At 45.4% G+C, this 144,179-nt stretch overlaps 1 protein-coding gene across 3 annotated transcripts; it reads right to left on the bottom strand.

Annotated features, from left to right (window-relative positions):
• Positions 1 to 42,169: 42,169 nt before the first annotated feature.
• On the bottom strand, positions 42,170 to 125,667 carry SEMA4C (semaphorin 4C). 3 transcript variants are annotated; one of them, XM_083368199.1, is made up of 15 exons: positions 125,452 to 125,667; positions 96,205 to 96,426; positions 71,647 to 71,795; positions 70,967 to 71,029; positions 67,259 to 67,357; positions 66,694 to 66,790; positions 65,242 to 65,358; positions 62,368 to 62,519; positions 59,800 to 59,975; positions 59,069 to 59,213; positions 56,741 to 56,963; positions 54,223 to 54,338; positions 51,488 to 51,645; positions 50,681 to 50,751; positions 42,170 to 45,058 (listed from the first exon to the last, which is right to left on the bottom strand). In XM_083368199.1, exons 2-15 carry the CDS (start codon positions 96,365 to 96,367, stop codon positions 44,217 to 44,219), a joined length of 2,571 nt encoding a protein of 856 aa, XP_083224325.1. In that variant the 5' UTR covers positions 96,368 to 96,426; positions 125,452 to 125,667; the 3' UTR covers positions 42,170 to 44,216. The 3 variants fall into 3 exon arrangements, with proteins under 3 accessions (XP_083224325.1, XP_083224326.1, XP_083224327.1); XM_083368200.1 differs by lacking the exon at positions 125,452 to 125,667 and adding an exon at positions 105,694 to 105,936; XM_083368201.1 differs by lacking the exon at positions 96,205 to 96,426.
• Between the last annotated feature and the right edge of the window lie 18,512 nt (positions 125,668 to 144,179).

Below are 144,179 nucleotides of genomic sequence, written 5' to 3'. Positions count from 1 at the left end.
CTCCCCCATGAGCTCCAGATGGCCCCGGATCTCTGGTCCTTTCGCCGCAGCCTTAAAACATTCCTTTTCCATCAGGCTGACCTAGACTGACGACAGGGATTTTTAAAATGTTTTTAATTTTAGTATTGGGGCTGCTAGTTTAATTCTTTTTTAACTTTTGTATTACTGTATTTTTTATTGTTAGCTGCCCTGAGTCCTTCGGGAGATAGGGCAGCATATAAGTCCCATCCATCCATCAATAAATAAATAAATTTCAATTCATCGGCAGAACGGGCGCAGTTTAAGCTCAACGCAAAGGTGCTTTTCACAAGGCAACTAGTCCATAGACCAGGGGTTTTCAAACTTGGCCAGGCACGCTGGCTGAGGAATTCTGGGAGTTGAAGTCCACAAGTCATAAAAGGACCAAGTTTTTTAAAATAATATTAATTTTATAATTTTACAATTAAGTATTTAAAAAGCAGCATGGTGACTGGGCTAATCAATAATTCAATAACATACATAAGTCTTTAGTATACATCTCAAGTTACAACATCAGATATTTCCTCTCTGTTTCCCTTAATAGCTACTCTCTCATATTAGGCTAATACAGTTATTATTAACTAAGTAAAAACATCTTCGTTACATTTAGCAATACTATATACTTAATTGTGCTTGCATTCAATCCTTATATACAATCAATGTCCTGTTATTGCTTTTTCCCATACAAGGGCCAAGTTTGAAGACCCTTGCCGTAGACATTTAAGCTCATCCCTTGAGCATCCTTAGCTGGCTCCAAAGCTCTCTTCAGAGCCAAACGCTGATTTGTGACTTGGATGGGGCACCACGAGGAAACCCTAAAGGAGATTTTTAAAAAGTCCTGGAAAGTTAAAAGGCATTTCCACATTAAGACAAACGCCGCCACCGAAAGCCATCTTGATGCCTGCTGAATTCTAGCAGACCTGTCGGGTCCCAGCTCCCCTCTTTGGTCCATGCTGGCAGTGGAGGATGGGGGTAGGAATAACACCACAAGCCAATTTTGCTCTAGCCCTAATAATTCTTGCGAGGGGGTGTATGTGTTACAATGCTCTCCCCTCCTTCAGCTAAAGACACGTGAAAATGCAGCGACACCCCCCCCCCGAAAAAAAAACATCCGCCCACGCCGGCCTTACAGCCGCCATCTTACCTCCTTCCGGATACAGAAAGTCCAATCGAAGACGAGGGGACGGCAACAGGCAACCAATAAGAAATCTCCGGGGGCAGAGCGAGTTGCATTGTCAGCAAAGACCGCCAATATCCACTAGGGGGAGCTGAGGACTCAGGAATGGTGAGAAGAGGAGGCGGCGGAGGAGGGATCGGTGCCTTGTCTCCTCCCAGAAACCGGGTTAATTCACAAACTAGGTTAATCTCGTGTAATTGCAGCCAGTATAGTAAAAATAAAAATTTCAATATAGGTTATTCCAGACTTTTTTTTTTAACCATCACCTCTTAGGAGTGTTGCTGAAGCTGGGATGAGCAATCCAAAAAAAGCACTCAATTACAAAGCAAACTAGGTTTGATGACCTCCCTGGCTTGGCTCCTGGAGCACCATAACCCCCCCTCCCCAAATACTGCCCCTTCCGTAACATCATCCATCTCTGAGCCCGGCACCAATGCGGAACCCAGTCATCTGTTCCCCAAATTTATTATATCTGTCCCTAAAAATCTGGGCCCTCCCCCGCCCTTCAAGATACCTTTTGAGAGCTCTGCTTAAATTGAGACTCTCCAGGTGTCTAGAGGGGTGTCCTATCATCCAGCACACGAGCGGGGATGATGGGAGAAGGAGTCCAGACACAAGTGGATCAGGAAAGGGAGCCACATGACCACAAAATGCAGGAGAACCAACCTGCAATTGGACCCACCAAGCCCTCTAAAGACCTGAAAGCACAAGCAGGGTGACAATGTTACATTCACACTTGCCAGGATCTAGATAAACTCTGCTGTCCATCACGGTGCAAGCTGTGTGGCTCCTACATGGCCTTTTCAGTCTATCCAAGACCCACCCTTGACCGCAAAGCAGCAGACATCTCTGGCCAAGCCAGAAACCAGTAATTTTAGGGCTTCCCACTTTAATTAAAGTGACCGGATTCTTTAGGTAAGCGTAGGATGTTTTCCAGCCAGTGGCAGGTTGCTTGCTCATTTTACCAAGTCCTGGCTACCTCCAGCAAAGCCAAAAAAACCTCATTGCAGGGTGATCTAGCGGTCAGCCGTACACAGCAGCCTTGGTGGTGGAAAGAAGGGTATTTTTGCATCCTCCAGGTGAGGCAGGAGGCGATGGCAAGCAGCCATGGCACCTGGTCTTCTTCCTGCTTTGGGATGCAAAGGGGAAAGCAACTATAGAATTCAGAATAACAAATTGGAAAGGACTTTGGAGGTCTTATAGTCCAATCCCCTGCTCAACCAAGAGACCCTACCATTCCAGACAAGTGGCTATCCCGTTTCTTAAAAGCCTCCAGCAATGGAGCACCCATAACTTCTGGAGGCAAGCCGTTCCACTGGTTAATTGTTCTCTCTGTTAGGAAATTTCTCCTTAGTTCTAGGTTGCTTCTCCCCTTGATTAGTTTCCATCCATTGTTTCTTGTCCTGCCTTCTGGTGCTTTGGAGAGTAGATTGACCCCCCCTTCTTTATAGGAGCCCCCCAAATATTGGAACACGGCTATCACGCGTGCCTGGCTGAGGAATTCTGGGAGTTGAAGTCCACAAGTCATAAAAGGGCCAAGTTTGAAGACCCCTGGACTAGACATACCCAATTTCTGTAACTGTTCTTCGTATGTTTTAGCCTCCAGTGCCCTAATCTTTGTTATTCTTCTCTGCACTCTTTCCAGAGACTCATTTTCTTTCTAATTTCTAACTAATTTCCAACTGTTTTCTTTCTAATATTTTACAGTGGAATGCATTCACCATTTTATTCACCTCAAAGACAAGAGAAAATGGAGCTGGAAAACTTCATTTGATAGAGAAAAAATGCCAGATGAACATTCCTCAAGCAACTGATTCTATATTCAATTTCACCTTCAGAACAGAAATCTTCTCCCATCAACCCCGCCCCAGACACCACCACCCCAGAAATATTATGCTTGTTGTCTAGGACTGTGACAAAGCTTTGGGCTCATCAGTTGAGGATTAATATCTAAGCAACATTGTATATGCACCTCTCTACTCCCAAATATTATTATTTATGTTTCAAATCTGTGAAAATTGTTGAGACTCTGGAAAGAGTACAGAGAAGAGCAACAAAGATGATTAGGGGACTGGAGGCTAAAACATATGGAGAGCGGTTGCAGGAATTGGGAATGTCTAGTTTAATGAAGAGAAGGGTGAGGGGTGATATGATAGCAGTGTTCCAATATCTCAGGGGCTACCACAAAGAAGAGGGAGTCAAGCTATTCTCCAAAGCCCCTGAAGGGAAAGACAAGAAGCAACGGATGGAAACTAACCAAGGAGAGAAGCAACCTAGAACTAAGGAGAAACTTCCTGACAGTGAGAACAATTAACCAGTGGAACAACCTGCCTCCAGAAGCTGTGAATGCTCCAACACTGGAAGTTTTTAAGAAGAGACTGGACAGCCATTTGTCTGAAATGGTATAGGGTTTCCTGCCTGAGCAGGGTGTTGGACTGGATGACCTCCAAGGTCCCTTCCAACTTTACTATTATGATTATGATTATGAAAAAAAAGACAGAAGACAAAAAGCTACCCGATTTGGATCATTATATGCTGCCCAGAGTAACATCTCATGAGACGGGTGGCCATATAAATTGAATAAATAAAATTAAGAAATCATGTCATTACTTAATAATGAGAGATATAGGATGAAAATGGCTGGACAGACCATAACAAAAGGCACAGCCAGGCGTGTTCCCAGGGTCAAAAAGTCAAGGTGGCACCCATGATGGTACAGAGCAGAATAACAGAGTTGGAAGGGACCTTGGAGGTCTTCTAGTCCAACCCCCTGCTCAGGCAGGAGACCCCATAATTCCATTTCAGTCTCTTTTTAAAAACTTCCAGTGTTGGAGCATTCACAACTTGTTCCACTGATCAATCAAAGCTCTGCTTGCTTTTTACGGGTGATCTTCTTAGCTGCCCCCTGCAGAAAATGTGGATTTGATTCTCTTGTACATGGCAGGCCACCAACATGGGTGGTTAAAGGAATTGTCACAGGATAAGGATTTTAACTGATCTTATTGAAGACAGCTATATATTGCATTGGTTGCTGGGGAACGTAAGCAGTTGACTCTGTGAAATAAGTAGCTATTTCTTTATTTTGGTTAATTCTATTTATATCCTCCTCTCCGTGTGATGAAGCACCAAGCTTGGCAAAACATGTTCAAAAACAACCAAACGTGGAAGTATAATCATCCAGCTTAAATTTAAAAATCAGTAAATAGCCGAAGAAAGATGTTTTCAGTTGCTGATCCAACTAGATTAATTTACGTGACCTTCAACCACTTCAACAATTCTGGGGAAGGAATCTACAATGAACCCGCCAAGTATAATTCTGGAGGAAGTAAAAAGACAGAGAACAGAATTATCTGAGAGGAAATATCAGAATCTATAGTACAGGTAGTCCTTCACTTATGACCACAACCAAGTCCAAAAGTTCCATCGCTAAGCAAGGCAGTAGTTAAGTTTTGTACCACTTTACGACCTTTTGGCCCCAATTAAATGAATCACTGCAGTTGTTAAATGAATCATGCGGTTGCTAAGTGAATTTGCCTTCCTCCATTGACTTCTGCTCGTCGGAAGCCAGCTGGGAAGATTGCAAATGGGGATCACGTGACCCCCCCACATGCCAAGCACCCAAATTTTGATCACGTGACCATGGGGGATGTTGCAATGGTTGTAAGAGTGAAAACTGGTCATAAGTCACTTTTTTCAGGGTCACGATAACTTTGAATACAGGTAGTCCTCGACTTACGACCCCAATTGAGCCCAAAATATATGTCGTTAAACGAGATAGTGGTTAAGTGAATTTTGCCCCATTTTTATGACCTTTCTTGCCGCAGCTGTTAAGCGGATCAGTGCAATTGTTAAGTTAGTGACACCATTGTTAAGTGAATCTGGCTTCCCCATCAACTTTGCCTGTCAGGTCACAAAAGCTGGTCAGATGATCCCGGGACGCTTCAACCGTCATAAATGTGAGTCAGTTGCCAAGCGTCTGAATTTTGATCATGTGACCACGGGGATGCTGCAACAGTCGTAAGTGTGAAAAAACGGCCGTAAGTCACTTTTTTCAGCACCGTTGTGACTCTGAATGTTCACTAAATGAATTGCTGTAAGTTGAGGACTTGTTGCATGTTTGACACCATTGGAGATAGAGGTCCTTCGTGGAACAGAGAGCTGGGATGTTAGGCAGAAAGGTTAAAAATACTGGGTTAGAGGGCATAATATTTTTGGGGTGTGAGGCTTCTTCTGGATGACGATGAAGAATGGGGGGGGGGAAGGACAGGAGAAGGAGAAGGAGAAGCAGAAGGAATAAGAGAGGAGAAGAACAGAATTGACTGGAAAAACTGTTGAGGGGGGGAAATGGATGACTGCCAATCAGATAATAATAATAATAATAATAATAATAATAATAATAATAATAATAGTAATAGTAAATAATAATAGTAAATAATAATAGTAAATAATAATAATAATAATAATAATAATAATAATAATAATAATAATAATAATAATAATAATAATAATAATAATAATAATAATAATAATTTTATTTGTATACCGCCCTTCTCCCGAAGGACTCAGGGCGGTGAACAGGGCAAACATATAAAAGTACAAAGATACAAAAGTTAAAAAAGAATTAAACACAATGCCCAAGCTAAAACAATAAATAAATATATTAAAACAACAATAAAATCCCAACCCATCCCCCATCAGGCCAGGCTGATGGGGCTGCTTCTCTCCAAATTCTCCTGTCTTTATTTTGTGACACATCTGAATCTTTTACCAAGGCTCTGCTGCATCCATTATGCCCAGGTTCAATCTCCTTCAACAGAAATCCGACATCCTTTGGAAAGAGTCTGTTAAATATTTGAAGGCGGTCAACCTCTTTTCCATTCATCTTCTTTCCCTAAGCTGAAATTACTCGATGCCTTCAAATCTCAGATGTTTTCTTAATTTTAAATCCTCTCTCCCCTTTAATGCTCTGCTTAGCGTCAGCACCAATTTCCTACTGCCTTTCTAATAGAGTCTAGAATAAGGTCCCTCACTGCAGAAAAGCATCTGGGCTGAAATGGAGGTCTCTTTCTTCCCGCCGGTGTCTAGCGATCCTTTTAAAAGGGGAAAGGAGAGCCTGCCACTACATGCCTTTGGATTTAAGCTCCGGTGATGCCATCCATAATCCCTTTTCTTTAAAAAAAAAATTCCATTTATATCCCGCCCTTCTCCGAAGACTCAGGGCGGCTTACAAGCTTAGCAGTAGCCTTCATTCTATGTATATGCCTGCTTATTAGGGCTTTCACACACCCCCCAAGCAGCAGTATTACAAAGTCAGCTTATTGCCCCCAACAATCTGGGTCCTCATTTATCTACCTCGGAAGGATGTGAAGAGGAAGAGAGTTCCATAACCCCTTTGGGTTTGTTTTTCCCCCCCAGGAAAAAGGGTTGAACACCTTTCTTGAAAGAGAGTGTTGTTCCTAAGGAAAGAGCAGCCATTATATGGGGCCAATGATGACTTGTTTTCAATCCCAGTGTTTTTTTTAAATTTATCCATCACTTATTGTCCAAAATTATTTTTAATTTAATTTAATTTATTAATATTTCTATACCGCCCTTCTCCCGAAGGACTCAGGGCGGTGTACAGGGCAAGAATAAAACACAGAAATTTACAAAAACTAAAAGATAATTAAATACATGCCCGATTAAAAATACAGTTGATACATGGTAAAAAACCCCAATAAAATCGTAAAAAACCCCACCAATCCCCCCTCAGGCCAGGCCGGCTTGCTCGAACAAGTATGTTTTCAGATCGCAGCGAAAGGAGCGAAGACGGGCGCCGTCCGGAGCTCAACCGGTAACTGGTTCCATAGCTCCGGGGCGCCCACAGAGAAGGATCTCCCCCTGGGGGCCACCAGTCGACATTCTCTGACCGGTGGCACCCTGAGACCACCCTCTCTGTGGGAACGCACAGGGTGGAGGGAAGTAGACGCCGGCAGCAGGTGTTCCCTAAGGTACTCCGGACCCCTGCCATGTAGGGCTTTAAACACCATTACTAGCACCTTGAATCTCAGTTATCCCAGTGGAAGCCTTGATATTCTGAAGGAAACTTACTGATGGGGCTGACTTGAATCAGGGCAAGAAGAGGACAGGGACAGCTTCTTGGATGAGAAGCAAAACACCTTCAAAGAAAAAATAAGCAAGTCCAATTGCCTTGTGAAAAAGCACCTTTGGGATAACTATGACCTGGACGACTGACAATCTCCATAGACCAGAGGACAGGGAGAGCTTGGGGAAGGAGTCAAGCGAGGAAACAGCCTGGAGTCCTTACGTCACCAAAAACAGTCTAAGACTAGTCAAGCCCCTCTTGAATTCAGTTAATTCTTATCTAGTGCCAATTTAGTGCTAATCACCAGTTGACAAGATGCTTATCCTATAGGCATGAGCAATGAATTAGCTAGATTGAAACTTGATCCTGATTCTTTGCGCCTGACAATCAATTTCTTTCCCCAGCTTTCATTTGTTCACTTATCTGTCAACCATACAAGTAACATCAACAAGGAAAAAAAATCTGTCAGAATCTTTTGAGTCTGACAAGAAGCTCAGTGTCCTATAGCAAAGGCTGAAGGATCCAGAAGGATGTCTGGAGAAGAACGACTAGGAGTAAAAGACTGTGAAACTGATTAGACCATCGTGCCTGCTCAAATGCAGAAAAAGAATGGAGAAAGATCAAACTTTATCCCCAAGATAAAATCCTGCTTTTTCCAAGGAATTAGCACGTGGGTAGCAAAAGACTGATTTTTTTTTATTTTTAAAAGAACCTTGTGACATTCACAAAACTGAAGGAACAATTATTTGAAGCTTTACACATCCACAGACAGAAAATTGCCCCCCCCAAAATCAAGCACGGTGGCAATTGAAGCCTGTAATTGGCTACTGGTTGCCAGAAACATGTGGTTTTTCTAACACCTTCTGCTCCTCTCCAGCTGTGAGGTGCATGCCTCATTTCACACTCGCAACATAGCAGAGCCTCTGCCAAAGCATTTTGCCGTGTGCCAAATGAGCACCGTTCCAAGTGTTGCTCTCCATCCTGCAAACATTCATATTTTCACAGAGATGCTGAGTGAACGATGCTTCTGTTCAAGTATGTCCACAGGATACAGTCCAAAAAAAATAATAATAATCAGGAAGGCAGCCACCGTAGTGTGATGTGATGCCCGAACAAGATGTCACACTGCGGTGGCTGACATTTTGACTTTTTTGACCCCCATTTTTGTTTATAGCTCACAGAATCCTGAAAATATATAGGAGGGAGAGGAAGCCAGCTAGGCATCCATACAAATTTAGTGGGATCAAACTTTGTTAGCACAGGTAGTGCTTTACTTACTTACTTGAGCCCAAAATTTCTGTTGCTAAGCGAGACATTTGTTAAGTGAGTTTTGCCCCATTTTATGACCTTTTTTTGCCACAGTTGTTAAGTGAATCACTGCAGTTAAGGTAACAACATGGTTAAGTGAACTTGGCTTCCCCATTGACTTTGCTTGTCAGAAGCTTGCAAGAGGTGATCACGTGATCCTGGGACACTGCAACCGTCATAGATATGAGTCAGTTGCCAAGTGCCTGAATTTTGATCACGAGACCACGGGGGTGTTGCAACAGTTGTGTGAAAAATGGTCATAAGTCCCTTTTTTTCAGTGACATAGCTTCAAATGGTTGGTAAATGAACTGTTGTAAGTAGAGGACTACCTGTACTTGGCTGGGAGACCACCAGGTGATCCCAGGCTAGGCTGGGAAGTTCAAATAACAAGTCCAAGAAAACAGGCATAATTCATCCCTTTTTTTCCCGTCATCAAATGGCATTGTGGGTTTTTGGAAGTTCCCAGGAATCAAAGGAGATTTTTCTATTTTCAAAAGGAAAGTGTAAGCTTTTCTTCTTCTTTTTTTTTTTTAAAAAAAAGATTTTTTGTCCACCCTGGAAGGAAAAGGTTAAAAGAGCCAGAGAAAGACATTGGAGCAGGTAATTAGAGAGGGAGGAACTAATAGCCCAATCACAGGCTTTGGATGCTCAATTGCCTCCTCTTGCTGTAAAATCTGCCTTCCTTGCATATCACAGTCACTTTCCTTCACGCACTTGTGCCTATAAAGGTTTTTTTTTTTGCTATGTAAATTAAATCTGGAAAGATGAAGGCATGGCAAGACTCCTTTGGGGCTGTGGGGAAGACATCTTCTTTCTGAGTCCATTTTTCAATTTCTCCTCTTTGGCTTTGCCAGTCCTCCCCCTTTTTCACGTGGGGCAGGGATGTGGGGCAAGGTAGAGGATCAACAGACTCAAGGAGGGCAGCCTCAGTCATGGGCGCTGCCTTATTTGATGCTCCTGAAAAGGCAATAAACTCACCAAGCGTTATTTGCCTACTCCTGCCAGTTGACAAACTGTATTTCTTACCATTCAAAGACACGTTGGCTGATTAAAATAGCTTTGCTGCAACTCAGCACACAAGGAATATATGAAGACATTTCACCAAGTTAATTGCTTCTCCCGCCTAAACAATTAAACATGATATGAAAATGCAGCCTTAAGGCATTCTCTGAAGGCTGAATAAAAAGACCACGTCTTAGGCGGAGGCCGAGTTCACACAATACTCTAAGCCCAGGTTAGGAAATATACATCCTTTTGGCTGGGATGGCCTGAATCATAGATGTCAAGAAATAGGGAGGTTCCTACAACACACCTGATCCTATTTTAATATAGAGTCTAACATTCTTGTGGGGATCTAGTTACTTTGGCCATTTTTTTAAATAATAACAATGAAGTTACTTGGATTTTTCTTCTTTTGGAGGTGGGGAAAAGCAGGAGCAGAATGTTTCGATTAATGTATGGCTTGCTGATGATGATATAGTAAATCTTCCTCTTTCCACTATGTATTCAAGATGGACAGTGATTAATATTTATATGTTATCTATATGTAAAGGTGTAGGTTTATACATATGTTGTATATAGCATGTTTACATATGTATTATGTATGTATACAAATTTGAGAGCAACAAAAATTCATTTTTCATGTGTGCCAATGTGCCCACAGTAAAAAATGACAATAAAGATTCTCTCCCTCTCTCTCTCTCTTTCTCTCTCTCTCTCTCTCTCTCTCTCTCTCTCTCTCTCTCTCTCTCTCTCTCTCTCTCTGGTCATTCAGGTTTTTCCCCACGTAGAATTGAAAGTATAAGAGCAACGTTTCGACGAAATCTCATCCGTCATCCTCAGGCTAGTGGCTTCATCTGAGGATGACGGATGAGATTTCGTCCAAACGTTGCTCTTATACCTTCAATTCTACGTGGGAAAAAACCCGAATGAGCAAAGATCTACATACAAACACCCGCGAAAACCTCAGAACACATGATAGGAAGAGCAAAGCAGCCATCTCAGGTAACCAGGGGTTAACAACAGGCATTAAGGAATTGCTGAAAAAGCATATTTTGATTATTTTTCTTCTAAGTCATGGGTGTCCAGCCTTGACCATTTTAAGATCTGTGGACTTCAACATCCAGAATTTCCCAGACAGCCATTTTAGTTGGCCTACTGGCTGGGGATTTCTGGATGTTGAAGTCCACAGGTCTTAAAGTGGCCAAGTTTGGACACCCCTGCTTTTAAGTCGTCAATCCAGTTGGCTATTGCGTATCAGAATTCCAGAATATCAAATGACAGAAGAACAGAATAATAGAGTTGGAAGGGACCTTGGAGATCTTCTGTCCAACCCTCTGCCCAAGCAGGAGATCCTCTACTATTTCAGAGAAATGGTTGACCAAGCTCTTCTTCAAAAACCTCAAGTGTTGGAGCATTCACAACTTATGGTGGCAGGTTGTTCCACTGGTTAATTGTTTTAACTGTCGGGAAATTTCCCCTTAGCTCTAGGTTGCTTCTCTCCTTGGTTGGTTTCCATCCATTGCTTCTTGTCCTGCTTTCGTGTGCTTTGGAGAATAGCTTGACTCCCTCTTCTTTGTGGCAGCCCCTGAGATATCAAAAGGGATCTAGCTGGATCTTGGTCTCAAGCACCCAAATATCTTCACTGCCTTGAGCCCATGTTTCTGTGGGCCCTGACAAATCTACAACTACCCCACTTAACTGAAATACCTAATGTGATGTGTAGAAAACTTGCATAAGGCATTATCTGCTGCTCTCTCTGACTGCTCTCCCATTCTTCAACTCCTGTTCAAGCTCCCCTTTCAAAGCCACAATTTAGTGCATTAATCAATCCATCATTCTGATAAATTGACAGAGGCTTTCAGTCCTAATTACACAGCTTTCTTTTTAGATTCTGTCTGATTTCTCTCCAAGGGTTTCCTGGCTTGGGGCCATCAGCATATCTGATCAGTAGCTCTGCCGTTTCCACTTCCAACCCATGATTTGAAAGTATAAACAATAGTTCTAGCCCGGAAGCTTTGAAGTGTGTATTTTGTTGTTGCCAGAGAGGTAACTTCACAGGTTGGGACCATGCAACTCATCAAGCCATGATGTAACTCGCTGGATTTGGGAAATGTTATTCCAACACAGGACGTGGGGCGTACATATGATGCTTATCACTTAGCTTGTTAAACCAGCTCAACAAATTATAAACAAACTATGCTATGGTTAAAAGTTAAAGATCACTCTCTGGTGTAGTGGTGAAGTGGTAAAGACCATGAATTCTGGTAGTCCTTTGGGCATGAAAGTCTGGGTGGGTGACTTGGAGCCAGACCTTCTTTCTCAGCACCTCACAAGTAGTTGTGGCAGGGAAAACAGGTGGAGGGAGCATAATTTACACTGCCTCGAATTGTACAAAATAAAGGTAGAATATAGATCAAATAAATATCTGGGCTGCATAGATTCAGAAGACCACTAGGAAGCAGCATAAGAAAATTTAGTGTCTCTTTGCTGCCATCTAATGGTGATCTAGAACAAGAGGTGTGGTGTGAGGATCTCCTGCAACTTCAGAATTATTTGCTAGGTATGGAAGATATTTGCAAAAATTTAACACAATGTCACTGTTCCCTTTAATTTTTTTTTTCAAAAAATACAGGGATTTTTCATGAAAAATGTTAACATCTAATGGATTTAATACAGCTATTTTTACATGATTCATTACAGAAATATTCAACGAATATGTTAATTTTAATTTTTAATACAGTAAATATTGAGCAATATCACCCATATAAATAAAAGCTCTTTTGTGGCTCTCCATCACTTTTTAAAAAGTGGATTCTGATTGAAAAAAAAGTTTAGAAAACACTGAGCTAGTTAGGTCTGGTGGCTGCAGTAGAGAGATGGGCATGCTTTTCCAGGCTCAGAGTATTTTTGTTACAAACATCCAAAAAAAGAGGAAAGGGAAAGGAGAAGGAAAAGAGAACAAACGACCTTTAGAACATAGAGCATAGAATAATAGGATTGGAAGGAACTTTGAAGGTCCTCTTGTCCAATCCTCTGCCCCGGGCAAAAGACTCTATTTCTGAGAAAAATTCTATTGGAGTTTGTTAACCTTGTAATATCTTCAGGACACAGGGATGGTAGGCCCTGTGTGAAGAATCAGGATCACACATTAAGTACCAGTTAAGCTGATCTGTTGCTCTTGTCTATAAACGAGAACCTAGTCAACTAGCAGTCAGCACAAAATTGGCGCTAGAACGGAATTCAAGAGTGGATGGACTTAGATTGCTTATGACAATGTAACAACTCTAGGCTGATTCCCCACTTGACTCCACCCTCAGGTTCTGCCCGTCCTTCTCCTACCGCCCCTTTCTAATAAGTTTTAATAAGGTGAGAGATGGGAGTTGTAAGCAGATTGGGCAATGAAGGCATCTGAAACGGGATGTCCAGCCTTGGCAACTTTAAGACTCGTGGACTTAAATTCCCAGAATTCCCCAGCCAGCCAACTGAGGCTTGTTAAACCTACACTGCTTAGAGCAACAGTTAGAACAATTAACCAGTGGAACAACCTGCCTCCAGAAGTGGTGAATGCTCTAACACTGGAAGTTTTTAAGAAGAGACTGGACAGCCATTTGCCTGAAATGGTATAGGGTTTCCTGCCTGAGCAGGGGGTTGGACTAGATGACCTCCAAGGTCCCTTCCAACTACTACTTCTTCTTCTTCTTCTTCTTCTTCTTCTTCTTCTTCTTCTTCTTCTTCTTCTTATTATTATTATTATTATTATTATTATTATTATTATTATTATTACTATTATTATTACTATTATTATTATTATTATTATTATTATTATTATTATTATTATTATTATTATTATATGGTGATGACCTATAAAGCCCTAAATGGCATGGGTCCGGGTTATTACTGGAGCACCTTTTGCCGGCGTTAACTTCCCATCGCCCTGTGCGCTCCCACAGAGAGGGCCTCCTCAGGGTGCCGTCGGTCAGGGAATGTCAACCGGCGGCTCCCAGGGGGAGAGCGTTCTCTGTGGGCGCGCCTGCCCTCTGGAATCAGCTCCCTGTTGAGCTCCAGATGGCTCCCGACCTTCGCTCGTTTCGCCGCGATCTGAAGACTTGGCTATTTGAACTTGCCGGCCTGGACACCGCCCCGAGTCCCTTCGGAGAGGGGCGGTATATAAATCCAAATAAATAAATAAATAAAATAAATATTATAATTTTTAATCCCACCTTTCGGTTAGGGAGAAAAAGTTGCATGCAACAGCCCTGTGAAGGTTGAGCAGAAAAAGGGGAACTGGCCCCAGATATCCAAGGGACCTTCCGTGCTTGGGGGGGGCTACAGAAACCAGCCCCCCTTCTAATCTAACACCTTCCCCAGTGAACCAGACAGAGCAAACTAAGCATAACAGATTTCTGATTGCAATTATAGTCTTGAAAAATTTCTTTGAAAAGATCCCGCTGCAAACGTCTCTCCTCCAAATCCCTTTTTTCCCCAACAGGGTAGATAATAACAGGCGGAGCAGTACACCCTGGAGAATTGTGTGATGAAGATCTAATTCTCATGTAGAAAACAAACAAACAAACATGGAAGAGGTGCTCGCTTCGGCAGCACGTATACTAAATTGGAACATTGAAGAGTCAGATGGATCCCTATCTTGGCTCTGCATATATTAGGCCAGTTCCGTCGATCTTTTGCAGGCCGAAAAAAGGGAGGAGGAGAAAGAGAAGGAGAAGAAAGAAATGGAGGAGGAGAAGGAAGACATGAAGAAATGGAGAGCGGGAAAAATGGAGAAGGAAGAAAAGGTAGAAATGAAAAAGGAAGAATGGAGGAGAAGGAGAAGGAGCTTTGCAGTGGACAGTGGGTACCCAAGCATCATTAAAGGTAAACTGTAGTCATTAAAGTATAATTACAGAGTATAGCTATAGCTCTCTATTGATGATTTAATCAATCGGTTTAAGTCATGAATGCACTGTTATGGTACCCCCAGGATCTATATGCCTCTGAATTAACCAGTCACTGGGAATAACGTATTGATCTCATGTCCCATTTATAGGATGCTGGGGATTTATAACTGGCCCCTGCAGAAAGCAGGACGCCAGTCAAAATAAATCTTCAGTCTGACCCACAGGATCCCCTTCCTCTATTCCTAGAATTAAACAGTGTGGTCAAAATGCTCTGATAGACAGACAGACCTGCCAGATGCTTAGCTCCGAACAGGTGTTCCTCAGCTCCATTCCCCTGTGATTTTTGTGGCTGGTATTAAAGGCAAGTTCAAAAGATAATTGCAGAGAAGAGCAACTAAGATGATTAAAGACCTGGAGACTAAAACATAAGAAGAACGGTTGCAGGATTTGGGTATTGCCAGCCTAGAGAAAAGAAGGACTAGGGGTGACGTGAGAGCAGTATTTTGCTATTTGAGGGACTGCCACAAAGAAGAGGGGTTCAACTTGTTTTCCAAGGGACCAGAAGGCAAGATAAGAAACAATGGATCGAAATTAATCAAGGAGGGAAGCAACCTGGAATTAAGGAGAAATGTCTTGACAGAACAATCAACCAGTGGAACAGAAGTTGCCTTCAGAAGCTGTGGGTGCTCCATCACTGGAGGTTTTTAAGAAGAGACCGGACAGCCACTTGTCTGAAATGGTACAGGGTCTCCTGCTTGAGCAGGGGGGTCGGACTAGAAGACCTCCAAGGTCCCTCCCAGCTCTATTTTGAATTGAATGGAATGTAATAATTCAGAAATGGTAAATATCTTCATCCAGTAAAAATGCAGACACTTTCAAAGGACTTAATAAAAACAATTGCATGGAAGGTAGAAAGGGAGAAACAGAAGGAGGTCTAATACAATCCATCCAGAGTTCTAAATCCAGAATCTGAATGTTGCTATGTTTGGGTGAATAACAGTGAGACTGTTTTATGATAATGCCCCTAGACTGGACTGTTCTATTTCAGAAGACCAGAAGAAGCACCCAGCCTCCTCTGTGTACTCCACGTGCTGGATCAAAGGGTCCACTCAATCTTCTTCGTGTTGGTTTGGTGACAAGCAGACTAAGAATGCAGTGGAAAACTAGGTATGTTCTTGTGTATCACACTTGCCCCAACTTGGTTCCTTAAGAAAGAAAGACCCCCAAATCCATTTGGGTGGAAGGTATATATTTGGGTGGAAGGGACGCGGTGGCTCAGTGGGTTAGGACGCTGAGCTTGTCGATCAGAAGATCGGCAGTTTGGCGGGTCAAATCCTGAGTGCCGCGTAGCAGAGTGAACGCCTGTTACTCGTCCCAGCTTCTGCCAACCTAGCAGTTCGAAAGCACGTAAAAATGCAAGTAGAAAAATAGGGACCACTACGGTGGGAAGGTAACAGCGTTCCGTGCGCCTGTGGCGTCTAGTCATGCCGGCCACGTGACCACGGAGACGTCCTCGGACAAGCGCTGGCTCTTCAGCTTTGAAACGGAGATGAGCACCGGCCCCTAGAGTCGGAAACGACTAGCACGCATGTGTGAAGGAACCTTTACCTTTGTCTTTTATACTTTTACTAAAGACCAAGTAGTTGCAGTAGAGCAAATCCAGAAATGAAGTTTGTGCGTGAATGTTTCCTGGTTAATTTTCCCTTTTCCCCATTGTTCCCCCTTATTATCTGTCTATTGTGCAGTTACATTCAAAGGATTTGTTTTGGTAACTGTCCCTACACTGGTGGGCTAGGTGGTGAGCCATTGCATTTCCCCTCCCAGGCCTTTGGCCTTGAGCTGATGTCTCAGGATGGCACAATGAGTAGTTTCGGTTCCCCCTTTCCCCCCGTGATTCCAGCAGTTCCCTCCCCCCATAGTTTATGGCAGGCTGGCATCTAGTAAAGCGAGGCTGAAGCTAAAGCCCAAGATGGCAGTTCTGACATCATGGGTGTAGAGAGAAGAAGAGGGTGGGAAACCTACTTTTATAGACCCATCACGTGAAATATTGGTGGAGCTGTCTTCTGGTTTCCTTCTGCTAAGATCGATCACTTGGGTTGCATGTGCCCAAGGATTGGGGCCTCTCGGTTATTATCCCCTTATAAAACAGACAGAACAGATGATCAGTTCAATTAGTGTTCCATCCGTTTGAGTATTTGCTGCAAGCTCTAATTATTGGAAATGCCCTGATTGCAATGGAGTAAGACAGTTTTTGTGCTGAATGGAGTTTGAGGTTGGATCTTCTTGAGCAGGGCTTAATCAAACAATATCTCGTTGGAAACTGCATCTGTGGCTCAAGAAAGGAGTCCTTATACACTCAATGCAGATTTCAAAGCAAGCTTTATTATTGAAGCTCCCCGATTGTTTGGAGTTCAGAATATCTAGTTGGAAGAATCTCTTCAGATTGAGAAGGACCTTTAAAGCAGCTTTTGATATGATCACCATGGATAGGCCAGGGAAGAGGTTAAAGTCTTTTGCTTTAACCCGGGCCTTCTAGTTATCAGCTCTTTGATTTTTCCTTTATACAGGTTAAATGCAACTGTCAGGACCCACCCCAATCCACGTCTTAGGAAGACAAAAACTCTTGGAGTCAGTTCTAGTCCAAAAGGAATCTTTACTAGGACATGCTTGGTTGCGGGAATACAAGACAGGACTTGGTATTGTTTTACAAATTGAAATTTTATAAAGGGTACCCGGTTCAACCCCCCTTCCCTCAACCCCATTTGGTCAGCCCCCATCCTTCTACTTCGTGTCATCCCTTTCGTGGGGAAAAAAAAGGAACTTCGAATCTTTATGGTTATTGCCTTCTTCCTCTCCAGAATTAAAAGAAAACACAAGCCAGATACCTTCTTCCCTAACCCTCCCTTTTGACCCCCCCAGTTCAAAAGGTTTCCTTGGTCTTTGAAATAACCTAAGGCAGCATGAATCCACATCCGCTCCTCCTTCCTTGGGAGATGGCAGAATCCATAGGGGCGGGGGGGATGATGTTTTAAACATACATTTATGAATGTGATATAAATGGATTCTGACAGCAACCATTATGTCCAACCAGCCAATTCTATCGCTGCTCAGAATGAATATCTATCGGTGCCTCTTCTATTTAATTTCAATGCACTCTGTGTGATGCAAAGTTTCACCAAGGGGGCCTTTTCAATAGCATCAGTGCCTCGTAGTAGCCGTGCTTTCCTACGCAGATGACACCGCGACACTTTCAACAAGTTTAATTGGACTGAAGAGATACTGAGGGCCTCTTGTCATCTTCTGTGCTGAGCATCAATTACCAGAAGACTAAAATAAGGGTTTGTGCTAGTCTATGATTGCGATAAAGATTGATTTGATCGTAATGAGTCTGCAATAAAGTCCAGCCAAACACAATAGGCAAATAAAGAGATGAGACTGAACAGGTTATGCTTTTGAAGTGCCTGGCGGTAGTTTTCCATGCAACAGAGTTTTAAAAGACATAAATGAGGACCCAGATTGTTGGGGGCAATTAAGCTGACTTTGTAATAATGCCGCTTGGGGGGGCCCAAAAGCCCTAATAAGCAGGCATATACATAGAATGAAGGCTATTGCTAAGCACATTGGTTTGTGCTTAAATTGTAAGCCGCCCTGAGTCTTCGGAGAAGGGCGGGATATAAATGGGATTAAAATAAAATAAATAAAATAAATAAAATAGAAGTAAATGCTAGGGAATAACTCGAAGCTGGGCATTCCAACACATCAGTTGTATAACCATATTTGATGGCAGGGTAGTGACTCAAATAAAATCCTTGGCTCGAATCAGTACCTTGGAGTCCTAGTGGACGATCACTTGACCATGAGCCAGCCGTGTGCAGCAGCAGCCAAAAAAGCTCATGCAATCCTGGGTTGTATAAACAAAAGCATAGAATCAAGATCACACAAAGTACTAGTACCGCTCTATAAAACCCTAGTAAGACCACACCTGGAATACTGTTGACAGTTTGGAAAAAATTCAGAGAAGAGCAACAAAGATGATCAAAGGCTTGGAGACTAAAACATACGAAGAACAGCTGCAGGACTTGGGTTTGGCTAGTCTAAAGAAAAGAAGAAATAGGGGTGACATAATAGCAGTATTCCAGTATTTAAGGGGCTGCCACAAAGAAGAGGGGGTCAAATTATTCTCCAAAGCACCAGAGGGCAGGATAAGAAACAATGGTTGGAAACTGATCAGAGAGATAAGCATCCTGGAATTAAGGAGAAACTTCCTCACAGTGAGGACAATTAACCAGTGGAACAGTTGGCCTTCAGAAATCATGGGGCGCTCCATCGCTGGAGATTTTTAAGAAGGAAGTCACTAGGCAGTCACTTGTCTGAGATGATATACGTTCTCCTGCTTAAGCGGGGGCTGGACTAGAAGACCTCCAAGGTCCCTTCCAGCTCTATTCTATTCTAAAGATTATGAACCACTGGAAGAAGCACAGTCAGCCTTCTCAAGGGTCTTCTTCTTGGTTATCAGGAATGGTATTATGTTTAGGGATTAGGAGAGCAACAGTCAATGAAAGAGAATGAATTCATCTAATTAACTGCTAGCTAAATGCATCGTTTCTGGGTGGCTTGCTATTTTTAACTTCAACGGATAGATTTGCCCTCAATTCTTTCTGCCTGAAAGAAACGTTGGATGATAAAACTGCACCCTTATGGATTCTCCATCCACTTCCTAATATCTCCAGGGTCTCTAATACTGGGCTGATCCTCAAACGTATATTGTCTTGACCCCGAGCAACAAGATAAGCTTAATGCTTTTTTTAAATTTTAGATCTACGTCCACCTCTGTGGATGTTTTTGGCAACATGGAAGTTGGGGACGTGAATTTCTCCACTGCTGTTTTATGGAGAGGTGCATAATGCCAATTTTTATCAAAGTTTGTATCAAAAACGAAGATCAGGCAAATTTTATGTAGCTGGAGATTCTGCTATTTCTGAAATACTCATTACATTTGAGGTCATCACTGTGACAATGGGCCCACCATTTAAGAAACAGCTTTACGCAGTGCTTTTTTTGTAAAAGAAAAAGGTGCTGGAACTCACACATGTCATACAACCTGCCTTGCCTACCCTACAAGGTTCTATCCAAAAAAGGTGCCAGAACTCCGTTCTAAGTGTTCTATGAGAAAAAAAGCCCTGGCTTTACATCTTGGGAGCTAGAGCTTTCAAAACTTGCCTTAGCTGTAACTAGCAGATAGATATAGTATATTTTGGCTGCTAGTCTTTGACATGATGAGAGCTGTGATGGTGCAGCGGTTAGAATGCAGTATTGCAGGCTAACTCTGCCGACTGCCAGCAGTTCGATCCTGACCGGCTCAAGGTTGACTCAGCCTTCCATCCTTCCGAGGTCGGTAAAATGAGGACCCAGATTGTTGGGGACAATATTCTGACTCTGTAAACTGCTCAGAGACGGCTGTAAAGCTCTATGAAGAGGTTTATAAGTCTAAGTGCTATTGCTAAGTGCTATGATAATACATTTTCCCCATCCACGATGATCATGGCTGTTTACAATGGGACTCTTATCTGGGCCTTAAGATTTAGAGGCCTGTCCCCAGATGTTCCATTAAATGAAGGACAGCAGCTGGTTATGTAGGAGACCTTCTCACTGTAGGTGTCCTGAGTCTTGAATAACCTTTCCAGAGAAGCTTAATGTCAACCACCCCAATCAATCATCTAGCAAAGAAAGACCCCTGACCATTTGTTTTGCCAAGAGTATATTTTAGGTAAAGGTAAGGTAAAGGTTCCCCCGCACATGTGTGCTAGTTGTTTCCGACTCTAGGGGCCGGTGCTCATCTCCGTTTCAAAGCCGAAGAGCCAGCACTTGTCCGAGGATGTCTCCGTGGTCATGTGGTCAGCATGACTAGACGCCAAAGGCGCATGGAACACTGTTACCTTCCCACCGCAGTGCTCCCTATTTTTCTACTTGCATTTTTACGTGCTTTCGAACTGCTAGGTTGGCAGAAGCTGGGACGCGTAATAGGCGCTCACTCTGTTACGCAGCACTCGGGATTCAATCCACCAAACTGCCGACCTTCAGATCGACAAACTCAGCGTCCTAACCCACTGAGCCACCGCATCCCTTAGAGTATATTTTACTGAAGCTTAAATGGTTATTGAAGTAGCATAAGCTGAATTCGAGGTTTTTCCATGCAAATTACACAAATTTCCCTCTTCCCATCCCCCCCCCAGCCATCCCCTGGTTATCTGCAAATGACCAATCAGGTGTTTGTATATTGTTTAGAAACCTTTGCATATTGTTAGTTGAACTTGGGTGGCTGCAGCTTCTCACACGGTCAAGCTGGGCCTTCATCCCTCCCTTCTTCCTTACATTCTGATCTCTCCCCCCTCCCCCCTTTGCTAATGTCAGGCTCTTGAAGGTTGAATAGGTGAGCTGCAGCCATGGCACTTATGTAGCCTCCACACAAACTGGTCCCCAACCTTTCTTATTTTCCCATTGAGCTGGATCACGTTAATTCCATTTACAGCTGTCTAACAGCCATGGAGGGTGGTCCCTAGTTGAGAAAGACCAACTTTATGAATCTGGTAAGTCTTCCTTGACTTTTGAGTGCAAGCCACTTTCCAATGTTTGTTGAATCATTTGGCTCCTAGCTCCCACCACAGAAATGGCTTCAACCTAGTGTAACTTTCTGATTTCCCACAAAGAAGAGGGTGTGGGAGGCTCATTAAAGTGGCTCAGTTTTATTTAAAAAGTGTTTTCTTGGTGAAGTATAACAAATAAACGAAACCAGTGATTGTACAGTACAAAAACGGCATAGCTTGCGCTGATTAAAAGTAAACAGGGCATAAAGGGAGAGAAAAAAGATACTAGGAAAAAAGAGAAAAAAATAATCTATATAATGTCAATGTAAGATTTTACTTAATCCTTAAGCTTTTCATTAAACCTCAAGCATATGTAAAAGCATTGCCCAATCTTATGGAGAAAGTTCATTTCAGAAATGGATAACGAGCATGTAAAAAAATCAAATTATGCAAGCCACGGTTTTCTAAGGATTAAGTAAAAATCGGTCTTGAAGAAGCAGGACAGGAAGAATATTGATGCTTTTGAAACTTCATATTGGAGAAGACTCCAGAGGTTTTTTTTATTATTACATTTATATCCCGCCCTTCTCCGAAGACTCAGGGCGGCTTACAAGCTTAGCAGTAGCCTTCATTCTATGTATATGCCTGCTTGTTAGGGCTTTCACACACACCCCAAGTGGCATTATTACAAAGTCAGCTTATTGCCCCCAACAATCTGGGTCCTCATTTTACCTACCTCGGAAGGATGGAAGGCTGAGTCAACCTTGAGCCTGGTGGGACTCGAACCTGCACTAATTGCAGGCAGCTGGTGTTACTTAAGGAGGCATTAGCCCACTGCTCCAGATTATGGTGGACAGCTGTGAAAACAAACTAATGGATCACTCAACACATCAGCCCAGAGTTTTCTCTCCAGGTACCAATGACCAGGTTTAAATTACCCTACTTTGGACACCTTTGTGTGAAGACCCAGTTCTCTAGGAGAGGTTTTAATGCTGGGAAAAGTGGAAGGAAAGAGAAGATGATGACGATCGCAGCAAAGGGGAATGGACTCAATCACAATGGAGGCACCACTGGAAGAAGTGAAAGGCCTGGTTAGAAAAAAGATCAAGAGGGAGAAAATCCATCCATGTTGTAGAAAATCTAGTAGCTAAGACCTGGCACCAACTTGATGGCATGTAATAGTACCACTTTATAAAACCCTAGTGAGACCACACCTGGAATACTGCAACCAATTTTGATCACCATGCTACCAAAAAAAAAAAAACCCAACCGTTGAGACTTTGGAAAAATTCAGAGAAGAGCAACTAAGATGATCAAAGGCCTGGAGACTAAAACATATGAAAAATGGCTGCAGGACTTGGGTATGGATGGTCTAAAGAAAAGAAGAAACAGGGGAGACATGATAGCAGTATTCCAGTATTTGAGGGAGTGTCACAAAGAAGGGGGGGTGTCAAATTATTCTCCAAAGCACCAGAGGGCAGGACAAGAAACTACGGTTGGAAACTGATCAAAGAGAGAAGCAACCTGGAATTAAGGAGAAACTTCCTGACAGGGAGGGCAATTAACCAGTGGAACAGCTTGCCACCAGAAATCGTGGGTGCTCCATCACTGGAGGTTTTGAAGAAGAGTCACTTGTCTGGAATGGTATAGGTTCTCCTGCTTGAGCAGGGGGCTGGACTAGAAGACCTCCAAGGTACTTTCCAGCTGAATTCTAATTCTAATTCCAATTCCAATTCCGATTCCGATTCCGATTCCAATTCCAATTCCAATTCCAATGCTAATGCTAATGCTAATGCTAATGCTAATTCTAATTCTAATTCTAATTCTAATTCTAATTCTAATTCTAATTCCAATTCCAATTCCAATTCTATTCTAATTCTAATTCTAGTCTAGTCTACATTCCTTAATATTGAGAGAATAAATTTCTCTCCATCAAATGCTAAATTATTCTCTTTGATAAGCCCCAAGAGGTTCAAGGAAACCGAACCTCTTCATAAAATCTGAAATGCCATGCCTACATCTTGAACTGCTATATCTTTTTTTTTCACAGGACCGGATTAATGTACACTATAACTTGAAACTGAAAGGGAGCTATGGCAGGACAAGACCAAATCATGTGAGTTAAAAGAGCCTTCCAAATATTGTAGTGGAGAAGAATATACGTAACAGGTAGTCCTCAACTTACAACAGTTCATTTAGTGACTGCTCCAAGCACTGAAAAGAAAATGACTTATGATCAGTTTTTACACTTATGACCGTTGGAAAATCCTCACGGACACATAATCAAAATTCAGACGCTTGGCAACTGACTCACATTTATGACGGTTGCAATGTCCTGGGGTCACGTGATCACTTTTTGCAACCTTCGGACAAGCAAAGTCAATGGGCAAGCCAGATTCACTTAACAACTATATTACTAACTTAACTGCAGTGATTCACTTAACAACCGTGGCAAGAAAGGTTGTAAAATGGGGCAAAAGTTGCTTAACCACTGCCTCACTGGGCAACAGAAATTTTGAGCTTAGTTGCAGTTGTAAGTGAAGGGCTACCTGTACTGTCACTCAGGGTTGAGCTGTGGAGTCCTTGGTGTGCTCTGAGCTTGGTTGTTTCCTTGCAGGTGGAGCTCATTACTCAGCTAGGTAACATCATCAGCCACCATCAGCCTGAAGATGTTACTTACTTGGGTAATGAAATGTTTGCAACTATGTTCAGAGAGTATCAAGTACTCCATGCTTCAAGATATTTTATAAATTGCTTGGGGGGTATCCAGTGAGATGGAAGAAGAAACAGAAGGCAGCACGTATGCAGCCAGTGTGGTCTAGAAGTTGAGGCACCAGGCTAGAAAACAAGAGGCCATGAGTTCAAGTCCTGCTTTAGCCATGAAATCCATCTCGGTGATCTACTCCTTGTTACTTCACAAGGCAACCCCTAATTTAGCAGTAGACTGGATAAATAAACCCCTTTTATTGAAGTTACAGACCTTGTCCACAAACAAAACAGAGCACAAGCCAACAGGAAATAACTCACATAAACGTACCATCATCTCTTGAAACAGAAGTTCTTTGCAAACGGTTGCCTCCAGCAACCAGCCCTGCCCACACATTCCCTTTTTGTTACGCAGCCCTCAAGGGGTGGCTTCTGCTTTCTCCTTCTCCCCTGGAGTCGCCCCATTGCCTCCCTCTGATTTACTTGGGTGACCTGTCTGTGTTTACGTGTGTCTCTGAGGTCTTCCAGCTGTGTTGCCTCTGAGTCTGACTCATTCTCCCAGCACAGCTGGCTTTCAGCTTGACCACGAGTGGAGGAGCCAGGTTCTTCCTCACTTTGTAAGTCTTGTAACTCATCAGAGCCTTCCTCCGACTCTGATGCCTCCCCAGGCCCCTCCTCCTCCTCCTCCTCTGATTCCCCGGACTCAGCTGCTGGGATCACAGGCTGGCACAGAATCACAACACTCATAGGGTTTTTGTGGGGAAAATAGGAGGTATGTTGGATATGTTCACCGCTTTGAGTTATTGGCAAAAATAATAAAATATGGGATATAAATAACCTAATAAATAAAAATTTAAAAAATGTATGCAGGGCCAAAAACTCTGAATAGCACCTATGGGGCTGGTGTGTGTGGGGGGGAGACAGTATTTATTTGCATTTCTCCATGAAATGTGTATGTCAAGAAATTGGGTGGGTGATTTCTTTGCTTTCTAACAAGGGTATAAAAATGATCCCACAATTAATCCTAGGCAGAATTTATCTTTGACTAGCACTTATGTGCTAATTTAAAAAGGGGTGGAACTTCTTCCTGATCACTTTTGTTAGGATTTTAAGGAATTGCAGAAAGCTGGTGATGTTCAGCAGAGGGGGACTGTACCATACCTAAAAGGATGTCTGCCTGTACTGTTTGGCCTCTTTGCAGTATATGAGTTGTGAGAGCGTGCATTGCACCCATTAACAATTCACCAAAATTCTCTTCTTCTCTGTAAGAAGTGGAAAAATGGAAAAAGAAGCGATGGGGGGTGGGAAAGTGATGGGGAAAAAAATTTCTGCCCACCATTAAACATAACAAAACAAAAACCCTTGATTTGTTCTCTCTCTTTCCAAATGAATTCTTGGGAAATTGCTAATGATGCACCACAGAGAACAGATTTTTCATAAGGGGAAGCCAGAGTTTGCTCATGAGAATGAATTTCAAGGTCAGGCTTCAAGCTGACTTTACTGACTTCCACAATTTGCTTTCTATCAGAAAGTTGAATGCTTCCTAAAGCAGACACAGGAGACGGCCAGACCTCAGCAGGACCAAACTCCAATCTGAGGCATACCGCCGAGCTTGGTTGTTTTCTTGCAGACGTTTCATTACCCAAATTGCTGATGATCACTGAAGATGTTTGGGTAGTGAAATGTCTGCAAGAAAACCACCAAGCTCAGAGAGCACCAAGGACCCCACAGTTATCATCATCTCCTCCATCTCCTTCTCCCCCTCCACTCCACAAACCCCTCTCTACTGATGATGTTGCCTAGTTTGGGTAATGAAATGTCTGCAAGAAAACAACCAAACTCAGAGAGCACCAAGGACCCCACAGTTATCATCATCTCCTCCATCTCCTTCTCCCCCTCCACTCCACAAACCCCACTCCCTCTCTACTGATGATGTTATCTAGTTTGGATAATGAAATGTCGGCCAGAAAACCACCAAGCTCAGAGAACTCCAAGGACCCCTCGTTCCAACCCTCAGCTACTGCCTCGAAACACGGAGGCCCCCTTTAGCTCCCACATTTCCATTATGTTTCAAGGTACGATCCTTGTTGTCCTCTCCTCCCGGCCTTTGAGTTTCCTGACTGATTAAAAAGAGAACCAGCACTGCGTTGTGGGATGTCTCTTTGTTTGTTTCATTTTGTAATGGGAAAGACTTACAAGAGAGTCATCCCGGGAACTGGTGGTGGGGACGGGAGGGGACTGGATAAAAAAAAAATTGAAGTACTAATACCACTTTACAATGCCTTGGTAAGGCCACACCTGGAATACTGCACCCAGTTTTGGTCACCACGATGTAAAAAAGATGTCGAGACTCTAGAAAGGGTACAAAGAAGGGCAACAAAGATGATTGGGGGACTGGAGGCTAAAACATATAGGGAACGGTTGCTGGAGTTGGGTATGTGTAGTTTAACGAAGAGAAGGGTGAGGTGTGACATAGTAGCAGTGTTCCAATATCTCAGGGGCTGCCCCAAAGAAGAGGGAGTCAAGCTATTCTCCAAAGCACCTGAAAGCAGGACAAGAAGCAACGGATGGAAACTAATCAAGGAGAGAAGCAACCTAGAACTAAGGAGAAACTTCCTGACAGTGAGAACAATTAACCAGTGGAACAACCTGCCTCCAGAACCGTTGAATGCTCCAACACTGGAAGTTTTTAAGAAGAGACTGGCCAGCCATTTGTCTGAAATGGTATAGGGTTTCCTGCCTGAGCAGGTGGGTTGGACTAGATGACCTCCAAGGTCCCTTCCAACTACTACTACTACTTCTTCTTCTTCTTCTTCTTCTTCTTCTTCTTCTTCTTCTTCTTCTTCTTCTTCTTCTTCTTCTTCTTCTTCTTCTTCTTCTTCTTCTTCTTCTTCTTCTTCTTCTTCTTCTTATTATTATTATTATTATTATTATTATTATTATTATTATTATTATTATTATTATTATTATGCCTGGTGGAGAATTTCTAACTTGGCATTTTGGAAGGTGGGAATCTTGTTATGGTCCCTACACATTTGGAGACTGCTGGTGAGAAAAATCATTTTTTTTCTTTCACCAGTCTCGGTCCTGTCAGGACATTTCAGCTGGTGAGAAAAAGGATATTACAGCTAAAGTAAAAAAAAAGGGGCAGAGAAGAAGTCTTCCACTCAATCCTCTGTTCAGAATGTAACCAAGTGTTATCTCTGACACAAACCACTTCACCCAAAAAATAAAGTCATAACAAGTTCCAGATATTTGAACTTGTTTGCACACAGCTCTTTCGACCTCCCACTCCCAGCGGCTAATCCTTTGTTGCTTTTTAAGCAATTCTGCTTAATCCAGAATGAACTCACTGCCCAAAGTCACCAGCCGGCCTTTTCCCATGGAGGGAGCTCACGTCAGCTGGTGGGAAATGGCTTTGGTGGTTGAGTGTGTGTGTGTGTGTGTGTGTGTGTGTGTGTGTGTGTGTGTGTGAATCTCTACCCAGCATGTGATACTTCTGCTCAGGAAGTGGCCAAATGCTTCTACACAAGGCGTTTAATAGAATAACAGAGTTGGAAGGGAACTTGGAGGTCTCCTAGTCCAACCCAGTGCTCAAGCAGGAGTCCTTCTGTTCTGAACCAGCCAACTACCGGCCTTGTAATAAGGCAAACCCCTGTTCAAACAGTAGAGACTGGAGAGCATCTGAGGCTGCAAAGCGTCTGCCAAGATTTATTACACGAACAACAGAACAAGAAACAAAACACTGGAACTTGAATCCTCAAACGGAAGGGTTGCTTTCAGCAACCAGCCCTTCCCCAAACACTCCTTTTATTTAGAGTTCAGGGCGTGGCCTCCCTCTGCCTCCTCCCGAGGAGACCCGCAGCCTTTCTCTGCTTGGTCCTGCTCGACTGCCTCCTGCGTCGGGCGTCCTTGAACAGGGCCAGCTGTGGGTCATCATCCTCCGCACTATCGGGCTCACGCAGCTGAGAAGAGGGCCCCGGCTGGGAGCTCTGCCAAGCCTCCAAGCCATCATCAGCCGGTTCGTCTCCCACACACTCCTCCTCCCCCTCATCTGAGTCATCCGATACATCTGAGCCGGCTGCCGAACTCACAGGCTGGCCCTGAGTCACAACACCTTCCATCATTCTGGACAAACAGTTGTCCAGTCTCTTCTTAAAAAACCTCCAGCGATGGAGCACCCACAACTACTGAAGTCAACCCGCTGGTGGATTGTCCTCACTGTTAGGAACTTTCTCCTCAATTCTAGCTTGATTTTCTCTTAGATAGTTTCCACCCATTGCTTCTTGTTCTGCCTTCCGATACTTTCTGGGGGAAGATCTCTGGAGGACCCAAGCAGCTCTTTCTTCTTCATTAAAACATGACGCACCAAGCAAAGATGGGAAACGCCGAACGTTTCCCAAGATTTTGTTAGCCTAATATGAAATGCTGATGCTTTACAGACAAATCAGCTTATTAGGAATATAAGCTCTCCAAATACCATTGTTGATCCAAGAGAAAGAATAAATGCCAAAGCCTAGTTGGGCAATATCTTGATTATTATAAGGGGAGGGTTTTTTCCCAGCTGGAGTGGGAGCCCATGAATATATTTATTTGCAAGCTCTAAGGAGCCGAACCGGGTCAGAGCAGGGCTTAGATCTTTAGCCCCTTTCTTGGAGTTTCTGGGAATGGAGTTTACATGAAAAATAACTCTGCTAAGCAGAATGCAACTACTTCAAACTTTATTCTCTCTCTCTCTCTCTCTCTCTCTCTCTCTCTCTCTCTCTCTCTCTCCTCCCAAAACAAGGGAAAAGAAAAAAAAGCTATTGAAAATTGCCACTTTGCCACTAAATTGCAGCAGCACAAAGTTAAGGTTTCCCAGAGTTTATCAAAATAAGCCTGGGGGCTTCATGCAACCTGTACAACCAACTCCATTTTATTACAATTACCTCAAAAGGTAGGAAAACACTGTTAAGTTTTCCAGAATTGCCTTGCCATTCTTGGGAAGATGAAATATATGAAAAGTAGAGAGGTAGAAGAAGAACAGAAAAAAATTAAGTGGCATTAGAATTGGTTTTAGTTCCCGATTCTTCGCTTTTAATACCACCTTGCTTGGTACTACTGCATTTCCTTCCTTCCTTCCTTCCTTCCTTCCTTCCTTCCTTCCTTCCTTCCTTCCTTCCTTCCTTCCTTCCTTCCTTCCTTCCCTCCCTCCCTCCCTCCCTCCCTCCTTCCTTCCTTCCTTCTGGAAAAATCGCTCACACCCTGGCTTTTTTTTTAATACCACCTTGCCTGGTACTACTGCATCTCCTTCCTTCCTTCCTTCCTTCCTTCCTTCCTTCCTTCCTTCCTTCCTTCCTTCCTTCCTTCCTTCCTTCCTTCCCTCCCTCCTTCCTTCCTTCCTTCCTTCCTTCCCTCCCTCCCTCCCTCCCTCCCTCCCTCCCTCCCTCCTTCCTTCCTTCCTTCTGGAAAAATCGCTCACACCGTGGCTTTTCTGGACTCACACAGGGTCCACTTGCTCTGATGATTATCTTCTATTGGTTTCAAATATCTTGAGATGTGGGAGGTGCGTGACCAAGCATGATCAGAGGGAGAAAGCTGTGGCTGAGACAATTCAATTAGAGCCAGAGCGCATGCACAAAGACAAGGGCGCCCAGGCCATTACTTAGGTTAATGAACTCAGCATCACTGACTTGGCTACGTTACCATCCATCATCGTGGTTGTGAAGGGTCGCTGTGCTTAATTCATTATGCATGCAAGCTCTAATTGCACTGTCAGCTTGTGCACTTTCTGTATTTCGTTTCTCTCTAACCTTGGTCCGGTCACTCCCAACCCTTGCTGGTGTAAATGTGCACTTGCTGCTAAGAATAACACTTCAGGCCTCTGTTGAAGTGGGTGCCCCTTAACTGTAATCTCTTCCAGTTCCGTTCCAACCCTTTAAAATAATAATCTCCTAAACCTGGGAAGCAGGAAAGGATTAACAAAATGCTCTTCTGCCTTGGGGAGAAACCATTTATTACCTATTACCTCCAAAGCTAGTTGACTTGGTTGAGCCAAATTCCATAAAAGAGCCATTTCTCAGGATGGCATATAGGTACCATCAAGTTATCCTCAGTTCCTAGCCCTGCACGGAGCTATTTCTATAAAATATAAAAATGAGACATGCTCATCCTTCTGGCCCAACTTTAATAACTTGTAGCTCTTCCAAGGACATTTCCATAATCTCTCAGTTTCTTGTCTACAACTGTAGATGTTGTCTTCCCGCACTCCTGCTTCTTCTTGCCAAGTGCAATCAATTTTCTTCAGTCGTTCCTCATCCACTCATATCACATGCCCAAGTATGTTAGATCCAGTTTGCTAATCATGTCCCAGAGGAGCAATCAGCCTTTATTTGGCCTCAGATTGATTGATTGGTTCTTCTGGCAATCCATGGTACTTCTTAGACTCCATAACTCTTAAGCACTGGACCTTTCCATCCCTGTTCATTTCCATCGATCATGGTGGAAAGACCTCTGCCTTAGCTTTAGATACAGCTAGGCACAGCTTTATGGCAAGGACAAACATTCTTAAGGGTACACAAGAACAAAATCAAATGAAAAGATGGAGGAAGGAGACCATCGAGCAAGGAATAACATTAAAAGAGAATCCAGATGAAGGATCTGACCTCCTTTATATACTCTTTGAAGGACCCTGAATAGGTTGAGAGTTGGACCTCTGCTGTACTTGACCAAGAGTTTGGATTCAAATCTCCATGTTCTTGGATGTTCAGTAAAGTCACGCACAACTTGATATTACAGGTGTTATTTGCACAAAGAGGTTATGACGGAAAGATTGTCTAGTGCGGGGCTCCCCAACCCCAGGTGAGTGACCGGGTACCGGACCATGCAAGTAGCAGGCGAGTGAAGCTGCATTTTGTGCAAGCGACACACACATGGACAAAACCCTCCCCTCTTCTCCCCACCACTGCTAGTCCGCAGATCCAGAAAGGTTGGGGACCGCTGGTCTAATGGTTAAGGCAAGGCTTTTCAACCAGTGGTACGGGTACCACCTGTGGTACATTGGCACCTGGCAGGTGGTACGCGACCATCTTAGAAAAGTGGTAGTGGGGGAGGGGAATGAGCTGAACCGGTGGCAGCACCTCACAAGCCTGAGCGAGAGATGGCTGGAGCTGCAGGGCTGTCAGGGCTCAGCGGAAGTTCCAGGATCAGCGCCAGGCTCCAGCTGGAGCTCAGCACTGATCCTGGCGCTTCTTAGCCCAGAAGAAGCGCCGATCAGCTGGAATGTTGCAGCATCTCCAGGGTCTTGTGATTTACATTCAGATGTTTGGCAACTGATATATATTTATGACGGTCACAGTGTCCCAGGGTCATGTGAAGTGACCAAAACCTGCTGCAACCACCCAGCAGACGGGGGGAATAAAAACCAAACACCCCCCACCCCACCCCACCCCCACTGCCAATCCTCAACAGAAATGCTCACAACAATGAAAACCTCAGAGAGGAGGAAGAGTGCCGCCGGGAGGGCAGGCAGGTGTCTTGCTCGGCTGTGGCTTGGGGGGACCACTTTTTTCAGTGCCACTGTAACTTCGAAGAGTCACTAAGCGAACTGTTGTAAGTCGAGGACTACTTGTACTTCATCACTTTTTTCCTTTTCCTTTTTTTTTTTTTTGGTTATCAAGTTTTTGACACCTTGCTAGGTGACTGGTTGCCATATTCTAAAAGTGGTACAATGGGTGAAAAGGTTGAAAAGCCCAGGGTTAAGGCACCAGGCTAGAAAATGCGAGACTGCAAATTCTAGTTCTCCCTTAGGCATGAAAACTGGCCTGGGGACTTTGGGCCGGTCACCAGGAGTTGGTGAGTTCAAGTCCTGCCTTAGGCACGAAAGCCGGCTGGGTGACTTTGGGCCAATCATTCTCTTTCAGCCCAACTCACCTCATAGGGTGGTGGTTGTTGTGGGCAAAATTGGAGGAGGAAGGAGCATTAGATATGTTTGGCGTTTTGAGCTATTTATAAAAAATAAAGGTGGGATATAAATAATATAAAATGTGGAAAGTGAAACGAAAGCAATCCTGGTTTATCCTAACCTGGATTTAGCCTACAGCAGTCTATTGCCACTAAGGGACGTGGTGGCTCAGTGGGTTAGGACGCTGAGCTTGTCGATCAGAAGGTCGGCAGTTTGGCGGGTCAAATCCCGAGTGCCGCGTAGCAGAGTGAGTGCCTGTTACTCGTCCCAGCTTCTGCCAACCTAGCAGTTCGAAAGCACGTAAAAATGCAAGTAGAAAAATAGGGACCACTACGGTGGGAAGGTACCAGCGTTCCGTGCGCCTTTGGCGTCTAGTCATGCCGGCCACATGACCACGGAGACGTCCTTGGACAAGCTCTGGCTCTTCGGCTTTGAAACGGAGATGAGCACCGGCCCCATGTGCGGGGGAACCTTTACCTTTACCTTTTAGTCTATTGCCAAGAAGGAAGCAGAGGGCAAAGGAACTGCAGTACAAATACCACTATCTGCCCACCCCACCCCACCCCACTCCTCACTCCAGTCTTGGGTGGGCACTGAATGCTGACTTGCATCCAACTTACTGCCAAAGAAAGCAGCTGGCCACAGCTGCAAAACTCAAAGGCCCATGTGTGAAACTGATAAGCGTGGAGATCTTAGGTCCCACAGCCTCGTCTTGCACGCACACATCCCCTGTCAGTTTCCTGTAACCACAGCCTTCTGGGAACCAGTTCATCCCCGCTGGCCTCTGGTCCAGGGACGGCTCCTCCCATCCCTCTCTCCCCATTTTGCAATTTCACCCATCCTGCCTCCGTTTGCATTAAGTGCCAAATCCAGCTCTTCCCAAGACGGGTGAGGCTGCTGTGGTGGGAAAAAACAGGCAAGTTACTAGGTCTGCTTACAGGACAGGGATTTCCCCAGTTCCGAGCATCAGGTTACATCTTGGGCCTGGCTGTTGTTGTTTTTTTAACGCAAGGGGGCTCCTGGCCCAAGAGTTGGAAGGGACCTTGGAGGTCTTCTGGTCCTACCCCCTGCTCAAGCAGGAGACCCTATACCAGGGGTAGGCAACCTTGGCTCTTTTATGACCTCGTGGACTTCAACTCTCTACATGCTCTCTACATACTCTCTACATGGGGTTCTCTACTCTCAACTCTCTACATGCTCTCTACATGGGGCTGCCCTTGAGGACCACTTGGAGGCTTCAGCTGGTGCAGAATGCAGCTGCGCGAGTAGTAATGGGAGTGTCCCGATACTCTCATGTAACACCTCTTCTCTGCGAGCTGCATTGGCTTCCAGTTGCCCTCCGGGTGAGATTCAAGGTGCTGGTGATGAAAATGGCATGGGTCCGGATTACCTTAGGGAGCACCTGCTGCCAGCATCAGATTCCCATCATCCTGTGTGCGCCCACAGGGAGGGCCTCCTTAGGGTTCCGCCGGTTAGAGATTGCCGGCGGGTGATCCCCAGGGGGAGGGCGTTCTCTGTGAGTGCGCCCGCCCTTTGGAACGAACTGCCGATGGAGCTTCGGACTGCCCCCAACCTTCACTCGTTTTGCCGGGACTTAAAAACCTGGCTGTTTGAATTGTCTGGCCTGGACTGAAGGATTTTAAATTTTAAATTATATTAATTAAATCAAATTAAATTAAATTAAATTAATTTTAAAATTTTAATTTTTACTGTTATTATTAATTGTGGGCTTGTACTAATTTAATTTCATTTTATTCTCTTTTTGTACTGTTTTAACTGCCCTCTGAACTGCCCTGAGTCCTTCGGGAATAGGGTGGTATATAAATTCAACTAATAAATAAATAAATAAATAAACTCCCAGAATTCCTGAGCCAGCACAGCTGGCTCAGGAATTCTGGGAGTTGAAGTCCCCGAGTCATAAAAGAGCCAAGGTTGCCTACCCCTGCCCTAGACCATTTCAGACAAATGGCTCTTCAATCGCCTCTTAAAACGCCTCCAGTGATGAACCCACAACTTCCAAAGATAAGCCGTTCCACTGATTGTTCTCACTGCCAGGAAATTTCTCCTTTTTCTAGGTTGGATATCTCCTTGATTAGTTTTCATCCGTTGCTTTTTGTCCTTCTTTCAGGTGCTTTGGAGAATGGGTTGACCCCCCCCTCCTTTGCGGCAGCCCCTCAAAAATTGGAATACTGCTGTCATGTCACCCCTGCTCTTTCTTTTCACTAGACTAGACATACCCAATTCCTGCAGTTCTTCATATGAAGAACATACCCAGTTCTTCATATGCTTCCATTCTCTAATCGTCTTTGTTGCTCTTCTCTGCACTCTTCCTAGAGTCTCAACATCTTTTTCTATATTGTGGTGACCAAAACTGGATGCAATATTCCAAGTGTGGTGTTACCAGGGCATTGTAAAGTGGCACTAACACTTCATGTGATCTTAATACTATCCCTTTGTTAATGCAGCCTAGGTTTGTGTTGATGTTTTGAGCCTGTCCTCTCCCTTATCAACAGGTGAGGGGGCTCTTTATTATTGTATGTATGTATGTATGTATGTATGTATGTATGTATGTATGTATGTAAAAGGGACGTGGTGGCTCAGTGGGTTAGGACGCTGAGCTTGTCGATCAGAAGGTCGGCAGTTTGGCGGGTCGAATCCCGAGTGCCATGTTAACAGAGTGAGCGCCTGTTACTCGTCCCAGCTTCTGCCAACCTAGCAGTTCGAAAGCACGTAAAAATGCAAGTAGAAAAATAGGAAACACTATGGTGGGAAGGTAGCAGCGTTCCGTGTGCCTTTGGCGTCTAGTCATGCCGGCCACATGACCACAGAGACGTCCTTGGACAAGCGCTGGCTCTTCGGCTTTGAAACGGAGATGAGCACCGGCCCCTAGAGTTGGAAACGATTAGCACGCATGTGCGGGAGAACCTTTACCTTTACCTTTATGTATGTATGTAACTGGTGGTAGGATTTTCCACTTTCCAAGCATCCATGTTACTTACTATTCCTTCTAAAGTCGATATCCTCTTCTGTTGCCTTTCCCATTTTACCACAGAACATCTATTAAAGTCAAAGCGTGACTCTTATCTTTCGCTTGTCATTACTAGATACCTCCCGGTAGAAAGTATCCAACACCTCCAATCAAGAAGGGTCAAATCAATTTTCTCCTAGGACCTTTGAAGTAGATATGCCTGGGGATAATCTATCTCAAGCAACCCAAAAGATATCTCAAAAGATGTTTTCCTCTCACCAAATCACAGTAATATTGCTGATGGCCCTAACCTAAATGTTGTTTCCTGTAATATTCTAGAAGCCTCAGATTCTCAGCTTCCATCATCTCCAGTCAACAGAGGTGTGCAGGATGAGAATCATGGGAATATTAAGCTAACACATCTGGAAAGACCTGGGTGGGGGGAAAAATAAGGTAATCCAAGCGAAATCCAAAACACGCCAGAGAATTCCTAGAAGCCTGGCACTCAGACAAATTGGCCATTAATAGAATAATAGAATAATGAAATAACAGAATAATGATAGATTAACAGAATAAAACAGAATACAGAATAACAGTGATAAAGTTGGAAGGGACCTTGGAGGTCTTATAGTCCAGGGGTCCCCAACCTATGGTCTGCGGCCAGGGACTGGGCCATGGGCTCTTGGCCAGTGGGCCACAGAAATGGCTGGTGGTGTGTGCATGCAGGGATGCACATTTCCCCTCACTCATGCTAGCACCTGTGGCCCTGTTTGCACATGCAGCAGACGCGAATGGGAATGCTAGCATGGGGCGGGTGTACGCAGCCTGTTTGCACATGTGCTGCTAGCCTGGGCAGTTTGCGTGGCCTGTTTGCGTATGCATGAACAGGCTGCTAGCTGCTGTGGGGGATGCGCGGCCATTCACACATGCACACAGTGCCAGCATATGCCACATGCGCGAATGGGGCTGCTAATGCCGCGTCAGTGTGCGTGGCCCCGTGCATGCACGCACACCAGTTTTGAAGCTGCTCTCCTTCCCTCTGGTCCTCAAGCCCAGAGATCTCTGTTTTAGTCCAATCCCTGCTCAAGCAGAATGTTATGTACTGGGCTTTTGGTACATCACCACATGCATTGCTGGAGAACTAACGGTTCTCCAGCAATCCAGACAGGACGTCTCCAGTCCTGTAATTGGTCAGTTTTGGGCGGCAAGCATGATTGGTTGCTACCAGAGGGTCTGGGCTATATATTGTGGCAAGGTGCACCCAAGTTCTCAGTACAGTTCCAGCTTAATTAAAGAATGAGTTTCTCTGTACTCAACTGTGTGTCTTCATTCCTGCTCATCAGAGCCCACAACATAATACAGAAGAAACTATATCATTCCAGACAAATGGCTGTCCAATCTCTTCCTAAAACCCTCTAGTGATAGAGCATCCAGGCACGGAGAGATAAATAGCCTCATACCATTCAAAAGAGACAAAAGTAATAGGCCAAAAAGAGAACAACAGAAAGACCTAAACATCTCCTCACCAGCAAGCAACACCCATGAGTAGAGATTAAACACCAAGCTTAACATTAGACCAGTGATGGGATTCAAATATGTGAACAGCCGGTTCTCTGTGTGGGTGCCACTTCCAGAAGTCCACTCTGGGCCTGGGCAACAAAAATTAGCTAGCAGTTCTGCCGAAGTGGTGCGAACCGCTGCATTAGACCAACAATCAAGAAATAAACAAAACCCCAACCCAGGAACTGCCACACAAACTGACAGTGAACAGTCCAACCAAAGACCAAGACTGGCAGGCTAAGCCAGTAGAATATAAATTGAGAACAAATCCCTCTCCATACTAGTACTGATAATTTGATCTAGTTTGGTAATGAAACGTCTACAAGAAAACCACCAAGTTCAGAGAGCACCAAGGACCGCACAGTTTAACGCTGGACTACAAGTATTCTCTTCTGTCAAAACTAAGACAGGAAGAAAACTGTAGGGTAGGAAAACATTTTTTGTTAAAATCAGGGGTGTTTTTGAAAGTGTAGTCATGAAGCTACAGTATCACAGCATTATGGCTGATCGACAGATTGAATTTACTGTATATTTGTCCTGGGGAAGCTGGACTACTTCAAAATCATCGTTGATACTTCGTGCTAAGCTGTGCTTTCTTTTTCTCCAAGGCTTCCTGAGTCAGCTGGAGATGCCTCCTTGGTAGAGAAACAGGGATGCAGCGTCTTTTGGGGGATGGGGTGAGGGGCGGGGTGGGGACGCAGAAACACACATTTGATAACAGGTAAAAAGTCCCGTTCCTAAAAAATTTGGCTGGCCAGGAAAAGCAGCCGATGTGGCCAGGCTAAAACTGAGCTGGGTTAGCCGAAAGGTGGGCGCTCGGTCACCTCCTTTGGGCCACGTGAGCATTTACAGTTCAGTGGCAGCTTTGGGCAGAGCTGGGGAGGGGTTGGGGGGGCTGCATCAAACTCTCGGAGGTGCATCCGATCCTGGGGGACAGAGATCCAGGCCGGGGTGATCAGAAGGTGTGATGAAAAAAAAGTCCCCATGGCACCTGGGTTTTGATGGGGAACGCACACACACACACACACACACACACACACACACACACAAACACACAGAGTGCAGGTTTTGCAAACTAGGCTGGCTGGGCAGAGAGACTCTAACTGCCCCAAAGGGAGAGCCTGATGCTTTAGCTACCCTGGAGAAACTCGGCCACTTAAAGGAGGGCAGCAGCGGCCTCCATTTCCCCTCTGAGATGATAGTTGCCAGGAGGGATTGGCTGTCCTGCTTGGGCTGTTTGCAGAAAAGAGATCCCCCCTCCCCCCAGCAGCCCCAAGTTAGCAGTTATCTCTTTAAACAACACACACACACACACACACACACACACACACACACACACAGGCCTGGCTTGCTGTGTGAGGCTCCCTTTTGCAGCTGCCCCTCCAGCCCTGCTCATCCTCCAGCTGTTTCTTTAGTGCCTTTTCAAGAGGTCTGTTGGGGAGGGCAAAAAGGCTCCTCCAACAAGCGAAGGTTATGGGAAAGAGAGCCCTGCCTAAGCGCTACCCTTTGCTGGAGGGAAGCCAAGCCCCCCCCCATTTTCAACCCCCACCCCCTCAGCTTTCAAGGCTGCAGGGAGGCGCCTCTTTCCAGGACCCTCTTCCAGGGCTTAAGACCAACTCAGCAGCAGCAGCCTTCTTCAATCCCAGCAACAGTCAGGACCAGAATGAGAGAGTTGGAAGGGACCTTGTAGGTCATCTAGTCCAACCCCCCACCCCCGCCTGAGCAGGAGACCCTACACTGGAGGGCAGTCCAGTCTCTTGTTGAGAGCTTCCAGTGATGAAACTGAAGGGATTTTATTATGCTTAAGGTTGATGTTAGTAATATTGATATTACTTTGTAATCATCTTTGTTTATGTGCAAGCAGTTTTGTAGGTGCTTTATATTGGGAAATTAGTTCTATAAAAGCAAATGTTTCATGCTTTAGGTACAGGGGATTGCTTACATGAAAAGAGCATGGTAAGGGGAGGGGGAGAAGGAGTTATGGTGGAACCTGGGTTATGGTGGTACCTGGTGGTACCTATGGTGGTACCTGGGTCATACACGAGTCATCATCTAGGAATTATTTTTCTGGACCTTTTGGTTCCTAGTACCCAGACCAGATCTCTTTGTTCTGGAAAGGTATAAAAGGTGGAAGACATCTTTCCTGGTTGTTGCCTTCATCTCTCTACCAGCCACGAAGAGAGATGTGGACACCCAACTCTATTTTGATCAAAATAAAAGTTGTTTGCTTGCTGAAACCTCGGCTGAGTTTCTTTGGCTCTCTTAAATTCCTGAGTAACGCTGGAGCAATTGTGAGGCTAAGTGTAAAACCTTACAAAACTACCACAGATGTGTGTCAGCCAGCATGCTGGCTAGGGAATTCTGGGAGTTGAAGTCCATATATCTTAAAAGTGGCTGAGATTGAGAAGCACTGATCTAACTCCTACTAATCAGGCTTCAAAATGTTTTAGTCCTGCACAGAAACATAGAATTAAAAGAAAACAATGGCATGCCCTGATCTGAGATAAAACCCATCACAGAGACACATTTAAGAGATCAAACATGGTGCCCAGATGGTCTCCCCAAAGAATAAAATTAGTTCTGCCCAGACTTTCCCCCCCTGCCCCACACAAGACCCTACTTAGTGGAGAGGTCATGAAAACTGTGAACCTTTGACTTAAGTATTGAAAGCCAATTTCTAAAAGTAACATCAGTTAAATGGTCTCCTTCTGTTGGTCAACAAACTTCCATTTTTATTTTGGGAATTCTAGGAAGGTTCAGGATTCCAACCATGCAGTATAAAATGTGGGTCCATCTCTACACAGGACCAGAACAGGGTGCAATATTTCAAGTGTGGCCCTTACCAGTGCAGTATTCTCAACTTCTCTTGATCTTGATACTCCCCCTATGTGGATGCAGCCTAGGACTGCATTGGCTTTTTTGGGCAGCTGTAGCACCTTGCTGGCTCATACTAAGTGGTCATCCACACCTGGATCCCTGCAATGCATACATTTCATTTTCTTGCTACAGCTCAGGTGGGGCTGAATCATCAATCCTATGAATTTTTCTTGGCTGAAAGTTACAAATCAGGAAAGAGAGAGGCTAGGGGGGGGGGAAACTGCTTCCTTAAACCTTCCACAGCGTTTGTTCTTAATATGCCTGCAGGTATAAATCAGCAGGAAAAGGAACCCATTACAAGAAGAGAAAGCACAGCCAATTAATCTACCAGCTGCTCTTAAGGATTTCTGCTTCCCCTCCTCCCCAGCGCATAGCTGGTTTCAAGAGAAGGGCTGGAAGCGTTCCTCCTTCTCGCCTCCTTTGCCCTTTGGTGTGCTGGGAAGACAGAAATGTCCTTTTATAGGCCTGCAGCTCAGTTTCTATGAACAAACGCTATGGGAAAAAAATAAAGAGGCTGAAGCAACGATGCAGCTCACCCATGATCAGTGGGAAGCAGCCCCCAAGAACGTTAACGTGCTAATAAAGCTCTTCAGAATTAGAACATAAGAGAACAGTAGAGTTGGAAGGGACTTTGGAGGTCTTCTAGTCCAACCCCTTGCTCAAGCAGGAGAGCCTACACCAGGGGTAGTCAACTTTGGCTCTTTTATGACTCATGGACTTCAATTCCCAGAATTCCTGAGCCAGCCATGCTGCCTCAGGAATTCTGGGAGTTGAAGTTATTAATTTTTTTTTTAATTCTATTTATATCCCGCCCTTCTCTGAAGACTCAGGGCGGCTTACAAGCTTAGCAGTAGCCTTCATTCTATGTATATGCCTGCTTATTAGGGCTTTCACACACCCCCCAAGCGGCATTATTACAAAGTCAGCTTGATTGCCCCCAACAATCTGGGTCCTCATTTTACCTACCTCGGAAGGATGGAAGGCTGAGTCAACCTTGAGCCTGGTGGGATACGAACCTGCACTAATTGCAGGCAGCTGGTGTTACTTAAGGAGGCATTAGCCCACTGCTCCACCACGAGTCAGAGCCAAGGTTGCCTACCCCTGGCCTACACCATTTCAGACAAATGGCTGTTCAATCTCTTCTTTAAAAGCCTCCAGTGATGAAGCAGATTCTGAAGGCAAGTCGTTCCAGTGATTAGTTGTTCTAACTTGTCAGGAAATTTCTCCTTAGTTCTAGGTTGCTTCTCTCCTTGATTAGTTTCCATCTATTGCTTCTTGCCTTGCCTTCAGGTGCGTTGGAGAATGTGTTGATCCATCTTCTTTCTGGCAGCCCCTCAAATATTGGAACACTGCTATCGGCACCCTTAGTTCTACTTTTTATTAAACGAAACTTACCGAATTCCTGCAACCGTTCTTCATACGTTTTAGCCTCCAGCCCTGTAATCATCCTTCTTTTTTTGATTGAGGAGGGGCCAGAAAAGAAGTTTATCATCTTCTATCTAACCACTTTCATCTTGGGAGGGAAACTTGGTGAATTTATCCATGGGAGGGGGTGGGAATTCCAGAAAAGACACTTGGAAGGAACTCATTTGTTTGCAATCTTATCCCAATATATCTTTGCTTTTCTTTCTCTTGCTGTTCAATGATTTTGCCCTGTGTTCTTTTCTGCACCTATATAACGTGAAATTCCTCTCCAGAATAATCCCAGATATTCTCTTGGGTCTTCCTTTTTCGCCTTCCCCAACTCTGACCTAATCGAGGTTTTCATTTTTCAGCCTTCAAGTTTGGGCTTTCCTGCATTACCATCTTAAGCAGCTCGACTCTTCATGCATAAAATGGCTGCCAACGAAGCTGGTTGAAGAAATCTCTTTCTGGATTTCAGCTCTTTCTTCCTTTTGGCCAAGGAGGGGACACCTGGCCTTCTCTCTGGATGGCGGGAATCACAGCTGAGGATGGGTGGGCATCTCCTTTTTCCTCATCCTTGCTGGGGAAAGCAAAGGAAGTGATTTCTTATCCATTGAAAAGTGTGTGGTTTAGACTGAGAGGTCCTTGGTAGGCATCTCAAACGTGTTTTTTTTTTCAAAAGGCAACTGAATTATGTTTTTTTTTCCCTTGAGGAGGAAGACGTTTTGCTTCTCAACCAAGAAGCTTCTTCAGTTCTGACTGGATGACGTGTGTTTGGGGGGGGGAATAGGAGGACCAGTGTTTTTTTTGTAAAAGAAAAAGGTGCCGGAACTCACACGTGTCATACAACCCGCCTTGCCTACCCTACAAGGTTCTATCCAAAAAAGGTGCCGGAACTCCGTTCTGGGCGTTCTATGAGAAAAAAAGCCCTGAGGAGGACTATATTTCTTTGCAGTCATCTGGTCATTAGTACTCTCCCTGAGAGCTCTTGAGGCCACTTGAGGGTTTATCTGAATCAGAGTGCAAATGAGTGTGGGATCTTCTTGGAACTGCTGTGTTGTAAATGGGAGATAGGTGGTGTCATATCCCTCCCCCTCTGTTGAGAGAGGGCTGTTAACTTTTATGGCTCCTTTTACTCCTCTTTCAAAGAGTTGCCTTTTGAAAAAGCACCTTTTGAGACAACCATGACCTGGATGACTGAGAATCTCCATAGACCAGGGGTCTTCAAACTTGGCCTGAGGCATGCCTGGCTGAGGAATTCTGGGAGTTGAAGTCCACAAGTCATAAAAGGGCCAAGTTTGAAGACCCCTGCCAGAGACCCTTGGTCCCTCCCCTCTGTTAACTCCCCTTTGACTTGACCCCTTCTGGTCCAATTCAGCCACTGGTGGAGCTGTAGAACATAGGTAGCCCCCAAAGCAGAATAAATTACCAGTGTTGGAGGGAGGTCAACCAACTAGCAGGGGTGTCAAACTGCTGGCACGCAGGCCGGATGCATCATCGAGAAACCATGCCCACCCCATTGCCAGCAATGGTGAAAAAGCCCTGCGACGTCATGTGACGTCACGAGTTTGACATGTCTGAACTAGGAACACAGCATCGACTAACTAGGAACACAGCACAACGAGCCTGTTTTTTGTCCCACCCTTTCTTCTTTTGTCATTTTATTATTAGTATAAAAATATTTGTACATTTCCGTCAAATAAATACATTTTAATAACAAATAAATTACAATCGAGGGCAGGAAAACTCATCTGGGAAAACAAGGGCGTGTGTTCCTTATGTACATAGTAGTGTTTTCATGAAGGAGGTCCGGGAAGAAGGAAAACGAACATCTGGTGATAATGGAATGAAAAGCATGCAGGAGACGAAAGGGGATGATCACGCAGACAATTTCAACGCTGGGGTTGAAATGAATGTAGGTAATTGCATGCTCCCTACTGAAAATGGAGGGCAGAAGAATCCGGTTCTGTTCTGTTTCTTTAGAAAGGGCAATTCTCTTTCTTGCCCGCAGATGATCTCTTGATTGTATTCACACAATACGTTTAACCTCGTGGCCAATTCCCATCACATTCTGGATTTGCCCAGTACAGTGAAACCTAAATTCACCAAATTGGGGGGTGGGAGGTGGGCTTGCACATCACCCTAAAATGAACCAAGGTTGCCACCAACCAATTCACAAGTTGGGTGTCTGCATCTGGAAAAGTTTTCGCTTGACCCAGTGAAACAGCTTAGGTGGACAAAGCCCTTCTCTCTCTCTCCCGCACAAACACAAACACACGCACAGATTGACCGGTAGGAACCAAATGTCACACGTGTGATGACGCTGAAGGATGCCGAGAATGTAATTTATGGGATGAAGCATGTGATGGCACTTGTTTCCCTTAATCCGCCCGCAGAAGACCATCATGCTCACGGGTGTGAACATGCAAACGCACGCCCAAACATCCTGAAGTTGCACATATCCCTCAGGAAAGAGGGCCAGGGACACTACGAAGGAGACGGGGCAGAAGGATATGAAATAAGCCAGATGGCAAGTTTTTGGAGGGAGAGGCCGTTAATTCTCCTAGCTGCACCACCGTTCTGCCAAAAGAATGTGCAAGGCATTAGCAGAGAGTGCGCCAGTTGGGACTGACCCCAAAGCTTGCCTTCCTCCACTCTTTTGGAATTACCCCCGTCAGCCCCTTCCTCTGCATGTGGTCCTAAGAGGCCCCCAAAATGGATGGGATCAAACACTGGGATGCCTTTTGTTTTGCCAAAGATGCAAGGAGTTTAACGGGGGGTGTGTGTGGGGGGGGAACAGACACCTGAACCCTGGCCTGGCGCTCTTTAAAACCCCTGAACAGTTGATTGGAAAGTTTTTCCCCCTACTCTAGGGACGTGCAGCTCCCCCAGAAGGACATCAGGACCAAGTGCTCCTCAACCCCCAAAGGCGTCCCATGTACTGTTGGGAAAGGCAAACTTTTGGATGGGCCGAGTGTGTCTCTTTTACACACTTCTAAATGTGGCCGTAAGAAAGGAGGCTAAGCTATGGCTAAGGGCGTTCCCCAGCCCCCAACGTACCCCCTCCTCTTTGGTTGAGTTTCCCAATGCACACCTTGCCCCCGCCCCTCAGGATGCCTTTCTCCCCAAAGTGGCCTTCCTTTGGGACAGGGGCTGGTTTACCATCCTCCTGGTCCCTAGCCTTCTGGAGAAAATCGCTACTGCAGAGTCCGACTCTTGCAGGCAAGCCAGGACAGAAGAGAGAAACATGGCAACGGTGGCTAGGAAGCCAAGAGCAACCATGCCACGAGAATGATGCTCCAGCTCGCTTTTCCCACAACCTTTTCAACACCACCTCCGCCACGCGGCTTTTGGAGCTGAAACAGGCCAATGGGCTCGGCGCAGGCTGTCCCTGCCGAAGGGCAAGTCTCTAGAGGCTCAGTCTCAACATCCAAGATGAAGGAACGAAGACCACCACTCACAAAGTCCCGGAATGGTCCCAAAGGAAGCACAGCGGAGAACAAGGCAGGAGCTGTGAGGAAAGGGGTCTTCTTGGCAGTGTATCAAAATCGGGGATGTGAGGAAGCCTGTTATAAAAGTGTCCAGAGTCTTTGTCTTTAAAAAGAAAAGAGTCATTTTGGCTGCGGGCCACGACCCTGGCCTAGGAGATGAGGTAGTTGAGTAATTGGTCAGACAAGTCTGCAGGGCAGCTCATACCGAAGATTCCTCAGGATTTGAGTCGGGCAGAGCTTGCCTCTGCTTCAACTTCCGACGCAGCTCCTCGGCCAAGTCACTGTAGTCCGGCCGCTCCTCGGTGCCCAAATTAAGGCGGATGTAGCCGTTGGAAGACGAGCCGCGGATGTTGCCCAGATTGATGCGGTTGGGCGAGTGGAGATGCGGAGACTGCAGGGGTTGGCCAGGAATGCCATTTGTGGTGGGGGAGGGAGTGGTGACCCCGTTCTGGCACACGGCATGACCCGGGACGATCTTGAGGGAACCGTCTGAGTAGTAGTAGCTGGCGGGGTCCCAGAGCTTCTCGTCAGAGTCTGAGGTGGTGCTGGGAATAAACGTGGGGCTCTTGGGCTCTTTGGGCAGCTCAATGGGGTAGACAAGGGTGCTTTCAATGGCCTTGGAGCCTTTCTCCTGTTCTTCTTTCAGTCTGCGCCTCAGAGAAAAGACCACGAGCAGAAGAACCAAACAGACGGCTGACAGAGCAATCACCACCACCCAGACCAGGCCCAAGTTGTCCAAGGGAGCCCGGGTTTCCAATGACCTGGCTGGGTCAGCCAACACAGTGACCTGGTAACTCTCAGTCCTTAGTTCATTCATCTCCTCTACCTGGATGCACTTGTACAACCCAGAACCCTTCAGGCCGATGTCCAAGACAATCAGTGCCTGAAGATGAGCATCATAGACCACTGAAGCCTGGTCTTCGGCCAGATCCTGCCCATTGAAGGTCCAAAAGGCCTTAGCAAGGTTGGAGGTGAGTTGGCAAGGTAGCACCAGGTCCATCCCAACCATCGCGGTGATGTTCTTAGAAACGATCTTGGTCCCTGTGGAGAAGTCAAGTAAAAGACAGAAGAATGGACTGGGGTTAATTCTGTTTTTCTTAAAAGGTTTCAAACTTCAATATGCCTCCCGAAAATAAGATTTAAAAACTGAAACAAAACAAAGGAAGTCTTTAGCTCAACCTACACAGGTACCCAGTTCTGCTTATGGTGGACATGTGACAGCAGACACACGCATTCAGGCTCCCCCCCCCTTTTTTTAAAAAAATCCTCTGAGCTGGAATGAAACCTCCTTGATTTCTACAGGCTTCACTGTACCCAGGAATCTGAACTTTGCAAAGAGCTTATAGAAATGAGTGTTAGTTATTTAAAAGCACCAATGTTGTGTTTTTTCAGCCTGATGGGCTCCATATGTTCCTTTTAAAGCCAATAATCAGCGTTCCTTTTGGTGATACCAGCTGAGGGTTACGAAAAGTGAAGTCCAACTCATCTGGAAGACAGTAGCTTGAAAAAAAATTGCTGTATGCCTTTAAGGCAGTGGTCCCCAAACTTTCCAGCTTGACGGCCCACTGGGGAGGGGGGAAGATGGGATGTGAGTGACAGGCACACACCTGAGTGTGGGCATCTCAATTTGCACAAACAGTGGTTACCCACCACTCATGTGGCCTGGTTCCTAATGGAGGTTGGGGACCCCTGCTTTAAGGTTCAGAAATTGTTTCATAAAATGAATGATGCTCAGAACAGAGTTCAGTGCAAGATCAAAAGACCTTAAGAAGGTCTGCAGTTTATACATCCGTTTAAAATACTAAAGCTTTTTTTTTTTAAATCAAGTGAATCTAATCTGGAGAAAGGGCCGAACAGGGTAGATAGCAGTAAACCTTCTTTTACTAAGAATACCAGGTTTGGCTAAGAAACTCTTTGAAAAGATGAAGATGTTTGAGGGTCCCAGAGCGTGGTCCTTGAAAGGAATTGTTCATGGACTACAAAAGTTGGCTGTGACATAATATTATTTTCACTTAAATTTAGACCATTAATGGAATGTCATGTTAATTCATATCAGCCCTTCAAGATAGACCAGACTAGGAAGTCAAAGTCATCCTGGCTTATACTACTACCACACCTAGAATACTGCAACCAGTTTTGGTCACCACACTATAAAAAAGATGTTGACACTCTAAAAAAAAGTGCAGAGAAGAGCAACAAAGATGATCAGGGGACTGGAGGCTAAAATGTATGAAGAACGGTTACAGAAACTGTACATGGCTAGTCTAGTGAAGAGAAGGACCAGGGGAGACATGATAACAGTGTGCCAAGATTTGTGGGGGTCTCACAGAGAGGAGGGGATCAACCTATTTCCCAAAGCACCTGAAGGCCAGACAAGGAATAATGGATGTAAACTGACCAAGGAGAGATTCAACCTAGAAATAAGGAGAAATTTTCTGACAGTGAGAACAATCAACCAGTGGAACAATTTGCCTTCAGGTGTTGTGGGAGCTTCATCACTGGAAGCTTTCAAGAAGAGACTGGACTGCCATCTGTCAGAAATGGTGTAGGGTCTCCTGCTTGGATGGGGGGTTTGGACTAGATGGCCTACAAGGTTCCGTTCTATTCCATTCCATTCTATTCTATTCTAATAAAATTACAGTAACTGAATCTTGCAAGTCTCAATGTGCTTCACACAAACGTCCCTTTTGAGATTACATTTTGCAAATTACATTTCTGTCCTAGCCTCAGATTTCTTTTATCTGACTATTGTCTTGGTTGCAACTCTTCTTCCTGTTCCTCCAAGTTATTCCTTCTGATCGTCACATCTCCAGATGGTTATTTATGATTATCTCTATAATTTAAAAATTTCTCCTTTTAAGTCATGTTAAAATTACAGATTCACCTCAATTCTCAAAAGAGGCTGTGGAGATGCCACTGAGTTATATGGCATTGTGAACAATCCTGAGGTCACAAATGTGTGATTTGATCTGCCAGGGAAGGTGGCAACTGAGTTTGACCTTAGTGATCATTCTTTGTCTCCTATGGCTTCCTTGAGTGGGTGCAATTCTGCTGTGTAGAGCCATAAACATGAAAATACTTTCCTTGTGAATTAGATGTCAGTGTAGTATAGATTTAAATCAGCAGGGATATTTGTTGTTATGGAGAATGATTTGATTTGTACCACTGGAACATTCTACACTTAAATGCCTTTTAAGCTCCGGAAACTTGAACAATTACATTGCCCAACCATAATCAATTATTCTTCCATGTCTGATCCCATTACATCACTTTAATGGGTTGTTGTGACAACAAGAGGGGATATTCTTATGGTCTAGGCTGGCATCAAACTAGGATCAGTTAAAATCTCTCTCTCTTTCTATGATCCTTGGCAGCCACAGAATGCAGCCCCCTTTTTTTAGTATGTTGTGAGAATCAGACTATATCTTTTTCTTTGTAAGCCTGAGTTGCATGTATTTGTAAGCATGTTGTATGAATCCAACTCTGATGTCCTTGAGGATGTTCTTAGCCCAGCCAGAGAGAACACAGATCTCCTGTTCAAAGCATCCCCGTTCTGAGACAGATCCCATTTGCTCTGTGCTTCCCTGTCAGTTTTAATTATTTTTTATTATTCTGCTGTTCTTCCCCACCACAAGCTAACATGGCTTCCTCTCTGGGAACAACTTCAAAATATGTATCAGCAGCTTTCCACTATATTGCATGTGTCTGTCTACAAGGATTTAACACTTGGGGTTTGCAATCTGAGACCGAAGGCAATAACCCTCCTGTCCCATGAACAGAAAGATCAGCGACAGCTGCTGTCTGTTCCCATAAGCACCGGGGATCCATTCAGACAAGGTCTTCAATCCCACCGTGGCCAGCAGCAATAACCTCCAGCGCACCTCCTCCCACGTGGCTCCCACGGAGATGAAAGCAACAGTGTGTGAACGCTAAAGGGAGAAGGCTGGACCACATCTGCACTGACAGTGCAACAACTGCTACACTCATGGAACACACAACAATTGTTCCCACCAGTCCTTGTGATGCTTGCTTCCCTCCAACATCTGTTCATTTCTCTGACTGATAGCGCTTCAGAGCAATTACAGTTTCAGAGCAATTACGCTCTTGAATATAACGTGTTTCCCTGGCATTATCGAGTTCACTGGTGGGAGACTTCCACGCACTGCGAAACCACTTCCGTTTAGTGACATTTCAAAGTTACAGCAGCACTGAACAATGCGACTTAAGGCAATTTTTTAGAGTGATCACCTTTGCAGCATCCCCATGATCAAAATCCAGATGCTTCACATTTATGACCGTTGTTGTGCCCCAAGGTCATGCGATCCCCTTTTGCGACCTCCTCACAAGCAAAGTCAATGGGGGAAGCCAGGTTGACTTAACAAGTCACCAACTTAACAACTGCACTCATTTACTTAACAATTGTGGCAAGAAGGGTCGTAAAATGGGGCAAAACTCACTTAACAACATAAATTTTGGGCTCGATTGTGATTGTAAGTGGAGGACTTCCTGTACTGAAGGGATTCTGAAATTGATTGGATTGGCTCCCCTGGGAACTGTCTGTTTTGAAATTGACAAGCCATCCAGAACAATGTTTCTCCATTTGGGCAACTTTAAAATGTGTGGACTTCAACTTGGCTTTGTGCTGAGAATTCTGGGAGCTGAAGTCCACACATCTTAAAGTTGCAGGTTGAGAAAGTCTGATCCACAGTATCCCACCAAACACAGGAACCCTATTTCTAAAATTCAGGGAGCTTTTTAAGACAAGGCATTTGAAACATGCATTTAGGGACTAGCGCTATTCACGGGATATGTGTCCCTGCACTAGGGATGAATCTGGCTGCTCTGATTTTATGTTGTTATGGTTTCTATGATAACATTATAAATTACGTTGGATTTATTATTATGATTCATTGCACAGTCACGCAGATGTTTAAACTGGATTTGGTATTTTTATTCAGCTATGAACACAAGTCCTTCCCAAGGACCTGGGATAGGCTGATATGGATGGGTGATGGTGTTAAAAGGTATTGTCGCAGGATGTAAGCTGTTGCGAATAAAGCTGCCTTTTGCAATTGACTGAGGGTGATTTTGTCAATGCTGATGGTGTTCAAGTGGTGCTCCAGTTGTTTTGGGATTGTTTCCAAGGCACCTGCTATTGGTGTTTTTTTGGCTTTCATTTGCCATATTGTTGTTGTTGTTGTTTATTTTATTTTAATTCCATTTATATCCCGCCCTTCTCCGAAGACTCAGGGCAGCTTACAAGCTTAGCAGTAGCCTTCATTCTATGCTTTCACACACACCCCCCAAGCGGCATTATTACAAAGTCAGCTTATTGCCCCCAACAATCTGGGTCCTCATTTTACCTACCTCGGAAGGATGGAAGGCTGAGTCAACCTTGAGCCTGGTGGGATGCAAACCTGCACTAATTGCAGGCAGCAGGTGTTACTTGTTGTTGGTGTTGCTATTTGCACACTCAGCCAGATGTTCAGACTGGATTTGGCATTTTTATCCACCTATTGAGTCCTATTGTTATTTCATATTTGGGGTGTAGTAACTTTGATTTACTACACAGTTATAGACTGTCTGTTTTGTTGGCATCCATTTAGAGTCAGGTGATTGAAGGGTCCTAAAACCACTTGCAACAAATTTTTAAAAATGCATTTAAGAGGAAGACCGGCAGACAAACAGAATGCAGGATGATGAGAGGGATCCTTCTTTCCCCAAGCAGCTGGTAGACAAAACAGTTGCCTTCTTAAAAAAAAAGACTACTTCAAATGAGCAAGGATAAAGATTTAAAGCACATCTGCAAATGGAAAAATGAATTTAAGAGAGAGGGGGAGGGGGAGGGAGAGAGAAAAAGAGTGAGAGAGAAAGAGAGGAGAGAGAGAGATTGAGAGAGCACCAGAGAGATTGAGAGAGAAGGATTGCAAGAGAAAGAGAGAGGCTGAGAGAAAGAGATTGAGAAAGAGAGAAAGATTGCAAGAGAGCGACTGAGAGCAAGATAGACCAAGAGAGAGAGAGATTGAGAGAAAAAGAGAGAGAGAGAGAGAGAGAGAGAGAGAGAGAGAGAGAGAGAGAGAGAGAGAAAGAGAAAGAGAAGAGAGATCAAACTCACAGCAGCCACTGAAGCTTGCGCTGCAGGGTTACTAGTTGCTAAGAATGTGGAGCACGTTCCTGTTCTCTAGTTTATGAGGTATGAGCCTGCAGCTTGCGTTTGATGCGCAGGGAATACTATGCGGTATTGTCTGCCATGAGCATCCAGCCGCTGTGAGAAAACGGTTGCAATCACAGGGCTTTGTGCACAAGACGCTACACTTTTGATCCTGCCAAGAGTTCATTTTGACTCACTCAGCCAGAGCCCTCACCTCACCTCTTCCTAACCAACCATACAGAACTGTTCAGACAACAAAAGCACCTGGGTTTGTGCGGATGGTCCTGGACAGCTGGATAGAAATACTGGGGTTTTCCCAGTATTTTTTTTTTAAAAAAAGGAATAACTGGAAAGCCAATCTCCGTCACAGTCCTTGAGCTGGCTTTTTTTAAAAAGACAGCATTGTGTTGATAAGAGCTTCAGGATTATATTTCAGGACATCTCGTCAATAGCAATAATAGGAGAGCAGTAAAACATCACCAGAGAGGTTAGTGTTTGTTTGGATCACTGACCTGGTCTGGAAGAACGCAAGGGGTTACACATCACGGGCTCCATTCCCAAATCTTGGAACAAGACTGAGGTCCTGTAAAAGCCAAAAACAAATCCCATCACACGATTTGTGGCAGGCGACAAACAGAACAAGGCTAGGCAACAGCCCTGAGGAATAATTTAAGGCAATGTTTCTCAACCTTGGCCACTTTTAAGATGCGTGGACTTCAACTCCCAGAAATCCCCAGCCAGCAATGCTGACTGGGGAATTCTGGGAGTTGAAGTCCATGCATCTTAAAGTGGCCAAGACTGAGAAAGACTGATCTAAGGATTAGAAAGAACAAGGACAAAAAACCGGACTCACTGTCGGACCTGCCACAACTTAAACCTCTGAATAAAAATGATCCTTGGATCCATTTGCTGAGAAAGGTATGGCTTATTAGAGATCAAGTGTATTGCATTACTGCAATAATTACTGTTTTTATAATGGTCAGTCCCAGGAGTAGTTTGTTATGTGGACCCCTCCTTCTCCCAGCTGGGTGACCTTGAGGCAGCATCTCGAGAAGACACAGCCCTTACTTTCATTTCTCCAAGCATTCCCCAGCTTCATTCCCCTCTCCCCAGAGTTCATGGCAGTCTGTCACCCCATAGTAGCGGAGGTAAAGGCAAGCATAAGATGGCAGCTGACACATGTACAACTTCCCTGTTCAAATGCAGCATTTAGCGTTCAAAGGTTACAGCCTTATTTAGAAAGATTAGGTTTCTCGACCTTATGGTGGCAGGAGGAAAAAGTCTCTGTAATCTGCCCCAACTGCCCTTTCACATCTTACCCATCATAAGCATCAATCCGGACGCAGCGACTTCCATTCCAAGTCCAAGCACAGTAAGGATCCTTGGCGAGAATACAGTCGGAGCATGTCTGGTACTTGCTGCAGTTGGCCACGGGGACCTGGATGACTTGTGTGTTGGAGCCAATAAAAAGGACTCTCTGAGAACAGGCAAGAAGAATTAAGGTAAGTCCTTGCTTAACAACTGGTCATTTAATGACTGCTCAAAATTATGATGGACTCCTTAAAAAATACCTGGGACTGAATTTGAAGTTCTGAGGGCCATCCCCCACCACAGCAGTGATCCATCCCATTTTGGCCAATTAGGAAAGAAAGACTCCTGGCCCATGTTTAGCCAAAAGTAAACTTTACTAAAGCCAAAGTGGTTGCAGAAGAGGCAAAGCTGGATCTGAGATTTTCACGCACAAAAGATACGCTTAACTTTCCTTTGCTCCCGCTCAACCCCCTGGTTATCTGTCAATGTCCAATTAGGAGTTAACAAATTATTTGGGAAATGGTCCCTGTCTTCTTTTGTGACCCTGAGACGGCTGGTGCTTCTCATGGGACAATCGGGCTTGGTTTTGTTCCCTCCCACTCCTGATGTCAGGCTGTCAGCTTGCGATGCTGTTTGGCCACTCAGCAGCCGGCTTACATTTGCAGCATCCTGTACCGTGATTTATGATGGTTTCCTCCCCCCCACCCCAGAAACTGATATTTACTTCTGGTTTCTGGGGAAAAATGGACATTGCAGACAATGAGCTCACTCAACAACCATAGCATTTGCTTAACAACTGTCCCCCCAAAAAATATATATCATAAAACTGAATCAGTCATATGATGACCTGCTAAACAACCAGCATGATCTGTGATAATTCTGGGCAAAATTATAGCTGTTAAGTTGGAAGAGTTAGACTCTTCCAATCTCGATCCATTCTAACACTTAGGAGGCCTGAAAAAAAAATCACCCTCCACTTTCTGAAAGCTGGGTTGGGAGTGGGGTGGGGGTGGGGGTCCTATGTGCCAGACAGACTTAAGACCAAGGCCTTCTGCCAGACGGGGCATCCTATTTCTGTTTGTTCAGTCAACTAAGCTTCTAGGTCCGTGGTGGTGAACCTATGGCACGTGTGCCACAAGTGGCACGCAGAGCCCTCTCTGTGGGCACACGCGCCATCGCCCCAATCCTAGGCCTTCAGCTGGGTTTTATAAAACCTTTCTGCTTTAGGCCACCAAGTGCAAAAAAAAAAAAGTTCAATCAATATCAATTTCAACTTCTTGCGAGAAAAAAAAATCTCACAAAGTTGGAATTGATTGAACTTTTTAGTCCCACCCAGTCTGCCTTTATCACCACAGCCACGCCCACCCAATGGGCCATACCCACCCAGCCCCTGACAATACATAAGTGGGTTTGGGGTTGCATTTTGGCCACTCGGTCTCTAAAAGGTTCGCCATCACTGTGTTGTGATTCAGGGTCGGCCTGTGGGTTCGGCAGTTGGGTCGGACGACTCAGAGGAGGAGGAGGGGGGGTGTTGAAGACCTTGCTGAGGGGGTTGAAGATCTTGCTGATGAGAGCCCTCAGCCAGGCCCCTCCCACTTGGTCACCACAGAGACCCAGCTGTGTGAGCCTGACAGCGTGGATGAAGATGACCCACAGCTGGCCCTGTTCAAGGACGCCCGACACAGGAGGCAGTCAATCAGGAGTAAACAGAGGAAGGCAATGGGGCACCTCGGAAGGAGGCAGAGAGAAGCCATGCCCTGAACTGTATAAAAGGGGAATACGTGGGAGGGCTGGTTTGCTGAAGGCAACCGCTCGGATAGTTCGTGTTTCTTAAAGCTCCAGTTTCTTGGTTTGTCTTGTTCCGTTTGTTTTTGTGGTAATAAATTTGGCAGGCATAATTCCAGCCTCTTGCCTTCTTGTAAAAGGGGTTGTCCCTGCCTTTTCTGCAGGGCCGGTAGCAGGCTGGTACAGAACACACTGTTCTAGGTGATGGTTTGGTTTGCAGGCAACTTCTGAAGAAACTTGGAAAGAGTCTCACAGGCAAAGTCCAACATTAGGCTGGATCAGGGCTAAGCTGGCACGTGGTTCAATGTCCTTGGCAGATCCAGACAGTGCCTTAGCCTGTTGGGTGACCCAAACCATCGCCTTAAACCAGCTGATTCACTTGGGTGCAGCAGGTGAGAGGAACCCAGCCGTTCTGTTAAGCCACCTTGGCCTCGGGCGTAGCGTATTCTGTGAATCCGGGGACTCTGCTATGCCATGCCGTCCCAGTTCCTGACGAGTAACTTTCTCCTCTTACTTGATGCCTTTTGTTCCACCAGATCCTTATCACCAACCGACGCCTTTGCGTACCAATTATCAGATATAAAGGTAATGGCTTTATTCTGGGTTGGGTTGGGTTGGATTGGTGAGGCTGTGTTGTGTGTGTACAGCCAGGACAGCCCTGGGGGAGGAGGCATCAGTACTATCTGAAATTTCCATTTTATTCTATGTAGCAATTTTTCCCAGGTGTGAGTCTGCAAAGAACCACCACCACATCTGAAGGATGTGTCTGAAGACATCATCATACCAATGCAAATACTTCCTGATTTCTGGTACAACAAAACTCACGGCATATGCGCAGTGACGTCACTGACAGTTCCAATCTGTCTCCCACCTACAGATCCTTATTATTTCCCCCCAATGGCACCAGGACTTCAGTGTCCAATTCTTCCCAGACAGTGTGGCCAAGACCCTTTCTTACCTTTGGTACTGATAAGACCAGACTCTTGATGGGTTGGGCTTCCTCAAAAACTTGCAGTTCTTCTATGAGGTGGACACCTGAAGGCAAGGCCACCGCCTTGTGCAACCAGCCATTCTCTGCAGAAAAGAACAGATCAGGTGACAATTCAGTGACTGTAAGCACCTTCCTCCTTAAGAGACTTCATAGCTTGGTGGAAAAACACAATCTTAAAGTTGCATGGTTTGAGTTGGATGGCCATTTAAATGCTTTTAAGCACACAAACATCCTCTTTTCATCCTCTCTTGCCAGAAGGATCCAATTCCCAAATCAACAGAGCCTTGGTGGAGCAGTGGGCTGATGCCTCCTTAAGTAACACCAGCTGCCTGCAATTAGTGCAGGTTCGCATCCCACCAGGCTCAAGGTTGACTCAGCCTTCCATCCTTCCGAGGTAGGTAAAATGAGGACCCAGATTGTTGGGGGCAATTAAGCTGACTTTGTAATAATGCCGCTTGGGGGTGTGTGTGTGAAAGTCCTAATAAGCAGGCATATACATAGAATGAAGGCTACTGCTAAGTTTGTAAGCCGCCCTGAGTCTTCGGAGAAGAGCGGGATATAAATAGAATGAAAATAAAAAATAAAAATTAAAAAACCTCATAAATGGCACTTAGGGTGCCCCCATCCTCCACAGCTCCCTGCATCCGAACATCAGTCATAATTATTGCATTGCCCGCCAGACCTGATCTACATTGCCTTCTCTTAAGAGACAGTTTTGCAGTCCAGCTAGATGAAATGCAGGAGGCCACGTTTCAAATGAGCTGTTGGGTTATTGCAATTTTTTACTTCTTGCTTCGCTGTTCCTTTTTATTTTTGCTCTAATCACTTTCTGCTGAACGCATCAAAAGGAGGATTTGTTTATTAAAAAAATAATAATCAGCTAAGTGGTTAGAAGAAGCAATTAAAAACATCGCTACCCACTAAAAATACTCCTTGATGAAGAGAGTTGCGATTTATTCACTTTGAAATTGCTAATAATAAAAATGGCAGATGAGAAGATCTGTCTCAAAGGGGGCATTTCACACTTGGTTGACAAACAGGAGGAAATGCTTCTCGTCACACCAGGCGGCCTAAAAATTTGTCTCCTGTCTCTGATCACTTTTTAACTAGCAGAACTGAAGGGAAATATTGCGAGATAAGGCAAACTATTTTTCTGGTTAACTTTTATGAGAGAGTCAGCAGAAGTTGTTTTAGGGCCAGAAAAAGCATCACTTAAACACTAACATAAAAAGGCTCATGTGTGCCCAATGTGCTTAAAGCATAAAATGACTTTTTTAAAAAAATCCCATTTATATCCCGCCCTTCTCCGAAGACTCAGGGCGGCTTACAAGCTTAGCAGTAGCCTTCATTCTATGTATATGCCTGCTTATTAGGGCTTTCACACACACCCCAAGCGGCATTATTACAAAGTCAGCTTATTGCCCCCAACAATCTGGGTTCTCATTTTACCGACCTCGGAAGGATGGAAGGCCGAGTCAACCTTGAGCCTGGTGGGACTCGAACCTGCACTAATTGCAGGCAGCTGGTGTTGCTTAAGGAGGCATTAGCCCACTGCTCCACCAAGGCTTCATTTTTTGTGTGTGCCTTTGAGTTAGTTTTGACTCCTGCTGATTACAGCTAGTCCTTGACTTATAACAGGTCATTCAGTGACCGTTCGAAGTTACAACGGCACTGGAAAAAGTAACTTATGACTGGTTTTCACACATATGAGCTTTGCAACGTCCCCGTGGTCACGTGATCAAAATTCAGACGCTTCGCGACTGGTTCACATTTATGACCGTTGCCATGTCCCGGGGTCACATGATCTGCTTTTGCAATGTTCTGACAAGCGAAGTCAATGGGGAAGCTGGGTTCCCTTAACAACCGTGCTACTAACTCAGGGGTAGGCAAACTTGGCTGGTGGACTTCAACTCCCAGAATTCCTGAGCCAGCATGGGGGAACTATGGCCCCCTCATGACTCGTGGACTTCAACTCCCAGAATCCCTGAGCCGGCATGGCTCAGCTTGGAAACCTCTCCCTTTCCCCTCAGCATGGCTGGCTCAGGAATTCTGGGAGTTGAAGTCCATGAGTCATAAAAGAGCCAAGGTTGCCTACCCCTGTACTAACTTAACAACTGTAGTGATTCCCTTAATCACTGCAGCAAGGAATGTTGAAAAAGGGAGCAAAACTCACTTAACAACTGTCTCACTTAGCCACAGAAATTTAGAGCTCAAATTGTGGTCGTAAGTCAAGGACTACCTGTATTAAGGGGAAATCCCTTCAGTCTTTCTGGCAGTGTTTTTAGACATGTTTTGCTTTTATCGTCCCACAGTGAGGGCCCAGTACTCATTGTTTCTATCCTGTTGCCTTTAACCCACTGGGCAAACTGGCTCTCGATTAAAAAAATTAGCCAACAAAAACTGTAACGGCTGAAACTTGGATTGGCACAGTGAGGCACGTTACGAGGACACAGCTGTAATTCTGACCTCCTTCCTCAGCCCATACCTGTCCCGATGTACAGCACTTCGTATGGTTTGCCATCCAACCCGTGAACTCTTTCCACCACTAGCTGGGTGAAGTTGGCATCCTTCTTGACCAGCAAGGGCTGGTTGCCCTGTGGGGGCACGGCCTTATCCATCAGCGGGTGTTTCTTTGCAAAGTTCAGGGTGTTGTCTGGGAGCTCCAGGGAAGTGGAGAAACTGTTGTACCGGTGCCAATTTGTGATACACTGGAACAAAAGACAAGAGAAGCAGGATTTAGATTAGAGCTTCAGGTACAGAGACTTAGTCAATTCCTCACCAAGAGGAGGGGTCTCACTCAGAGGGACGGGCCAGAAGAAGTGTGATTATCTAGGGCAGGACTCTTCAAACTTGGCCCTTTGATGACTTGTGGACTTCAACTCCCAGAATTCCTCAGCCAGGCACGCGTGTGCCTGGCTGAGGAATTCTGGGAGTTGAAGTCCACAAGTCATCAAAAGGCCAAGTTTGAAGAGCCCCGATCTAGGGCCATGTTTTTCAACCTTGGCCACTCAAAGATGTATGGGCTTCAAATCCCCAGAATTCTGGGAGTTGAAGTCCATGCACCTTAAAAATGCCAAGGTCGACAAAGACTGATCTATGGGGCAGGGGACAAGGAGGAGAAGGACAGATGTGGTAGCAAAGAAAACGCCACAAATGAAACCAGTTTACCCAGCAGAAAGAGTAAAGCACTTGCTTGTGTCATGCAACCCATCCAGGAATAACTATTCGTATTCTGCCAGGTGTTGCACCTCACCCAGATGGCCACCTTTTGACACAAGGATGCCAACTAACCCGAGAAGTGATCAGAGATTAAAAGAAATACGAAAGCTACCTAGAAAAATTGGGTTTTGGCAAAAGAATCCCCAAGAAATCACTTCTCACCTCACCAGACTGTATACGGGCGTTCCTGTCTTAATAACCATAATTAGAAATAACAATTCTGACACTTATCAATGACCGTGATTGACTGAAAACCTAAAATCTGGCAAAAAGGATCCCAAGTCGCGCCTCACCCAATCCACCTACATATGTAGTTCTGGCCTGATGACCACAATCAGAACTAGCAAATCTGATGCAAAGAAACCACATTTATTAAGCCAAATGTCAACGACGGCGATGGACTTAAAAACCTAATTCCTGCTTCAGACACTGAACAAATCACCTATAGCTGTTCAGCAAGACATCACGTGACCCTGAAGGTATCGTATCAAAAGTGGTTTTTATTTTTGAAAAGGCAACTGGATTGTATTTTGTTTTTGTTTTTTTGAGGAAGAAGACATTTCACTACCTACCCTGGGAGCTTCATCAGTTGTAGTGGCTAGTGCGGGAGATGGAAAGTTATTGGCAGCTGAGATAAGTTGGTGGGAGGGGGGGAATGGAAAGATTGTGTTTTCTTTGCAGTCAACTGGTCTTAACACCCTCTGAGAGCTATTGTGGTTTACTTGGGATTTTATCTGTGACCTCAGGGTCGCCTGAATCAGGTGTGCAAATCCATCCTTCCATTTCCCACAGCATCCAACACAACTGATGGAGCTTCCAGGATAGGGAGTAAAACGTCGTCTTCTTACTCAAAAAAAAAAACACACAACAGTCCTGTTGCCTTTTCAAAAACTAAAAACCACTTTTGATAACAACTATGACCTGGATGTGGACCATAAAAAAGGCTGAGGGCCAAAGAATTGAGGCCTTTGAACTATGGTGCTGGAGAAGACTCCTGCGAGTCCCTTGGACTGCAAGGCGATCAAACCTGTCAGTCCTAGAGGAGATCAGCCCTGACTGCTCTTTAGAAGGCCAGATCCTGAAGCTAAAACTCAAACACTTTGGCCACCTGATGAGAAGGAAGGACTCAATGGAGAAAAGCTGAATGCTGGGAAAGATTGAGGGCAATAGAAGAAGGGGACAACAGAGAATGAGGTGGCTGGATGGAGTCACTGAAGCAGGAGGCATGAGCTTAAAGGGACTCCAGAAGATGGTAGAGGACAGGAAGGCCTCCGTGGTCCATGGGGTCGCGATGTGTCGGACATGACTTTGCAACTAACAACAACAACAAATGATTTGGATGACTGAGAATCTTCCTAGACTGGTGACCATGGCTTGCAATTTTACTGCTGATTTCTCCACTAACTCTGCAAATGCGACTGCTCGTAAAATTACTTTCTAAAGAGGTGCCGTAGCTTTCAATAGTCACTAAACAGGGCAATTGTTAAAGGATGACTGTCTGCTGCTTGGCAGCAAGGTAACGAGATTATTTCACCCAAGCAGGATGGGAGGGACGAGAGTGAGGGGTTCTGCCTCAGTGGGGGCATAGACTTACAGCTCCAGGACGGGGAATGGGTTCCTGATCGGAATAACGGATCCACTTCTGAGCGATTTCACTGTATTCCTTGTAAGGGCCTTCAAACACCTTTTGCACATCCAGGATCTGATACTGGCAAATGGCAGAGACATCTACGTCTCCCCTGCAGAAAGTAAAGGAAAACAGAGGGTTGGTGGTTCACACTTGAGGTTCGTTTATTCCTGTTTAGATCAGAGTTCCCTAAATTTTCTGGCTTTGCGGAGTGGCGGGAGCGGGGAAGGGGATGATGCCACACAAGCAGTGAGCAAGCGCACAAACGCCGCTTCATTTGCGCAAGTGGCAGGCAGGTGCACCCAGCGCTTGTGCAAATGGAGCACACGTGCAAGTGTGCCATGCACACCTGCTTGCCCACCACTTCTGTGGCCCAGTTCCGAACGGCTCAATGCCCAGGAGCAGCCCATGGGTTTGGGGACCCCGTGTTAGATCAATGCAAGTGAGACGGTGTGTGTGTTTGCAGAGAATGGTAAAAAAAAGTCAGGACAGAAGTCACAACAGTGTGATCCAATCTCTGCCTGGCTCTTACATGTGACATGTGACACACGTAAAAGATTCCTTCACCGCCTCATGGAACACAAGCTCGCTTCTCTTTAAAAAGGGAAAGTGAATCCACTGGTCCCTCCCACCCAACCTTCAGTCTTATCAGCACTATTCGAGCCAAGGGCCCTCTGAAAAACCTTGTCGTGGCTTACCAGCGTGCTTGGAAGACCCCAAAAAAGCTGGTCTCGCGCCAGTGATCGCCGTTCAGCGTGTAGGTCCCCTGGATCCGGTTGAAGTGCAGCTGCTGCTCGGGAATTGAGCAGAGCAGCCGGGCCTTCAGAAACGTCGTCCACCTCTTCTGCAAAGTACGGGCACCACCGACATCGCCCTGCACCGAAAAAAGAATGGCCTGTGAACCGCTTAAATCTCCCCACCGTTGGTATGCTGGGTGCCAGATTTGTGTTGAGATGTTACCTCACACACACGGCCCCTTTAAGAGTTGCCAACCAGGGGAGCTTAACTGCAATTCCCAAGCAAATGTCTGGAGGGAGCCATGTGGAGAAAGGACGCAGGATGTTACCATCGCCATAGGTTACAGGAAGTCCTCGACTTACGACCACAATTAAGCATGAAATTTATGTCGCTAAGTGAGACATTTGTTAAGTGAGTTCTGCCCCATTTCACGGCCTTTCTTGCCACAGTTTTTAAGTGAATCACTGTGGTTGGTTAGCAACACAGTTGTTAAAAGTGAATCTGTCTTCCTCATTGGCTTTGCTCGTCAGAAGACGGAAGACTTTTTTTTCCTTCTCTTTTTCTTTTTGTTTCTTTATTTTTATTTTAATCCCATTTATATCCCGCCCTTCTCCGAAGACTCAGGGCGGCTTACAATCTAAGCTCAAATCAATGTGCTTAGCAATAGCCTTCATTCTATGTATATGCCTGCTTATTAGGGCTTTTCGGACCCCCAAGCGGCATTTTTACAAAGTCAGCTTATTGCCCCCAACAATCTGGGTCCTCATTTTACCTACCTCGGAAGGATGGAAGGCTGAGTCAACCTTGAGCCTGGTGGGACTCGAACCTGCACTAATTGCAGGCAGCTGGTGTTACTTAAGGAGGCATTAGCCCACTGCTCCACCAAGGCTCTTTTAAGATAACGAGAAACGTAAAATTGTTGGGACAGCTTGTATGAGGAAAAAGACATAAATATTTAAGTGTAATTAACTCTTGAGAAAATCTTAACTGGTAAGAATGCTTTGAACACTGTGGGGAAAACGAATCTAAATAGGAGCTCTGTAAACAGGACCTCTGAAGAGGTATTTAAGATGATCAATGAGAAAAGGAGCTTTATATTGATGTGGTTGTTAAGATTACTAGAAAAAATGTTTCTATTCAATTGTTATCCATCCAAATACCAAGAAATGTACCAATTCAAGGTTGGTAAAAGAGAACATTATTGGAAGAAGAGCAAATCAAAGAAAGCTGCTATGTGGATTATGGAACTACAGAAACAAATTGTTATTGATTGTTTTTAAATGTAAACCCAGGCAACACGCTGTTTACCAAATATTAAGGTGACTATGTTAAAAAAAAATCAATATTTTTTTTTAAAAAAAAAGCCTGCAAAAGATGATCATGTGACTCCAGGATACTGCAATCGTCATGAATACAAACCCGTTGCCAAAGATCCGAATTCTGATCACATGACCACAGGGATGCTGTAATGGTTGTAAGTGTGAAAAACGGTCATAAGTCACTTTTTTCCAGTGCTGTTGTAACTCTTGAATGGTCACTAAACAAATCATTGTAAGTCGAGGACTACCTGCATTTCAGCCAATCCCGAGTTCTGTAAACTGGGGATGATGGGAGCTGAAGCCCAGTGAGGATAGGGAAGCCTGGGCTAGACAGATAATCTTGTCCTATTCTAAGGCAGGGGTCCCCAACCCTCGGTCTGTGGACCAGTACCGTCTAGCAACCCATCCGCAGGATGCAGGCAGCACACAAAACCAGTCCATGGAAAACCTCTCTCCAAGTAACCGGTCCCTGGTGCCCCAAAGGTTGAGGACCTCTGCTCTAAGGTACATGACCTCAAGGCTAACAACACCCAACATTTTATTAATAATGCTGCTGTAACTTCAACCAGTCACTAAACGAATGGTTGTAAGTCAACATATAGTATAGTACATTTACCATCGTTGAATCTGCTCAGCCATGCGGTAAGATTGGGGGGGGGGTTAATAAATATTACAAACAAACAAACAAAGCTTCATCGAAAGAGCTCTGAGTTTTGACAAGTCATTGTCTATCAATTCGGCTAAATTGTTGGAAGGACCAAGTGTCAGCTCTGCTCTCCTCTAAGTCTGAAGTGTTTGTCCTTGGTTGTCCTACCAGCTGGGCTGCCTCTGTTTCTGGAGACTTTTTCGCTCCAGGGTTAAGAGACAGGAACCTCCAAAGGTCAGGAATTTGGAGCAAAAATAATCAAATCCTTGTGAGTTCCTCAGCAGCTTCTTGTGAATCAATAGACCAGGCATCTACAAACTTGGCAACTTTTAAGACTTTTGGCTGGCTGGGGAACTTTGGGAGTTGAAGTCCACAAGTTTGGAGACACACACACCCCTCTTACAATAATAGAACTTTGATTGGACGCAGCTTTCAGATCCTAGCCCAGGTGTGGGGCCGTTCCCATCCCCCCTAAGATTATCCTAGAAAAGCTCACTCCCCAAGATTTGTGCAGAAGTCCTTCCAGCCCTGAGCGACCCCAGAAAGAGAAGCACACCGCCTACCTTGCAGACCCGTGCCACTCGGGCTACCACCTGGTCAATGTCACAATCGTACTCCACCGCCCGCTCGCTGAAGAAGAAGTAGACTTTGTCGTCATCTCCGATATTGCTGCCTTTGCTCTCCTGGACAAATGCTGAGCCCACAAAATGGGGTTCTGCAAGGAGGAAGAGGATCGAGATAAATAGAGACAGAAAATGGCAATAGCAACAGGACATATGTACTGCTTCATAGGGCTTTACAGCAGAGGTCCCCAACCTATGGGCTGTGGCCCACTGCCAGCCCGTAGCCTCTTGGCTAGCGGGACGCTGTGAGCTGTGTGCTGGCGCTAGCTGAGCCATGAGCTGTGAGCCTCATGCTGGCGCTAGCTGAGCCTTGTGGTGCGCACTGGCGGTAGCCAAGCCACGAGCTGCGAGTCTCGCACCGGCGCTAGCTGAGCCGCGAGCTGGCACTAGCTGAGCCACGAGCCTCACGCTGGCGCTAGAAGCCCCATTTGCAGAGTGTGCCTGCTCACAGTGCATAATGGTGTCTGCCCCCCTCCTTTCCCACCAGGCTGCCAACACAGAAAGGTTGGGGACCCCTGCTTCACAGTCCCCTCTAAGCGGTTTACAGAGTCAGCCTGTTGCCCCCAACAATCTGGATCCTCATTTTACCGATCTCGGAAGAATGGAAGGCTGAGTCAACCTTGAGCCGGTCAGGATTGAACTGCTAGCAGTCGGCAGAGTTAGCCTGCAATACTGCATTCTAACCACTGCACCACCACAGTTCTTAATATAACATCCGATCAGTTACAGCAATAGCAACAGCACTTAAGACTTATATACCGCTTCACAGTGCTTTGCAGCCCTCCCTAAGCAGTTTACAGAGTTAGCATCTGACTCTGGAACAATCTGGGTCCTCATTTTACTAAGCTCAGAATTCTCACCAGACACACAACATTAGCTTGATTTTAAAAAACAGGAGAGAAAAGAAATAACAAAATGGAAAAAGAAGGATAAAGAAGCAACAGGACAAAAATCGTATGGAATTCTTATATGCGCACCCACCCAGGGCTCATTCAGATGCGTACAGGTAGTCCTTGACTTAATCTCTGCGTTACTGAGCGAGACATTTTAAAAGTGAGTTTTGCCCCAGTTTACGAACTCTCTTGCCAGAGTTGTTAAGTGAATCGTTGCAGTTAAGTAACACGGTTAAGTGAATTTGGCTTCCCCATTGATTTGGCTTGTCAGGCGGCCGCAAAAGGGGATCACATGATGCTGGGACACTGCAGCTGTCGTTAATATGAACCAGTTGCCAAGCATCTGAATCTTGATCATGTGACTTTGGGTGGTGGTGGTGGTACAGCAACAGTCGTAAGTGTGAAAAAGGGTCATAAGTCACTTTTTAACTTTTAACATCATCTGATCCGTATCTACAGTATAATCCAGTGTAAAAATCTTCCTCGCCTGTATTAGATCTCCCTTTTCAATGCTCTTGTAACTTTGAACAGTCACTACATGAACCATTTAAATCTAGGGCTACCTCTACACGGAGGTTTTACAGAACTGTCTCGGCAAAAGACGACCATATTTCATTGTAAACATTGATAGATAATTCAGCATTTAGAAGCCACTCGTTCATAAGCTGTGAGTATATGGGACTATGAATTTATCTTCCAAATGTCGAAGGACTAATCCCCTGGCCCTAAGGAGCATCAAACATCATCTGATCCGTGTCTACAGTGTAATCCAGTGTAAAAATGTTCCTCACCTGTGTAAGATCTCTGCCTTCCTGAGTTAACGGAGTATGAAATCTTGTCAGGAGGGGCACCCAAGTCATCTTAAGATCATGTCAGTGGCTCACTTGTCCACGACACTCATGGGAGGGGCTGTATAGCCTCATTTTGTTCCAGTAAACCCAACTCTCATCTTCCAGAACATACTGTGTTCATACACACCCCAGAATGTTCTCTACCAGCCCACTTTCCCTGCAGTGGGCACACTTCCAAAGCAAACCCTGGATTGAAGCCATACGCACACACTCCTCCCAATATTTTTATTTTCCAAAAATGCCAGCGAGGTTTGCACGGAACAAGAGGCAGGAATTAGACGGTGCCAGAGACTGGTACATTGCTTTACAAAATGTCAGAATTGGGCGGCATCAAAAATTGAATAAATAATAAAAAATGTCAGCTTCCCGCCAATTTATTTTCAGTTAATTAAAACCAAATTAAAGTAATTTAGAGAAAAGAGAGGCCATACCCCTGTCCAGATTAAAGAGATGACATAGTAGAATCTTGCAAGACCTCTGCCCAATACATCTCTCCAATTATGTAAGACAACTTCCTGTTCACCCCTTTCTAATCCAGATGGCAAATTGGCAACAGTTCTGCAATGTACTACTCTGCAGCTACCAACAGATGGCAGCAAAGAAATGGCTGCCAGGAGATACAGAAAGCCCAAACTCTTTGTTGCCATCTAGTGGCTATTGAGTTTTCTGCCACACCCAGATCTGGAACCTCAGCAAAATTCCACATTCATATAACATGTGACGATGTCCAAAGAAATCCACCATATTCTGAATGGACATAGCAGCCTAGCTTCAACAACATGTTATGACAGTGGCTGGGTTCTCACCATGTGCTGACCAGACAGTGACCACACTCATCTAAGTGCAGTCTAGCATGCTGTGCAAACCTAGCCAGTTCAGAAAACACAACCATGAGTATAAGTTACTCCAAGCCAATTAGAACAATGCAAACAATATAAATAGCATATACGTCCAATAGACAGCATGTATGGCACGGTGCTCCTCCCTCTGCCCACTACAGAAAACGCTTGTGTAACTATGCTGACAAGTTCCAAGGAAGAAACATCCCCCGTCCCCCTTTAGCATCTTACCATTCAGCCATGTAGGCAGGTGCTCAGTCTTGACGGGATACTGGGGCCCCAGATTGCGCAGGATCACAGGATCAGTACCCAGGAAGTTGTTGTGCGTGGCGGAATACAACTCTTCCTCTGAAACAGGCAAGGAAAAGGCATTAGCCCATCTCATGAGGCAACCCGGAGCTCCAATCAGATTTTGAAGAGTAGATATGCTTGATTGTCAATGGTCATGCTTCACAACCTTGGCAACTTTAAGAGGCATGGACTTCAATTCCCACAATCCAAGACACAGCATATCAGCGATGCTCGATCAGGGTCTGCTGCATTGTCTGGGATACTATATGTCCTCTCCGTGACCAGCTTTTTTGTGTGTTACTTTCTGGGAGGAGACCATATAGTATCAACCTTGTTAACTCTCAAGACTCTTTTTTCTGCTATGTATTCAAAATGGATTGTGATTAATACGCATATGTATATATGTGTGTTTAAGTAATTAATATGGCTATGTATATATATGTGTGTGTGTTTATGTAAGTGTATATGTATAGCATCTCTCTCTCATATATATATGTATATGTATATATTGCTATATTTAGAGAAGCATATGTGTGTGTATATGTATATGTGTGTGTAGATCTTTGGTCATTCGGGTTTTTTCCCACGTAGAATTGAAGGTATAAGTGTGTGTGTATATATATATATATATTATAAATTGCTATATGTAGAGAAGCATATGTGTGTATGTATATATATGTATATAGGACGCTGAGCTTGTCGATCAGAAGATCGGCAGTTTGGCGGGTCGAATCCTGAGTGCCGCGTAACAGAGCAAGCGCCTGTTACTCGTCCCAGCTTCTGCCAACCTAGCAGTTCGAAAGCACATAAAAATGCAAGTAGAAAAATAGGGACCACTACGGTGGGAAGGTAACAGCGTTCCGTGCGCCTTTGGCATCTAGTCATGCCGGCCACATGACCACGGAGACGTCCTCGGACAAACGCTGGCTCTTCAGCTTTGAAACGGAGATGAGCACCGGCCCCTAGAGTCAGAAACGACTAGCACACATGTACGGGGGTATATGTACATGTATATATGTATATATACAGTATAGTATATGTACGTATACATTATATGTATATGTATACATATACGTATGGGTGGGTGTATATACTTTCTTTTGAGAGCAAGCATTTTTTAAATTTGTGCCAGTGTGGTCACAGAAAAAAAAAGTAACATTAAGGTTATCATCTTATCTTATCTTATTCTGGAAAGCCAGCTGAGGTCCACGCCACTTAAAATGATTAAGGTTCAGAAACATTGGTTTATCATGCGTAAAGCCAACAGGTGGCCGGGCAGGAGAACATCCGCAGAAGTTGGATCTTCCCTCTTCTTCAAGGAATCCCCCTCGGTGTGACACCCCGCCATCGTCCCCTTTAGCTCCAAACGCAGAAGCTCCGATGACCACTTACCCACAATGAGGCTTGTGTATCCCTTGGCAGGATCGTACGGACACTTGCCCTTGCCTTCCTCGAAAGAGAACCTGTCCAAGGAGAAGGTGGCCAGATCCTGAAAAAGGCATTCCGCCCCCCAAAAAACAGAGACTGTTAATAAACCCTAATAACAAGCTGGGCTGCTCAAACCGTCTCATGCGAGGACCGTGTTTCTGCTATACCAGACATGTCAAGCACAAGGCCCGGGGGCCGGATCTGGCCCGCGAAGTGGTTTCATGTGGCCCACGAAGCCATCCTGGAAACAGTGTGGGAACGGCCCCCACTGCCTTGGCCCTGGCCCAGAGACCCTCCTCCTGCCAGAGACCCTCAGATCCGTCCCACTCCTGCCCAGGCCCCCATAGGCACCTTTGAGGCGAATGATGTAGAGCTGGCCACGCCCACCCAGTAGGCCATACGCACTCTAGCCACGCCCAACCAGTAGGCCACGCCCACCCAGGCCATACCCACCCGCCCCCTGAGGGCAACCGCAATGCTGATGCAGCCCTCAATGAAATTGAGTTTGACACCCCTGTGCTATACTCACAATGTAGCCACATTTGGGCTGGAAGGCGTAGGTGCCGCAAGTGTACATGTGAGAGCTGTTATAGGTCTGGAGGAAGCGGATGTAGTTGAAACATTCGGTCTGGGAGGGAAAGAAGAGGTTTGTTAAGAAACGTCCCCCAGCCCACCTATGCGCCCAAGCGGCTCTGCGTTCAGCATTTGCTCTGCTGCAGCGCAGATTCAACATCCTGAAAAGGGAGCCGTCTTTTAACAGCGGGTAGCTAATTCTCAAGGCGCCCGAGATTGGCTTGAAGTAAAAAAAAAAAACACACCAAAAGATCTAAGAAAGCCAAGAGAGAGAGAGAGAGAGAGAGAGAGAGAGAGAGAGGAGAAAAGAATTTAGACATCAGAGGGGAAAAGCTTCAGCAGCTTGCAGAACGGCCCCTCCCAATCCTTAATTTTAAAGAGCATCTTTAATGGAAACTGCAGAAGGCATCTTTTCCAGGGCGAAATGTGCAGCACGGCAGCTGGATAGGCAGGGGAGAAGCAGCCAGGATTCAAGTCAACCCTGGCTTATTGTATCTGAACCGCGGGGCGCTACGGAACAGATTTTGCTTCCCAGCTTCACTCCCAGTCTCCGGTGCAATTATTAAGCAAAGCAGGATTCTGCCTTGTTGCTTTTTTTCACAAGGCAGAACATAGAATAATAAGAGTTGGAAGGGAGCTTGGAGATCTTCTAGTCCAGGGGTAGGCAACCTCGGCTCTTTTATGACTCATGGACTTCAACTCCCAGAATTCCTGAGCCAGCTTGGGAGTTGAAGTCCATGAGTCATAAAAGAGCCGAGGTTGCCTACCCCTGTTCTAGTCCAACCCCCCACTTGAGCAGGAGACCCTATACCATTTCAGACAAAGGGCTGTCCAGTCTCTTCTTAAAAGCCTCCAGTGATGGAGCACCCACAACTTCTGGAGGCAAGGAGTTCCAATGGTTGATTCCTCTCACTGTTAGGAAATTTGTCCTTAGTTCTAGATTGCTTCTCTCCGTGGTTAGTTTCCGGCCACTGTTTCTCGCCTTGCTTTCTTGGTGCTTTGGGAAACAGTAAGACCCCCTCCTCTTTGTAGGAGCCCCTCAAATGCTGGAATTCCTTGGCTCATAATCCTGCCTGGTTTAGACTAACCAATCTAAATTTGAATTTTAAATTCCCGTTCAAGTGACATATACAAATAGCCTTGATTTAACAACAGATTGTTTAGCGACTGTTCCAAGATTACAACAGCACTGAAAACGGTGACTCACAACTGATCCTGGCAATTATAACCATCAGGGCATCCTCTGATCACGTGATCAAAACTTGGGCGCTTGGCAACCGACAGGCATTTACAATGCTTGCAGTATCCCAAGGGTCATGTGAATGCTGTTTTGAGGCCTACCTAGCTGGCTTCTGATAAGTAAAGTCAATGGGGGAAGCCAGATTTGCTTAATGGCCGCATGATTTACTTAACCACTGCAGTTATTTGCTTAGTAAAAAGGTAAAGGTTCCCCCGCACATGCGTGCTAGTCGTTTCTGACTCTAGGGGCCGGTGCTCATCTCCGTTTCAAAGCCGAAGAGCCAGCATTTGTCCGAGGACGTCTCCGTGGTCATGTGGCCGGCATGACTAGACGCCAAAGGCGCACGGAACGCTGTTACCTTCCCACCAGAGTGCTCCCTATTTTTCTACTTGCATTTTTACGTGCTTTCGAACTGCTAGGTTGGCAGAAGCTGGGACGAGTAACAGGCGCTCACTCTGTTATGCGGCGCTCGGGATTCGACCCACCAAACTGCCGACCTTCTGATCGACAAGCTCAGCTTCCTAACCCACTGAGCCACCGCGTCCCTTATTTGCTTAGTAGCTGTGTCTAAAAAGATTATAAAATTGGGCACAATTCACTAACAAGTGCCTTGATTAGCAACAGAAATTCTGGTCCCAACTGTGGTCATAAGTCAAGGACCACCTGTAACCAAGATTCTCCATCTGGCACCCTACAGCCTACATAGCATAATTCACTGGTGTCTAATGGGTAGGGATGAATCAACCACTGATCTCCCATCTTTTTTTAATGAAAGTTACTTCTGATTAATGAAAAATACCCTGGGCTATTTAAACTGATATTAAATATACACGATTTGATGAAAGTAAGTATTTCCAACACCAAGACTTTCCAGAATATTAAAATGATAAGCTGAAAGGATGAAAAACTCAAGAGCGTGACACTGACTGCGTCCACCAGTGTAATCTGGGCCTGTCTTTGGTCCTCTTCGCAGCCTTTAGATCAGCAAAGACAGAATACAGATAGTCCTCCACTTACGACCATGATGGAGCCCACATTGTTCTGAATTTTGCTCCATTTTATGACCTTTCTGGCCACAGACATTAAGTGAATCACTGCAGTTGTTAAATTAGTAACACGGTTGTTAAGCCAATTTGCCTTCCCCCCATTGACTTTGCTTGTCAGGTCACAAAAAGTAATCATGTGACCCCAGCACATGGCAACTGTCATAAATATGAGTCAATTGCCAAGTGTCTGAATTTTGATCACATGTCCATGGGGATGATGCCACGGACATTCAGTGTGAAAAATGGTCATAAGTCCCTTTTTTCAATGATGTTGTAACTTTGAACAGTCACTAAGTGAACTGTTGTAGGTCGAGGACTTCCTGTATTTTTTGCCCCTTAGCAATCCGCAGAATGAATACCTCACTGAATGCGGTTAACAGGTATAATTATGACAGAATAACAAAACAGAACAACAGAGTTGGGAAAGATCTTGCAGGTCATCTAGTCCAACCCCCTGCTCAAGCAGGAAACCCTATACCATTTCAGACAAATGGCTGTCCAGTCTCTTCTTAAAAACTTCCAGTGTTGGAGCATTCACCACTTCTGGAGGCAGGTTGTTCCACTGGGTGATTGTTCTAACTGTCAGGAAGTTTCTCCTTAGTTCTAGGTTGCTTCTCTCCTTGACTAGTTTCCATCCGTTGCTTCTTGTCCTGTTTTCAGATGCTTTGGAGAATAGCTTGACTCCCTCTTCTTTGGGGCAGCCCCTGAGATATTGGAACACTGCTATCATGTCACCCCTGGTCCTTCTCTTTATTAAACTAGACATACCCAATTCCAGCAACTGTTCTTCACACAGTAGTGGCTAAAATTGTGAAAACCTTTTGGGAAAAGTGTATTTTTGAGGTTTGATGTTTCATTACCCAACGAGATAATATCATCAGTGCTAGAATGGCGTGGGGTTTGGTCTATGAGTTGGGGGTGATCTATAAGTTGGGGGTGGTCTACTGCCTCATAAACCAAACTCTACTCCTTTCTAGCACTGATGATGTTACCTAGTTAGGTAATGAAACATCTCCAAGAAAACAACTAAACTCAAAGAGCACCAAGAACCTTCTGGAAGAGATCCTGGAATTCTCAAGAGATGTTCCCACCCCTTGTCTCATGGGGGTGGGGGGGGGAAGGAAAAAAGAAAGAAAGAACACTTGTGGAAAATGGAGTTTGCCATCAAGATCTTCTTAAAGCGCTTAAACAAAAGGCAATCCCTTCCTCCCTCCACCAGTCTCACGCAATCAAACTTTCTTCTCCCCGGTATCATACCGCATAAGGTCTGGGGGTTGGACTAAATGACCACCAAGATCCCTTCCAACTCTGTTTTTCTATGTTAAAGGATTTTTACAGAAGGAAGGGGCCAAATGTGGAGTTTTCAGAAAGTGCTTACCTGGTTACTTCTGCCTTTTTGGACACATTCTGCTTTTCTCTCTGCTGGAGCCTCCCAAAGTATCTGCAAAGAACAATAATTCCTCTTAATTACCCTCTGAGCAACAGCATTTGAAGGTTGACCCCACCCTGTCTCACCAGGTTTGGGTTGTGCTGCCAGTGATGATGGGAAAGAAGGCTGATTTAGTGCCCATAAAACCCCAAAGGGACCTGCCCTTCCATTAATGACCAGGAGACAGGCAGATCCTATTTCTTTAACCAGGAATTAAATAGCAAGCAGGATTGTCCCTCACAAGCTTAAATCCACCTGTCTCTAGTGCATCTTTACCTTACTTATAGATTGGAGCATTTTGTAGGCATACCAAACCATAAAGCAAGGAAATTGGTTGGCTTGAAACACACGAGGCCATCCAAAAACAAGATTAAAGGAGATGAAACTCAGCACATGGGATTAAATGCTGGTGCTTCGACTTTTAAGGGACCTGGTTCCATGCTGCAAATGCTACAACAGTCAGAACTAAACAGAATTTCATTTAGCACAGGTTTGTGGAACCAGTGGCAAGAAAGAAGTCCTTGCTCCACATCTGGCTTAGGGCCCTCCTTAAGTGATCCACTACTGTAAACAGAAGCACCAGCCTGGAAAGCAGGAGATCCAGAGTCCCAAACCCTTCTTCTACTTACTGCTTCCTCCATCTCCATGGTGCTGATGCTTAGGGCAAAGATGGCTTCACGAGCCCCAACGTAGAGCAGTCCTTTGGGCTCAACCAAGGTCAGCGTTGTGTAGTTGGAGATTCCTGCCATGGAGAAATGTTTGGTCCCTTCTTTCAGTTCTGCAAGGGAAAGTTGGACAACCTTGAGAAGATGGTCTTCCCTTCCAGCCCTAATTCCATAGACAGAAGACCTGCAAGAGGGTCTCGTTGTCCACAAAGCTCCTTCTGCGTGAGCAGACCTGTAGGGAATCCTCAAATGCACATGTCCATCACTGTCTTGCTGTCCCAACTAACCAACAATGTCCAGCAAGACAAGGTCATTGTCAGTGATGGCATCATCTGTTTTAGAAACATCTACTGGGAGAAATGTGCCAACTGTCTTCATTACATTGTTTTGTGATCTTTCAGGTGTTGGGTGGTTAACCACATCTGCCTGAGCTTCCTTGACTCCGTTCCTCAGACTGGTGCGCTGCAAATAGGAGATTACAGTGCTCAGGATGACTATGGAGATTCTCAATTATCCATGTCACGGTTGTCTCACAGATGCTTTTTCCAAAAGATCATTCGACTTTCTTGGGTTATTTTTCCCCCCCTTGGAAAACGTTTCACTTCTCACCCAAAAAGCTTCTTCAGTTCTGAGTTAACTTAGAATGGAAGAAGCTTCTTGGATGAGAAGTGAAGCGTTTTCCAAGGAAAACAAAAACCAATACAGTCCAATTGCCTTTTGGGGGGGAAAAAACCCCTTTGGGACACAGTTCCCAGTAGTTCTAGCTAGCATGGCCATTGATGAAAATCCTGGGTGGGATCAGATGTCCACCACATCCAATCAGCTAAGCCTTATTTTGTTCTCCATGTTTGTCAGCACCATCTGCATGAATATCTTTCACTTATAGATGTATTTGTGAGTTTAGAGGTGGAGTTTCACATTTTAAATAGCAATTGTTTTTGATATTGAAGCACATGCAAACTATTCTTTCCTAGTTTTCATGGGACTTTTCTGGAGGGCATGGAGGATGAAGGGACACATTTTCCAGGACACGCCTTTCCACACCCTCTTTTTGTGGCCTTTCTAAACAAGACAGGCTTCTACATGAATATTGTTGTTGTTGTTGTTGTTTAATTCACCCTGCCAAAGATTCTTGGCTATGCATTCCAGCATCCTAGCTTGCTTCTTCAGCAGGAGAAAGCAAATTAATATAATAGATAAGGCTGTCTTCAAATGGTCATATTTTGCAGCAGCAAAGGTAATCTTGCTCTGGAAACCACTGTGCTGGTTTCTAGATATTCCTGCAGAAAACAACACAATAATTTCTGCAGCTATGCTGCTGTGAAATTATTTTTTCATCTGGAGGGAGGTCCAAACTTAGCATTTTATTCCCATTCTTAGGAGGCCTCCCATTTGCGTCTTTAAAAATAATACAATACTTTCCAAAAAAAAAACAAACCCCTGGCTTACAAAATTTCCCTAAATGTCTCCAATTTCAGTGGGAGTGAATTGCTTTTATTCCTAAAGTCTAGAGCTTTTTATTCAAGGCTTGGCAACCTTTAATGAAATGACGTGCTTGAAATCAGAAACTTTAAAATGATAACTTTGCAAGCTTTAGAATATAAACAACCGTACTTGTGCTGAGAAGCATAAAATGGGGGCAATGCTATAGGAACAGTCTTCTCCATTATTTTAAATGTCAGCAGGGACTTAAATTGGACAGAGATCAGCCGATGTTTGGACACACTGCTGCAACTTCAATTCTTTTTATAGGAAATGCATCCCCCAGCTTCAAAAGCTTAACAATGGAAATGAAATGGTTATAACTAAGATAAAAATGGTGGAAGAAAAGGAGGAGAGGCTGAGATGGGATAATACAGGTTAGTGCCTGACTTACAACAGTTTGTTTAGCAACCGTTCAAAGTTACAACAGCACTGAAAAAAGGGACTTATGACCGTTTTTCACACTTACGGCCGTTGCAGCATCCCCATAGGCACAGGTCTGCAACCCACGGCTCTGGAGCCGCATGCGGCTCTTTCAGCCATCTCTTGCGGCTCCCAGTCCTCTGCCATTTGCAGTCAAAAAAAAAAAAGTGGGACTAAAAAAGTTCAACCAATCAATTCAAATATGCAGGGTAGGTGCATATCTCGCCTTGGCTCCACTCTTCAGTCAAACCCTGTTCTGCACATGCGCGCATGTATGTGCATGTGCGCACATTTTTTGCGGCTCCCAGTTTTTCCTTTTGTGAGGCAACCGGTTCCGAGTGGCTCTTTCACTGTTTCAGGTTGCTGACCCCTGCCCATAGGCATAATTCAGATACTTGGCAACTGGTTCATGCTTACGACGGTCACAGTGTCCTGGGGTCATGTGACTCCCTTTTGCGACCTTCTGACAAGCAAAGTCAATGGGGGAAGCCAGATTTATTGAACAACCCAGTGTTACTAATTTGACAACTGCAGTGATTTGCTGAATACCTTGTGGCAAGAAAGGTTGTAAAAACTCACTCAATAACTGTCTCACTTAGCAACAGAATGTTTGGACTCAGCCGTGGTCGTTAAAGGCGAGGACTACTTGAATCGCCACCAAGGAGAAACTGGTGACTCTCAGTTAGGAGGGCCCTGTTGTCAACACGGATCAGTGCTTGTCGTGGCCAACAAAAGTAGAGCAAAACATCCATTGAATTGAAAATGGGAAAAGGCGAAGTGACAAGAATACAGATTTCAACAAAGCACTTGCTGAACTGTGAATAAACCATTTTAAATATGTCAAATCGTGCAGCCTCTTTGCACCTGTTCCATCCTTCCAATCGGGTTTAAGGATGCCTCCAAAACCAGAGGCTGGGATCTCCCTGTATAGACTCTGATCCCTGGGCGCTGCAGCAGGCAGGCTGATCTCTGGTGCCCTGGCTTTGTTCTGGCTTGCAAGGAAGAAGAGATTCATCTAACTGCGCTGGGCCTGTGCTCTGACCCTCCTGACAGGAAGGAAGATCCTGGAATGGATATGGGCTTATTAGTTTCTGGAGAGCTAAGATTTACGGCTGTGGCTGTGGTGAAACCTGAGAGGCAGCAGCTGGGGCGACCGATTGGTTTTCGTGATTCCCACATGGGAAGTTAGCTGACGCAGTGGCTCAGAGGTTAAGATGATGGGCTTTTTGGCTGGAAAGCTGGCAGCCCAGGTTTGAGACCTGAGCACCGTGTGACAGGGTGAGCTCCCGTCCTCACCTCTGCTCCTGTCAGCCTAGCAGTTTGAAAGCATGCAAATGCAAGTAGATAAATAGGCACCACTTCGGTGGGAAGGTAATAGCGCTCCGTCAGGTCATGCTGGCCACTTGATCATAGAAACGTCTTTGGACAGTGCTGGCTCAATGGCCTTGAAACAGAGATGAACACCATCCCTTATGGTCGGCAATGACTAGTGGAGTGTAAAATCTGCATGGACTCCTTTACCTTACTTACACATGAAGTTAGGCTCATCCTCCGTAAAACAAAAGCCGAAGATTACATGGGGCGGTTCAGAGGATCATCAAGTTAGGAAAAAGTGGCAAGGAACAGCCATTCTAGTTTTCCTTGGGGTAAGTGAGTAGGGAGTGATTAGCTGGGTCCATCGTGGTATCCACTCTATGAATTGTCAAACCTCTGGTGGTGGACATTTTGTGAGAATGCCCATCACGCTCTCAACCCAAATCCAAATGTACCCACGACCCCACGATGGATATTTCCCACACAATGTGTCCTCTTGAGTTCTTCTTTCTCAGAAACTGCTCTTCAGAAAGAATGCCCAACTCCTCCTGCACCAGCCATGGATCTCATTTTGGTTCCAAGAGGGTTTGCTTTGCATTGTGCAAGTGCCCGTGACCTCTTCAGATAAGGATTTGGAACATTCCACTTATTGAATAAAAAGAAAAAGGAAAACAAAGGCTGTTTATGCAACAGAGGCCCAGGGTAAAGACGGGGCTGATCTGAGGAAGGGAAGCCAATCTTAGGGGGGGGGGAATCTGCTCTTTTCCTTGTCCCTTTGAGTTCTTAACCACAGCTCTCTGCAAGCACACTATTGCAAAGCTGTGATGTTAGCCTGGACACAAAAAATCAACCCAAACTGTCCTTTGGAAGGACAGATGCTAAAGCTGTAGTCCAAATACTTTGGCCAGCAAATGAGAAGAGTGGACTCCTTTGAAAAGGCCTGGATTGTTGGGGCAGATTGAAGACAAAAGGAGAAGGGGACAGCAGGGGATGAGATGGTTAGATAGTGTCATTGACACAACGAATATGAGTTTGGGCAGATTCAGGGAGATAGTGGAGGATGTGGGGGTAGCTGGAAGCAACGGATGGGAACTATTCAAGGAGAGAGGCAACCTAGAACTAAGGAGAAATTTCCTGACAGTGAGAACAATTGACCAGTGGAACAACCTGCCTCCAGAAATTGTAAATGCTCCAACATTGGACGTTTTTGAGAAGAAACTGGATAGCCATTTGTCTGAAATAGTATAGGGTTTCCTGCCTGAGCAGGGGGTTGGACTGGAAGATGTCCAAGGTCCCTTCCATCTATTCTATTCTATTCTATTCTATTCTATTCTATTCTATTCTATTCTATTCTATTCTATTCTATTCTATTCTATTCTATTCTATTCTATTCTATTCTATTCTATTCCATATTCCATATTCCATATTCCATATTCCATTCCATTCCATATTCTATATTCTATATTCTATATTCTATTCCCTGCCCCCTGTCTCCCAGAGAAAGCTCACCAAGCCTGGGAAAGGTTAATCTCCAACCTGCTTTGTGTTCACAGCTCACTGATTAACAAATTAGTCTCTCCAAAGCCACCAGAAGCTACAGAGCCAGGGAACAAGGAAGGGGCGAGACCAGCATTTTCTTGGCAAAGCAGAATGAAACCCCAGAGCGCCATGCACCATTTAAGGAATTTAAGAGGATGTCGTCCATTCATACTGATAGCCGGTCACCCAAAGGGTTTTTGGCACAAGGAGGCAAACTTAGTCAAAAGCGTTTCCTGCTTCTGGATCTCTGGAGGGTCACACCAGGCCACCACATACAAGCTGCAAAGAGCCAAGACAACAGTCTAACAAATCCAGCTCCTAGCTTCTAATCTGGTTGCAATAAATGTGGTTTGGTTATGGGGACGAGAGAGGCTGGCTTGGATTCTAACCACTCTAACCCAGAGGTCCCCAACCTTTCGGGCACCAGGGACCGGATCCGTGGAGAGAGGGGTTTTATTTGCGGACTGGAGTGTGCCTGGTTTTGTGTGCTGCCTGTATCCTGAGGATGGGGCTTCGCTTGTTTGCACGGACCGGTTTCTGGCATGCCAGTCTGGGGATTGGGGCCCCCTGCTCTAACCGGTCTCTGACCACAGAGACGCTCAGGATGGCTTGGCTTTCTGGTGAGATAAGAGGAACCCCAGCCATCTGTCAGAAGAACCTCTCGTTTCCTCCCTCCCGTCCTTCCTTCCAAACATCCCAGACTGGACCAACGAAGGCCAAACAAAACAGACAGCCGTGCTTCCAGTTGTTTGGAAACTTGCTTACAGTTTTTAGACCCAAATTAAAAACAAGGCCAAGATTTGGAGCAGGGGTAGGCAACCTTGGCTCTTTTATGACTTGTGGACTTCAACTCCCAGAATTCCTGAGCCAGCTGGCTCAGGAATGAGTCATAAAAGAGCCAAGGTTGCCTAACCCTGGTATAGGACCTCCTTCTTGAGCAGGGGGTTGGGCTAGAAGACCTCCAAGGCCCCTTCCAACTCTGTTATTCTTTATTCTGGAACTCAGTGGGGCAGAGTTTGCCCCCAGGTGCAAGGCCAGCATTTCATTTTATATGTAATGCAAGTGTCTAAGTCTCATGTACACATACACACATACAGAAAGAGGACTAACTATACAGGTAATCCTCGACCAATGACAACAATGGAGCCCAAATTTTCCATGGCTCATTTGTTAAATGAGTTTTGCCCCATTTTGCAACCTTTTTGTAATGAGTGAGTAAACGAATCACTGATGTCATTAAGTGAATCATGCAGTCATTAAGCGAATCTGGCTTCCTCCATTGACTTTGCTTGTGGGATGCCAGCTAGGAAGATTACAAATGGTGTTTCACATGAACTCCAGGACACTTAAACCGTCAGAAGTACATGTCAGTTGCCAAGTGTCCAAATTTTGATCACATGACCATGGGGATGCTGCAACGGTCCTAAGTGTGAAAACCGGTCACAAGTGATTTTTTTTGTCCAGTGTCGTCGTAACTTTGAACACTTCACTAATGAATGTTGAGGACTGCCTACCTGTACACCTCCAGGGATTCCTCCTGATAGCAACAGCTATCAGGAAAAAGAGTTAAGCAGCTTAGGAACTGCAGTGAGGTGCAGGAAGACCTCAAGGTCTCACTGATCCTCACGTTCCTGCTGGCTTTTTCTGTTTGCTCCCCTCTTCCTGAAACAGCATCTCATGACTCAAAGTGCCACAGGCTGATCTGGAGCCAAGGAAGTGCTGGAACCAACCAGGCCACCCTGTCAGGCCCACTGTACCCCCCCGTGAGGCTCAGAGCAGGATGGTATCTGATTTTTCATCTGTCCTCTGGAGAACGTGGCGGATGACACATCAGGAGGAAAATCACAGCCACATGCTGGGTCTCTGAGAAGCTGCGTCAGCCTTTCCCAGCCTGCATGCTCCAGAGAGGCTGGGTTTTTGACTAGCCACTATCCCAAACATCACAGCAGAAACAGTGTGTTTTCTAATGATCCCTCTGCACCTATTGTAGACTCACAGCCCTCCCTATCACATGCAAAGGGGAACACCAGGCGTACAACAGCCAAATGAAGGGATTGGGGATTATCCAAGGAGGGAAAATATTTTTCTACACAAAACTTGAGAGAGAGAGAGAGAGAGACGGAGAATTTATAAAGTATTCTGCAGGATGTTCCAAGACAGACTTCTCCAACTCAATGCCCTCCAGATGGGTTGGGACTCTTAACACCTAAAAATCCCTATCAGCCTGGTTATGAACAGTTCACAACAAGGGGTCAAGAGAATCCATCAGATGGATAGGCCCTTCTCAACAACCACTGTCAATGCTATGTTGTAAGGAAGGAAGGAGTATTAGGTTTGCCAACTTGAGTTATTTGTAGAAATTTATTTATTTTATTTTATTTTAATTCCATTTATATCCCGCCCTTCTCCGAAGACTCAGGGTGGCTTACAAGCTTAGCAGTAGCCTTCATTCTATGTATATGCCTGCTTATTAGGGCCTTCACACACCCCCAAGCGGCATTATTACAAAGTCAGCTTAATTGCCCCCAACAATCTGGGTCCTCATTTTACCTACCTTGGAAGGATGGAAGGCAGTGTATGTATGTGTATGTGTATGTGTGTATGTGTGTGTATATATATCTCCTGAACTTCACCATCCATGTGGTTCCTCATGTCTTCTCCCAGTAAACGTTGCTCAGGAAGAAGCTTACAAACCATCTGTTTCCAAGGAGAAAGAACTACAGATAGTCCTCAACTTACAATTCCAATTGAGCTCAAAATTTCTGTTGTTAAGTGAGACGTATGTTAAGTGAAGTTTGCCCCAATTTATGACTATTCTTGCTACAGTTTTTAAGCGAATCGCTGAAGTTGCTAAGTTAGTAACATGATTGTTAAGAGAATCTGGCTTCCCCCTTGACTTTGCTTGTCAGAAGGTCACAAAAGCGGGTCACATGACCCCTGGACCCCGTGACCGTCATAAATATGAACCAGTTGCCAAGCCTCCAAATTTTGATCACATGACCGTGAGGATGCTGCAACGGAGAAAAATGGTCATAAGTCGCTTTTTTTCAGAGGCGTTGTTAACTCTGGTCACTAAATGAACAGTTGCAAGTGGAGGACTACCTGTACTGCAGCTTTGGGATCCCCAAGGCGCTTTTGAGGTCAACCCAGAGTCTGCTCTGAGCCTAGAAACTATCAGCCTAGTTTCTCAAACTTCCAAGAGAAGAGACACGAGAGGGCTAGTATGGGCTTGACAAGAGTGGAAAGAGCAAAGCAACACCCTAAGAGAAAAACAGCCCCACCCACTTTGCGCCACTGCCTCCAGGATCCCCAAACAAGCCAAGGGTGGCCTCTGTTCACCCATGTTTGCTACCTCCTGTTGTAGACCCACCAGCCTTTCGGCAAACATCAACCTCTCGAGGGCAGCATGAACAAATTCAGCTCAACGTCAGTTTCCTGAGCAGTTTTCAAATCCAGGTTTTGCAAAACATGGACCAAAAAAAACAACACACACACACCACACACACACACACACACACACAGGGGAAAAGGAATGAAACTACAGGGGGTGCTCTGCTGGGCGCCACCTCTATTTTGCTAGTGCCCAAAATTGGTGGGGAGGAGGGAGAGGCAGGCAGGCAAGCCAGCTAAGTTGCACATGGCCATGGACTCTGCCACGCTCTCACCCCACCCTCTCTCTCGCCGCAGCCTCTCCCTGCACGTTTGGGGCATTTGCCCTTAAAGAAAAGAGGGAGGGAATCAGAGGCACCACGCCTGCCCTGCCCGTGCCCCAAAAGAGCTTTGCAACTCTGCCAACGCTGCTGACTCAGCAAAAGAGAGGATTAGGTGGGACCAAAACCAGAAAGTGCCCCAAAAGCCTGATTGTGCAACTCTCACTAGATAGAGGACCGTGCAAGAAAGCAACTCAGCCAGAAACTGGACTTGAGTTCCAAATTATGGGGCTAATGTGATATGCGCCGACAGCCCCATCTGTGCAATGCGTGGTCACATGTTTCTAGATTGCACACAGCGCACAACCTGAGGCTCAAGCGGTGGTTTTAGCAAGCTAAGTGAAACAAACCCGTCACATTAACCCGTCAACTGTTGTAGTCCTGCACCTGGCAGGGGAACCTGGGCTAGATGATCTTTGTGGTGCCTTCCAACGTTCTACGATGTTTATGGTCTTGTCGGAAAGCAAGTGGTGGTGCTTTGCTATCTCAGATATATTGAGCGGCAGGGCATGGACTGCAAAAACAAGGGGAAAATTCTATGTAGAAAAGCCAAGTTCTGTAGGTGCTGTTGAATTTTTGATTGGCAATGAACCACAAACAACCAAATCTGTACACTTTCTTGCGACACCTCCTCTTTTGTTCAGCTGTCAACCTTACCCTAATTCTAAAGATGTCTAAAAAAAAAAGCTAAAAAATGTCAGGCATCTTCCAAATGTGCTGAAGTTTGGTATTCCCAGAATCCTTTGCCTCTATTCCTGGAGTCATCCGGAATTCTGGGATCAGCATTCTGACTCCTTTAGAAGCATGCCGATGGCCACGCAGCAAAAAGAGCAGTGCCGGACCAAGACGATTTTAAAAGTGGAAGAATTGTCTTGACACTTTAATTAAGCAATTTAACGAACTGTTAAATTTTAAAGTATATGCACAGGTTGCTTCCATACAACAGCTTAATTTGATTACCACGCTGTCCCATTTCCTGGGTTCACAGAACTTGTGGAACAAAATGCTAAGCCACAACTGGCCATAAGGTACCCAAAGCTTAGTGTTGCGTATGTGTGTTTATGGGCAAGTAAACAACTAAATGTGCAAGTAAAATCTAGCTGAGCAAATATGATTCTATGTTCATCTCCTTTCACATCACAAATGGTTCTCAGGTTTTAAATAAAGTAAAGAGCTCTGTGAATGTTGCTGACTCTGGGCTGTTGGTTTTGATCTCCGAGCTTGGTGATTTGGCTGCAAACATTTCATCTCCATTTTGGGGGGGAGGGGAAATATCTTCAATGCACTTTGAATTGTGCTCTTCTGTCAGAGCACTGGCCTTTAAATACCTTTAGGTATTTAGGAATTAAAAAGGTATTTAAAAGCTAGTGCTCTGACAGATGAGCACAACTCGAAGTGCACTGAAGATGCCCTCCCCCGAATGGAGATGAAACTTTTGCAGACAAATTGCCAAGCTCAGAGATCAAACTAACTCTGTAAACTGATTTGTTTTTGGTGAGCTAGCATTTGGCCACAACTGTATACTGATCTGTATACAACAGCTAGTCCTTGATGTACAACTGTTTGTTTAGTGACCGTTGGAAGTTACAAAGAAAAGGGCGATTTTAGGACTATTTTTCACACTTACAACCATTGCAAGCATCCCCCTGGTTGCAGTGATCAAAAATTCAGACGCTTGGCAACTGGCTCATACATATGATGGTTGCAGGGTCCCGGGGTCACGTGATCACCTTTTGTGGTCTTCTGACAAGCAAAGTCAACGAGGAAGCCAGATTCACTTAACAACCCTGTTGCCCGTTTAACAACTGTAGCAACTCACTTCAGTGTGGCAAGAAAGGTCATAAAATGGAGCAAAAGTCACCTAGCAGCTGTCTTGCTTAGCAATGGAAATTGTGGCCATAAGTCGAGGACTACCCACGGTTTTATCTTCTCACCCTAGAAAGTGTTTGTCTTCTTACTCTGGAACATTTTTGTCTTCTCAGCCAATATCATTATAGTCTTCTTCACCCAACACACAGGTGACATACAGGTGAGCAGACAAAAGCCACTCCTGGCAGCACAAGAGTGATCACCATGGAGTCATTTGCTGTGCGCAAAGAACCCACAGGCTGTTATGTCTGGAACTAAAATTAGTCTGGGTGGCCACAGAGGCCCAGAGATGATTGCCGACTCCCTCCCTCCCTACGGCCAACCTGAGCATCAAGGTAGGCAGCATCACCGTGAAGGAAACCGAGGCGTCCATGGGGAGGGAGAGAATGAGATCATACTCAGGTGTTTATGACAACGTTGCGTGTTGCCTTGGGAGAGCAAGGCAATTCAGGGGAGACCACTCACACTCTGGACGCTCCTGGCGAGCATGGAAGGTGGCGGAAGACAATAAGAATCCATTGGTTGCTCAGAAGACAAAGCAAAGTCTCCAGTTGCACAACTGGGCTCCCTCCAGAAGGACTGGACTTCAACTCCGGGGATAGTGGTAGTGATGGAAGAGGATGGGAGATGAAGTCCAACACATCTGGAGGGCTTCAGGTTGGGGAAAGCAACTCCAGGGATTTAGCTTATGTTTACAAAATGCAACCCTGAAACAGGAGATTTTGAAGCCCTGATACAAATCTTCCCATCATGCCTTAGCTCAGCATCCTTTCCTTTCCTTTCCTTTCCTTCTCTCTCTCTCTCTCTTTCTCTTTCTTTCTCTTTCCTTCTTTCCTTCCTTCCCTGCCTTTATTGTTTCTATTAATAACTCAAGGTGGTGGACATAGCTAATACTGCTTCCTACTTCTATTTCCCCCACAACAACCCTCTGAGGTGGGCTGTCCAGTCTCTTCTTAAAAACTTCCAGTGTTGGAGCATTCACCGCTTCTGGAGGCAGGTTGTTCCACTGGTTAGTTGTTCTAACCGTCAGGAAGTTTCTCCTTAGTTCCAGGTTGCTTTTCTAGTTTCCATCCATTGCTTCTTGTCCTGCCTTCGGGTGCTTTGGAGAATAGCTTGACTTCCTCTTCTTTGGGCCAACCCCTGAGATATTGGAACACTGCTATCATGTCACCCCTCACCCTTCTCTTCGTTAAACTACACAATTGCAAAAAAAAAAAAAAAGATAGGTCTACAGTGAAATGAAGGGGTAGAGTCTCACAGGGGTGCCGGTAGTCTTTGACTTGCAAATATTCCTTTAGCAACTTACTCAGAGTTGCAACACTACTGGAAAAAGTGACCTGATGACCATTTTTCAGACTTACGACCGTGCTAGCATCCCCCTGGCCATGTGATCAAAATTTGGGAGCTTGGCAACTGATGAGAGTTGCAGCATCCGCAACCTTCCTAGCTGGCTTTGACAAGCAAAATCAATACCGGACAGGGGTAGGCAGCCTTGGCTCTTTTATGACTCGTGGACTTCAACTCCCAGCTGGCTCAGGAATTCTGGGAGTTGAAGTCCACGAGTCATAAAAGAGCCAAGGTTGCCTACCCCTGATGTAGGGGAAGCCTACTTAATGACCGTGCGATTCCCTTGACGGTGAGGTTCACTTAACAGCGGTGCAAAACCCAGTGCAACGGAAAATCTGGTTCCAATTGTGATCGTTAAGTCGAAGACTGACTGTTCACTTCAGGGAGAGCAACTTTAGCAATGTCAAATTCATCAGCAGGAGCAACGCATATCTCCCAGATGATCCCCTCTGTTTTTTGGATGCAAAGGGACATCCAACTCTCTCTCTCTCTCTCTCTCTCTCTCTCTCTCTCTCTCTCTCTCACACACACACACACACACACACACACACACACACACAAAGAAACACACCTTTTCTTCAGCTAAACGGAAATGTCCACTCCAAGAATTCTAGTTACCGTGTTTTGCTGCTACACAGATACCCTGGCCTAAGCTGTTTTTTTTATATCCCGCCCTTCTCCGAAGACTCAGGGCCGCTTACAATCTAAGCACAAACCAATGTGCTTAGCAATAGCCTTCATTCTATGTATATGCCTGCTTATTAGGGCTTTCGGGGGGCCCCAAGCGGCATTATTACAAAGTCAGCTTATTGCCCCCAACAATCTGGGTCCTCATTTTACCTACCTCGGAAGGATGGAAGGCTGAGTCAACCTTGAGCCTGGTGGGATGCGAACCTGCAATAATTGCAGGCAGCTGGTGTTACTTAAGGAGGGATTAGCCCACTGCTCCACCAAGGCTCTTTTTATCAATAAAATTTAAGTTTACACCGCTGGTCCTTTACCGAATATTTAGTCAACAGCTACCAATCCCTCACAAAGCTGTCTTCACCCACCACACTTTCCAAACTCAGCTCAGATGTGTGCATCACATCTTTTCCATTATCAAGACAACCCATAGCTTATTAATCCAATCCATCTCTTTCAACGGCTAGAGAAACTTCCTGGTCTGCCTCGTAGACGCATTCTTGCAAGCAAGTGACATATTTTAGATTAAATTTTTAATGGGAGCAAAGCGGCGGTAACACCGCCAATATGAATTTACTGTTTTTAAGGAGTAAAAAAAAAGCGTCCCATTTACTCTTTTTCTGATACACAATACTATAAAATTGCCTTGCAACAGAACTGGGTTACTATGGGGATAAATAAACCTGCAGTTTTGTGTGTCCTTTCCACCTGTTTATACAACACAAAGGTTCAACAACAAAGCACTTCCATCAGATCTCTGTCATCCTTGGAAACGATATTAATGAAAAGGATGTCATGAAATTGATATCCTCCCCTCCCCCAATTAAAATTAACTGCTTGAACTTACCATGTTGGAAATGGCAAAAGGATTGTGAGACATCCAACCTTGGTGAGAATTTGACGATCTCATAAAATCTTCCCGTCTTGTGAAGTTTGGGCAATTTTAAAACAAGGTATATACTTGGCAGCATTCTAGGACAAACTGTCAGGATTGCAAGACTTCAGCCAACTGTGATTTTGGGGCTTGGAGAGGGTCCAAAGCATCTTGCCAGCTATCACACTAAAATTGATATTCACTAATACAAACCCATCTGACCCCATTTTACATATTTCACTGTTGCCATGTCTTGCTGATATGGGTTTCTACAGCCCAGATAGGGTAGCCCTATTCTAAACAGGCATATTTAAAGAGAGAGGGGGCAAACCCAATGGAACTCCATCGTTTTGGAGCCAGTGGGCACCCTGGGAATTCTTCAAATATGTCATAGAAGCAAATGGTTTATTTATTTATTCGTACCCCTCCTTTTACTGGTGGCCTGAGGGCTCAGGGATTAAGATGCTGGCCTTTTGGGCTGGGAAGCCAGCAGTCCAGGTTTGAAACCCAAGCTCTACCTGACGGGGTGAGCTCCCATCTTCCCCTGCCAGCCTAGCAGTTCGAAAGCATGCAAATGCGAGTAGATAAACAGGTACCACTTTGGTGGGAAGGTAACAGGTCTCTGTGACGTCACGCTGCGGAAATGTCTTTGGACAGCGCTGGCTCAATGGCCTTGAAAGAGAGATGAGCAGCACTGCCAAGAGTCAGCAATGACTAGCAGAGGGGTTGGCAAGCTTGGCTCTTTTGTGTCTTGCGGACTTCAACTCCCAGAATTCCTGAGTCAACATGGCTGGCTGGCTGAGGAATTCTGGGAGTTGAAGCCCACGAGTCATGAAAGAGCCAAGCTTGCCTACCCCTAGACTAGCAGAATAAAATCCGCAGGACCTTACTTTATCCTGCCTATTATTTTTACAAGCAACCCAAGGCAGAAAATGTATTCAACCCGCGTTGGCACGGCCATCATAAAAAAGGTACACCACAAAAGGCCAAGAAAAAGCATGGGCTTTTGCTAAACCCATCTATGAACTTTCCAAAAGTTCGTAGCGCCTTCATGTATTTATTTATATAGCCACTTATGTACCGTACTCCCCACCACCCAACATTCCCAGTGATACATAAATGGCTGCATAAACAAATAAACAATAAATAAATGATGTCTCGAGGCATTGTTGCAAATACGGATTACGCTTGAAGCTAGCTCTTCGTGCTTGCTCCCTGTTCATTTTCACTTAATTAAATGCAAAAGAGAAAAGATTTAAGCTTAGGCAAGGGCCAAGGTAGGAATACACTGGCGGGCACTTTGCCACTTTGCAGCACTGAAGGAGGGGGATCCACAGAGAATTCTGGAGCACCTCGGAGCCCCCCCCCTTAAAATGCACCCCAAAGAGGGGCAGAGTCAATCAAACCCACAGCCTCATCTGTGTTTGTTTCTCAGTAACGCAGAAAGACTGAAAACGAAAAAAGGTTTGCAGCTCTTAAGAGAGGAAGAACAGGGGTGTCGCCACACTGAATCCTCTGCCAGCTGATTCAGCTCCGCTTCCACTACTGACTTCCCGTCCTTTCATCCCGAAACTTCCTAGAATGGTATTCGCTGCCTTCATTCTTAACTAAAGGATTTTCCCCCAGCCCTCCCAACCTGTCAGGGTTTCCTTTCAGCCTCAGGCAATGTCCGTCTTACAGAACCTGAAGTCCAGCTGTTTGAGATGAGACCAGCTGGGAAAGGCTGGTGAGGTCAGAACAAATCAAGAATTTATGACCAGCTTTCCCATTCGCCCTCCTCCCCGTGAATTTCCTTGGACACCCAATTCTTGGATTTTCCATCTAGCTTGCTTTCTTTTCCAGAGCATGAGGTCATACTTTTTCAGCCTATGTAATTTTCCACTTCTCATCAGTGCCTCTGTCATCTCAGTGTCATCTGTGAATTTAATGCACGGCCCTGACTGCTTTGTTTCTAGCGGCCAAGACGGTTACTTAAGAGAAAATTAAAAAGCAAAATCCAGGATACTTTGGCCCACAGCTTCCCTGAAGTTAAGGTTTGCCAACTGCGTTTAAAGCTAGGCCTCTTGGATAAGTTTCCTGACAAAGCTAGGGATACGTACCTTCAGTCATTAATGCTGCCATTATCCATAATAACAAACACCATCGGCATTGACAAATTCACCATCAGTCAATTGCAAAAGTCAGCTTTACTCGGAACAGCTTACTTCCTGCGACGATACCTCTAACACAGAGGTCCCCAAACCCTGTTCCGTGGACCAGTACCGGGCCATGGCAGCAACTGGTCTGCACAAACAAGCTCCAACCGTGGGATGCAGGCAGTACACAAAACCACGCACCCTCCGGTCAAACGGAAAAACCTCTCTCCACGGAACCGATCCCTCTGCTCTAACACCATCAAACATCAACCTATCCCAGGTTCTTGGGAAAGACTCAATAAGTGGATAAAAATGCCAAATCCAATCTGATCATCTGGCTGACTGTGTGGCAAACCAATAAAAAAGACCAAAAAACCCAAACATCTGGAGCACCACTTGAACACCATCAGCACTGACAAAATCACCATCAGTCAACTGCAAAAGAAAGCTGTGCTTGGAACGTGACAATATCCTTCATATTGTTAAAACAATAACATCTGCCTATTCCAGATCCTTGGGAAGAACTTGGTAGGTGGATAAAAATGCCAAATCCAGTCTAAACATCTGGCTGACTATGCAACCAACCATAATAATAATAACAACAACTGAAGGCTTACTGAGTACTGGAGAGACCAAACTGGCCTACAAGAAAGACCAAATAAGGAATAGAAAAGAGACGTGGTAGGGCAAAATTACATGGCCAATACATTTTTTTTTAAAAAAACAGGCAAAGCAGATAACAAGACTTGGCAATGACTGAAAGCAAGGGAATTGAAGAGAGAGCTGGGATAATTCTTTCTGGCTACATAAGACCAAGCCGTAAGAACAAATGCATACAAAGCCAGAATTGAGAAGACAGCAACAGGCAGGAAAGGCTGCCTCAGCAAAGCTGAAGAAACGGTGGATCACCTGTTCAGCTGTTGCAAGAAGATCGCCCAGACTGACCACAAACGATGGCAAGACAAAACAGCAACAACGGTGCATTGAAATAGCTGCAAAATAATACCATATGCCTGCGAGCAAGAATTAGTGCAGGGGGTTCCCAACCAGGGGTGCTTGTATCCCTTGGGGGGTGCGAGACGATATTCCAGGGGGGGGTGCAAATACGTGGGTTTAGAGTGTTCAAAATTATAGTGTATACGCATAATTCATTGCTGTTATTTCGAACTTTTGTAAGAGGTGCGACAATATATCAGAAGCCTTCTAAGAGTACGGGGTGTAGAAAAGGTTGGGCAGGGCTTTTTTCCTCATAGAATGCTCAGAACGGAGTTCCGGCACCTTTTTTTGGATGGAACCTTGTAGGGTAGGCAAGGCGGGTTGTATGACATGTGTGAGTTCCGGCACCTTTTTCTTTTACAAAAAAAAGCACTGAGGTTGGGAACCACTGAAGTAGTGGGACCATAAAATAGAGAAAGTAATAGAAAATGATGAAATTAAAAGTGCTTTAGAATTTATATAGAATTCAGACAGACAGGCACCTGCCACATAATAACTCAGACTTAACAATTGTCAATAAAAAAGACAAAAAAGGATATATATATATCCTTTTTTGTCTTTTTTATTGACAATTGTTAATTAGCAAGGTCCATTCAAAAAGCCTTGACAAATACATATATATATATATATATATATATATATATATATATATATATATATATATTGGACATTGCTGTGCATGGAGACAGCAGAATAGGAGAGAAAGAACTGGAGAAAATCCCAAAATATAAAAACCTGCAAACAGGAATGGAATGACCCATGGTAAAAGAAAGTAAATATAGCATCAATAGTGATTGGTGTCTTAGGTGCAATCCCAAAACCTCTGGAGCATCCCTTGAACACTTTTCAACATTGACACAATCTCCATCATTCAGTTGCAAAAGGCAGCTTTACCTGGAACAAGTAACACTATCAAGCAACGTCACCTCCCTCACCCAGGGTCCTTCAGCAGAACTCACTAGGCGGGCAAAAATGCCAAATCCAGTCTAAATATCTGGCTGACTGTGTGATGAACTGTATGAATATCAAAATAATACAATAAAAATTTGGAAGTAGAATGCTGGCAAGGAAAAGCATTACATGGTCAATTTTTACAAAAGATTGAAGGGAAAGTGGATAAACGATAAAATCTGGCAGTGCCTTAAAAAAAATCTACGCCTTAATAATTTTCCCCACTGTGAACGATAAAAGGGCCACACTGCTTGGATCCACACTTAGACTATGCTGACACATCACAACATCACATTGTGGGTTCTTGGGAAGAAGTTGATGCAATGAAGGTCAACACCAGCTCAAATACTAGCAGCTGTGACTTCACACTTGTTGTGTATAAAAAAAACTTTCCATTTCAGAGTTTCACTGTTGAAAAAGGAGGAAGATTATAAGCCACTATTATCAAAATCAGTGGCACTTTCTGTACATTTTGCTCAAGCCAACAACGGATCCTTGCTACAAGATGCTTACAACTTAAAATGGAGAGCAATCAGGAAAGGGCAACAACAGATCAAAAAGGAACAAAAGACAAGAAGTGTGAGCAAGTGTGAGCAAGCGCACAAACTCCATTCCATTTTGGGAAAAGTGGGTGAGCTTCTTTTGAATGTCCACAAAACTTTCTGGAAGCTTGGTATTGATGCAAAGTGGTTAAGGCTTGGGCAGACTAAGTCCTTTGTGGTTCTGACGGATGGGTGCAGATTTCTCTTGATGTGAAATCTACTTTAGGAGTTACTCTATGGCTGAATTCGCATTAACTCCTTGCCAGAGGTTCACCTTCAACCCAGGTTAACCAGACACATGCCAGGCTAAAGCTAAGAGCCTTGGTGGAGCAGTGGGCTAATGCCGCCTTAAGTAACACCAGCTGCCTGCAATTAGTGCAGGTTCGAGTCCCACCAGGCTCAAGGTTGACTCAGCCTTCCATCCTTCCGAGGTAGGTAAAATGAGGACCCAGATTGTTGGGGGCAATAAGCTGACTTTGTAATAATGCCGCTGGGCCCCCCCGAAAGCCCTAATAAGCAGGCATATACATAGAATGAAGGCTACTGCTAAGCTTGTAAGCAGCCCTGAGTCTTCGGAGAAGGGCGGGATATAAATGGGATTTTTTAAAAAAACACACAAATGAAACACATTTTGGCTTAACTTAGTGGTTTCTTTCACAGAACGGATTCAGACAGCAGTCGAGTCCCTCAAATTAGCAAAATCCATTTCAGCCTAATCAAATTCACTATATTAATTGATCCCCACATGTCTCATTCCACTGCCCACCCCAAGGAATACTAGAGCAGGAAACTGTCCTGGGAAATGGTTTTTTGTGTAGCTTTTCACCCCTTGGAGCTCATGCAAAGTTTTCAGCCCCCAGCATTTGAGAACTAACCTTTGTACATGGTATGATTTACAGCTGAAAAGTCAAAAGAAAAATCAGTATAACTGAGATTTAGTTGTACTTAACAAAGTTGGAAATGTTTTACACTCCTCCCCACCCTCGGAAAAAAAAAGCAAGCGGGCAATCTTAAATACCTGGCACCTGTTTTATCCAAAAAATGTCATTTTATCATTGCCCTATTGATGGTAGCTCTGAGCCACTGGTGAGAAGCAAAAAGTTGCAACTCTCAGATAAGGCATTAAAATCTGAATTATTGAGTCTGGTTTCCCCAAGCCACTGGCTTTTCAAAATTAGCTTTTCCTTTTCCATCTGCTTCTATCCTCCTTCCATCCCCCTGTCTCTTTTTTGCATATAATTAACAGTGACTTCCAATTTAATTAATAGCTTCTAGGGAGCCCCAGCCAAGCCCACATCCAAAGTACCATCAGACCACAGACTCTGGTCTGCTCTCCATTTATCTTCCCCTCCCTTGTCAACAGTTACCAGCAGGAGTAAGTTTCTGAATGGGAAGCAGGAGAAGCTAATGTCATAGACGCCCAATGAAAGAAGGCTATGGTGGATAGGTTGGGCTAGCCCGCCAACCAGGGACCCTTCCCCAGATCTGAGAAAGGGACAACCAGAAGAAGTAGCTGGGGCTCAAAATTCTTCACATGACCCAGTGGTTTTCAAAAACAGTCTGAACCACCATTTGACTGGGATGGAATGAGATCTGCTGCCTTGAGCAGGCAGTTGGATTTGAAGACTTCTGAGACCTATGATTTTATGTTCTGTGTTACATTAAGTTGGGGGATCCACAGCACTTTCCAAGAGAAGAAGCCAAGGTTCCAGATTCAATTCCATGGAAAAAAAAATCACAGATGGATTGAAAACACAGCAGGAGCTCCCAAGGTTTGAGATTCAGGAGAGACTTAAGGAGATGCTCTTGCAGACCACTTTCTTTCCTTCCTATTCTGTCCTCTGTTTGCTGTCCTCCTCTCACCCAACCATAATAGATTCTGGCCACCATGGGAGGGCTGCACCCTTGAATGGCATCACCCCCATCTCTGGTGTACAAAACCCAGAGATCCTAAGCATATGTGCCAAATTTTGAAGAAGATACTTCAGAGTTTGTTTTAAAATAGCAATAGCACTTAGACTTGTATACCACTTCATATGATTTACAGGTCTCTCTAGGTGGCTGACGGAGTCAGCATATTGCCCCCAACAATCTGGGTCCTCATTTTGCCAACTTTGGAAGGATGGAAAGCTGAGTTAACTAAGCCAGTCAGGATCAAACTGCTGACAATTGGCAGAGTTAACCTGCAATGCTGCATTCAAACCACTGGGCCACTACGGCTATACTGGGACCTTGGCTTCTGCTCTTAGAAAGTGCTCATAAATAGAACTGAAAGACCACTCGGTCCTAAGCATGCAGAGAGGAACTCCATTTTGTAAAAGGACTGCCTCCTCAGCTGATGTGCAATAGAATCAAATTCCCAACTTGCTTAAGGAAGTGACAAGACCGCAGAACTGTACAGCCCACAGCTCTCTCTGAAGTAACATTGTTCCTCCAAGACCCTTAACCAGGGCAGTTAGAAACAAAATGGTTGTGTTCCCCCAACAATCTAAAGTAAGCTCCAGTTTCTGAATGGTTTCCACTAAGAGAGCCCATCTCAACAATTTATGGTCAACCTACTGCGCAAACCCTACATAGCTCAGGGATGAGATGAAGTATGTTGTATGGATGCATTCAACAGAAGGGGAGGGGAGTTCAGTTTCACTCTAGGTGGGTGGGTTGGATTAAACGTGTGAGATACACAAAGTGGCAGGGCTTTGGTTCCAAGATGCCCATCATGACTTTCTTGACCGTATTTTATGGACACCCAATTTTTTTCCCCTACCAAGCATCGCCTCTTCTCAAAATCACCAGTTGCTGGAGACCGTATGGTGGGTGGTTAGAGGCAGAGATTAAGATTCCTTTTTTTAACATCTCTTTTTATTTCTCATACTAACCCTGATTCTCTCTCTCAAGCAAACCAGAGTAGTTGACTACAGGAACGGAAACTCCAGTCTCACCAGAAACAGGAACAGATTTCTTCCAAAAGTTTCTGGAAATGAAGCCAAAGGCTAGTTGAGGGTATAGAGCAAGGGGTAGACAACCTTGGCTCTTTTATGACTCGTGGACTTCAACTCCCAGAATTCCTAAGCCAGCCACGCTGAGGGGAAAGGGAGAGGTTTCTATACTGGCTCAGGAATTCTGGAAGTTGAAGTCCACGAGTCATAAAAGAGCCAAGGTTGCCTACCCCTGTGCTAGGCCAACCTTGGCATCTCTATGACTCGTGGACTTAATCTCCCAGAATTCCTGAGCCAGCATGGCTCAGCATGGAAACCTCTCCCTTTCCCCTCAGCATAGCTGGCTCAGGAATTCTGGGAGTTGAAGTCCACGAGTCATAAAAGAGCCAAGGTTGCCTACCCCTGGTATAGAGGCAAGTATAGAAATTCTGTGTCCCTCTGACCAAGGGTTGGAAACAAGCAGCAAATGCAATGACGTACACCCGTATTGTGCTGGAACACACCTGTTAATGTAAATTAAGAGCTTGGCAGGGTATATTTTTGGCTTTCTGTTCTCAAAATCTGACAATTGGCCAGGAGGATAACATTCTGGTTGAACCAGTACACAGGTTGGGTAGAAACACCAGGCACGTCCTGATAGTAGCTTCCCTCTCCTCCTCCTCCTCCTCCTCCTCCTCCTCCTCCTCCTCCTCCTCCTCCTCCTCCTCCTCCTCCTCCTCCTCCTCCTCCATGGTGTCAAGAAAATGACAGAATCATGCATCTCACAAAGAGACTGGAAAATGGAACAACACAACCATCCAGTGATCCTCTCTGTTATTGTTCTGTTCCTCCTTCTCCGTAAATATGAAGGATCTCTAGGACGTTTCTACTTGAGGCCCAAAGATCTGGAACTACTGTGTAACCTCCCTTGGCACCTGGAAACATCCATGCCTCATCTGATTTCTTAAACTTCACTACTTCAAAAGCATTAGCCAGGGCTGCAGGCACTCTGCAAACCTAATTCCACCCTGAAGGATCATCTTGGTTTCCAGGCATGCCTCTGGATCTTGCCTGAGATGAAGGCATTATTTAAAAAGAAGCCTAACGAGATTCAGCAGTTGAAAAGGGTTTGGTTATAACGATGCTCATCCAGCCAGAAGAAAGAAAAAAAAAAAGACAAGAAGCACGTTGGGATGGGAAAAGTTATCAGGAACTCCACCATTTTGTTCTGTAGTAGAAATGTTTTGTGACTGGCCACGTCCCCCGTGGCAGCGGTAACATGCTTTTAGAACACAGAACATAAAATCATAAGGCTGGAAGGGAACTCAAGAGGTCTTGTAGTCCAGGGGTCCTCAACCTTGGCAACTTTAAGGCTTGTGGACCTCAACTCCCAGAATTCCTGGCTGAGGAATTCTGGGAGTTGAAGTCCACAAATCTTAAAGTTGCCAAGGTTGAGGACCCCTATTTAGTCCACCCCCCTGCTCAAGGCAGGAGATCTTTTTCCATCCCAGTCAAAGGGTGGTTCAGCCTACTTTTGAAAACCTCTGGGTCATGTGAATAATTTTGAACCCCAGCTACTTCTCCTGTTTGTCCCATTCCCAGTTATCATGTCACCCCTTATCCTTCTCTTCAATAGGACATAAGATTTTTTTGCCACCAGATCTTTACTGCTCTTCTCTGCACTATTTGTAAGGTCTCAACATCTTTTTTCTTTTTTTCATCACCATGACCAGAACTGGATGTATTATTCCATGTGTGACCTCACTAGGGCAGTATAAAACATTCCTATCACTTTTGGTGATCTTAATGCTATCCCTCTGCGTCGGCTTTTTTGGCAGCTGAACTCTGAAGAGATTAGAGAAGATTCCTGACCAAGGAAACCATGGCCAACGGATCAATTAAGGCTCCACCCAGGCCTCGATTGAATGATTAGAACAACAAATTTCCCAGTTAAAAAAAGGAAAGCGTGATAGTTAAGATCTGAACCCTTGAGAGATGCTATCTTGCCTGTTTTTTTCCCAAAGAATTCAAGTAGCCCTCGGCTCACCAACACAAACTCAGCCCAACATTTTTGTTGCTGAAAAGAGTTGTGCCCCATTTTACGACCTTTCCTGACACGGCTGTTAAGCGAATCGCTGCAGTTGTTAAATCAACGACCCGGTTCTGAAGTGAATCTGCTTTTCCCCTTTGGCTCTGCTTGTCGAAAGGTGATCATGTGACCCCCCCAGGGGGGGGGGGAAACGGGACACTGTAACCGGCATAAAGGTGAGTCAGTTGGCAAGTGTCTGAATTTTGACCATGTGACCAGGGGGATGGTGGCCACGGTCGCTAAGTGTGAAAAACAGTCCTACGTCGCTTTTTTCAGTGCTGTTGTAAGCTTTGAATGGTCACGAAATGAACGGTGGTTAAGTCGAGGACTACCTGTGTCAGCATCCTGGCTTCTTTACAAGAGAATCAAGCTGAGGCTGCTAGAGGTTCAATGGCCGCCCTCGAGTTTGCTACCTCGTGCTACCTGTTTCCTTTACCAAGCCCTGTGGTGATTCTCCTCCTATTCTTCTCGGTCTGTTTTGCCTCATTGGCCTGGGTGCTCCACTCCTTCGCGTCTTGGGCTCCTCTTTAAAAATGCTGAGCATTCTTAAAGAAGGCTTCCAAGGGCCATAATGCACCACCAGCAGCACCAGGGTTGATAACACGACACTGTGCCAGCAATTCTAGCTTCTGTCTTCTCTGAAAACTGATGCAAGCTAGGAATGAGGGAGAAATTAAGGTCAGGGAACCACATGGGGAAAATTAAACTGTTAACCCAAAGCAGCAAAATTGCTTGTCTTGCTGTTCTTATTGATGGGTGGAGCTTCATACCAACTCTCTGATTAATTCAAACTTCAAAAGCTTGAATGGGATGCCTCAAAGCTTGACTTAACGTGCTTATGTAAGGTCTAAAAATGCAGGCTTCTCTTTCTATCACACCTTCAGCGTTATCACCACCATAACTTTAAAGACAGTCCTTCACATTTTGGGGAGGCGCATCCATTTGTGCTGAAGTGCCAATCCATAATTTAAAATAACAAAGGAATTGAGAGGGCGATTACAAAAGCTCACATCGTTTTCTTCAGGTTGATAAATATTAATTTTAGGAACTCATTGGTCCATCCTAAGAACTGTGTGCTTTTCCATCAGATCCATGGAAACCTCTTCAGGAGTCCCAATAAGATGCCGTCAGAGCAGGACCTGCCCACCTATCCACCCATTCACCTGTCTGCCACCCGCATGATATGTTCACCACTGGGTAGTCCGGTGTAAGGATGATGTTCAGTTAGGTGTTTTCTCCAAATGTGAGATGGAGGGAATGAAAATGAGAACTGTCCAAATAAAATTAGATGTCGGAGGTGACTAGGCTGAACCTGAGGCAAAGTCATCATCAAGTCCCTTCACGCCAACCAGAGATCTAAGCCCAGCCCACCTTGAACTTGATTGACTCTTTATCTACCACCAATTTGCTTTGACCGTTAGTAATTCAGATTCTTGTAGACAGCTCTAGCATACCACACGCTTATATTCATTTGAATTGCCTAGACTCCTGATTTCCTGAGCGTGACACTAAGGATGGAGCCGAAGAACGTACAGGATCTTGCTGTAGATGCGATTTTAAGGGGGAAACACCCATGGCCACCCACTTGTCACGTCTCTTTTTATCAACGCCACATGCAACCAAGGCTCCCTCTGGGAAGACTCAAGACTCACCGTGGTAGTGCACCGTTTTCCTGGGTACCAAGTTCCACCAGTTGCTGACCGCAGAGGCCTGTGTGCTAAGAACCAGCGAGGTGAAGAGACACACGCCGAGAGCCAGCTGAGGAATCATTCTGCTGGGGAAGGAAGATTCCCACCGTAGGCCGAGAAGAACCATCCACACCAAACCACGGCTGCTGTTACAATCCCAGTTCCTTTCTTCCTCGGTCAGTTGGCCTGGCAAAGGGGAGAGGCAAGGGGTTAGCTGGCTAAGGCTACAGTGGCATCAGTCCCAGTGGGAAGGACCAGGAAGGGTGGTGAAAGAGAAGGGGGCCGCGCGGGAACAAAGGAAGCAGCGAGGGAGTTTCCATTCGGGTACCAGTCTTCTCAGAGGCTCAAGGGCCCTGGTGATTCAGCCAATGAGCAACAGGAAGTGGAAATTTGAGAATCCCTGTTCATCTCCCCCCCCTTCCCCCCCAGCTGTCCCACACGGTCCTGTTTCCCAGATTTCACAATCTGGGTTCCTGTGTATCTGTCTATTAAGGGAAAAGCTTTTTACGTTTCCCGGAGAGGCTGACCTGGATGGAAGAGTCACTGAAATGCAAGCAGTGCATTAAACAAAAGAAACAAAAGGCGCTTCTAATCTCCATCATTAAACTTACAACAAGGAGAATTTCCTCCCCGGCTTTTGTGAGGTCGGAAATGAGGGCTTCAAAGGTGAGCAATTCCGAGGGCACAAAAAGGGAAAGAGAGAAACGGCTTTCGGAGAAACGGCTTTCGTTGCAGGCAGCAGATTCCCCCAACCAATCTTTTGTTGCAGTCTATTATCTCTTAAAATTTACAACCAGGAGCAAAAGGCAGCCAAATGAGCCCTTCCGGTCTCCCAAATCACCACACAGCGATCCTGTGAGGTAGGCTAAAGAAGAAATCCCGGGATTCCAAATAAGCTTCAATGGCTGAATATGGACCAAGTCTCCCCAGCTGTACCCCCAAATATTAGTGACTTCTTCCCATGGACTCCAGACCCGTCATTCCCAACCAGCTATATCTCACCTAAACCAAAATCATTTAGAGGGCACCAGGTTGATATTGCCTGGAATGGAAGCAGAATTTTGCCTCATCTCAGGACATAGAATAGAACAGAACATAGAAAAACAAGAGTTGGAAGGGACCTTGGAGGTCTTCTAGTCCAACCCCTTGCTTGGGCAGGAGACCCTATATGTCATTCCAAATGGCTGTCCAGTCTCTTCTTAAAAACCTCCAGTGACGGAAAACCCACAACTTCTGGGCAAGCTGTTCCACTGGTTAGTTGTTCTCACTGTTAGGAAGTTTGTCCTTAATTCCAGGTTGCTTCTCTCTTTGATAAGCTTCCATACGTTATTTCTTCTTTCCTCAGGTGCTTTGGAGACTAGGTCGACCCCTTTTTTCTGTGGCAGCCCCTTAAATATTGGAAGACTGCTTCTCATGTCACCTCTAGTCCTTCTCTTCGTTAAACTAGACATATCTAGTTCTCTCAACCATTCATCGTAGGGTTTAGCCTCCAGACACCTTATCAATCAGGGTTAGAAATAAGTTCACCTCTCCTGGTTCACTTCAACCATCCAAAACCCACTGTGTGAACTCGTGCCTGGTGATTCACCAGGCTGAAGTCAAGCTACCTTTTCTTAGAAAGAGCCGAAAGTCAATAGCCAGCAAAACTAATAAGAACAAAAAAATAGCATCTTCTACTAAGAAATCTTCTACTGTGAATAAGTACCAAGAACGCAACATGTTCAGTGCAGAAACAAACCGCATAATCTCAGCATCACTAGCTCAGCTTCTCCCAAATTCATGTTCTCCAAAGCTCCTGGATTATAAAGCTCACAATTCTCAGATTTCTCTTCCGAGAAGTTTTGAGCATCATTAAGATTATAAAAAGATAGACCAACCAGTATGACTGTAATAATTTATCTGCCTGTGGATATCTGCACAGGATTGCAAAAGCTATCACTACATTTTTCCCAACCAGGTTTTAGTAATTCAAGGTAAGTATCAAACCCGCTAGATATGGAGTCATTGATATGCATGCATGCGCTCCTTTTAAAATATGGCTCGTACGATGCTCAGGAATAGCAAGTGGCTGGAGGAGCTTTCTCAAAGGAAGAGGGTGCATGAAACAGGAAAAAAAATGCTTTATTTCAAACTCCAAACAACCTGCTACATACTAGAGGCTCCGGTTCAGCACACGTACCGGTAGTCTTTGATTTACGACCACAATGGAGCCCAAACATTTTTGTCCTTAAGTGAGACAGTTGTTAAGTGAGTTTTGCCCCATTTTACGACCTTTCTTGCCACAGTTGTACAGTTGAATCACTGCAGTTCTTAAGTTAGTGAGACAGTTGTTAAGTCAATCTGGCTTCCCCATTGACTTCGCTTGTCAGAAGGTCGCAAAAGGTGATCACATGACTGTGGGATACTGCGACCGTCATAAATAAGAGACAGCTGCTAATTAGCTGGATTTTGATCAGATAACCATGGGGATGGCTGCAATGGCTGTCAAGTGTGAAAAATGGTCACTTTTTTCAGTTTCATTGTAACTTTGGTCACTAAATGAATGCTTGTAAGCTGAGGGCTATCTGTAAAATTATTTCAGAGTTTGGTATGAACCAAAATTCACTGGCTGACTCCCCCCACCCCATTTTCCCAGGCCGGTCCTTCTCTCTCCCCCAACCCACCTCACAAGGTTGTTGTTATTATGGGGAAAATAGGAGGAGGAAGGAGTATTATGTATGTTTGCCATCTTTGGTTATTTATTAAAAAAATAAATAAAGACAGTCTACGCATAACTAAATAACCAATAACTAACTAAGCCCTGGGGGGCCTTAACTGGCCCCACCACATCCTTGCCTTTTTCCCTGTCCTGCCTCTCATCACTTCTGGCTGGGGTACCCCATGCACAGCCTCAGGTACCCCAACCCTGCCTGTCTTGTCTGGTGTCAGAAATGCAGGAGCTAGAAAAGGGGAAAATCTTAATTTAATATTTAAAAAAAAATAAGCGCTTTAATCATAGTAGCCATTGTTCCACCCTGCCTGTGAAGACCGCTTCTGTGGATGAAGTGTCTTTACCCTTCTCAACTTTCCTTTCTTGTCCGAGGCTTTTTCACCAGGCTGCTTAAATTTTAAAAACCTTTACTTAAAAATAAGTGCATCAAAACCGGGTACGTTAGCCCAGGCATCTCCGAAAATCCTGGACCAGGGAAATGTCTCTTTCTGGAACATGCCCCTTTTTGAAACATTCAACTTTCTGACGTGGCAACCAGCCCCGATCCGATCTCTCAAGGAAGCTCTGCCAGTTGGATTCTGCATTAGCTAGCAACGTTTCTCTCCAACTGGCAGAAAATGCAAGCAGATTATTATTGTTGTTGTTTTTGCACAGGATACACCTACTCCAGCTAGCCTGCCTTTTTTTTCAGAACCCTCTTTCTGTCAGAACACGCCGGAAATTCACTTGTTTTCCTACAGGCCACCACCTACAGCAGGAGAAGCAGATGGGCTACTTAAGCTGAATTGACCTGGTGTCATTTTTCAAGATGTGGTATTATTTACCCAGCTGATTGTTTGAAGCCCTGCAACTGACGTTGATGGAGGCCAAATGGCCCAGGAAGGAATGTGCAAAAACAGCAAATGAAGGAGGAGGAGGGCTTTCCTACTCAAGTCTCAGCTCTGGAATATTTTTGCAAAGGAAGCACAATCCTTCCCAGTCCCTTTTCCCTTATTTTCTCAGTGCAAAATTCTGGGAACGTGCACAACACTCGCTCGCTCCCTCCTCACCACTTACACGACAGCAGGCTTGGTCAGATTTGCAGAACCAAATCCAGTTCCTGTATAAGACAACTATGTTCATGTTTGTGAATTTTACTTCTGATAGACTGCCTCTAAACTTGGAAGATCTTTGTTGTTGTTAGTTGCGAGTCGTGTCCGATCCATCACGATCCCAAGGACAACATTCCTCCAGGCCTTCCTGTCCTCTACCATCTTCTGGAGTCCATTTAAGCTCACGCCTACTGCTTCAATGACTCCATCCAGCCACCTTATTCTCTGTCGTCCCCTTCTTCTCTTGCCCTCAACTTTTCCCAGCATTAGGCTCTTCTCCAGCGAGTCCTTCCTTCTCATTAGGTGGCCAACGTATTTGAGTTTTAGCTTCAGGATCTGGCCTTCTAAAGAGCAGTCAGGGTTGATCTCCTCTAGGACTGACCGGTTTGATCGCCTTGCAGTCCAAGGGACTCTCAGGAGTCTTCTCCAGCACCAGAGTTCAAAGGCCTCAATTCTCTGGCACTCAGCCTTTCTTACGGTCCAGCTTTCGCAGCCATACATTGCAACGGGGAAGATCATAACCTTGACTATACGCACTTTTGTTGGCAGGGTGACGTCTCTGCTTTTTATCCTCGCTAAATAGCTCTGGACGGACTAATCCGCCCATAGGATCCTAGCCTTCAAATCCTACGCAGCTGAACCTGGGAGGAAAAACATTTGCAACAGAACAAATTATTATCCCTTTCTAATCTCTTGCCAATTAAATTTCCCAATCTGTGACAGTTTGAAAATATTCAGGGGCAAAGATGTTTTTTTTTTGCTACCGTCAAAAGCCAAGGAATCAAAACGCAGAAAGGAGAAAGGGAAGGAGGAAGAGAACTTTTTCTGTTTTTCTTTCCCTGCTATGAGACACACATTAACATTTCCAGGATGTGTGGAAAAAAACAAAACAAAACAAAAAAAAACAGAAAGAGCATTGTTTTAATTCCAGGATTTTGTAAATCCCGGAAGGTTTTTTTGGAAAAATCTGCAAATTTCTGTCTTCGGAATCTCTTGCCAACTCAAAAGGGCTGAGGTTTTTCATTGCTTGGAAAAAGCGCACTTGGTTTCAAGCTGGAGATGGACTGGGTTTGTTTTTGGGGTTTTTTTGGAGGCAAATTTTCCAAAGCACTCACTGTCCCCTTGCAAGCTTTACAGAAGGGACTTTTCCAGGCTAAAGGCCACCCTCCCCAAGGTAGGCGGGTCTGTGACAAAAACACTGGGTGAGGCCAAAACAAAAACAGCCAGAGAGATCTTCCTTAATTTCACTGATACACCTTCTGGATTCCAACGCCAGCTGATAGGACCCATTAATCTGCCGATACCTTTTAATAATTTGCTCCTTCTAGGGTACTTCTTCCCCTTTTCTGGATTACCATTCAGGTTTGTGTTTATCTCTGTTACTTTTGTGTTTTGTTTTTTTGCATTTTTTTTAAAAATGTTTGTAACAATCGAGAAACCATACTCCTCCTCCTTGAAAACCTCTGGAGAGTTTGTGATTCACATCCAAGCACTGGCTTTCCTAGAATGGAAGAAGCACCTTGGCATACAACAGTTCACTTAGCGACCAAAATTACAGCACTGAAAAAAAGTGGCTTATGACCCTTTTCCAGTTACAACCTTTTGCAGCACTCCCACCGTCACGTCTTCAAAACTCAAACGCTTGGCAACTGACATGTTCTTATGACTGTTGCTGTGTCCCAAGGGCACCTGATCCCCTTTCGCGACCTTACGACAAGCGAAGTCCACGGGGAAGCCGGGGTTCACTTAACACCCTGGTGACTAACGTATCCACTGCAGTGATTCACTTAGCAACTGCGGCAAGGAAGGTCGTACAATGGGGCAAAACTCACTTCGCAAGCGCCTCACTTAACGAGAAAAATATTGGGCTGGATTGTGGTGGTGAAGTCAAGGATTTACCTGTAGTTTTCGCACGTTTGTTTTCCTGCCCCAGTCTGCTCCTATGGAAATAAGGATGTTGGAACTTTTGCATCAGCTGCCAATGGAACAAGGAAGCAGAAGCGAGAATCATCTGAACATCCTGGCTTGCCAGCTTTTGACAAATATCCGCAGGAGGAAGCAAAGGGCTAGACTAGACAGATCAGTGGCCCAGCCCCATGATTTATAGATTGGGGTGCTGCTCCTCCCATGAAGACTCCCCACGTACACAGATGAGCAACTGAAGACTCCCTCTGCCCCTGTCACCTGTGTAGTATGATATGAGTTATCTCTCCTTCCTTCTTCCCATCAGGCATCCTGGCTTGCTTCTTTCTAAGAGGACCAGAGTCAGAAGGTTATCTGCCTACTTGGGTCCCATTTACAACTCTGTGTCAACAGACTCAACCCCTAGACAAGGAAGAAGCAAGAAAGGGGACCCCCTCAGTTTTTGGCTGAAATCCGAGCACTTTGCCAACTGCACATGTTTTGCAAAGAGATGAAAAAAGTAAGGTTCTATATACTTAGGCAAGAAAAACCAAATGTACAGGTATAGAATCGGAGGAAGCTGGCTCAGTCGCAACAACTGCGACAGGGATCTAGGATTCCTAGTAGACAACCACTTACATTTGAACCAGCAGTGTGCTGCTGCAGCCGACAAAAAAGGCAATGCGATGCTAGGCTGCATTAATAGAGGGGCAGAATCAAAATTACGTGAAATGTTAGTACCGCTTTATAATGCCTTGGTAAGACCACACTTGGAATACTGCATCCAGTTTTGGTTGCCACTATATAAAAGAGAGGTTGAGATTCTGGAAAGAGTTCAAAGAAGAGCAACAAAAAGGATTAGGGGGCTGGAGGCTAAAACAGTTGCAGGAATTCGGCATGGATAGTCTAGAGAAAAGAAGGACTAGGAGTGACGTGATAGCAATGTACCAATCATGCCGGCCACATGACCATGGAGACGTCCTCGGACAAGCGCTGGCTCTTCGGCTTTGAAACGGAGATGAGCACCGGCCCCTAGAGTCGGAAACAACTAGCACGCATGTGCGGGGGAACCTTTACCTTTACCTTTTACACAAAGAACAGGGGGTCAACCTATTCTCCAAACCACCTGAAGGCAGGACAAGAAGCATTGGATGGAAACTAATCAAGGAGAGAAGCAACCTTGAGGATTAAGGACAATTTTCCTAATGATGGAACAGCTTGCTTTCAAAAGATGTTGGGGCTCCATCACTGGAGGTTTTTAAAGAGGAGACTGAACAGCCATTTGTCTGAAATGGTATAGGGTCTCCTGCTTGAGTAGGGGGCTGGACTAGAAGACCTCCAAGGCCCCTTCCAACTCTGTTATTCCGTTAAGGTTCTGTTGAGGGTCAAGATTGCCCTCAAGAGCCAGTCAAATTTTCACTTCGTCTTCCTTACAAAGGTTAACGGCAATTCAAACCCTACATTTTTATACAGTATAAAATCTTTTTCCCCAACAGTTATCCCTTCCATGTCTCTAACAAGGGGAGCTCCTTGGTTTCATTATCAGATCCATTTTTGCAAATTTGAATCCTAAGCTAAGGATCAGCCCTTTGCCCATGGGGCAAACTATGTCCTATTTCCACGGCCATCTGCAACCTAGGATGTATATATTTATAACTGAAATAAATCCATTCCCATAAAACAAAGCCTTTTCATTTGGACCTCAAATGCCTCCTTAGTCACACACCTAACACAAATCACAGACCCTTTGAGTGGAGTGACCATATTTTTGGGAAGAAAAAAAAAATTAAAGGACAAACTTGGGAAAGGGGTAAATCAGAAAGACCTAATTGTTTTTATCACCTTGTTTTACCAAGGAAAATTCAGGAAAAACTTCAAAAATCCATATCCTAATTAAAAAATATATATCTAAAATCAAAGTTTTTTTAAAAAAATTCCATTTCCATATTTTTCACATGAATGCAAAAGACCAGGCATTAAGTGGTACCATTTGCACGGTAAAAGTTTAATCACCAAAATAAAAGACAAAGGGATTTTTGAAAAGGACATCTTTCCAGCTAACGGAAATCTAAAGGACAGCTTTTTAAAATAAAGGACTGTTCTTTGCAAAGCGGTGCTATGCACAAATTGTTTGGAGACTCAAGTCTGGCCTTTGCAACTGTTCTCTGATAGAGCCACTGGGCTGTCTACCAGGGCATCAGGAGGGGCCATACAAGATAAGGGGTAGTTACTTCTCTGATCCCCCCTGGGGACACCGTTCTCCCTACCCTACTTGACTGGGTTTTTCGAAACGTATTTCCATTTCCAAAAAATGTAATTAAATGGAGCGAATGTGATGCCCCTGAGGCGTTTATAGAGAATAAAAATTAATGGGCAAGGAGGGGAGGGAAGTGGAGCCTGGGAGCTGTTTTGCAAGTCTCCCCATCTGCATTAGAGAAAGGAGACGGCCAAAGCAGAGGTTGCAGAGGGCTTCTCCACACAAAGGCCATTTGGACTGATGTACTCTCCACTCGCTCTTCAAATCCTGACGTGCGCCTACTCGCCCCAAGACTGCGTGACTGAACTTGCACAGGCTATTCCACACGGCCTCATGCGGGCCTCCCACTTCCCTCTAAAAAACGGGGACCTCTGTGGATGCAACCAAGAGGATTTACTTTTCCATAATTCTTTCTGGGAGTTAGGAAGGGGTTCCCGCACGCTTGCGTCCCTAGCCGAGCTTTGCAAAGGAGGGTTTGGAAATGAGGCATCGGGGCGAGACGTGGAGCAGAAAGCCAATCTTCATTAAGCATCTCAGTTCAGGGATTCCGCCACCAAACTACGGCTTCTGGAGACAGGCATATATCTGCAGCCTTGTTGAAGGCCTCTCACAAAGTTGTGGAAAAGAGGAGAAAAATGTCCAACGGCTTTGAAGAGCAGGTAGGACAAATGGCCGTCCAAGGGTGGATGTGGGGTGAAGAGGCAAGCTTGGAGATTTAGATGGGATGATGGATTTGCTGTTAGAGGCAGTCCTCGACTTGCAACAGTTCATTTAATGACCATTCAAGTTACAACGCCACTGAAAAAAGGGACTTAGGGCCGCTTTTTCACACTTATGGATGTTGCTGCATCCCCATGGTCTTGTGATCAAACTTCAGACAATTTGCAACTGACTCGTATTTATCACCGTTGCAGATTCCCAGGGTCACGTGATTTCCCCTTTTGCGACCTTCTAGTAAGCAAAATCAATGGGGGAAGCCAAATTCACTTAACAGCCGTGTTGCTAATTTAACAAATGCAGAGATTCACTTAACAACCGTGGCAAGGGAGCTCATAAAAGGGGGCAAAAATTCATTTAACGTCCTCGCTTAGCAACAGAGGTTTTTGGGTTTAATGGTGCTCATAATTCGAGGACTACCTCTGTTGTTCAGTTCAGGATACCTGGCCTAAAGGTTAACAATGCAAATTCTTCTTTTCAATTTCATTTTACTGGCCCATTTTAACTGAAGCAGCCTATAAGTCCTACAAGGAAATAAGCGCCCTACAAATGGAACTGCTCAATACATTTTGACCCAGCTCATACAGTCTTCTCTTAGGGCAGGGGGTCTTCAAACTTGGCAACTTTAAGACTTGTGGACTTCAACTCCCAGAATGCTGGCTGGGGAATTCTGGGAGTTGAAGTCCACAAGTCTTAAAGATGCCAAGTTGGAAGACCCCTGTCTTAGGGAGTTTTCCATAACACCAAGATCAGATCTTTGCTCAGAAGATGCTCACTCCTCTCGTCCTACTTTCAGGCTCTTGCTGAAAGACACTGTGAAGCATCGTTGGGCATTTAGGAAATCGCCAGGGCTTGAAACTGCCCCCAAAGCTGCCTCTTCTGTCTGGATGGAGTCCATCCGCTGAGCCCAGAGCGGTCTTCGGAGCAAGGCAGATGTTCAACAGAGCCTGGAGTCTTTCAGCAAGCTCACAGGCGGAGCCAGCCTGAAATTTGTCTATCAACCGCAGGTGTACAGATAAACACCCTCCGCCCTTTTTCTTCTTTTACTATTCTGGCAATCAGCCTGCAAGCTAGGAGCCAGACAGGTTGGGCCTGTTTTCTCTTGGCTGGCTGGCAGCACCAGAGAGCCCTTTGCAACTGGTTGTAAACAGGGGCAGTCCCCTGCCCCAAGGAACAGAATCTACACATGGTTGCCTAGAGGAAGCCCTCTCTGTACTTTCTACAGGAGCGGCAGAGGGACAAGAAAAAGATCCCCAAACCTTCTACCCAGAAGAAAAGAGATTTTTGCAGATATATGCACAATTTTGGAAAAATGAAGAAACCCCTGCAGAGGAGAGTTACAAAAATACTGGAATGCGCAGAAATGGATAGGTTAACGTTAAAAATCAAAGAAAAAGAAGAAACTGAATACTATTGTATGGCATGGGACTTATTTTACCAATGGTTAGCTGATAAAAACGGAGGTTAGAAAGTTGGAAATATGAGAAAATGTGGATTATGTGAGGAAGATCTACAACGGATTAGTAAATACCTTGGATTGTTATACAGTTAATGTGGGAAGTACTATTTTTAACAATACGATTGCTATTTCCTAGCATATGATTGTATTTTGATAAGATTATTGTGTATGTGACGTTTATTGTATTGTAATATGTGTACACCTAGACAACGCACTGTTCAGTACAGAAATGGAATTTTTGAGATGATCATAATAAAAAGAAGAAAAGAGATTTTTTGGAAAAGCAGCAGCAAAGCTCTCTCAGGAACAACCTGGCTGCCACAGCTGTTCACGCCACAAATTGCAACCAGACCCTCAGGCCGGGCCAGCTTAGCCAGCTGACCATATTGCGCTCCATGCTCCAGGTCCCCACCCAAAAAGACACCCATTCGCCTTTTTTTGTGGTTTTATTTTTCCTGAACTTTTAACTACTTCCTGCCTTGCATCAAGTCCAGTGCTGAGTCAGCTCCACACCGGATTGGATTGGGGAGGAGGAAGACGGGGAAGAGAAGCAGGAAGGAACTGGATGCAATCGTTATTTCCTCCAAAGCAGCAGGATTTATTTTTTTCCAACTGAGTTAGTTCCATATCCTCATCTATTCCCACCTCCTGGGAACTAACTGTACTCCTTGGAGACAGTGAACTGCACATCTTCCAGGCCAAATCCGCTCCCCCGCCATGCCACATTCCCCCCAAAAAAAGACAGGAAGGGAGGAGATGGGCAAAGGAAATTGGAAGGGCAAAGAGGCGAGAAACACGTATCCGACGCATTTCTTTGCACGTCAGAGGTCAGCCAGCGTCTCAGTGTTTGCCCACCATGATAAGCAAGGCTAATTTTAAAGGGAAAGGGAAAGGAGGGATTATGGCTTAGCATGAGAAGGGTGAGGGGTGACATGATAGCAGTGATCCAATATCTCAGGGGCTACCATAAAGAAGAGGGAGTCAAGCTATTCTCCAAAGCACCTGAAAGCAGGACAAGAAGCAACGGATGGAAACTAGTCAAGGAGAGAAGCAACCTGGAACTAAGGAGAAATTTCCTGACAGTCAGAACAATTAACCAGTGGAATGACTTGCCTCCAGAAGCTGTGAATGCTCCAACACTGGAGGTTTTTAAGAAGAGACTGGACAGCCATTTGCCTGAAATGGTATAGGGTTTCCTGCCTGAGCAGGGGGTTGGACTAGATGACCTCCAAGGTCCCTTCCAACTTTATATTATTATTATTATTATTATTATTATTATTATTATTATTATTATTATTATTAAATTATGTTGTATGAACTCAGCTAATTTGGCTAGTTTAGGGTTCGGCGTATTATGCACAGCCCGAAAATGGCTAAATATATCCAACAAATGCAGTCTGTGTTCATGTTATTATTCATGCTCGGCAAAGAAGAAACCAACTCTGTACAGGTAGTCCTCAACTTACAACAGTTTGTTTAGTGTCCGTTCAAAGTTACAATGGCACTGAAGTGACTTGTGACCGTTTTTCACATTTACAGCCATTGCAGTATCCCCATGGTCACATGATCAAAATTCGGATGCTGGGCATCTGATTCATACTTATGACCTTTGCTGTGTCCCGGGGTCATGTGATCCCCTATTGCGGCCTTCTCACAAGCAAAGTCAATGGGGAAGCCAGATTCACTTAACAACCGTGTTACTAACGTAACAATTGCAGTGATTCGCTTAACAACTGTGGCAAGAAGAGACATAAAATGGGGCAAAACTCACCTAACAAATGTCTCACTTAGCAACACACATTTTGGGCTCAATTGTGGTCGTAAGTTGAGGACTACCTTGTACATGCCCAGGGTTTCTTAGAGAAAAAGCAAGTCCAGTTTGTCTGTGGATCTTCAGCCCTCTGCCGTAGCCCCTCTGCCCATCTCCCAAAGTGCGTTGCCGAAATTAACATTCCAATTGCTAATTTTCAGCCACATGGGTTTTGGCTACTTTTTCGGGACAAAATAATCCCTTGAAAAGGTGTGTGAAAGCCTCTAGGCAGCTCACGGAACCCAAAGCTAGCGAAACCCCAACCGCACATCCTCCATCTGGCGACATCACGACTTCAAGACGGGAGAATAAATTACATGTTTGCCCTGTTCTGGCTGTTCCTGTCTTAGAACCAGGTTTCTGCATTCTTTTTCCAACTTTAAGTAGAACAACTGGCTTTGCAGATCTCCACAGTTAACAGAAAGAGCAAAAATCAGTAGCCAGCAGAGACCTTAGTAAGTTCCTTTTTCTGAAGGGAGAAAGTTCCCACCCTTGGAGGGCATCCGAGTGGCCTTGCAGGAAAGCACTTTTAATGCCTCCCTTTAGCCAAAGCTTCTAGGTTACCAAGTCATTTCTAAAAAGGTCTCTCTAATTCGCCCATCGCTGGTCAAACCTGGTTGAAAGGAAGCTAGTGGCTATGAGAATGAAAGATCTCAGGGAAGGAAAATGAATGGGAAGGGAAGATTTCAGGCAGTCCTCGACTTACGACCACAATTCAGCCCAAAATTTCTGTTGCTAAACAAGGCAGTTCTTAAGTAGGATTTGCCACATTTTATGACCTTTCTTGCCACAGGTGATAAGTGAAACACTGCAGCTGTTAAGTTAGTAATACGGTTGTTCACCATTGACTTTGCTCATCAAGTCGCAAAAGGGGATCACATGACCCCGGGACAGGGCAACCGTCATAATGAGTCATCCGAATTTTGCCAAGTGCCTGAAATTTGATCACATGACCATGGGGATGCTGCACAGGTTGTAAGTGTGAAAAACAGTCATAAGTCGGTTTTTTCAGTGCCGTTATAATTTCAAACAGTCATTAAATGAACTGTTGTAAATCAAGGACTACCTGTAATTAAAGGTAGCCCTGGCCCAGTTCTGCTTGCATGTACACTGACAGCTTCTGCACCAGAGACAAATTCCTTGTGTGTCCAATCACACTTGGCCAATAAAGAATTCTGTTCTATTCTATTCTATTCCATTCCATATTCTATTCTATATCTGCTATTCTATTCTATTCCATTCTATATTCTATTCTATTCATTCTCTATTCTATTCTACTCTACTGTACTCTATTCTATTCTCTTCTATTCTTTTATATTTTCTATTCTATTCTGTTCTATTCTCTATATTCTATTCTTTCTCTATTCTATTCTATTCTATTCTATTCATTCTCTATTCTATTCTATTCTATTCTATTCTCTAACTTTATTCTATTCTATTCTTTTTTATATTTTCTATTCTATTCTATTCTGTTCTGTTCTCTATATTCTATTCTATTCTATTCTATTCTATTCTATTCTATTCTATTCTATTCTCTATATTCTATTCTATTCTATTCCATTCCATTCCATTCTACTCTATTCCAGTCCAGTCCAGTCCAGTCCAGTGTATTGTTACCAAGTTCTGTTTTCAAAATCCTGGAAGCTGTTGGAAGGAGTCCAGTAAAGAAAGGCTCATTCCTCACCCTGTGTCACAATCTTCAGAAAGGCATCCTCAAGAGCTGTTAGAAGAAATATATTACCCCTCCCATACACAACAAAAGCCATGGGAAGATGGGTTTTAAAAAATATTTGCTGCCTACCAGCGGCATTGTTCCAGAGATGGAAGATTATCGTATGACAAGGGCAGCAATGCCAATGCCAACCTTTTGGAATCGAGAGGGACAAGGCTGGGTTTGAATAATTTAAGATGCTAGTCCTGATGACAGCTGAATTGGCCTTCTGGAGCATCCCACATATATCAGATTCTACTAATTCAGCAAACAGAAAGACTCAGTTTTGCTCCCCAAGAAAAGGTACCAGTCAATCACTCAAATGAGTAAATGCCATTGGATTATAAATTTTGGATATAATCCACTTATGTTAGGAAAAAGTCTGCTTTGATATTAAAGCCATCACCAAAAGACCATCCTGTTAAAAGGGGAATAATCTGGCTCAATCAATGTTTGTTTGCTGGATGGATGCAGCAGCCCCCAGCCAGCTTTACCGGAGCAGATTGTGCAGGCAAAGGATCGTAGCGGTGCTTCTTTCCCCCACCCCACCCCCCCAATACACCCAGCTGTGGTCTTTGCAATGCCCGAGCAGTGCACAAACCAATTCCCCCATTTTTCATACATCCAGATGCCAGGCCAGAGGGATTGGGGCTGAAAGCGCTCAAGAACCCTCAAGTTCCACTGAGGTAGCAGCCGTTAGCTGCCATTGTTTTTCCATTAAGGGAAACAGGAAATGTCGACTTTCCCAGGGTCTCTGAGGGAGTAAAGTTCATGGCAAAGAGGTAGATATAAATGGATTTCCGGAAAGGAGAAAGAGCTCAGCTAGCATTCTGTGGGAACTGCGAAGCCTACTTCCAGAAATCCGCACCATTGAGCCACGCACCTAACGTAGCCAGATGTTCCCATTCGGTGCTCATTCAGGTTGAGGTGCTTAAAAGAAGCTGGGTTAGGTTTGCTGAGGGATGACAGGCCAGAAGGGAAATCCGTAGACAAGTCACCCCAACCTGGTTTTGTAAGAAGGGCTGGATTCAATTCCCAGCCAGAAGGGGCCCCGCACCACCAAGGGCTCTGAACTTACGCAGAGTCTTCCCCCCAAGTCTGGGATAAAGCAACTCTAAGGCAACGTTTCTCAGCCTTGGTGGCTTTAAGATGGTTGGACTTCGACTCCCAGAATTCCCCAACCAGTTAGGGGATGAATGCAAAAGAGGGTAGAGTTTGCACACCCCCATCCAAATCCATCAACCCGGCTTGTCCCCGTTTCCTGACATCTATCATGGCTATATTATACACCTATAACATGGTTACTTGTGCATCTCTAGGATAACACTGTGATGAGCACAGAACTGGGACACGGATTCTCTTCTGTCCAGGATAGGCGTGAGAAAAGGTTATCCAACAGCCTCAAGAAATCTGCAGGGGGTTACATGCCACCTCACCGGAGGGCGGGGGGGAAACGACCTGGCATTGCCACCTCTTTTCGTCCTGTCAAAACCCACACAGAGTTCGTGGCCAACGGTGTGAGAGAGCAGATTGTGAAACCACTGCTTGGCAATTTCCCCAAAGTTTCTTCTCCTGAGAAAAAAGGGGTCTGTCTCTGTCTGAACTGGATTCAGAGGGCAGCTTCTGGATTTCTTCTAGTGATGGTCTCAAGTGGGCTTGTTGGTCTCTGCAGTGGCTTGTTATTTGTTTATACCCCACTTTTGCTATTTTCTTAAATAACTAAAAGTGGTGAACACGTACAATGTTCCTTCCTACTCTTTTCCCCCCAAAACAGCTATTTTGCGAGTTGAGTTAGGCTAAGTCGCTAAGCGGGACTAGAACTTCCAGGCTCCTGATTTCTAGCCTTCAGCGCTGGACCAAACTGGCTCTTGTCACGCTCCGCAGCCTCCCTGGCTGCTCCTACTTCCAATCTGGAAAAGCCCAGGGAATGAGGTCTCGGGGGTGGGGGTGGGGCGAACCAAAGGCGGATCTGCCAAAGAGGCTCCAGAGGTCTCCATGTTCCAGAGCAGCCACAGAAGACCCTGAGCCCTTTCACCACCACGCTGCTCATCTTCGCCGGAAGAAATTTCCTAAAATTAAATCTGGGTTCCTCAAATCAAAATGAGAAGAGGGGGAACAAAACGCCAGCCTGTTTTGCCTGCAACCCCCCCCAAAAAAGCCCTTCTTTCCTGACTTCATCCAACAGCAGGCAGGAACTCAACCAGAAAAGCAGATATCAGCAGCATTAGATTACAGACCGTAGAGAAGTGGATCTGGGCAGCAGCATTAGATTGGATGGAGATAATCTGCCTCCAAATACTGGAACACGGTGTGTGTGTGTGTGTGTGTGTGTGTGTGTACAAACAATTAAATCAGAATTCATTGAAAACGCCAGGCTGATTCTGGAGCAGCTGCAAATGCCTGAAGGGAACAAGAGCTGTCATTTAGAGCACGGCAGCGTGGGTGGCCCAGCCAGCCACCTCCTGAAGGAGAAAGTGCCTGCATTACAGAGCCTTGCCCAGAAGGTTCTCGACTTACGACCATTTGTTTAGTGACAATTCAAAGCTACAACGGCACTGGAAAAAAGTGACTTTGTCACCATTTTTCACACCGCCGACCGTTGCAGCATCTCCCTGCTGCAAACGCTTGGCAACTGTCTCATATTTATGACGGTTGCAGTGACCTAGGGTCACGGGCGAGCAAAGCCAATGAAGGAGCCAGATTCACTTAAGAACCGAGTTGCTAACTTAACAACCGCTGAGATGTACTTAGCAACTTGTCGCAAGAAAGGTTGTAAAATGGAACCAAACTCGCTTAACAACTGTCTCACTTAGCCATGGAATTGAGGGGCTCGGTTGTGGCCGTAAGTTGAGGACTACCTGCACAGTTTCTTCAGCCTGCACTATGTCTTTCCTCCAGGAACTCAAGACTGCTGATGACAAGCTTGAGTGAGCGATGATTCTATTTAACCCATGCACAACAATCCTGTGGGGTAGGCTAGGCTAAGAGAGGTTCCGTGGAAGAAGAGGAGCTGACCCTGGATCCCTCGGGTGCTAGACGGGAAGGGGCTGGTCTGCTCCAGGTAAAGATGTTCGTCAGCTGAAAAAGGACTTCTGGCTTTATCTACCTGGCTTTCTTAGCAACATTGTAAATGTGCTTGTAAATGGGCTTGGCCACTTCTGTCTTCCTCTGGGGTGATTTTCAGCTTCCCTATGTAGCCTCCAGAGTCAAACTGCCCGGTAGCCCCCCATCCAAATGCTAACCGGGTCCGACTCTGCTTAGCTTCCAAATCCAGAGAAAGTTGGCCGCTAGCCCAGCTTAGAAAAAAAAACCTTTTGTCTGTTCAAGGGTTAAAACTGGTTTAACAAAGGCAGAGATTTGGGATTCAGCTCTGATCTCCCAAAACTGAGATGGTTCTTTGTTTACCTGTGGCTCGAACAAAGGAGAAAGCAGAGGGAGGAAAAAAATACCGTGAGAAGAAACCTTTGACAGAGTATTGTACAATCTGGAGGCAGAATAAATCTCACAAAGAAGGAGGGTTCCCCCCCCCCAAATCCTCCATGGGGAAAGCCACGATCAAATGTCAAACGGGCAAGCAACCAGAAATTGGAGCATTCAGACGTGGGTGGCTCAGCCCCAAACAGGGCAGGCGGACTGTGCTTTCAACTGGGGTCCCCAATGGTGCACAAATCCTGGAAATCTTTGGATTAATGCTGAATTCTCACTTCCTTGCTGTGGGAAGCAAGCGTTTCAGGCCCTCCATTGTGCCTTCCTGCCTAATGCTAATGCTAATAATGCTAATAATAATAATAATAGTTGGAAGGGACCCCTGCTCAGGCAGGAAACGCTATACCATTTCAGACAAATGGTTGTCCAGTCTCTTCTTAAAAACTTTCAGTGTTGGAGCATTCACAACTTCTGGAGGCAGGTAGTTCCACTGATTGTGCTGCTAGCATTACAAGTACTCTCCATTTACAACCACAATTGGGAACAGAATTTTTGTTGCTAAGCAAGCAGTTGTTAACTGAAGCACACCCACTTTTACTATCTAGTTGTTGTTAAAGGAACAGCTGCTATTAAGTGAATCATGCAGTCATTAAGCAGGTCCAGCATCTTCTGGCCTTTGCTTGTGGGAAGGTTGCAAATGGCAATCACATGACCTTGGGATGCTACAGTACAAATGTTGATCACATGACCATGGGGATGCTGCAAGAGTTGTAAGTGCAAGGACCGATCATAAGTCACTTTTCCCAATGCTGTTGGAACTTGGAATGGTCCCTAAACGAATGCACACATCTTAGAATAGATCTCAGAATAGAATAGAGCTGGAATGGAATGGAATGGAATGGAATAGAATAGGACCTTGGAGGTCTTCTAGTCTAGCCCCCTGCTCAAGCAGGAGGACCTATACCATCTCAGACAAGTGATGGAGCACCCATGATTTCTGGAGGCAAGCTGTTCCCCTGGTTGATTGTCCTCACTGCCAGGAAGTTTCTCCTTAATTCCAGGTTGCATCTCTCTCTTTTTTTCAGCTTCCAACCATTATTTCTCGTCCTTCCCTCTGATGCTTTGGTGAAAAACCTGACCCCTTCTTCTTTGTGCCAGCCCCTTAGATACTGGAATATTGCTATCATGCCTCCCCTATTTCTTCTTTTCTTTAGACTGGCCAAACCCAAGTTCTGCAGCTGATCTTCATACATTTTGGTCTCCAGGCCTTTGATCATCTTAGCTACTCTTCTCTGAATTTTTTCCAGACTCTCAACATCCTTTTCTGATATGGTGACCAAACTGGCTGCAGTATTCGAGGTGTGGTCTTACTGGGGCTTTATAAAGTGGTACTAGTACTTCACGTGATCTTGATTCTATGCCTCTGTTTATACAATCCAGGATTGTATTAGCTTTTTTGGTTGCTGCTGCACACTGCTGGCTCATAGTTAAGTGACCGTCTACCAGGATTCCATGGTCCCTCTCACAGTTACTGCTTTTAAGCCAGGTCTCGCCCAATCTGTATTTGTAGCTTTGGTTTTTCCTGCCTAAACACTGAAGCAGATGAAGACTCCATTACAGCTGCTCGTAGTTAGCCTCCTCCAGATGTGATGGGGCTGCTCCTCTCCCAGCTTCAGGAAGTTACAGCTGGAGGAAATGGGCCAGGCTGGGAAAGTACTAGTTATTTGCGTGGGGTGACCATCTTTCGCATCAAGAAGTAGATGCGCTTGTTTATCCGTTGCTATTTTGGGGGCTCTGACCTCATGAGGGGCCAGTGTCAAGATTTAAAATCTATTTTTATAGATGCGCTGCTATTTTAATTCTTATTTACGGAGAATGCCAAGAACCGTAAAAAGGGTGATGCAACGGCTGCCCACTTCTGATCTATGGAGACGATACTTTCTGGTTTCTGTTTCGGGTTTATATCCCCCGTTTCCCTTCCTTTTATGCCCACAACCGCCAACCTGAACAGAGAGCTTGGATTTAACTCAAAACCACCCGGGGAACTTTAGAGGTGCAGAAAGAACTGGACTCCAGCTCCTAGTCCAGGGGTGGGGAAGCCTAGCTCTTTTAATGACTCGTGGACTTCAACTCCCAGAATTCCTGAGCCTTGGTGGAGCAGTGGGCTAATGCCTCCTTAAGTAACACCAGCTGCCTGCAATCAGTGCAGGTTCGAGTCCCACCAGGCTCAAGGTTGACTCAGCCTTTCATCCTTCCGAGGTAGGTAAAATGAGGACCCAGATTGTTGGGGGCAATCAAGCTGACTTTGTAATAATGCCGCTTGGGGTGTGTGTGAAAGCCCTAATAAGCAGGCATATACATAGAATGAAGGCTGCTAAGCACATTGGTTTGTGCTTAGATTGTAAGCCGCCCTGAGTCTTCGGAGAAGGGCGGGATATAAATGGGATTAAAATAAATAAAAATAAAATTAGTCCGAGCCTGGTCTCTTTGCCTGGTGCTCCTTGCTTTATCCCAAAGCAAGAAATTGCCTGGCTGGCCTTGCATGATCAGGCAGGGTCAACGTCAACTGGGCAGCGCAGGCTGCAAGCAGAGACCATTTACACTGGAGTCACCTACAAAAGCTGGCTAACAGGCAGCCAGGTTTGCAGGTTGCCAAGAATGACAGCCTTCATCACCGAAGGCAGAACTGTCTCAAGGAGGGCTGGAAAAGGCTTTGAGGAGGCCAGCAGAGCCAAGAAAACCAGAACCACAAAGTGGCACAGCTGGAGGATGCGTTCGCAGGTAGTCCTCGGCTTACAACAGTTCACGTAGTGACCGTTCGAACTTAGAGTGCCACTGGAAAAAGTGACTCATGACCGTTTCTCACGCTTTCATGACCTTTGCAGCATCTCCGTGGTCACATGAGTGACATTGGGATGCTTGACGGCTGGTTCATATTTATGACGGTCGCAGTGTCCCGGGGTCATGTGATCATCTTTTGCGGCCTTCTGACAAGCGAAGTCAACCGTGATACTAGTTTAACCTCTGCCATGCTTCGCTTAACAAATGCGGCCAGAAAAGTCATGAAAATGGGGCCAAAGCTCACAACAAATTTCTCATTTATCAACATAAATTCTGGTCTCAGTTGTGGTGGTAAGTTGAGGACTGCCTGTATTGGGATTCAAAGAAGAGTATGCTGGGAAGGTGCCGTGAAAATCCTTCCCCAGTGAGGGATTTGAGCTGCCGGCCTTCCCCAACTGGGTGCTTTCTAGAGCTAAAGGGCTTGCTGGCTTTCGCCCCGCAACAACCCTGCAAAGTAGGCTGGGCAGAAAATGTGGGCCTGTCCCATCCCTGAGATTGGACTAGACCAGGGGTAGGCAACCTCGGCTCTTTTATGACTCATGGACTTCAACTCCCAGAATTCCTGAGCCAGCCAAACTGAGGGCAAAGGGAGAGGTTTCCATGCTGAGCCAAGCTGGCTCAGGAATTCTGGGAGTTGAAGTCCACGAGTCATAAAAGAGCCAAGGTTGCCTACCCCTGGACTAGACCCTGGATCTCCCTGTGTGGAAGGCAGGACAAGTAGTAACGAATGGAAGCTTATCAAAGAGAAATCCAAATTAGAAATAAGGAGAAATTTCCCGACAGTGAGAACAATTAATCAGCGGGATAACTTGTCATCAGAAGTTGTGGGTGTTCCACCATTGGAGGATTTTTAGGAAAAGATTGGACGGCCATTTGTCTGAAATGGTATAAGGCAGGGGTAAGCAACCTTGGCTCTTTTATGACTCGTGGACTTCAACTCCCAGAATTCCGGCTCAGGAATTTTGGGAGTTGAAGTCCACGAGTCATAAAAGAGCCAAGGCTGCCTACCCCTCATATAAGGTGCCATGCTTGAGTAGGGGGTTGGACTAGAACAGGGCTCCCCAACCCCGGGCCATAGACCGGTACTGTTCATGGCCCGTAAGGAACCAGGCTGTGCGAGCAGTGGGAAAGTGGGCGAAGCTTCATCTGCACATGTGCAGGATCTAGTTTGCGTGTAAAACTATTCCACGCCCCTCCCTCTAGTGTGTGGAAGACCATTTTTCTTCTGAAAGCAGTCCCTGGTGCCAGAAAAGTTGGGGACCACCGGACTAGGAGACCTCCAAGGTCCCTCTCCCAATTCTGTTATTCTGGTCTGGTTTTCCTCTCCAAGTGTTCCTGAATTTGGCTGGAGAATAGATAGCTACTTGTCATCCAATCCCAGCTTTGGCTAAATTGATGCCTTTGAAATATGTTGGATTACAGCTCACGCATCAGAGAGGAAAGCAGAACTTAAGACTCTCCAACCAGTGGATTGCTCTATGTGAATCAGCCAACTGCCTGATGGTTCAAATCTAGAAAAATACAGGATAGCTGCCCACATTCGCTGAGCTCAGCCGTGACCCACTTGCTGTGATAAATGAGGGGCCGGACTAGATGACCTCCATGGTTCCTTCCAACCCTTGTGAGTGTATGGCACACTGGTGGCTGATTTGTTGCACGAGTTGCTTTTCCAGCAGCAGCGCAGCACCTGTTCTCTGCTAGCAATAGCACAATAGTGCTTTTACAGCCCTCTCTAAGCGGTTTACAGCGTCAGCATGTTTCCCTCAACAATCTGGGTCCTCGTTTTACTGACCTCAGAAGGACGGAAGGCTGAGTCAACCTTGAGCACGTGAGACTCCAACTGCCAAACTGCTGGCAGCCGGCAGTCAGCAGAAGTAGCCGGCAGTACTGCCTTCTAACCACTGCACTACCAGATATTTTTTTAGGGAGATTGACTTACAGCCACTTGCTTAGTGTCTAATCAGTGTTACAAGGGTTCTGAAAAAAAGTGACTTATGACAAATCCTTGCACTTACGACTGACACCCCCCCACACACAAACGTGATCATGATCTGGGCGCTTGTCAACCAGCTCACACTTACAATATTTGTGATCTTCCCAGGCAGCTTTCCCACAATCAAAGTCAAAAGGAAAGCCAGCCAGAAAGATCACAAATCACCGTCATGTGACATCTCGCATAACCCCAGCATCACTGAGTGACAAATCTCCTGGTTCCAATACAGGTAGCCCTCGCTTTGCAACAACTCATTTAGTGACCGTTCAAAATTACAACAGCACTGGGAAAAAAGTGACTTCTGACCGTTGTTCACACTTGCGACCGTTGCAGCATCCCCTACGGTCTCGTGATCAAAATTCAGCCGCTTGGCAACTGACTCATATTTATGACGGTCACAGTGTCCCGGGGTCATGTGATCACCTGGGGTGACCTTCCGACGAGCAAAAACAATGGGGAAACCAGAGTCACTTAACAACCCTGTTACTAATTTGACAACTGCAGCCAGTCACTTAACTGTGGCAAGAACGATCGCAAAATGGAGCAAAGTTCGCTTAACAAGCCTTTCGCTTACCAAAAGAAATTTTGGGGTCACTCGCGGTCATAAGTTGAGGACCCCCTTTACACTGCTTCTCTCTGCTACGGGGAGGGGACGGGGCGAGGGAGTTAGTCCCCAAGGCTAACTTGGACCTTGTTCTCCCACGGCATCTGAGTCACCAGTTCCAAAAGCCTCTAGAATCCACGGCTGCTCCCGGACCTGCCGTGCTGGCACACTCCGAAATGGGGTCAAAAAGGCAAAGCTACGCCACAGCTCTCCTCCTGCTAACCTGGCCGGAAAACAGAGCCAGACCCGGCTCGGCCTGCCTGTGTGTTTTGAAGTAACAGAACCGCAGACCTGGAAGATGCTCGGCTTCTCTGGAAGCCACCCAGCCGGCTCTCCACCCCAAAGGAAAAACCCGCAGAAACCCAGATCAAAGAGAGCTCCAGAGATCAAGGGAAAGAGACGTAGGATGCTGGGCCAGCTGAACGTGGCTGCTCTCCTCCCCATCCTTGTGCTCCAGGGGTTGGAGAGGGGGAGCTGGTCCCGCTCCACAAGAGAAGAGTGCACAGAAATAGCCTGTTTTCCCCCCCTAATCCCCCCAGCTTGGAAAGAAGGAAAATGTTTGGGGGGGGGGCTGAGAGATGCAGGCGCCTGCTTCCAACAAGAATATGCATCTACCCCCTCAAGTGTGGGGCAAGTGTACTTTAAATAGGTAACGGGGGGGGGGGGGAAAGGAACACACTCCCTTTTCTGTCTCCAAGATGGAACAAGTTGATTAAAGGGGGGAGGGGAGACACTGTTAGATGGCGCTCCCTCCCCCCCTCAATTTTTAAACTTTTCGTTAAGGTTTCCAGCCGTCAATATTTTGCAAACTACACTCTTTTATTTCCCCCAAGTTAATTGTTTTATTAGAGAATTCGAACAACCCACGGAGGTGGAGGACAAATAAAACCCACAAATAAAACTCGAGTGCAGGGCTGCCTATCTGACACAAGCTGGAAGCTGTGAACCCTGCAAGGATTAAAGCGAATTCAACCTTCCCCCCCACCCCCCCAAAAAAAGGTTCAATATCAATATTCAACACGATTTCTAGTATAGGTATGAACGGAAGATTGCTTGGACTGTACAGTTCATGCTGAAGAGGAGATATCAATAAGAAGTTGTCAAATGGCCCCCTCCCTTTGGGAGTTTTTCCTTTCATTGTTCGATTTACGCTTTTATCTTTCTTGCTTTTGTTGCCACCCAGAGTCGATGGGTGGCACAGAAATTTAATAAATAAATAAAACAAAGAAACACTCTTTTGTTATGGTTCGGATACAGAAATTCTGCTTCCGAAACGCAGCCGGTCTTTTAAATAAAAATATTTTTTTTTAAAAAAAAGAGTGCATGGAATTATTTTTGCAATATGACAAAGTGATGCGCACACTCCCGCACCTCACGTGCCCCTCCTTCGCGGAAGCCTGGGAAGATCCACGCAAGGCGTGATCACAGTTGCTCTAGCCTCCCCAAAGGCTCCTTCCTGACTAGCTAAGGGGTAGGCAGGAATCCCGCAGAGGATCAGGAAGGGGATAAGCAAAACTGCTGGAGTCTGAAAGCAACAAGCAGCGGCTGTGACATGATGGTTTCCCCTTTCCGCCATTCTGCCTTGTCTAAACACAACATTGAGCGCGGAGGTGCCGCCCGTGTTAATTAATATGAAAGCATGGCTGCTCTTTGGCTCTGCTCTCAGAGTCAGTGGTGACAGATTGGAAAACCTCCAGGAGTACGGGGCGGAAAGGATGGGAGAACCCATTCTTTCCCTCCCCCACCCCCATGTGGCACGCAGCAGCTGATTTGGAATGAAATGAACACAGAAGCAGAATGACAGAGTTGGGAGGTACCTTGGAGGTCTTCTAGTCCAACCCCCTGCTCAGGCAGGAAGCCCTATACCATTTCAGATAAATGGTTGTCCAGACTCTTTAAAAACTCCAGTGATGGAGCACCCACAACTCCTGGAGGCAAGTTGTTCCACTGGTCAATTGTTCTCACTGTCAGGAAATTTCTCCTTAGTTTTAGGTTGCTTCTCTCTTTGATTAGTTTCCATCCGTTGCTTCCTGTCCTGCCTTCGGGCGCTTTGGTGAATACCTCGACTCCCTCCTCTTTGTGGCAGCCCCTGAGATATTGGAAGGCTGCTATCATGTCACCCCAGTCCTTCATTAAACTAGACATATCCAATTCCAGCAACCGTTCTTTATGTTTTTAGCCTCCAGTCCCCTAATCATCTTTGTTGCTCTTCTCGTCTCAACATCTTTTTTTACATTGCAAAGCTGGATGCATTATTCCAAGTGTGGCCTTACCAAGGCGTTGTAAAGTGGTATTAACACTTCACGTGATCTTGATTGGATCCCTCTGCTAATGCAGCCTAACACTGTGCTGGCTTTTTTTGGCAGCTGCAGCACACGGCTGGCTCCTGTTTAAGTGACTGTCCACTAGGACTCTTAGATCCCTCTCACAGTTGCTACTATTGCGCCAGGAACCATCTATGCTATACCTGGGCATAGGTATAGAATTGGTTTTCCTTCTGGGCCCAGAGCAATCCATAAGCAATCATTGTGAATCCAGAGAAATCCCTCAGATCCAGAGTTTGTGCAGAGTTCATTTTCCCAGCCCAACACATCCAAAGACTTACAGGGGTAGGCAACCTTGGCTCTTTTATGACTCGTGGACTTCAACTCCCAGAATTCCTGAGCCAGCCATGCTGAGGGGAAAGGGAGAGGTTTCCAAGCTGAGCCATGCTGGCTCAGGAATTCTGGGAGTTGAAGTCCACAAGTCATAAAAGAGCCAAGGTTGCCTACCCTGTCCTAGTAGAACTCAAGGAGGCCATGGGGGTCTCTTCTCTGCATCCAGCAAAATACTCAAAGGTACACTGCCTCTGAGGGGGAGGCTCCATTCTCTGCTAATAGTTGAGGACAACTATCTGCTGTTCCCTCTGTCTTGATTATTTATTTTTGAAATAATTGAAATGACTTGTCACTGGATCCCGCAGACCAACTGCTGCCTGGTGCTTTGAAAGCTCCCATTGTCTACTCCAAAGCCTTTGCTAATGAGATTCCAATCAGTCTAAGTTTAACGGGAGAGCTTCTCTTGCTAGTACGCGGGCTAGAACCACATACCAGGAACAGATCATCCATCTCCAATTGCCCACCAAAGACATTAATCTAGGATTTGATGAAGGCGCTCAATTGCCCGGATACATGACAGCCCAAATGATCTGAACCACAAAGTGCCAGTAGCCAGCTGCCTTGTACACAAGGGGGTTATCTGAACCCCATTGTTAAAAGCTTTCAGACAAGCGATCCCCTTTCCCAAATACATCCTCGGAGCCAGAGAACACCAATGTACTTGCTGCTTATCAGAGGTTGGGTCCAAGCCTTGTTGAAGCAGCACTTACAAACAGCTTTGCTGGCAGGTCTACCCATCCTTTCCCCCCAATAAAAGAGAATATTTGTAGCTTGGGTTTGAAATAAGGCACGGGTGTCAAACTTGCCATGTCACGTGCCGTGCCGCCACTTTTTTTTTCACATTGCTGGAGCTGGGGTGGGTGCGGCCGGCAGTTTGACACCCCTGGATAAGGAGGGGTCCTTAGCGCTCTCTGAGCTGGGCTGTTTTCTTGCATATGGTTCATCACGACCCAACTAGGGAACATCATCAGTGCTACAAGGGAGGGGGGGAGGAGGATGACTGTGGAATCCTTGGCGCTCTCTGAGCTTGGTTGTTTTCTTGCAAACATTTCATGACTCAACTAGGGAACACAATCAGTGCTAGAAGGAAGTGGGGTTTGAGAAGGAGGAGGACTGTGGGGCCCTTGCTGCTCTCTGAGCTTGGCCATTTTTTCATTACCCAAACTAGGTAACATCATCAGTGTTCGTAGTCTAGCAGCTTATCCGAACTATATTTTATTTTTATTTTAATTCCATTTATATCCCACCCTTCTCCGAAGACTCAGGGCGGCTTACAAGCTTAGCAGTAGCCTTCATTCTATGTATATGCCTGCTTGTTAGGGTTTTCACACACACCCCAAGCGGCATTATTACAAAGTCAGCTTAATTGCCCCCAACAATCTGGGTCCTCATTTTACCTACCTCGGAAGGATGGAAGGCTGAGTCAACCTTGAGCCTGGTGGTGTTACCTAGTTTGGGTAATGAAACGTCTGCAAGAAAACGGCCAAGCTCAGAAAGCACCAAGGGCCGTTCGCTTCCTTCTCCCACACCCCAAAAAGCTTCTTCACCTGTTGATTCTCCCCATCCAGCTGCCCCACAAGAGCAAATCCAGCTGGGTGATTTCAGATCAGCGGGCAACTTTTTGTCTAAGGCTCAAAAGAAAGGAGACGCCAGGCGGAGGGAGGGATGTGTGCGCGCGCCTGTTCTGGCCAGACTCCACGACCAAAAAGCTACACTGAACGCTGGGTGTCTCCCTGCCTTTGCACTCCTGTAAACAAATTCTGGGGATCAATCCGTGCGTTTTGGAAAAAGAGTGAGCTGAACGGGTAAAAGCGGAGGAAGCAGAGAGATTGGGGAGAAGAGGATCCCCACGGCCGGGCGTGGGGTATAACCCCGAGAGAGGGCTGGGTGTACAAACAGAAATTGCTCTATCCCAGCCAGGTCTGTCTGAAAAGGTTTTGCCCATAGCGTTTGGCTCAGCAGCTGCCCAATTCTGGAAAATCAGCAGAACGGCAAACATCTCCTAACAAGAATCACATGGGGGCGAGGGGGGGGGAGCCAGCTCGGGTGGGTTTTCTTTGAAGAAATAACGGGCAGCCTCTTTGGACAGGTCAGAAGAGGACCAAAGCAAGAGATTATGAGAAAGATCCAGCTGCTGAGAGCCACACAAGTTCTGCTCAAGAATCCCGCTGAAGACCCTTTGGCATTACCCTGGCAGGTCCTCGGAGGGTCTGGCAGGATCTGGCAGTGGCTGCCCCTCCCCCGCCCTACCTGTGGAGGGGCGAGGCCCAGAGCATGGGTCCAATGCTGGCTCCAGGAGCTGCCAGCCCGCCCCCTCTTGCTCCACCGCCCAGGTTGGAGTAAACAGGCCCTTTGCCAAGTTCTTGACAAAAATAAAAGAAAGAAAGAAATGCGGGTGCAGTCTTGCAAAAGAAGAGGGCAGAAAGTCAGCTGGGAGGTGAAACCTGATCCGGAGCAAAACAGAGCCGCACAAAACACAGGGAGAAAAAGAGAAAGCAAAGCCGGAGACGAGGAGGAGGGTGGGGGTGGGGGGAAAGAGGGGTGGTGGTGCAGAGCTTTTTCTAGCAAGGTAGTTCCTCTAACACAGGGGTCTTCAAACTTGGCCCTTTGATGACTTGTGGACTTCAACTCCCAGCTTTGCTGGCTGAGGAATTCTGGGAGTTGAAGTCCACAAGTCCACAAGTCATCAAAGGGCCAAGTTTGAAGACCCCTGCGAGTCTAACAGGTCCAACGCAGCTCCCCCTGCCCCCAAAAAAACAACACAACCACAACCACCGTGCACCCCACCCCCTCCCCCAAAATGCCAACACAAACTGCCCGGGAAGCCAGAAAGGCTGTGGGCGAAAAGGACGCGCGGGTGGGTGGGCGTCCCACCCACCCACCCACCCACCCGAAGGCTGAGTTGCGCCCACCGCCCGTGGCCAAGAGCAGCGTTTTCCAACCTTAGGAACTTGAAGAGGCGTGGACTTCAAGTCCCAGAATTCCCCAGCCAGCATAGCTGGCTGGGGAATTCTGGGAGTTGAAGTCCACGCCTCTTCAAGTTCCTAAGGTTGGAAAACGCTGGCCAAGAGGAGGAATTCAAAGAAAGCAATAAGCCGCCCCCGCCGGCCGAGCCTTTCTTTTCGCCCGGAGGAGCGAGCCCGGTCGCCACTCGCCCTGCCCGCCTCTCTTTTTCGGGGTTAGCGGGCCGAGCTCGGGAGCAGCGGCCGGAGCTCCCTTGGCGGGGGAGGCGGAGGGAGGATGGAGAAGAAGCGGCTCCCCTCCGCGGCCCCTCCCGAGAGACGGACGGGCAGGGCCGGCCGAAGGAAGCCCGCTGGGGAGACTCGGAGGAGGACGGGGGGAGGACGGGGGGTGGTGGAAGCCGCGACGAGAAAGGGGGGCGCTCCCCGCTCAGCCTCTCTCCGAAGCGGCTGGCTTCCCTTTGTCTCCCGCTCCTTCGCCCCCTCCCCGCCCAGCCCGGGAATTAATTTCCAATCAGGGCTGCGCTTTTCCGGGGGGGGGGCGCATGGAAAGCGGGGTGTCGGGGGGGCGGAGAGGCGCTCGAGCCCCTCCAACGGCCGGGTGGGTGGGTGGGTGGGGAGGGGGCGTCGATCCACGCGTGGCCGAGGCGCCCCTCGCGCGGGGGGGGAGGCATGGAAAGCGGGGTGGGGAGGGGAGGCGGAGAGGCGCTCGAGCCCCTCCAACGGCCGGGGGTGGGGAGGGGGCGTCGATCCACGCGTGGCCGAGGCGCCCCTCGCGCCGGGCAAAAGTGTGTCTGGGGGGGGCGCTGCCAGCTGACGGGGGGGTCCCCGCCGGGAAACTGCCCTGGAGTTGGCAAAGCCGGAGGGAGGGTGGGGGGGGACGCGAGGCAGAGGGACCCCCCCTTTTCCTTCCTTCGTGGGGTGGGGGAGGTTTCCTTCCCTCCCCCTCTCGGGACTCCTCCGCCTGGCTTGCCTCCCCCGCGAAAAGTCCCCCCCCCGCGGGCCGGAGAGCGGCAGACAATAGCCCCGGCATGGCAGCCCCTTTGCCAGCCCCGCAGCTGCGCCGCGCTTACCTCTCTCGGGCAGCCGCTTCGGCTCCTGCACTCCGCTCGGCGGCTTCCCTGCTCCGAGAAGGAAGGAAGGAAGGAAGGAGGGAAGGAGGGAGCGAGGAAGAAGGCAGGGCGAGTGGGCGAGCCCCAATCACATTCCCGGCTCCCCGGTGGGCTCGAGCGGCCACTCCCGCCGCGCGGACGGGCAAAGTTGACGAGGCGCAGCTGGCTTCCCCCGGCTCCTTCACGGCGGCGCGCCCGCGGCTGCTCCTCGCTTTCTCCGCGGCGCTTGGCTGGGCGAGCGCCTTCCCTCCCTCCCGCCCTCCCCTCCGCTCGGCCGGCCCTTTTCTTTCCCCTCCTTCCTTGACGTCAAGGCCGGGCTGGGCGGGAGGCTGGAGCAGGGCCCGGACGGGCACCCGCGCGCGTCCCCGCCCGAGCTGCAGCCGCTCCGCCGCCGAGCCCCGACCGCTCTACGGGGCAGGGGTCTTCAAACTTGGCCCTTTTGTGACTTGTGGACTTCAACTCCCAGAATTCCTCAGCCAGCTTTGCTGGCTGAGGAATTCTGGGAGTTGAAGTCCACAAGTCACAAAAGGGCCAAGTTTGAAGACCCCTGCCTCGCCACCGAGGAGGGGGAGGACTCCGGGCCCGCCGGCCGGAGACGCAGCCCGGCCCCCTCGAGGCGCTTGGAGCCCCGACGGGGATCCCGAGCCTCGCCCCTTCTCGCGGCTCTCCCTCCCGCGGCCGGAGTTGCCGCGGGCAGGCGGAAGAAAGCCGGCCTTCTCCTCCGCCATCCAGACGTTACGGAAGGCTGCCCGAGTCTCCGGAGTCAGCCCGGGCGCGTCTGAAGCGCTGCTCTTTGCCGGGCGGGACGGCAGCGCCTGGCTTTCCTTGGGACCCGAGTCGTCCCCCTCCGGCCCGGCTCGTCTTTCTTTGGGCCTCCGGGACGTTCCCAGCTCGGGGAAAGGGACTCTCGCGTCTCCCGAACGGCGTTCACACGTGCCTTGATCCGTTGGGGCCGGGATTTGTTTCGTGTTCTGGGTTTGCACCACCCGAGGAATCCCCACCGAATCTCACAACTGCCCCTTCCGCACCGCTGGCGAGGCGCAAGTGTGGCTGGCTGGCTACCAGTCGTGTGAACGCGACCCTAACGTCGGGCTGCGAGCAACAGTTGCCAGAATCTTATTGATACAACTAGATTAATCCCAACGGAGCAGTTCAGTCAATCAATCAATCTATTCCTGCCAGCGGTAAAAAGCTGATTTGCTTTATAGCTCTGAGAAGGTGACTGGCAGCCAAACTTGCCTGTGTGAATGTCTCTTGCATCCCTCTGCACAATTTTCAAAAAGGGAAATTCCGTGAGGTGAGGACATTTACCTTTCCGATGTCAGAGCCACCTGAGAAACCAGTCAGAAGGGTGGGCAACCTGAAGCCTTGAGGCCATATAGACAGACCCTGGCCCACTCCAGGCTCCAGCCCTGCCTCTGCTGTGGGAATGGCATTCCTTACACCCTTGGATAGGTTTAATGGGGATCAGAAGAACAAGGGGAAAGAGGCAAAACTTTTTAAAAAATAAAAAATAAAATCCCAACCCTGCCAGATATTTCTGGTCATTTAATGAGGTCTCCATGCTTATGATGGTTATACTTTTAACCAGGGGTCTTCAAAGTTGGCCCTTTTGTGACTTGTGGACTTCAACTCCCAGAATTCCTCAGCCAGCATAACTGAGGAATTCTGGGAGTTGAAGTCCACAAGTCATAAAAGGGCCAACTTTGAAGACCCTTGTTTTTAACCATAAACTTTCTTGGAAGCAATGGTCAATGTAGGTCAGGGGTAGGCAACCTCGGCTCTTTTATGACTCATGGACTTCAACTCCCAGAATTCCTGAGCCAGTATAGAAACCTTTCCCTTTCCCCTCAGCGTGGCTGGCTCAGGAATTCTGGGAGTTGAAGTCCACAAGTCATAAAAGGGCCAACTTTGAAGACCCTTGTTTTTAACCATAAACTTTCTTGGAAGCAATGGTCAGTGTAGGTCAGGGGTAGGCAACCTCGGCTCTTTTATGACTCATGGACTTCAACTCCCAGAATTCCTGAGCCAGTATAGAAACCTTTCCCTTTCCCCTCAGCGTGGCTGGCTCAGGAATTCTGGGAGTTGAAGTCCACAAGTCATAAAAGGGCCAACTTTGAAGACCCTTGTTTTTAACCATAAACTTTCTTGGAAGCAATGGTCAGTGTAGGTCAGGGGTAGGCAACCTCGGCTCTTTTATGACTCATGGACTTCAACTCCCAGAATTCCTGAGCCAGCCAAGCTGGCTCAGGAATTCTGGGAGTTGAAGTCCATGAGTCATAAAAGAGCCGAGGTTGCCTATCCCTGGTGTAGGTAATAGAGCAACAAGAGAGGCTAAAATCTCCCAGAACGGTTATTTCCCTGAATCCTAAAAGTTTACTTTTCATGCAGTTTTGGGATGTCTGGATTCGGTTTCTCACACCTTGCGAAGAAAAGAATTTGTTTCTAAGGATGTTTCAGCTGGCAGACAGCAATCTCCCTTTTTCCTTTTCTGCTCTTTCTCCTTCTCCCTCTCCTCCTTTTCTTCTTTCACCTTCCCTTCTTCTCTTGTCTCAGTCTCCTCTGCCTTCTTTCCTCTTCTCTGCCTTCTCCTTTTTCTCCATCTGACTCCCTTTTCCTTCACGTTCTTCTCCTCCTCCTCCTCCTTCTTGGTCTCCATCTTCTTCTTTGACTTTTTGTCCTCCTGATTTTACTCTCTCTCATCCTCCATCACTTTCTTCCTGGCATGCACGGAGACATCTGCCGTATTTTTCCTATCTTCCCGCTTTTTCCCTCTTTTCCTTTCTCAGCTAATGAAACACACAGAGGAGGGAAGGTGGGATTGTTCCATGAAGCCTTTGGATTGAGAATATGAACGATGTTGAATTTCAAGTACACATAACATCAAAATATTCTTCCCATCTTGTTCTGTGTTGTCAATTCTAGGAACATTAGCCAGACACTTATGAGGGGATTCCTCTTAGGGGGATTCCTCTTGGGTGGGGGGGCTGTGCCCCCTTAGGAAAGCCCCTCTTTGGAGGGGTTGAGCCCTATTAGCCAAGCTCAGAGGCTGAGACCTCTTTTATTTATCCATCTCTTTCACTCAAAGGACAGTTCACAAGGGGAAGGGGTCAAAAAAGTCAAGCTGGCATCTGCAACGTATGTAAAAATGGGCCTGACCTTGATTTGCATACTCAGCACTGTCATCTTGAATTTCTCGACCCCCTATAAAAGTACCCCTCATTGGACAGTGGGCTTGATCCATAAAAGCTTAAGGTCCAGTTAAACTGCTTAACCTTACGAGTTTCCAGGGAAATCTCCAAGATATGGTTAAAAAGGCAAGAGGGTGGCCTTGATTTCAACTCAATGTCCATCTCAACTTTTCATTCATTCATTCATTCATTCATTCATTCATTCATTTTGTATAGCTGCCCATTTTCTAGATGGACATGGATATACGTTAAAAACTAACAAGCTAATGCAGAATTTTTAAACAAAGAAAAAAAAGACTGCAAAAAGAAAAGAGAAAAATAGAAAAATCTTCCGATTTTCTTTGCAGCAAATATAAATCTGATTACAATGTTATCTCTTATCCTATGATTTAAAAAGCTGACATTTTTCTATTACCTAATTGCTTTCTAACTATCAAAGCCACATTTTTTGTGTGTCATTGCAAGAAGTTTATAAGGAGTTTCCAGTCAGCTATAAATGTAATTATTGTCTTTTCTCTAATCAAGAAAGTCAATTTAGCTATCTCTGTAAATTCCATCATCTTCACCAACCATTCCTTGTACTTTTCCACTTTTGAGCATATAGGAATCTTACTGCAGTTATCATATATATATATATATAAGTTCCATGGCTTTTTTTTCTATTTGCCCATTAATCCTCAAAGAAAAGTTTCTGGCTTCAATTGTACATTGGTCTTTAAAAACTTCTGAATTACTGTATTTATTTGTACAGAAAATTGTTTATCTTTTTACACACCTACCATACATTATCAAATGTCTCTTCATATTGTTCACATTTCCAGCAAATTCTCTTTAACAATGTAAATTTTATTTTCGTACTGATCTATTTTTGTATCATAGGCAAAATGGTTAGCCCACTTTATCATGTATTCTTTCACTTTTTCTTGTATGTCTTGTATTTCAAAAAAAAAGTTTAGACATCTTAGCAATAACATGTTCATCATTTGTACTTATACTGTTTCAAATTCAGTCTTGCATTGTTCAAAACCATGCAATCTTTTACCCACTTTACACCTATGCGGTAATTGTATATAAGAAAAAAAACCTGACAAGTACGTCCTTCTATTGTCAAACCTTCTGTTGATTTTATTTTACAGTCCTCTTGAGAAAATTCTAATACATAATAAGTTCACCAATTTAAGTATACTTATCATTTCTCATCTATAAAATGGTTTTTGTGCTGAAAGCTACAAATGTGTTTTTTGGCACAAGCTAGATTTTTATTTATTCCATATTCTAAGAATGGGTGCCTGACATAATGGTTTCTGAAATCTACATTAACCTTAGTTTTATAATATAATAGATTTCCATGCACCCAAATTTCAGATCATGTCCTTCCAACTCAAATAGCTTTCTATATCTTACAGCACCCATTCTTCAATCCAAGCTAAATAGCAGGCAGCAAAGTATAATTTCAAATCTGATAAACCCAATCTTCTCTTTCCTTTGCATCTTGTAATATCTTACATTTAACTCAGGGTTGTTTTTTTTCTCCTGCCATACAAATTTAGATACATCATTCTGCTATTTTTTAAATGGTACATAGGTTGTCAAAACAGGTATTGTCTGAAAGAAAAACAACATTCTAGATAAAACATTTACCTTAATCACAGATATTCTCCCTAACAGTGACAACTGTACTTTATTCCATCTTAACATATCTTTTTTAACTTCCTCCCATGTCTTAACATAGTTATTTTAAAATAACATACAATTCACATCTGTCATAGTAATACCAAAGTATTTTACCTTCTTCTCACTCTTAAAACCTATTTTATTCATCATTTCTGCCTGATTTTGTAATCTTCATGTTTTCTGTTAACATCTTTGTCTTCTGTTTGCTAATCTTGAAACCTAACAGTGTACAAATTCTTTTAAGTTACTCATTAAAAAGTTTAATGCAATTGATGGGGAACTGCTCAAAGTTGATTGTAAGATGAGTGGCTATATTTTTTTAAAAAAAAATCATTTATAGAATCTATCAAACCAATTTACTACCACAAATCTGCCGTGTTCATCAGTTAATATAAGTTCTGGGTTTAAGTGGAGGTTAGTTTACAAAACAACTTAATTTCTCTTTTTGATACTGAAATAAACTTTTGATCCAAGGACTTGCAAGTTAAATATTTTATGCCTTTTTTAAAAAAAATTCAAATACTGCAATGATTTTTTTGAGTTTATATTCTGAATTAAATATTTGTAATCCATATTCATCCCAAAAATGTAAAATAATCCATAACTGTGGTGTCAAATTCAGTATCTTTTTACATTTTCTGTTGTCTCTGTTAAAGCCATATTATTCAGTTCTCTTTCCAACTTTCTGCCTTAAACCTCCATCTTACTCTCTAAAATTTCCACTTTAATGATAATGATTTGTTTGACCTCTCCAAATAGCTGCTTTATAGACCTTTCTATCTTTTAAACGTCTGCTTTCATCTCCTGTGTCAAACATTTTACCTGTTCTTTTTTCATTTTTGTTTTTCATTTTATTTCCCATCTGTCCCAATATTTTCTGAATATCTTTTGTAGTTTTTTTTCCCTGCAGGTTGCTCTAGCAAGCCCCCCCCCCGCCGCCATTTTTCTAGTAGCCATTTTTCTGATAGCAATCCAAAACTGAAGGTGTCTCTAGCAAGCAAAAGATAAATCTCTCCTTTCACCCACCCCCTTATTATCTTTTTGCAAATTTGACATTTTCCAGGGGAATCTGGAGGGCATGGTTGAAAAATAGTCAAGATGGTGGCCTTGATGTGAGATCAAAGCTCAGCTCTTTTTTATGTCTGTCCATCTTAGGTTTCGTTCGTTTGTTCGTCCATTCATCCATTTAGTACAGTTGCTCGTCTGTCAGGCTAGAAAAATCAGGTCCACACATAAAGGTCCAATTAAACTAAACAGCCTAGGCCAGGGGTAGGCAACCTTGGCTCTTTTATGACTCATGGACTTCAACTCCCAGAATTCCTGAGGCAGCATGGTTGGCTCAGGAATTCTGGGAATTGAAGTCCACGAGTCATAAAAGAGCCAAGGTTGCCTACCCCTGGCCTAGGCATAGGAATCTTCTCAACTAATGGTTAGCACCTGCTGGGAGTCAGATAAGAATCAATGGAAATTCAAGGGAGGTTGAACTGGGTCTGCTTGTGACTATGTACGGATTCTAAGCTGATCCCTGTTTTCTCCCCCCCTCCCCCCCAGGTTCTGCCAATCTTTCTTCAACAACATCAACTTCCATTTGTGACTCTGTGATTCTTTATCAACATGGGTGACAATCCGGATGCAGAACACGAGTCTCCCCAGCTGTGTCTCAGGTAGACATTCCAGACCAGCCTCATCCTTCAGCTTCAACTTGCCAAAATGCAATGAGGAAAGCCTTCTGCCCCATCCCAGCTGTCTGCTGGGAGGAAGCAAAACCTGTTGAACTTTGGCCTGTCGTGTGGCTGCCGAAGCCACAGGAACTCTGACAGGGAATAATAAGGACAATATAGAAAGCTACGTTGAATTCACCCTTGTCCTACTTGGCCTGGCCTTAGTTTCATCAGCTGTTAGTCAATTTATTTGTTATTATTATTATTATTAAATTTCTACATCACCCATCTCACCTAAGTGACTGGGTGGTTTACAAGAACGTATTAGAAGAACGTAACTCAATACAGATAACCAGGTGACTTGTCAGAAAAGGACGCCCTTCAGGGCGAAGTGAAGGGCAAGGTTCCTTTCTCACCCCAAGGCCCTGCTAGTGGCATTTCCCTTCCCCCGCCCCCCTTGCTACTAAATTCATGCTCCAGGCATGGAGAAAACTGCCCTCCAGCCAGCCCTGCGAGGATGACTAGAAGTGCAGCTCCCCCACTGGAAGGGACGCCATCATTAGGGACCTCAGTGTGGTGGCTTGTCAGATGTGGCCCCCTCATCCGGAATAGTCTCTCCTCCTTCCCCATAATAGGAAGACCCCTTCTCATATTATGTTTTTAAAAGGCTTTGGAGAGTTAATTGTGAGAATTGGGAGAACCAGTGGAACAGCTTGCCTCCCGAACTTGTGGATTGCTCCATCCCTGGAGGCTTTTAAGAAGAGGCTGAACAGCCACTTGTCTGAAATGGTATAGGGTCTCCTGCTCGAACAGGGGGCTGGACTAGATGACCTCCAAGGTCCCTTCCAGTTCTGTTCTGACTGAGATTGAATGAGATTGCAGTAGAAACAAGTTGCTGCTTTGCTGCATTTTAACTGCTTTTCTTTTCAATTGGGAGGGGTCTTTTTAGTATCTTCTTGAACCTGAGTGTATGTAACGGATGGAAACTAATCAAGGAGAGAAGTAACTTAGAACTAAGGAGAAATTTCCTGACAGAACAATTAACCAGTGGGACAACTTACCTCCAGAAGTTGTAGATGTTCCAACACTGGAAGTTTTTGAGAAGATATTGGACAAACATTTGTCTGAAATGGTAGGGTCTCCTGCTTGAACAGAGGGTTGGACTAGAAGACCTCCAAGGTCCCTTCCAACTATTCTATTCTATTCTATTCTATTCTATTCTATTCTATTCTATTCTATTCTATTCTATTCTATTCTATTCTATTCCATTCCATTCCATTCCATTCCATTCCATTCCATTCCATTCCATTCCATTCCATTCTTTCTCATTCTATTCTATTCTATTCTATTCTTATTTCTTATCTATTTTATTCTATTTTATTCTATTCTATTCTAATTTCTTATTCTATTCTATTCTATTCTATTCTATTCTATTCTATTCTATTCTATTCTATTCTATTCTATTCTATTCTATTCTATTCTATTCTATTCTATTCTATTCTATTCTATTCTATTCTATTCCTGCAAGATCCTCGGTGTTCTCTGATCAAAACAGCAGAGAAGCTGGGGCAAGGCTGAATAAGGTAAAAGAAAGAAAGGTTGAATAAGCAAACTAAAATCGTCCAATAAAATTGTGGTCTCGACTTTTCCCGGCCCTGTAACAAATGTTGTCAAATTCATCACACTGACTAGCCCAATGTTGCCTGTGCCAGCTCAAATCATTTGCCCGCACACGGACACACACACACACACACACACACACACACACAGAAACCCGATCTGCGAGGCCCTTGGCTTCATCCTCAAGGTTTCGCCTTCGCTGCACTAACAGGAAAAGTTTATCTTCCCCGTGGATGTTTTATGGATGTTTATTGAACTCTTACTGTGAAGGTTTTATCAATTATTTACCGAGGAGGTTTTAGCTGCACAATCTTGTCAACCAGTAGGAGTCCTGCAAGATTTGGCAGGATACCGGGTGAATAAATAAAATAAACAAATAAATAATAAAAGAGAGAAAAGGAACTGCTCCCCCACAAGGCTCCGTTGTAGCCATCTCCCCCAACATGGTTTCTGATAGTCTCAACACATCTAGAGGGTGCCAGATTGGGGAACAAATCTTGCCAATTTTCTTTGGAGATATCTGTCATTTGAGATCCTGCCTGGCTGTCATGTTTAATTTTAAGGAACTGTTTTCTGGATCACTGTCTCTTAAACCCTTTCAAAAGCCCAGAATAGCCTAAGCATATCTCATTTTGGTTTAACACCTAGGTTTATTTTTTTAAAAAAAGGAGGGGGGGAATTGAATTAAATATATTTGAGCAACACTTTCTACTTTTGCCCTGTACCTCTTAGCAGAACCATGAGCTTGCCAGCAATGGCGTGTTTTATCAATGTCTAAATTTGTTAATCTTTAAATCCACATTACCTTCTGCTACTTCAGCATTTAGTCTCTGGGAGGGGTGAAAAAATACTTTCAGTAAAGAAGCAACAAGGAAAATGGCTTTTAGTACTAAACTTCCCTGTGCTTTCGTTCAAATGCCATCAAAGGATTCCCACCGACCTAGAAGACAGTGACATCTGGGAAGGGATCTGCCATCATTCACAGTGGGAGAACTTGGGTTAAGGAGTGAAATCTGAACGGATCCCAATCCAACTCAGAGAAACCAAAACACATCTTGGATCTTGGGATCATCTATCCCAGGGGGTCTCCAAACTTGGCAACTTTAAGACTTCTTGACTTCAACTCCCAGAATTCCCCAGCCAGCGTTCTGGGAATTGAAGCCCACAAGTCTTAAAGTTTGGAGACCCCTGATCTATCCAACTCCTTCTGACGGAGATGAGCAGGTCTCTAAATTCGATGATAAATAAATAAAGGAGTGATTTAAAGGATCCTGGTTTCCCAGAACGCAGATTGTGGCATGGCGGTCTTCCCCTTGGTTTGTGAGCAGAAGGGCCTTCTCAGCTTCTTGCCTAATCCCCCTCAGCTCTCATCCAACCAGTTTTACACCACAGAGTGGGTGTTTCCTTCAAGCCCCTTGAAAAAGTCTCCATGCTGGACTTCTACGTAGTCTCTGACACAGCCGATTGCAGAATTTTTGCGTGTATAAACAGAGACATCCTCTGTCATAGTCTGGTTGCCTGGCAGGGTGTAATCCTGTCTGTGTCAGAGGTGTGTGGGTTGGAGCTGATGATGCAGCATATCTGCTTCTGACTGCCCCTTCCCTCCAGAAGACCTCTCCCTTCCTGCCGGGCCCCTTCTTAATAGTCCCCAGAGAATTGGGTTCCTGGCAGAATTAAGATGCTGCAAGAATTAAGACACAGCCAGGGGAGAACACTTCACCTAGTCAGGTATCTGTGTAGACTCTGAAGCACCGCAAGGCATTACATTCTTCATCTTCTCCAAAAATGTGCAAATCGAGAGGCTGGGGGCAGAGCAGCAGCAGTGGGGGCAAAGGGCTCTCACTCAGATCTCCTTAGAACAGAGGTCTTCAAACTCGGCCCTTTTATGACTCGTGGACTTCAACTCCCAGAATTCCTCAGCCAGCATGCCTGGCTGAGGAATTCTGGGAGTTGAAGTCCACGAGTCATAAAAGGGCCAAGTTTGAAGACCCCTGCCAGAACATAAAATAACAGAGTTGGAAGGGACTTTGGAGGTCTTCTATTCCAACCTTCTGCTTGGCCAGGAGACCCTATACCATTCCAGACAAATGGCTGTCCAGTGTTTTCTTGAAAAACCTCCAGTGATGGAGCACCCACAACTTTTGGAGGAAACTCGTTCCACTGATTAATTGTTCTCGCTGTTAGGAAATTTCGCCTTAGTTCCAGCTTGCTTCTCTCTCTCCTCGATCGACAAAGAGAATTCTTCACCCAGAGGGAATAGAAACCCAAATGCAAGACAGGAATTAAGGGAAGCAGAAGCTAAGGAGAATAAGTGGGACAACAGTAAGGGGAGGACATGGGGACTTCAAACCTCTGTGCTAGCTGGAGACCCCAGGCATTATATATCCTTCATGTATGCAGATAGCGAAAAGTTATCTGGGGAAGCCTCGGAAGAAGTGATGGTTGATGTGGACGGACAACTGGATGAGAAACACCAGTCAAGGGCCAAAGAGATGAGATCGAGAAAGTCGACCACAGGATGCCCCTCTGTGATTCCCTTGTATAAAGCAGTCAGGCAGTTTGGATTAATTCTGAATCTGGATTTTCTAGCAAACGGTAACTTTGGAGAAGGGGAGTTCAGATGGATAAAGAGGGAAGCGGAATGAGGAGGCCACCGTTATCACTGACCCTATTATCAATGTCGCCATCTTCTAAGTCCCAGGCTCCATTCAGTTTGAGAAGGAGAACTACTGCTCTCCAAGAGAAAGAGAAAGTCTGCTCTTGGAGGAGACAACCTTTTGACTTTTCAGCGGCAATTAAAAAGACAAATTCCAGTCTAGAGGTTTCTCAGAACAAAACCGAAAACAGAAAGTTAGGTAACTGAATGGTTAAACATTTATACGCCTGTTTTCCTTCCTCGAATGTCCAAGGTCGTGGATAAGGAGCCAAAGCAAACTATAACCATAATAATAATAAAATCTAATCAATCAAACAGCAGGGAGACAAAAGAAATAATCAAACTCCAGGACATAATAATCAAACTGCAACAGGAGAAGATCTCCAAGGCCAGACAGGTGTTAGATCAAGGTAGCAATCTACCACAAGCAGCTGATCTGGAATCTGGCAGAAGGCAGTAAATAGCGCTCCTTTCTTTTGACTTTAATTCTCAGTGGTCATGCTGGTTGAGGATTACAGGATTTAAAGCCAACCAGCTGAAGGAGATTGGGCCCAAGCTAATTGGCATAGGGTGATTAGTTTTATGGGTGAGCAAATAACCAACCAAATGAATTTTGGATGAAAGAATCCAAGGATTCGTAAATGTGTGTTCATTCTTCCTTGGAAGGTGGGCCCACAGCCAGAAGACCAGTCCCATCTCACCTTCCTTTCCCATTCCTTTCCCTCCTAGAAAAAGTCAATGACTCAGGCTTTCTTCTCTTCCATGCTGATGTCTTCTAGCTTTTTCTATCAATAATATCAAATTCTGGCTGCAAAGATTGGAAAACAAGGACTCTCAATCCGACGTGTAGGACCTCACCAGAGAACTTCAGGGTTTCCACTCCTGCCGTCCTTCATAACTTGGTTCCAATCTTTCATCAACATGGAACGTTGTTGCCAGTTTTTTTCTTGTTGTTGTGTCTAAATGAAGCCAAGTGTACTGAAATAAAAGAACAGGGAGGACTCCCCCCTCCACAGCTCTCACCCCAGAAATGGACCAACTATTGCCCCAGGGACTTCCATAGCCCCTAGATCCATTCTGGAGAGGTCTAGAGCAGCATTGTTGACTCTTAGCAACCCTAAGATGGGTGGACTTCAACTCCCAGAATTCCCCAGCCAGCACACCAAGATACACTGCAGTTACGTTTGGTCCAAGAATTCTGGGAGTTGAAGTCCACCCATCGGGAAGCTGCTGAGATTGAGAAACACTGCTTTAGAGCGATCTTGGAAGCCTATTGCTACAAATGGCCCCAATTTCCAATCCGTAAGACAGGACAGGGATGAAAGCTACAGAAGAATCTTTCCCAATCTGTGTGCCCTCCAGATGGAAGAACTTCAGTTCCCCCCAAAATTCTCGTCAACGTCTACCCTGGGACATTTGGTTCAACATTTGGAAGTCTGCTGTAACACAACCTCTAAAATAGGCTTAACTTTATTCAAATAAGATACTCCACTTCCTCAGCCCCCCCCAAAAAACAACAACCCTTCACTCTCTTCAAAAACCTAGGAAACCCCCCCGAAAATCTCAGTGCTGCCAAAGTGTGTTGCGCAACTCGACACATCTTCTCTCCTTGCCCAATGTTTCCCCACCCCATGAGAGATGCTGCCTCTGGCCATGAAGATAACTTTCTAAGTTGCATGAAGCTGGGAAATAAGAATTACTAATATACCTATACAAGGAATGCGCAAGAAACCAGGGTCTTCAAACTTGGCCCTTTTATGGCTTGTGGGCTTCAACTCCCAGAATTCCTGAGCCAGTATAGAAACCTCTCCCTGGGGCGTGCCTGGCTGAGGAATTCTGGGAGTTGAAGCCCAGAAGTCATAAAAGGGCCAGGTTTGAAGACCACTGCAAGAAACAGCGCCAAATCACACGTTCCTGGGTTTTTTTCCTTTTCCAGAGAGGAAGGGGACAAAACTCAAGATGGCAGCTTGTGACCAATGATCAAAGCGGCCTTCTTGTTTAGGTCTGTCTCCTCTGCTTTTTCCATTCCATTTTTTTCCCCAACCCATTTTTTTTTCTCCCCTCTTCCTGTAAGCCACCGGGACTGGGTGCTGCCAAGTCTTTAACATTTCCATCTTGTGCAGCAGAGATGCCACTTCAGCAGCTCGTGTTCCGGGGCCTGGATTTCAAAATCCAAACAACTGGTTTATTTTAAAAAGCATAACCCCAACCTCCATTTCTATCCCCTGGAAACCCAAGGAGCCGACACTGACAACTTGTAAAACAAGCTAAGAATGCTCTCCAGACGTCACCAAGCAGCACAGAAGTCTATTTATTTGTACATTGCCTTTTTCCCCTCCTTAAGTGGTCCACAAGAAGAGTCTACATTATTAAATAATATTTCAAGAGGATTCACTAACAGTTACAAGGCGACATTTAGATAATCATACCAGCATTAAATGGAAAGGGAGGGTAAACAGCGCGTGAATCATCTCATGCCAGAGTCTAGCACCAGATACACAATGTCATTACCCTTAGAGAAGAGAGCTTCTCCAAGACTTTTCAACCTACCACCATCTTTTTTTAAGATCTAGAAAGGCTTCAAGGAGGCATCCGTGGCCTTTGGAGATTGGTGGGTGCTCTTAGCCAAGAGAAAGGTTGCTGGTAAGAGAGGTTCTGGGGGGACATCATCACGTAACCAACCAATCGGAAGGTTGCTCCCATCCCATCCCCTTTCGACTCATCTTTGTCCATTATTTGGGGAAATAGGTGCACTGCCCATTGAAGCTCTCGGCTGCAGTAACCGTCAACCACTTGCTGCGAGGGATCGCTTGGCCACTGAAAATGAAGCTCAGTTTGGGCATCACTGTTAAGACCCAGAGCCTTGTGGGAAGTCACCCCCCCCGAAGGAAATATTAAAAGGGCACAAAAATACATTTCCTAAAAGGGTCTTAAAGTCTTAAGGGTCTTAAAGAGGCAGAAAAGCATGCCTGGTTTTCTTAATAGCCCCAATTCTCCCTCCCCCAGGCAGAAACCAGCAGATGTAAATAATCCAGGAAGGTTGGATGCCTCCAGGTAGAAGATTAAGAAGACAAAGGCACCTAATATCTACATACACCACCCAAACCCTAAGAGAGGACATAATAGGATTAACCCACAGATGCCAAAGGGCACACCCAGACTCAGGTCAGAATACATGACACAGGAAATACAAAGCCTCAAACAGGAACAGGAAACAACCCCCCCCCCAAAAAGGCTCCAGAGAGTATAAAAACCCACTCCCAACATGTGCTCTCTCTTTTCTTCCACAGCCATCTTTCTGTCTGGCTCTCCTCTTCAATAAACTGCAGCCTTCTTTCTAAAGCGATTGCCATGTTGTTTATTCCCGGCTTGGACTGAACCATGACGAAGACTTTTCCTTCAACAGCCTGATTAGCCTGGGGTAATCCTTGGATCATGCAAGAAGAGATCACTTTTACTTGTGGGGTCATTTGGTGCTCTCTGAGCTTGGTTGTTTTCTTGTAGACGTTTCATTACCCAATTAAATAACCTCTTCAACGCTAGAAGGGAGTGGAGTTTGTCCTCTGTTCATACACAAGTGGCTTGCCCTGTGTTGGTGGGAGTATTCTTATGGTTCCTTGATTAAACTGTTGTTTGTCTGGTAGGCGTCAGAACACAGCATACCTTGCTGTCTTCTAACCTGATGTTACCTAGTTGGGTGATGGAATGTGTGCAAGAAAATAACCAAGTTCAGAGGCCACCAAGGACTTCACAGTTCATCCCTGAGCTACAACATTCTCTTCTATCATCCTTTAGCTACTCAGCTCCCTCCAAAAAGATAAAAGTCAAACTTGACACTTTCCTGGACATTTCTTTGTAGCAAGAAGGAAGTTCTTTAACCTAACCTACAACCCTGGGATTTCCAAGTGGTCTCACATCCCATCTGTGAACTAATCAGGCAAACTTTGCTTCCTTCTGAGCCCAGGCAAGGCCAGCCAAATGGTTGTCCTTTGTTCACTGTTCCAAGCCTTATAATAACTTAAATATTAACATTAATTAGCTAGCTTTAGTTTCTCTCACCAGCAAGAACTACACCAGCTATAGTTTGTTGAGTTAAGCATAGTGACTTAGTTCCTGCAGAGGTTATCCAAAAACTAGTTATCAAGTAACATTAAGCTATGGCTTTTTAACCATGAATAAGCCACAGTTGGTTAGATTTAAACATAATGCTAAGCCACTTACAAACCATGATGGCTAAGCTTATACAACACACTACATTTCACACACCATACTAAATGGGTGTTTATTTAAACCAAAGTTAGTTGAATGATTTATTTGTAGGATTCAAACCAGCACAATAAACCAAAATCTGGCACACCAAGTACAGCTTCCTGCAAAGCATGAAGTCAGTGGATAATTTACCATGAACTAATCATAATCTCCTTCAACTTTATAACCATGCTGTAAAGGAGGCCATTTGGTTAAAAAAAGAGTGGGGGGAGGGAGTGACAAATAAGCCTGTCTCAATCTGGGTGCAAAATTCAGGGGGAAAGGATGGTGGGAAGCCCCTGCCCACAACAAGAGGAAGGCAAAGCTTAACTATGGTTTCCATTTGACATGTTGTGTGTTGAGCAATATCACTATCATTTAGGGACCAAGGAGACTTGGAGCAGCTTACAATGTGCAGGCCAAGTGAGGATTTCTACCAAGACCAAGTATAACAGGGGTCTTCAAACTTGGCCCTTTTATGACTAGTGGACTACAACTCCCAGAATTTCTCAGCCTGCCTGGCTGAGGAATTCTGGGAGTTCAAGTCCACTAGTCATAAAAGGGCCAAGTTTGAAGTCCCCTGAACTATATGATGACTCACCTGACGCTTCCCCAGATGCCCCTCAAGAGGCTACTTCGGAGGAGGATGAGCCAGCAGCCCAGGGCTACGAGCCAGGAGTGGAGGGGGCCCAGCACAGGGAAGCAGCCAGACAAGCAGCTGGCTGAGCTAGAGACAGGTGAGGCACAGCTGCAGCTGGGAAGCCCAGAGGCTTTGGGTGGAGAAGGCACACTGCTGCAGCTGGTCAGTGGAGATGAAGAACTGCCTCTTCCTCCTCCAGATCCAAGAGCAGGTAGGGCCGAGAGGAGAGGAGGCAGGCTCAAGGAAGGTCGGCCAGGCTACCCTCAAGGAGGCAGACTTGCCCCTCTTGATGAGCTGCACCAGGAAGTAGTTGTTTAACTCAGCAAATGGAGTGAAACAATGTGTTCCTTTCTTTGCAAACTTGCCTTCTCCTTGAGGTCTAGCCTTGGCTTCTTTTGAGGAAATGTCTACGAAGATTCTCAGTCATCCGGGGCACAGTTATCTCAAAAGCGGGGTTTTGAGGAAGGTGATGTTTGGCTACCTATTCTGGAAGCTTCATCAATTGTGTTGGATGCTGTGGGAGATGGAGGATGCTATTCCCCCACCTCTGGTTTGGGTGACCCTGAGGTCACAGATAGAACCCCAAGTAAACCACAATGGCTCTCAGAAAGTGTTAAGACCAGTCGACTGCAAAAAAAATAAAGGGACAACCTTTCCATTCCCTCTCCCACCAACTAAACTCAGCTGCCAATAGCTGTCCTTCCATCTCCCACATCATCCAATACAACTTATGAAGCTTCCAGGACAGGAAGCAAAATGTCTTCTCTCCCCCCCCCCCTTGCACCCCACCACCACCAAGATCAGCCCAGTTGCCTTTTCAAAATAAAAACCCTCTTTTGATACTTCTTTTGAGTAGCCTGGGGAACTCATTGGGGTTGAGCTGATGCTGGCACAGGGAATTGCTGGGGAAAATGCTAATTCAGGCTTGGAAGCCTTAATAAAGACTCCTAACACCTGTGGTGTGTGTGTGTGTGTGTGTGTGTGCAGGACAGCACAAACTATCACCCCTTGAAAACCTCAGACACCCTCCCCCACTCCGAAGGCAGAAGAGGAAGCGTCTGTTTACCTGTGTGCTACGGAGGGGGGAAGATTGCGCCAGATAGCCTTCAAGGTAGAAAGTCAAGGTTTTCCCACCTTGATTTTTCTTCCTTCTGAAGTAGCAGGATGCTCCAACTGATCTCCTTTTGGCACAAGCTGGCACCAGCTGTGCGTTGAATCTGGAGGGCTTCTTAGAACAGACCAGCAAAAAAACATTTGTCCTCCTCCACAAGATCCTTGCCCAGGGGGGTTGCTTAGGTTGGCCCCATCTCCCTTCCTCTTAGCCAGGGGGGTCTTCAAACTTGGCCCTTTGATGACTTGTGGACTTCAACTCCCAGAATTCCTCAGCCAGGCACGAGTGCCTGGCTGAGGAATTCTGGGAGTTGAAGTCCACAAGTCATCAAAGGGCCATGTTTGAAGGCCCCCTGCTCTTAGTTAAAGGTCTTTGGCCAACTCCTCTGAGGCTGAGTTGGCTGGGTTTTAGTGAGCTTAAGCCCCAGTGGCCACGAGCCCTTGGGGGGCTTCCACCTGGAGCAGGAAGAGGCCAAAGGAGGTTGGTGGGAATTCATTAGGAGCCGGGTAAGGCCGGATGGGCTGCTATAAATAGCCTGCAGCCCTGATCCGGCTGCTTTCTCTCCATTTACTCCTGCTGAGCTCAACGGGAGAGATTTGATTTGTTATTTTATTAAATTGTTCCTAGTGCGGTGAACTTTGCAATTCAAGCCAGACTCCTGGTGACGCCATGAATATATCCATGTAGATGCTGGGCAGCATTGCTGAAAAGATTGGTTACTGTCTTTTTTGGCAAACTATTACGGTCTCTAGCCAATTGCTTTGGGCTTCCCTGGCGCTCTCCTATCCAAGCATTAATCAAGCCCAACTTGGCTTTGTCTTGTGAAATCAAGCAGGATTGATAGGTGTGGTATATGCTATATCACCGAATCTGGGAGCAGAAGTTTGACTTTTTTCTAAGGAAGGCTGAAATCACATTTTATGCTGGTGCACGCAATTCCCAAACCTTTTAGCCCTTCAATTACTAGGTTCACATACGGTGCTATTTGAACCACACTTGCAGAATTATAACAGCCTGCATTCAGTAAAGCCCTTGAACATTTGTAAGCCGCCCAGAGTCGCCTTATTGGTGAGATGGGCAGCATATAAATAAATAATAATAACCACAATCCCAAAATAACTGGACCACCACCAGCATTGACAAAATCACCATCAGTCAATTGCAAAAAGCAGCTTTACTTGGAACACCTTACGTATTGCGATGATGCCTCTAACACCATATAACATCAACGTCTGTGTATCCTAGGTCCTTGGGAAGGACTCGATAGGTAGACAAAAGTGGCAAATACAGCCTGAACATCTGCCTATGCGACCAACCATAAAACTAGGAGGCACTTTGGCATTGACCAAATGCCCATCAGTCAATTGCAAAAGGCAGCTTTACTTGGAACAGCTGACATCCTGCAACGATACTTTTAACACATCTGCCTATCCCAGTCCTTGGGAAGGAGTAGGAGGATAAAAATGCCAGATCCAGTCTAAACATCTGGCTGACTGTGCAACAAACCATAAAGACGATATATTGGATAGAGCAGCCAGGCTCATAAAGCAAACTGAGTCTCAACATTTCACCTAAACTATTGTGTCACCCAGAAGGGGTCCTGCAACAGGCTAAACTGTACCGTGACTAATTTGACTTGGGCTTTGTGTGATGTGTAAAATCAGCCATTGAGGTTTTAAAATATCATGGCCTGGGATACTGGGTACAATTCTGGGAACTCATTTCCAAAAGGAAATTTTTGATAGGTTAGGGCAGGGGTAGGCAACCTTGGCTCTTTTATGACTCATGGACTTCAACTCCCAGAATTCCTGAGCTCAGGAATTCTGGGAGTTGAAGTCCACGAGTCATAAAAGAGCCAAGGTTGCCTACCCCCAGGTTAGGGGATAAG

Source organism: Vipera ursinii, assembly GCF_947247035.1.
Source record: "Vipera ursinii genome assembly, chromosome: 8".
Taxonomy (NCBI): domain Eukaryota; kingdom Metazoa; phylum Chordata; class Lepidosauria; order Squamata; family Viperidae; genus Vipera; species Vipera ursinii.
Note: the sequence above shows the minus strand (reverse complement) of the source record. Positions and strands in the feature narration are given on the sequence as shown.

Coding starts and splice junctions, on each gene's coding strand:
- SEMA4C (XM_083368199.1), bottom strand. CDS start 96,367: ATGGTTCTTCTCGGCCTACGGTGGGAATCTTCCTTCCCCAGCAGAATG. Junction 71,030..71,646: donor CCATGGAGATGGAGGAAGCA/GTAAGTAGAAGA, acceptor TGTTCTTTGCAG/ATACTTTGGGAGGCTCCAGC. Junction 67,358..70,966: donor AAAAAGGCAGAAGTAACCAG/GTAAGCACTTTC, acceptor TTTCCCTCCCAG/ACCGAATGTTTCAACTACAT.